The sequence below is a fragment of the Gigantopelta aegis genome, chromosome 14, assembly GCF_016097555.1.
Source record: "Gigantopelta aegis isolate Gae_Host chromosome 14, Gae_host_genome, whole genome shotgun sequence".
Taxonomy (NCBI): Eukaryota; Metazoa; Mollusca; class Gastropoda; order Neomphalida; family Peltospiridae; genus Gigantopelta; species Gigantopelta aegis.
In genome coordinates this window covers 35329019-35473197 of record NC_054712.1, presented here as the reverse complement: position 1 = coordinate 35473197, position 144179 = coordinate 35329019, and the positions used below count along the sequence as shown (strand labels likewise).

At 39.3% G+C, this 144179-nt stretch overlaps 3 protein-coding genes across 7 annotated transcripts in view; 1 reads left to right on the top strand and 2 right to left on the bottom strand.

The window, feature by feature from the left end:
- Nucleotides 1-6921, top strand: part of LOC121389214 (suppressor of tumorigenicity 14 protein homolog) — an 8309-nt gene extending 1388 nt beyond the window's left edge. The window contains exons 2-5 of the mRNA XM_041520817.1: nucleotides 3-119; nucleotides 1244-1399; nucleotides 3410-3583; nucleotides 6767-6921. Coding sequence (XP_041376751.1) covers nucleotides 3-119; nucleotides 1244-1399; nucleotides 3410-3583; nucleotides 6767-6921 — 602 coding nt within the window. The remainder of the gene's footprint in view (nucleotides 1-2; nucleotides 120-1243; nucleotides 1400-3409; nucleotides 3584-6766) is intronic.
- Nucleotides 6922-56373: 49452 nt separating this feature from the next.
- On the bottom strand, nucleotides 56374-122796 carry LOC121388808 (GTP-binding protein GEM-like). Its single transcript, XM_041520313.1, has 4 exons — nucleotides 121226-122796; nucleotides 80897-80976; nucleotides 68859-69042; nucleotides 56374-58732 (listed from the first exon to the last, which is right to left on the bottom strand). Exons 1-4 carry the CDS (start codon nucleotides 121998-122000, stop codon nucleotides 58470-58472), a joined length of 1302 nt encoding a protein of 433 aa, XP_041376247.1. The 5' UTR covers nucleotides 122001-122796; the 3' UTR covers nucleotides 56374-58469.
- Nucleotides 122797-133866: 11070 nt separating this feature from the next.
- Nucleotides 133867-144179, bottom strand: part of LOC121388922 (zinc finger protein 883-like) — a 15297-nt gene continuing 4984 nt past the window's right edge. For 3 of the 5 annotated variants that reach the window (XM_041520466.1, XM_041520463.1, XM_041520464.1), the window contains exons 2-3: nucleotides 144001-144058; nucleotides 133867-136787 (exon numbers count right to left, since the gene is read on the bottom strand). In XM_041520466.1, coding sequence (XP_041376400.1) covers nucleotides 134664-136487 — 1824 coding nt within the window. In that variant the 5' untranslated portion in view covers nucleotides 136488-136787; nucleotides 144001-144058 and the 3' untranslated portion in view covers nucleotides 133867-134663. The remainder of the gene's footprint in view (nucleotides 136788-144000; nucleotides 144059-144179) is intronic. The other 2 variants (XR_005960022.1, XM_041520467.1) reach the window with 2 other exon arrangements.

Below are 144179 nucleotides of genomic sequence, written 5' to 3'. Positions count from 1 at the left end.
AGTTAAATGCAATTCTTCACACTTCCGGTGTTCTCCTGTGCAATGTGTTTCAAGGAGCCGTGTTTGTGACGGTAAAATTGATTGCAGAAATGCGAGAGATGAATATTGTCAAACCAAAGGTATGTTTTGGGTTGTTTTATTTGTTTGTTTTGTGGGGGTTTTCTGTTTTTTTTCGTTTTGTTTGTTTGTTTGGGTTTGTTTTACTGTTTGCTTGTTCGGGTTTTGTGTGTGTGTGTGTGTGTGTGTGTGTGTGTGTGTGTGTGTTTTATTCTGTTTTGTTCTGTTCTGTTCTGGTCTGTTCTTTGCATATGGATCCAATGGATCTAAAGTGATTTTTTAATGTGCAGATATTGTTATCATAATATTAAAAACTTTTGCTAATAGTGGAATATTTGTTTCGAGTTACGATACTTTATTTACAAACTAACAATATTAAACCCCGATTTGCGGTGTTTGGTGTGGTGTTTTCTGTAAAAAGCGACCATGACACACGTGTGTCAAACAACATAGGCGTACAGGCTTCCATTTGTGTGTGTGGGGGAGGGGGGGGGGGGGGGGGGGGGGGGGGGGCAGGCTGCCTTTTGTCTGAATGAAACGAAAAATGTCTGAATCTGGATAACAACATTTATTCATGATCGCATTACTTCCAAACAGCTATATAGGCATGCAAACGAATCGCTCCACATTTTCACATGGATTACAACTAATTCTGAGGGTAGAATGATGGAAATATGTGGTAAAAAAGTATTTGATGTTTTGGTCCAGCATTAGGGGGCAGTTGGCTATTCAGCTTCCAGATATATTACAACACTTTATATTGTACAACGTATATGTAAACAAAACAAAAAACTAACTAGGAAAACACGTATTATTTCATTTCAACGTATTTTCGTGCTTATATCCAATTAAGGTTCAAGCACGCTGTCGTGGGCACATACCTCAGCTATCTGGGCTGTCTGTTCAGGCCTGATGGTTAGTAGTTAGTGGTTTGTGAGAGAGAAGAGGGTGTAGTGGTCTTACACCTACCCATTGAGTCGTTACAACTCGCTCTGGGTGGGAGCCAGTACCGGGCTGCGAACCCTGTACCTTCCAGCCTTATGCTCGATGGCTTAACCACGACACCAGCGACGAGGCCGGTTTTTGGCTTTATTACACTATTTGTGGTACAGCTGCTTATATTTACAAGGTTTTAAAAAGAGGTGTAAACAAAAAACAAACAAACATTAACTCTTGTTTTTTTCAGCGTCTAGTCTTGAAGACACAACACCGTGTTTCAGATGCAAAGACGGGACGTGTATCAACCCACAGCTACAGAGGTACCACGCGAACTGGGGCGTCAAGTTGTGGTACCTTTGTGATGGGTACAGTCACTGTCCAGATGGAACGGACGAACGCAAAGGTTATACACTATTAACTGTTAGTCGACTCCTTATTACTATTGGTGGAAATGGGTTTTAGGTTTGAAAACGCCACTGAGAGCGGTAAACTCTCATAGATTTAGTGAGGAGAGTGGTCTGGGTAGGGCCTCCAAGAGTCCAAAATATTGGACTCGAGTACTCGAGGGTCAAACCCGACCCGGACCCTAGTACCCGATACTCACACTAGATGATAATGAGACTGAGGAATAAAGTAACATAGTATTATACATCTTAATTCCAGCGCTGAACATGGATGCCAAATCATGCCATTGTATTGCATTGCAGACGTTCTCATAGCCCTCTGACCGTCTGCAAGCATATGGCAAAATTACGTATGAATTATGATTAAACGAGAATGCTCTTACTTGCACGGTGCTTGAACCTTAATTGGATATAGGTACGTTAAAATGTTATCTTATCCTATTCCTTGCACGAGTGTTCGAGTCCTGTGAACGGATTCGAGTCTTGCTGGACTCGACCCGTGCCCGAGTATTCAAGTACTCCCTAGGTCTGGGAGTGGGTTTCTATGTTGTTAACAGTGATGCTGTGAGTTTCAGATTTTGCATTATTCAGATCCTCCTGAGCCGTCATCACATTGCTGTAGACTTATTATAGTCTTTTGAGAAAATCTTGTGTTATTTTAAGGGGACAGACCCTAGTTTCAACCCATGAAAATTAACACCAAATTTTGTTAATCTACAAACCTGTAACACATTTGTATATAGTTACAACTGAGTGAAACATGAGTCTGTGACTTTGAAGTGGTAAAATATCCTCTAAAAATAAACTAAAACTCGACTCCATAACTGTTACTTCTCAGATTCACGTGCTGTCTAATTAAAATTAGCTCCACTGGTTAATTACTCGTTGGAGCTCATGTTCAGTTGACCTTTCATTCAACCAATCAAAACCTTACTTGCAAAATCATGCCAGTGATTTGAAAAGAATTTGAAAACATTCGGGATTATGCCGAGGGTATACGAAATGATTCAGGCGAATTACGAAGTATGCCGGAAACTAATTTCAATATAAAATTGTACATACAATTCGTTTCAAGACGAAAAAAGAAAAAACCCACCGTGATGGTATAGCCATAAAATCTGTTTATACTAGTATACAATTCAGAGTTTATTACTGCACTTTTCCCCCTGTTTTGTAATGTTGAAATAGACCAACAAGTTCGCCTATTGCATAAATAGTCTCGCCCGATATTTTTAGAATTTGTATGCTCCCGAATAACGCTATAAAAGTCGAAGTATAATTGGTCGATATTTAAATTGTTATTTATAGATGAAATGTCACCTGAACATGGGAGTCCACGCAATGCTGTTAGATCTTATAGTATACCGGTAGAGCTAATTTAAATCAGATTGACACACGTGCGTTTTTAAAAAATATGAGAAATGCATTTTGTGACATTAAAAACGCCAGGATGACCAAAAACACTTCGAATGTACGGAAATGGATAATCTAAACAATAAAATCTAAATAATGTCTGATTTCAGTTATCAAAAATGGCTCTAATAGTAAAAAAATAATATGCCTCAGTGTTTAAAAACTATGGTATGTCCCTTTAAGAGATACTTGCTATATACTTTGTTCCTCTGCTCTCAAAACAAAACAAAAATTGTTAGTTAGTGCCGTGGGACAAGCAAGTGCACATAGACATCGTCGGCAGAAGTATTCGTGACAGTTATGTAATAGTATAAACAGATCTGATACAACACTTGAAACATAATTTCTGGAGAATTTTTAAATACATGTACAGGCTGATCGCATGGGGCTATCATTTATGGGAGAGATCACTACTTCTACCATTACACATACAACTTTAACTTTGTGGAGGGAGAGGGGGAGACTCACTCATCTGATTTATGTCAAATTCACATGAACAGAATCATTATTCGCTATATTTACAGCTTGAGATCAGTACTCTGATTTGAAAAACCAAATGTAGTATGGTTTCAGCAAGAACATATTTGTAATTTCAGATATATGCTTTCGACTGAAGGGAAGACTGAATTCCGTTTTCCGATGTGTGCCGAAAGACCTGAAGTTCGGGCCAAAGACAAGTGTACTTATGTGGAACACCATTTTGTGTAATAATAGAAAGGAATGTTTCCAAGGCGAAGATGAACGTGTAAAAAAATGTTTTAAAAAACGCGGTAAGCACGATCGTTACTAGCCCATATTTAACATATTTTACTAACACAAAAAAACCCTCGCCGACAGTATTCCAGCTTTAGCAAACCCGTGTGGCTTCACTATCAACATACAACATCGGCAGCCTTGGTGCAGTTTACAAGTCCTAGTCCTGTGGCTATGTTTACTGCAAGGTTCTGCATGCAATGGTGGCGTAGTGGTTCGGCCATTAGTCTACAGGCTGGTAGGTACTGGGTTCGGATCCCAGTCGAGGCATGGGGTTTTTAATCCAGATACTGACTCCAAACCCTGAGTGAGTGCCCCGCAAGGCTCAATGGGTAGGTGTAAAACCACTTGCACCGACCAGTGATCCATAACTGGTTCAACAAAGGCCATGGTTTGTGCTATCCTGCCTGTGGAAAACTCAAATAAAAGATCCCTTGCTGCTAATCGGAAAGAGTAGCCCATGAAGTGGCGACAGCGGGTTTCCTCTCAAAATCTGTGTGGTCCTTAACCATATGTCTGACACCATATAACCGTAAATAAAATGTGTTGAGTGCGTCGTTAAATAAAACATTTCTTTCTTTCTTTCTTTGCAATGAATAGGTCAGTCACGACGCGCCATCATAGAGTCCATATCATATGGCATATGGCAAAAACTGTATTTGCTGATAACTGGGGCGGGATTTAGCTCAGTCGGTTGAGACCTCGACTGCGGTGGATCCATTCAACTGATTGGTTTCTTTCTCGTTCCAACAACGGTACCACAACTGGTCAAAGGCCATGGTATGTGCTCTTCTCTCTGTGGAAAAGTGCATATAAAAGATCTCTTGCTATTAATGGAAAAAATGTACGGATTTCCTCTGATGACTACGTGTCAGAATTACCAAATGTTTGGCATCACATATCCGATGATTAATTAATAAATGTGCTCCAGTGGTCTTGTTAAACAAACAAACTTTTGTTTGTTCATAACTATAAGAACGAATAAGTATTTAAGAATGATGCATCATTGAAAAAAAAACGTAAACTAGGTACTCTAATCAAAATGTTTCAATAATATTAAACAATTATTACCAGAGCATTACCCGGTGTAAACGGAATGCAGGTCCACCAGATTGCAAGTCCTAGGTCTAGCATGTCTAGGTATGGCAGTCCTAAGACTTATATTCCTTGGGAATGCACGTCTGACTGCTAGATTTTCAAGACCTTGCCGGTAGGAATACAAGTTCTAGGTATACTATATAGAAACTAAAATAGCAACATTAAATCCGAAATGCAAGTCCGGGTAGGACTAATGATCCTTAGGTATGGAGGTCCGATGGGACCACTGTTCCTAGAACTTGCATTCTTCTTACACCGGGTCATTTCCTCCCCAATAGATTCCACTTCCTGTACAATTATTTCAAATTTTGTTGCCAAAAAAACACACCCACAAGAGTGTTGTGTACGAAATTACTGAAAGCAAAAAAACCCCACATCTTACAGTGACTACAAACTCAGGGTAGTCTTTTGAAATAATGTCCTGGAGTTTCGTCGGACACATTCCTTTTATTGCTTTTATTCATTCATTTGAACTTATTTTCGTGCTTATATCCAATGAAGGTTCAAGCACGTTGTCCTGGGCACACACCCCAGCTATCTAAGTTGTCTGCCCAGGACAGTGAGTTAGTTGTTAGTTGTTAGTGAGAGAGAAGAGGGTATAGTGGTCTTACATCTACCCACTGAGTTGTTAAAATTCGCTCTGGATGGAAGCCGGTACCGGGCTGCGAACCCTGTACCTCCCAGCCTTATGTCCGATGGCTTAACCACAACACCACCGAGGCCGGTCATTGCTTTTATTTGCATGCCCGTTTATATATGGAGTTTATATATGGGACACCAAAAGAAATGCGAACATAATTTTCAGCTGTAACATTAAATTGTGTTTTTTAAAGGGATAGTAAACTCAAACTCATATTAAAGAAAGAAATGTTTTATTTAACGACGCACTCAACACATTTTATTTACGGTTATATGGCGTCAGACATATGGTTAAGGACCACACAGATTTTGAGAGGAAACCCGCTGTCGCCATTAGCAGCAAGGGATCTTTTATTTGCGCTTCCCACAGGCAGGATAGCACAAACCATGGCCTTTGTTGAACCAGTTATGGATCACTGGTCGGTGCAAGTGGTTTACACCTACCCAAGTGAGCCTTGCGGAGCACTCACTCGGGGTTTGGAGTCGGTATCTGGATTACAAATCCCATGCCTTGACTGGGATCCTAACCCAGTACCTACCAGCCTGTAGACCGATGGCCTACCACGACGCCACCGAGGCCGGTCAAACTCATATTAATTACATGTTAATATACCGTTTACTGTTTCACAGAATTAATTTAATGTTTTATTTAACGACGCACTCAACACATTTTATTTACGGTTATATGGCGTCAGACATATGGTTAAGGACCACACAGATATTGAAGGAGGAAACCCGCTGTCGCCACTTCATGGGCTACTCTTTTCGATTGACGGCAAAAGATATTTTATATGCACCATCCCATAGACAGGATAGCATATACCACGGCCTTTGATGTACCAGTCGTGGTGCACTGGCTGGAGCGAGAAATAGCCCAATGGGCCCACTGACGGGGATCGATCCCAAACCGAGCACTGGGCTACGTCTCGCCCTTCACAGAATTAAGTGTTTATAATGAAGTACAGGTAAATATATTCTAATTACAAACTAACAATAGCCCTGATATGCAGGTCGGGTCGTAGCCCAGTGGTAAAGCTTTCGTTTGATGCGCGGTCGGTCTGGGATCGGTCCCCGTCGGTGGACTTATTGGGCTATTTCTCGTTCAAGCCAGTTCTCCCGCTGTTATTTGTGCTACAGGCCCCGCGGATCCACCGACTCTGTATAACTGACGAACAATTTTTTTTTTCATCCATCCCTGCGTAAAACAGACATGTATTGCATTAAAACAATTGTAGCACAGATGAAAGTATGAAATTCTATGAAGTTTTGGTTTAAAGTGCCATATTTATTTTAGTTAAATTTGAAAGACGTGTTTCTGTGTTTGTTGTTGTTTTGTTGTTGTTGTTGCTGTTTGTTTTGGGGGTTTTGTTTGTTTGTTTGTTTGTTTTTGTGTGTGCGTTTTTGAGGGAGTGTTTGTTTGTTTAGTGTTTTTTCCTGTTTAATGGCTGATGTTCCTGTTTCAGAAAAACGTCGACGATTAAAAGAAATGAGACCAGAAATCCGAAACGTGCCATCAGTCCGGACTGAACTGAGGAATGCCGAACCACATGAGTTGATCGGTCTAAACAACGGTGAAAATGACTTTGACGCCTTTGGGATCAGACAAACCACAGTATGACTACAAACGCCAGAACCATCACAAACATGCTGCATTGCTACTCATTTTAAAATTGTGAATAGTGTGTAATGTAAAAAAGAAAAAATGCTACATAATAGCCGAAAATATTCTACACTGCTTTGTAACCGTAAATAAAATGTGCTGAGTGCGACGTTAATAAAACGTTTCCTTTATTCCTTTCTTTGTAACAAGTACCTTTAACGAGTGCCTTTAAAGTAAAACCAACCCAGCTAAGGCTTTCAATGGTGGATATATGATTTTGTGGAGAAGACGGGAACTGGCGTGGGGCTCAAGACATGCTGATAAAACGTGTACTACATATGAGCGATGGACACTTTTAAATGTGTGGTTCAAGGTTCACAACCACACGTAGGGGTGGGACAAAGTGCATGTACTAGTATTCGACTTTGAGTTTCAATAAAAAAACTTTTTTACAGTTTAGTTGTATCTTGTCTTTTTAATGATATACGTAGTCTTAGCTCAGTGCATTCCTGTGACTTGTTCAGTTATGTTGGAAGTAATTGCCCGATGTTTTTGTTCGATGACAGAGGTCAGTAGACATTAAAGCCTGGTTACCATGAAATCTGTAACGGCCGAAAGTCGACGCAGAAGAGCTGCGACAGATCAGGAAAGTTGGACAGGTTTCACCTTCACCGATCCGTCTGCGTCGATCTGCATTAGTCTGCGTCAATATGTACATTTCTGTCTGTGCGTCGATCTGCGTCAATCTGTACATTGGTCTGTGCGTCGATCTGCGTCAGTCTGCGTCAATCCGTACATTGGTCTGTGCGTCAGTCTGCGTCAGACTGCGACAGTCTCTGTATTGGTCTGTGCGTCGATCTGCGTCGATCTGCGTCAGTCTGCGTCAATATGTACATTGGTGTCTGTGCGTTGATCTGCGTCAGTCTGCGTCAGTCTACATTGGTGTCTGTGCGTCGATCTGTGCCAGTCTGCGTCAATCTACATTGGTCTGTGCGTCGATCTGCGTCAGACTGCGTCAATCTGTATATTGGTCTGTGCGTCGATCTGCGTCGGACTGCGTCAATCTGTACATTAGTCTGTGCGTCGATCTGCGTCAGTCTGCGTCAATCTGTATATTGGTCTGTGCGTCGATCTGCGTCGGACTGCGTCAATCTGTACATTGGTGTCTGTGCGTCGATCTGCATCAGTCTGCGTCAATCTGTACATTGATCTGTGCGTCGATCAGCGTCAGTCTCCATCTATTTGCGTCAATCTCTGCCCCAGTCGGCGATCTGTTACACATTTTATGGAAACCAGACTTTAGACAATTGACATGGTAAAAGAAAGCTCAAGCACGCTGTCCGAGCTGTTGTTCCAGATAAATATTAAAGTAGCAATCTCGACTGAATATATTTTATAATGGATCATCCACACTATTTTTATTCTTCTAACCCGCCATTCTTAAACATATTTCAAATGAAGTCGCTAATGAAGATCACATAGAAACATATTAACTTTCTGATAATGTTCAAAACAGGAGACGCCTGTTGCATTGATTAGCGTCTAAAAATACCATGACATTTAATATATCGGTCGTGGAGCACCAGTCGGCATCTGCTACTTCTGTATACTATTTTAAGCCTAGAGTAAAACATTAGGAAGGATTCTTGTGGGATATAATTTTCGTTAGAATTTTTCTTAAACATATTTCAAATGAAGTCGCTAATCAAGATCACATAAAAATATATTAACTTTGTCGGTGAATTTCGTTAGAATTTTTCTCCCAGTCTTTCTGTCTTCCTCATTCTGTCTCTCGCTGTCTCTGTCCCCCTCTCAGTCTCTGTCTGTCTGTCTGTCTCTCTCTCTCTCTCTCTCTCTCTCTCTCTCTCTCTCTCTCTCTCTCTCTCTCTCTCTCTCTCTCTCTCTCTCTCTCTCTCTCTCTCTCTCTCTCTCTCTCTCTCTCTCTCTCGCTCTCTCTCTCCACAAATGTCATAAGTATTATACTAGACACGCAGTCGTATTAGTTTTGTCTATGCAAAGGTTGTCGTTATCGCTTAAAGGAATCAAATTCACTACACTGGCTGAGTGAACATGTTTCGTTTTCTCTCACGCCAAGGATATTAAGATTCCAAATCAAGTCGTCTTGTCGACACTTTTAACATTTTAAATTAACTAATATAATCAGTGTATCAAACCAACCAATCTAATTAAAATTAGCTCCACTATTACATGTGGATCTAACACCAGCCAGTGGGAGCTCATATCCACCAATCAAAACCTTACTTGCAGAATCCTGCCAATGATTAAAAATAATTTGAAAACATTCCGAATTGTCCTGAGGGTATACGATATGTTTCATGTGAATTACGAATGCCTTAAAACATGTTTTATTTTATAAAATAAATAATTTGTAATGTAAAACTGAAGACTGATTTAGTTTGGGTTTTTTTTTTATAAATAAATAAATAATTTTTAATGTAAAATTGAAGACTGATAACCCATCCCGTACGTATTGGTATGGTTCGCTGTACTGCGGCCACTAAAATAGACTCGCCCGATATTTTTAGAATTTGTATGCTCCCAAATAACGTTATAAAAGGCGAAGTGTGATTGGTCAATATTTAAATTATTATTTACAGACGAAATGTTACCTGGACATTGGGGACTACGCAGTGTTGTTAGCAATCCGATTAAAATTAGTTCTACTGGTCTAAATAAGGCATTCGTAATTCACATGAAACATATCGTATACCCTCAGGATAATTCGGAATGTTTTCAAATTATTTTTAAATCACTGGCAGGATTCTGCAAGTAAGGTTTTGATTGGTGGACATGAGCTCCAACTGGCTGGTGTTAGATCCACATGTAATAGTGGAGCTAATTTTAATTAGATTGCAAACCAACCAACCAGACAAGCGGTACACATATAAACAGTTAGATGCACCTTATATTTAATCTACCTGTAAGAAAACAGGATATAAAAAAAAACATTTAAGAGAATCATGAAAACATTTTTATCGACAACCATCTCTGTTTGATAAAATCGCATTTGTAGTTTTTCTCTACTGGTTGAACCTCTAGGGTACGTGACAGAACGGCTAAATACATACATGTGATTAATTTATCCGCAATAGACATAGCGTAGAAAAGTAAGAAAAAAAGTGTGCTATTTTATATTAAAATTGTTCTGTTTAACTGGCTAGAGAAAACTCTATGGTATCGTATGTACACTTTTTTCTTATACTCGCCCCCCCCCCCCCCCCCCCCCCCAGTTATTATAAACTAGTACGACCTTATAATTTTTTAAAATATGCACAAATAAACATATTAAGTATGAATGAATGAATGAATGAATGAATGAATGAATAATGAATATAATGAATGAATGAATGAATGAATGAATGAATGAATGAATGAATGAATGAATGAATGAATGAAAGAACGAACGAACGAACGAACGAACGAACGAACGAATGAATGAATAAAAGAATGAACGAACGAACGAACGAATGAATGAATGAATGAATGAATGAATGAATAAAAGTGAGTGAAGGAAATGAAGGAAGGAAATGTTTTATTTAACGAAGCACTCAACACATTTTATTTACAGTTATATGGCATCAGACATATGGTTAAGGACCACACAGATATTGAGGGAGAAAACCCGCTGTCGCCACTTCATGGACTACTCTTTTCGATTAGCAGCACGGGATCTTTTATATGCACCATCCCATAGACAGGATAGCACATACCACGTCCTTTGATGTACCAGTCTTGGTACACTGGCTGGAGCGAGAAATAGCCCAATGGGCCCACTGACGGGGATCGATCCCAAACCGACCGCGCATCAAGCAAGCGCTTTACCACTGGGCTACGTCTCGCCCACAAAAGTGAATGGATGTTTATCGACACCCCTGGGTAGGTACTGGGTTCGGATCCCAGTCGAGGCATGGGTTTTTAATCCAAATACCGACTCCAAACCCTGAGTGAGTGCTCCGCAAGGCTCAATGGGTAGGTGTAAACCACTTGCACCGACCAGTGATCCATAACTGGTTCAACAAAGGCCATGGTTTGTGCTATCCTGCCTGTGGGAAGCGCAAATAAAAGATCCCTTGCTGCCTGTCGTAAAAGAGTAGCCTTTGTGGCGACAGCGGGTTTCCTCTCAAAATCTGTGTGGTCCTTAACCATATGTCTGACGCCATATAACCGTAAATAAAATGTGTTGAGTGCGTCGTTAAATAAAACATTTCTTTCGTTCGACACCTCTGCACAAAGGAAAAACGGCTATTGATATGTTAGGTAGAAGACAACGGTGTATGGATCAACAAACATCGATACAAACATTTTATCAAAACAGTGTATGTGGGGCTGTGCTGAACAATGAAAATGTTTAAATATATTTTACGTTTTTATTTTTAAAATAGCTTGTTTATTTTAATTACACAAATGGACGTTTAACGACAACTCAACACAAAGATAACATCGATATTAGCAAACGAACTAACAATACACAACATGATATAAACACATTTTGAACACAAATATTTATGGTCAAATGTTTTGGAACAACACCTATATCAATCTAATTAAAATTACCTCCACTGGTTAATTACTAGTAGACCAGTAGAGCCATTTTTAATCAGATTGCACCTATATATACACCTGGAAATTAATTGAGACCACCTAGGTGTGACCATATGACATATCTTATAAGTAATTGTGACCATTTCGTGTATACAAAATACTGAAATTAATATTTTATAGGCCCTATATAAACTGGATATTGAAAAAGACTGATAGCAACTGTCGCTACATCAATATATTATGTAGCATAGGGGAAAATACAAAAACCGTAAATATGCATGAATATTTATGATAATTAACTACGGAGCTGAAAATCACATTGATGTGCTTCTCCATAGTAATATATTCCAACCATCTCGGTAAAAGCCTCTCAGTTTCTGGTTTAAATTTCGTCGGCACGGACAACTACTTCTAGGTGCCAACCGGCCTTGGTGGCGTCGTGGTTAGGCCATCGGTCAACAGGCTGGTAGGTACTGGGTTCGGATCCCAGTCGAGGCATGGGATTTTTAATTCAGATACCGACTCCAAACCCTGAGTGAGTGCTCCGCAAGGCTCAATGGGTAGGTGTAAACCACTTGCACCGACCAGTGATCCATAAGGCCATGGTTTGTGCTCTACTGCCTGTGGGAAGCGCAAATAAAAATCCCTTGCTGCTAATAGGAAAGAGTAGCCCATGAAGTGGCAACAGCGGGTTTCCTCTCAAAATCTGTGTGGTCCTTAACCATATGTCTGACGCCATATAACCGTAAATAAAATGTGTTGAGTGCGTCGTTAAGAAACCCATTTCTTTCTTTCTTTCTAAGTGCCTGTTTGGCTGCAACACAATTCAGGTGGAGCTTAATTAATTACCAAGTGTATAGCATAGAAAACCCCCCCCCAACTACATAATACTATGAGTATAAATATCACAGATTAAGGTTTTAAATGAACTCATGTTTAAAGAGGGCGGACGTAGCTCAGTGGTACAGCGCTCGCCTAATGCGCAATCGATCTAGGATCGATTCCCGTCAGTGGGCCCATTGGGATATTTCTCATTCCCACCAGTGCTACACAACTGTTGTAACAAAGGCCGTCGTATGTGCTATCCTGTCTGTGGGATGGTGCATATAAAAGACCCCTTGCTGCTAATCGAAAAGAGTAGCCCATGAAGTGACGATAGCAGGTTTCCCGTCTCTCTATATATGTGTGGTCCTAAACCATATTTAATTTAATTTATATTTTGGTAACACGCCTATTGATTTAACGCAAACACACAAATATCTACGTTTAACGTTTACAAACAATGGGAAATGGAAAAATTATATTCAAAACATACGTAAATCGGCTTCATCTATGGTTTCTGTGTTGAAGAAATACAAGTATTCTCTAGATCGACAAATATTGATGCAAATATATACAACGTTTATACGTCCAGTACTTGAATACGCATCTGAAGTGTGGGACTGATGCTCTATTTTAGACGAGGAACATCTAGAAAAAGTTCAACTTGAAACTGCAAGATTAATAACAGGTCTACCTTTGTTTGCATCACGAAATGCTCTATACTTAGAAACTGGTTTAGTTACCCTTTCTGAACGTCGAAAGGCAAAAAAATTATGTAGCCTACTATGTTTAAAATACTTAATGGTATGTCTCCTGACTTTTTAGTAAACTGCATTCCGCCTAGGGTAGAACAACGTGTTCAATATAGACTAAGAAACCAACACGATATATCTATTCCGTTTGCCAGAACTAATATATTAAAATTATCCTTTTTTCATTCGTCTATTGATCAGTGGAACACCTTGCCATGAGAAATTAGAAACTGTGAGCAAATTTCAACCTTTAAAAAAGCAGTTGCACCTGAAGGTTACACGGTGCCTTCGTTCCACTTATGTGGAAATCGAATGGAAATATTATCTTACATACAAGATTAAGACACGTTTGTAGTATCTTAAATGCTGATTTATATCGCTGTGGACTAGTTACAGATCCATCCTGCAAATGTGGGTATGATTATGAGAGCAGCTTCCATTACTTCTTTCAGTGTAACTTTATACCCAGCAAAGACAACATCGATTAGACTCCTTAAGTACATTTGTACCAATAAACCTCCAGTTAGTACTAAACGGTGGAACCACATTAAGTGACGACACAAACAAGCAAATATTTCATTATGTTCAAAAATACATTAAACAAACTAAAGATTCAATAAATAAAATATGGTTTAATAAATGATTAGATAAATAAAATATGACTCGATAAAAATATATCAAAATGTGCGGAATTTATCGACTATCCTACGTAAAAGCCGCGCCGTCTGATTAGAAAGATAAACTACTTTCGTTTCCCCATTTTTTTTTTTTTTTTTTTTTTTTTTTTTTTTTTAGCACTTTATTCACACTACAAATCTATTTTGCTTGATATTCTATGTATTAAAGGGACACGCCCTAGTTGTTAACCATTACGCCGTTGTTTTTCGCTATTAAACCCATTTTTTTCACAAATAAAATTGCACTTTACTTACCGTTTATTATTTAGAATATACATTTCCATTCACCTGAAGTGTTTTTTTGGTAATCCTGGTGTTTGTAATACCACAAAATGCATTTTTCGTATTTCATAAAATGCCACGGGCCTCTGAGAAAAAACCGTTGAGCAGACAAGGTCTAATTTATTTTTAGAGGGGATATTCCCATTTCAATGTCACAGACGTTGGTATACCACGTGACCGTTATCATTTTGGTTCGGTTTGTTTTCTCGTGCACGGTTCGCGCAGTCAACATCCGATTTGTTGTCGTTTGCTTGTTGTTCATTTGTGAGATTTTTCTTTACAGTTCGTGAACATTTTCAGTAACAATAAAGTTCAGACAAGTAAGTATCTCAATACAAAACGTTACAAACCCTTAAAACCAATAATTTTGCCAAGTCTTGCGATATCTGGAGAGGGGATACAACCAGGACAGAACAGTTGGAACATGTCCAGGAGAGGTGAGAGGAACGCACCCCAAGTCTGTGCGCACTTTGTGAAATTTGTCGTGAAGTAGGCATTGTTGTGCTTCGAGCGACATCTACCGGTGACATCAGAATACTAACTTTCAAAATTATTTCAAGCAATTGGGACATGGGGATTCCCATGGTATTTATCGATATAAAACCTGTTTTTTTTTTTCTCCATTTGATAAAAACGTAATCTAAGTGTGTTACAAATTTGTAGATTAACCAAATTATAATTTATTTTCGCTGGATGGAACTAGGGCGCGCGGCTTTAATTTGTCTTGCTTGATGTTTTGTGCATTTACTTTGTTTCAAATATTTGTAGTAATAGTAGTCGCCTATAATGTTATAATATTTGTAATTAGGAGAGGGCCGTGTAAGTTGAATAACTTGTCCCCAATCCTTTTGTATATTAATATACGCAATAAAATATGTTTCAAACAAACAAACAAAACCAGATGTCCGACGCCATATAACCGTAAATAAAATGTGTTGAGTACGTCGTTAAATAAAACATTTCCTTCCTTCATTTTTAAATGTTTAAGAGACACTGATCATGGTGTGCTGTTCTGGCAAGTATGATGGGAGAATTCAGAGGCGGATCAATATTTAAATGCCCCCTTTTTCTTCTCTTTTAATTTCGTCCATTGGGGTGCCCTTTTCACGAGTTGGTTCATGTGCCTGATAGGGACGAAGCCGAATAATGGTGACACAGTCTCCTGACGTATTCCTTTATTTCGATTCATGTTTTGTTTTCTTTGTTGTTTATTATGACGATTGCTTTGTTAGGTAAGTCTCACAGCAGTATTATTAAATAATTATTAATTTAACTGTCATTAAATAAAGGCTAATAATATTTATTGAAATTCCTTTTAAAATGTCCATGGTCAAGTACATTAATTGTGCGCAAGAATTCCCGTTGATTCACCGGAACTTTGCTTAAATATAGTATGGCTTACGTGTTTTCGATCAGATAAGCGAAAGATATTAATAAAATGTAAATAATGCAAAAATGGCTATAAATATGATAAAGTATTAATCTTCAGATGACAAAAATGTTATTTCCATCAAAATCTATACCAAAATACATCTGATAAATCAACTGAAGCCATGCCATTGCCGTCTGGCTCAGAACACGAATCGAAGTTTAATAAATAGGCCTAGTGTCTTACAATATTAACAAAGAGTAGGTTGTTGTTGTGTTGTTGTTGTTTTACCAGAATGTTAAGTTGGTGATGTCAAAAGAAAAGAGAAAAAAAAAGTTGGTGATGTAGTTTCTATTTTCTTTTCCAACATGAAACATGATTAACAAGTTAACTTGGTGATACAGATAATATATAATAAGTCTCAGCTCTCGGGTGAATGACACACAGGTCTCACGACAGAGTTGATATTGCGACTGAGATCTCCAAGTGTCTTCACTTCAGTCTATCTGGGTCTATTTTATTGCATAATTGGCAGATGACACAATAACTATTAATTGAATCATACATGCACGCTATATATATATATATATATATATATATATATATATATATATATATATATATATATATATATAAATTATATTTGAATATAGTTGTAAATGTTTCACTATGACAATAAATACATTTTGTTCCAATGTTTTTCAGTTATTATATCTTTATCTTGTTATCCCATGATTCTTTTGGACCTTCCTTCGTTTTGATATATTTAAAAAGGGACAATTTAAATTCCTATCAGGGAAAAAATGCTAAATGTATTTTAACACAAAATGTATAATACTCTCATAATTATTTTGAAAGACCCATATTTGCATACAATTTCAACTATTTTCAATACATTTTGTCAAAGTGAAAAACAAAGAGAAAAGAAAACACAATTTGTTTTCTTGTGCACTCTTTATTTTTGGCGTGAGAAAGAGTAGTGCTTTGGCTCTTGTCAATCTTCACGGGGTTTTGTCTGTTTATTTTATTGTTTTATTTTCATTATTTTATTTTTTGGTAAAACATTACAAAAGCTGTATATACTAAATAAACCATTTAATGGTGCTTGTTTAACAATTCGTGAAGAATTGGTTTTTAGACATCACTCACATCACCTATCATATTTAAAAAAAAAACCCCACCATGAAATAGCCTCTATTTATTAAGTATATACAGTCTACACACGCAATTGGTATTCCAGGTAATGATATATTCACATCTATTTTCGGTATTACTGTAATTACAGATCACATTGTAGAGATAGGTATTAACATTAATGATTACCCATATGGTTAAAAATATATTGGTACATATCAAAATGATACGTCCCACTAGAATACCAAGTGGGACGTAACACTTTTGACGTCACACGATGATGTCATCGATTGACGTACTACAACCTTACGGGAACGTCAACGAAACCACAGGTATCCCCAAACAACAACGTCAGATATATCATAGTAACGTTATGTAATAAAGAGTACTCTTTATATATGTAACTATAGCATTTGTATTACGGGTTTATGTTTGGGGGTACCTGTGAACGAAACGAGATAAGTGATATAAATTAAGATCGATTGTGGGTAATAAACAGGATATTAAACTCACTATCATTTCGTATCATGTTTATGTCCCTCGTGAAATAATTTTCTTTGTCACTCGCTAAAGCTCGTGACAACTGAAATTTATTTCACTCGGGACATAAACATGATACGAAATGAAAGCTCGTTTAATATCCTATAAATATGTCACATTTAGAAGCGTAGTAAGCTTGTTCAGCTCTAGGGGAGAAGTGTAGTTTACCCCCTGCCCCGAAAACAATATTATAACACTATACACGCCCTTTACCATAGTTTGACACCCAATAGCCAATGTATTTTTCGTGCTGGGATGTAGTTAAACATTCATTCATTCATTCTGTCATTATAATAATTATTTAATTTTATATAGCAGCCTTTTATTCAATCATGGTTGTTTTGGTATCTGTAAGAAATGTCCTATCATAAATAAAAGCACGTTCTTAATGTGCCCTCTTCTATCCCACTACCGCCACCACCACGGAACTCGGCTCTCAAACTACGTCATTTGATAATTTGTGGAACAGCACTAATTATCTTTAGTAAACATCACGATTCCATTTACCATATAATAAACAAAAACCCAGCTTCCACTTGACGTTTTATAAAGAACATTTGTTTTTTCTTCCATGGCAAACAACCAAAAACTGTTGGGCAAACGGCTTCCAGCAGATTGCAATCGGCAACTCCCGTCGTTATTCGTAGAAACGAAAAATGTTGAACTCAGGCAGACGGCGGTTGTCCGATTCATCTTATCGTTAGAACCGTGCGACCAATTCTTCGGTAAGACGGAGATAAAATGTTTGCGTTCTTAAGTCACGTTTCCGTTCAGTTAACTCTAGAAATCGACAGCGCAATGAAACATTTCTGTCCCTGGTTAGATCCAAAGGTAATTCTTCACACGACAAATATGACAGACGTTGGAGTAACAGTAACTGTTTACTCATTTGAAATCCAATGTTACTGTTCGCCCCATAATGGGATGTGAACGATAAGAGATCTGATATAAGCCAACGTTGTTTTTTAATACTAATTAATAGTTAAAGGGACTGTCTTGAATTTGCTTCCATTGTAAAATGTTTCCGACAAACAGAGCCGTTTTGGTGACTAAAAAATGCAGAAATGTTTTTTTTATTTAACGATGCACTCAACACATTTTATTTACGGTTATATGGCGTCAGACATATGGTTAAGGACCACACAGATTTTGAGAGGAAACCCGCTGTCGCCACTATATGGGTTACTCTTTCCGATTAGCAGCAAGGGATCTTTTATTTGCGCTTCCAACAGGCAGGATAGCACAAACCATGGCCTTTGTTGAACCAGTTATGGATCACTGGTCAGTGCAAGTGGTTTACACCTACCCATTAAGCCTTGCGGAGCACTCACTCAGGGTTTGGAGTCGGTATCTGGATTAAAAATGCCATGCCTCGACTGGGATCCGAACCCAGTATCTACCAGCCTGTAGACCGATGGCCTAACCACGACGCCACCGAGGCCGGTGGTGACTAAAATTACATAGTAAATATCTTTTCTTATTTAGAATGTCAGTATAAATAATGTGTTTGTTGTTGTCCTAGTGTTTGTAGTAGTCCAAATCGAATTTTACCTCCCATTAATTTCGTAAAATGTATATTATGCTAACGTCCGACTACCAACTATCACGACGGAGTTGGTCAACTTGCCCATGTCTCGACTTCTACGACTATCGAGTTGCTAGTCTGAGCGTTCTTACAACTCGATTTTCCCCGTACACAACGGATTAGCTGTTAATCTGAGCGCATCCATTGTAAGTCGGGGGGTTGAGAAAATTACAACGCAACCATCGAGTTTGCCAATTTCGTCATGACAGTTGATAGTTTGATCCTAGCATCAGGAAGAAGAATGAAAACGTATTTCTGCAAGCATTCGTAGACGACTACAAACACACTGGATATAGAGACACTGATATTTTTTACCAAGATAATTTAATATACATTTTTAGTCTTTAAACATATTCTGTAAGTTGAACACATTTAATAATGGCTGCAAACTCAGGACAGTCCGTAAGTTTGTTTTGTTTAATGATACCACTAGAGCAAATTGATTCATTAATCATCGGCCAATGGATGTCAAACATTTGACAAATTGACTCGTAGTCATCAGAGGAAACCCTCTGGTTCGATCCTGCGACGCAAGCACATCAAGCGAGCACTTAGCTCCCGACAGTCTGTAAGATGTTTCCGACTTCTAGAACCTGTTAACGACTACACACATACTAAATATCGGGGTCTGTATATGTAATGTGTTTCTAGTCATCCTAATGTTAGTAAGTAGCCCAAACTGGATTTGGTATCCCAGTAGTTTCGTACGTACGAAACAAAAATACATAACATGAAATAAAATGGAGTTCGATCTAATATAGACAGTAGGACTATGATATGAGAAAAAACATTTAATATACAGCAAAAGGAAGGAAGGAAATATTTTATTTAACGACTCACTCAGCACATCTTATTTACGGTTATATGGCGTCAGACATATGGTTACGGTCCACGCAGCAAAAGGAAGGAAGCAAGGAAATGGTTTATTTAATGACACACTCAACACATTTTATTTACGGTTATATGGCGTCGGACATATTGTTAAGGACCACATATATACTGAGGGAGGAAACCCGCCGTCGCTACTTCATGGACTACTCTTTTCGATTTGCAGCAAGGGATTTTTTATATGCACCATCCCATAGACAGGATAGCACATACCACAGCCGTTGATATACCAGTCGTGGTGCACTGGCTGGAGCGATACAGCAAAAGATGGAGAATTTTTAATTTAAGGCGTTATTTTATTCATTAAAACATCTCTGTTTGTCAGTATTATATTAACAATGACAACTTAAACTAAGGGACAGTCCTTTTAATATTAATGACAAAAATAAATACGCATAATAATATTTAATAATACTGTATTAGTAATAACATAAACTATGACAAAAACTAGGAAAGATGTATATAATAAATAGACCATTTCATGGGTGTGTTTTTTTCGAATACAATTTTTATGTCAACTCGTGATGTGTGTAAACCATATTGCTTCGTAATTCGTGAAAATATGGTTTTCACAAATCACTCGTATTCGAAAAAAACACGCATGAAATAGCCTCTATTTATAAAAAAAAGTTTGGTGTGTTTAACGACACCACTAGAGCACATTGGTTCATTAATCATCGGCTACTGGATGTCAGACATTTGGTAATTTTGACATATAGTCATCAGAAGAAACCCGCTAAAAACAAATTCTAATGCAGCAAGGGATCTTTTACATGTACTTTCCCACAGACAGGATAGCACACACCACCGACTTTGATATACCGGTCGTGGTGCATTTGCTGGAACGAGAAATAGCCCAATGGGCCCACCGACGTCTTCTATTTAAATGTCTGTTGACATGATTCGGTATGGCATGGCATTTGACTGTTCGCGACCTTTTTAAAAAAACATTTGTTTTTATTCAGAACATCAAGACAAAAGGTGGACGCTCAATTGACCATGTGTTATGTGGCACAGGCGATGGTGCTGGACATTTAGCAGAGGGGTTCCAGACTGTGGAGGCCGAAGTTATAGGGCGGGGGGAGGGGGTTGAATCATGCTCTCTCAGATCAGATATTGAAAAACAAGTTTGCTTGAGCAATGAAGAGTTTCAGCTCCTGAAACCCTACCCCTGGACACCCGCAAGACTGTCAAATTCTTGAAGTCAAAAACAGTGTAACAGTTTTGTATTAAATTTTAGTATTGAGCAAATTTTTTTTAATTGCATCGTGCTATCGGTGCATCAGCAATACTGAACGCAGCCCTGACTGGCGTTTATCTGTCTCATTTGCAGCGTTTTAACGTTCCAGAAATAGACGTTTTGCTGATCTTGTTTAAAGACAACGCTGTCTTGTTTGTACAGTTCATTCATGACACGTTCCGCGCGTGCAAACGAAGAACATAAGGAAACCTTATTATTTCCCAATTAGTTTGTCTTTTTTAAATACAGAAATGCGCAGAAACAAAACCAAACGGTGAATAACAGTTTTCAGGATATTTCTTAACCGGCCTCGGTGGTGTCGTGGCTGAACCTTTTTTGGACATAGGCACGTTAATAAAGTAACCGTAAAGTAGCCGTAAGGTAACTGTAACCATCGAACGTAAGGCTGGAAGGTACTGAGTTCGCATCCCGGTACCGGCTCCCACCCAGAGCGAGTTTTAACTACCCAGTTGGTAGGTGTAAGACCAATGCAGCATCTTATCTCTCAATACCGGCCTCTGTGGTGTCGTGGTTAATCCATCGGATATAAGGCTGGTAGGTACGGAGTTCGCAGCCCGGTACCGGCTCCCACTCAGAGCGAGTTTTAACGACTTAGTGGGTAGGTGTAAGACCACTACACCCTCTTCTCTCCCACTAACCACTAACAATTAACAACTAACCCACTGTCCTGGACATACAGCCCAGATAGCTGAGGTGTGCGTGTGCCCATGACAGCGTGCTTGAACCTTAATTGGATTATAAGCATGAAAATAAGTTAAAATGAAATTTATGAAATCTCTCACCAACCACTACTAACCCACTGTCCTGAGCAATTAGCCTAGATTACTGCGGTGTGCGTGTGCCCATGACAGCGTGCTTGAACCTTAATTGGATTATAAGCATGAAAATAAGTTAAAATGAAATTTATGAAATCTCTCACCAACCACTACTAACCCACTGTCCTGGGCAATTAGCCCAGATTACCGAAGACAGCGTGGATAATTGGAAAGCGGAAGGTAGCTCAGTGAGATGCCTCTCGCCAGAGAAATGATGGGTCCTATTATCGACAGTCTTTGTTGGAGCCGCCAGATTTCACCCTGTTCGCACCGGAACAGACGTACGAGCTCCCATTTATGTAGAGAAGAAGGGGGAGGATGGGGGGGGGGGGGGGGGGGGGGGGGGATGGGGGGGGGGGAGGATGGGGGGGGGGGGTAAATTTTGCCCGAATTAACCGAAATTGCTAAAATCTGCATAAACGTACGAGGCAAGGGGCGGGGGCGAGGGGTGGGGTGGGTTTGCATGCGTAGTGATTCGTTTCCAACCTTATATAGCTGTGCGGTAGTAATGCTAATATGAATAAATGTTGCTGTCCATATTCGGGCATTTTCGTTTAATTCGGGCAAAAGTCAGCTTACCCCCCTCCTTCCCCTCCCATACAAAAATGGGAGCCCGTACGTATATGCAAATCTACATAAAAACGTTTATTCACATTAGCATTGCTACCAAACAGCTGTGTTTGGTTCCAAACGAATGACTACGTATTTCTACATGGAAGGGCGCGTGTGCAGGGTGTGGGGTTTGGGGGTTCAAAACCCCTCCCTGCTCAAACGAATTTTCGTCTTTATCAATACACTGACTTCACTATTCAATTCGCTCGCCATGGTCTAGACCCCTTCCTGCTACAAATCCTGCAGTCGCGCCTCATGGATTACACGTAATATAGTGAGTAGAAAGATGGAAATGTATGGTGAAAACTCCACGACTGGTATATCAAAGGCCGTGGTATGTGCTATCATGTCCGTGGGATGGTGCCACTAATAGGAAAATGTAGCGGGTTTCCTTTCTAAAACTATATGTTACCAAATATTTGACATTCAATAGCCGATGATCAATAAATTAACGTGTTCTTGCGGTGTCGTTAAATAAAACAAACTTTCTTTTTCATGGTGAAAAGGTTTCAGGCTAGCTTATTTTTTTCATGAATTTGTCCATCGTTTTTGCACGAATGCGAAGGAAATCTTCAACATTCGGGGATGGGGGCAATTGACCCTCCGACCCCTGTCTGTTACGCTTATTGCGAACCAGTGCCCCGTCACTGATACCCATCACAGAAAACTACGGTACACATCGCTAAACAAACATTGCTATTCACTGAACACAATACCGGATTCATCAATTCGATAGCATATATTCTTCAACATTAAAAGTTGATATCCAGTCCAATATCTCAGTAACTCGATTAATTTAGAAAAATCGACGAAATTACTAAATCACTCCATGCATCTGCGAGAGAGAGAGAGAGAGAGAGAGAGAGAGAGAGAGAGAGAGAGAGAGAGAGAGAGAGAGAGAGAGAGAGAGAGAGAGAGAAAACACGTATGAAGAAGTTCCGTTTTGCAGCTTTTTATTGATTGCAAATCCTCATGTTTTTTTATAGCCACGACAAGAAGCATCTTTTTACGTCTATTTATGGCCACTGCACGGAAATATTCGTGGATCTGTCGTAAATTGTGGTAATAAAGATGCACGTAATGTCCATATTTCAGTTTCTATATGTCGACCGAAAGCTGCTATCAGTTTCTGCAATAAATCTTATTTTTCCACTATAGTGGTTTCAGAACTGTTCCAAAGAGAGAACTGGTAGTTAGGAGTCGATCCATGACGTATTTGGGGTGGGGGATTGCAACTGGTAGGGACGTTTGTTCCTGGAATTGCTAGAACACTGGAAACAGGACGGATACCATTATAAACATGGGCCGAATTTACGAAGCTTGTTTTTCTCAAACGCGTGTGTTTAAGAAATGTAAATGCTAGTTACGCAGTTACACGCGTCTAAGACATAAACAGGTTTTACAAATTCGGACCGGCCTCGGTGGAGCAGTGGTTAAGCCATCGCACTACAGGCTAGTAGGTACAGGGTTCGCAGCCCGGTACCGGCTCCAACCCAGAGCGAGTTCTTAAGGGCTCAATGGGTAGGTGTAAGACCACTACACCTTCTTCTCTCTCACTAACCACTAACCAACTAACAACTAACCCACTGTCTTGGACAGACAGCCCAGATAGCTGAGGTGTGTGCCCAGGACAGCGTGCTTGAACCTTAATTGGATATAACCACGAAAATAAGTTCAAATGAACGAAAATGTAAATTCGGCCGTATATTTCAAATGATTAAGTCCCATTAAGTTGAAACATCAAGTCCAAAATTTAATTAAACAAGTCCAGCAATGGATAAAAGAAGCTGCAGACATTATAGTTATCTTCTCTCGTACCAGTTTTCTTCTTGGCTTCTCAAAGAACAATATCATAATTGACATTATTGCTCTTTTGACAAAGCAATTTATATATAGTTCAAAATTTCTGAAGAAATCACTAGATATTAAAATATTAAAAATTCATATACATTCTTATTATATATTAGAAAAAAAATGTATTCTAATAAAATCAAATATAATGAATTTATTAAAAGATGGAGTGTATACCATAAGTTGTTTGAATAATATTTCTGACGTCATCCACCACTGACAGTATCTAAGTATTTATTATCATATATACATGTATAAGACATTTTGAGTGTTTATTACCGAGTGAGGTTCAATGACGTGTTGGCAAGAGGTTTGCTGTTTTATTTTATATTAACTAATTTTGATCTGTGTATGTATATATAAAAAATAGATATACTGTGTGAAAATGTGACCAAAAATGAAAAAAAAAAAACTTCAAATAAAAAAGAAAAAAAGAAAAAAAAAAAAGGTTGAAACCTCAATGTTTTGTCTTGAATACTATCGCTTGTAGGTCAGCGAAGTACATGACACTAATTTCATAGTTGACCTGTGAACAACTATTTTAGTGTCAATAATCATGATAAAATAATGAGGGAGGTACATATGGGGTTACAAAGTGATGCTAGAAGTTATGAAGTTAGACGTTAGAAAACTATGGGCTGAATAATTTACGAACCTTGACTGTCTTAAACGCAGGTGTTTAAGCATTATAAATATAAGTATTTACCCGCGTGTAAGACATAAACAGGATGTTTTGTTGTTGTTGTTTTGGAAGATAATTTACAGGATGACAACGTCGTTTTATCAATTTATCTAGAGAAATGGAGAAGACTCTATGTTGTTGCATGAGTGATTGACCATCGCAACAAAACTGTGTCTTTTAGGTGCACCTTTCCACAGACAGGAACCGACACTTACCACGACTTTTGATATGCCAGTCGTGGGACACTGGTTTGGAATTACCAACGAGTCGAATTAAAAAAAAAGAAAAAAAACCCCACCACCCTGTGACCCATTACACTTTAAGCAGAAGTTCTACATTTTGTTCCTCACTGTTGAAGATTCAACCGGAAATGTCGTCTGACTGGCTTAATGAAGAAACAGAACGGCCGACAACAAGACAGAGACGTCTGACTGGCTTAATGGAAAAACAGTTAGAACAGACGCCAACAACGTCCAGCCACTAATAGTCATGTCACTTCGAGTCCTGTTTTATTATTAAAGGGATAATCCTCAGTCTGCTGCTATTGTTACATATTTACGACTAACAGATCCTTTATGATGACTAAAATTACATCTTAGATACTTTTTCCTACTTAGAATATCAGTATCTGTAAAAACAAAATGTGTATTGTTGCCCTAATGTTTGTAGTAGGCAAAACCGAATTATACCTTCCAACAATTCCGTATGTACGAAGGGGGAAAATAAATAAATATATATATATATATATATATATATATATATATATATATATATATATATATATATATTAATTACAATGAAAATGAACAAAGACTGCTACAAATATTAGCACACAACCGTTGGATATTTTATTATTTTGTTTATCCTACTGCCCCCTTTCCTTTTACTTCTTTGAATTCCATCTCAATTCTTCCAGATCTGTCAACTCCTCCTATATTTCAACTTCTCTCTAATCGCAACAGATGCTGGTCTCTTGTGGCTATATGTGCCACACACCTGTCATTCCCTATCAGCTTTTAGCTGTGGGCTTAGTCTGATCATTTCGGAGAGTTGTTCAATAGTTACTTCTGGCATTATTAAGAGGCACTTGTAACCACCTACTATGCTCCCCTACTACTGGCGGTCGTTTCGTTAGTGCCGTGGGTCAGACCAGCTTTATTAGCGGCAGAGGACGAGGATGCCAGGTGGGTGCAGAGAAGTACACATAGACATTGTCAGTCCAAGCGACTTAATCAAAAGATACACTCATATGTCACGTCCATCTTTTCCTTCCTAGAAGTAGTAGATTTATACTCCCTTACGAGCTCTTGGTGATACATTCATTCATATTCATTTGTTTTCGTGCTGATACCTAATTTATGGTCTTAAGCGCAGATATATCTAAATGGTTAATGGTGTGGTTGCCTTACATCTGCCGAGTTCAGTGGTAGATTTCTTTTATGCTTAGACCTTCAGTACAGGCTGCCAGACTAACCAGACAATAGTGATCTTGTTGTACATATTGATTTAATTATTATATTTATATATTTATATTTTTTTTTGCTTTCCTGTTTTTCTTTACTTGCTTTGCTCTACTGCTTTACTTTGCTCTACTGAGCTGTGCTTTGTTCTACTGCTTTACTTTGCTCTACTGAGCTGTGCTTTGCTCTACTGCTTTACTTTGCTCTACTGCTTTGCTTTGCTCTACTGAGCTGTGCTTTGTTCTACTGCTTTACTTTGCTCTACTGAGCTGTGCTTTGCTCTACTGCTTTACTTTGCTCTACTGCTTTGCTTTGCTCTACTGAGCTGTGCTTTGTTCTACTGCTTTACTTTGCTCTACTGAGCTGTGCTTTGCTCTACTGATTTGCTTTGCTCTACTGAGCTGTGCTTTGCTCTACTGCTTTACTTTGCTCTACTGCTTTGCTTTGCTCTACTGAGCTGTGCTTTGTTCTACTGCTTTACTTTGCTCTACTGAGCTGTGCTTTGCTCTACTGCTTTGCTTTGCTCTACTGAGCTGTGCTTTGCTCTACTGCTTTGCTTTGCTCTACTGAGCTGTGCTTTGCTCTACTGCTTTACTTTGCTCTACTGAGCTGTGCTTTGTTCTACTGCTTTACTTTGCTCTACTGAGCTGTGCTTTGCTCTACTGCTTTGCTTTGCTCTACTGAGCTGTGCTTTGCTCTACTGCTTTACTTTGCTCTACTGCTTTGCTTTGCTCTACTGAGCTGTGCTTTGTTCTACTGCTTTACTTTGCTCTACTGAGCTGTGCTTTGCTCTACTGCTTTGCTTTGCTCTACTGAGCTGTGCTTTGCTCTACTGCTTTACTTTGCTCTACTGCTTTGCTTTACTCTACTGAGCTGTGCTTTGCTCTACTGCTTTACTTTGCTCTACTGCTTTGCTTTGCTCTACTGAGCTGTGCTTTGCTCTACTGCTTTATTTTGATCTACTGCTTTGCTTTGCTCTACTGCTTTGCTTTGCTCTACTGCTTTGCTTTGCTCTACTGAGCTGTGCTTTGCTCTACTGCTTTATTTTGATCTACTGCTTTGCTTTGCTCTACTGCTTTGCTTTGCTCTACTGCTTTGCTTTGCTCTACTGCTTTACTTTGCTCTACTGCTTTACTTTGCTATACTGCTTTACTTTGCTCTTCTGTTTTGCTTTGCTTTGCTTTGCTTTGTTGTCTTGTTCTGTCCTTCGCTTTATTTCGCTTTGGTGTTTTGCTTTGCGTTGTTTTGTTCTGCTTTGCTCTGCTGCCTTTGCTCTGCTCTGCTCTTTTGTTTTGCTTTGTTTTGTTCTCATGTCCTATCCTGCGCTTTGCTTTAGTTTGGTTTGGATTAGTTTTTGTTTTGTTTTGTTTTTATTGTGAGTTTTTTGTTGTTGTTGGTGGTGGGGCTTGTTTTGGGGGGGGGGGGGGGGGGATGGGGTAGAAATTCCATTTAGAAGTATCCACGGTCGAATATGAATCGAACGAACCATTTTGACTACATTTCTTTTGGACATTTGCTTTAACCTCCGCGAAGTGTTCGTCCGAGCCTGCCAAACACCCCCTCCCCCACCCCTACCCTGCATACGCCCCTGGGAGGATGCACTGTATTATATACTACATAAAGACAAAGGACTAAGACACCTTTAATTAAACTGTAGTGACCTACTGTTATTATGGGTATTACGGTAAGTATTATTTCCACATACACGCACCACATCTACTGTACATATTCAATGCCCTTCAGTCAGTACGTTAATAGAAAAATCTCCTGTTACCACTACTTATTAATTTGATCTATTGGCCAGAGGGTACGTGTTACACTCGTCCTACGCCGTCATTATTTTATTATCGATAGTTGGAGTAGTAAGGCAGTATTACACTTAATGATACACTGAAGAAAGTGTAGGCCTAGGGATTATATTAATGGTCAAGGCTTGTAGTTCTGCTTTATCGATGCACAGTGAAACCTGTTTATTAAGGACACCAGACAGGAACCACTATATACAGGTCTCAGTGACGTGGTGGTTACAAACTATCGGATATAAAGTTCACCCAGCCATTTTTCGCAACAGGTTTCAAACTATTTTGACAGGTTCTCGTAGTAGTAATTAATTTATATTTTTTTTATTCTTTTTTTTTTTTGTCTTGGAATTCCGAATTTTAGCACAATCCAAAAATATCTGTTTCTGTCCTTTTCCTTTGACGAAAAGTCTGGAAGTAATTTCTACCGAGGACCGTTGATGTGTGTGCCAAGAACCTTAAGTGGATATAAACAAACAAACAAATAAAATCAATCAATGAATATTTCTAGAAAAATTACCTTTTACAATACCGTTTTCCTTTTTTTTTTTTTTTTTTTTTTTTGTATATTCATTTAGTGTACAAGCACGCTTTTCTGTAAGCATACTATTACTATCTAGGCTGTTTATCCATGCTACAGATTTAGGATTAGTGGTCATTACTCATTAAAGGAACAGGCCCTAGTTATTGTTTTTAACACAACGGCATATTTTTCACTATTAGAGCCGTTTATGATCACTGAAATCAAACATTACTTATATTTTATTTTTTAAATTATGTATGTCCGTAGAACCGATGTGTTTCTGGTCAACCTGATCTTTCTAATACCAAAAACACCCGTTTTAACGTCACTCTATTGTAACTTTATCCAAATGAGCTACAGGTTTGTAAATTAACTAAACTTAGTGTCCATTTTTTTACGGGTTAAAACTAGGGTCTCCGCCTTTAATTTGTGCACTCACGCGATGACCTAACCATTAGCCCATCAAATCTGCTGCGGTCTTTATTTGCAGGTGGGTTTAAAATCCAGACACAAAATACTTCTTAGGCAACGATCCACAGGTAGTTGTTGAGCGAGGTGTCCGTTATAACCAGTTGGACTCTATATGCCTTGGAAATTCTGCCCATCACTGCCCACGCTAAAAATAAAATAATTGTATTTCACAGTCTAATCTCTCTACAAGCAATAATAGAATTGTAAAAAAAAACAAAAACAAAAACAAAAACATCTTTACCCCTTCTAGCTTTTGTCGATCACTTTGACAAAAATATGTTTTAATTCTTTTTAAGACGCTAATCACTTCTGGTAAGCCGTAACCCCTAGGCATCAACCTGACGCAAGCACTGTCACGAAACCCGCTAGCAGCAAGGCATCATTATGTGCACTTTCCTACATAAAAGACCGCACATACCATAACCTTTGATATATCGGTCGTGATGCACTGGCTGGGACGTAAAATTAGCCCAATGGATCCACCGACGGGGATCGATCCTAGACCGACCGTCATCAAGCGAGCGATTTACCATTGGGCCATGTCCCACCCTCTTCCAAAAGGATGCCGAAGACGAATATGCTCATCTCTGAAGACATTTTATAAGTTTGTAACTGTTAGGGTAACACAACTGGTGTAACAAAGGCCGTGGTATGTACTATCTTGTCTGTGGGATGATGCATATAAAAGTTCCCTTGCTGCTAATCGAAAAGAGTAGCCCATGTCTCAATATCTGTGTGGACCGTAACCATATGTCTGACGCCATATAACCGTAAATAAAATGTGTTGAGTGCGTCGTTAAATAAAACATTTCCTTCCTTCCTGTTAGGGTAACTAAACTCTTACTGAAAGATATATCTAAACCATCACCATATCAGTCGCGGTGCACAGGTTGGGGCAGGGGAAAAAACACAGAGTGTGTGGTGATTCGATGCTAAGAATTAAGATCCGTACGCGAGCGCTCTCTACCGACTGAGCTAGATCCCGCTACTCCCTTTATAGGTTAGACTAGCCCGAGTACCCTTACTGTACGACAGCTAGACGGACACTAGGAGGGTTAATGAGAGCGTCGTAACCGTCCATATGTCTAACTAGCTCTCTTACAGTCAGGGGGTGGGACGTAGCCCTGTGATAAAGCGTTCGCTTGATGCGCGGTCGGTCTGGGATCGATCCCCGTCGGTGAGCCCATTGGGCTATTTCTCGCTCCAGCCAGTGCACCACGACTGGTATATCAAATGCCGTGGTATGTGTTATCCTGTCTGTGGGATGGTGCATATAAAAGATCCCTTGCTGCTAATGGAAAAGAGTAGCCCATGAAGTGGCGACACCGGGTTTCCTCTCTCAATATAAGTGTATTCTCAACCATACGTCTGACGCCATACAACCGTAAATAAAATGTGTTGAGTGCGTCGTTAGATAAAACATTTCCTTCCTTCCTTCCTTCCTTCTTTCCTCTTACAATCAGAGTACTCGGGCTAGGGTTAGATTGCTCTGAGACGGACATTTGCTTGGGCTGGTGTGGATTAATCGTTTGCGGATCTGACGTCCACACCATTGAAAGAGTTCATGTTGTATCCTGACACCATCGACATTTCTTTGCGATATTCCTGAAAGCATTTGCTATATTTGTTGTATTTCACTTTATCAAATGGACTGTATGGATGCGCTTGCACACCTCATTTCCCTTCAGTGTTCCAGCTCAGGTTTCCAGTGACAATAAAGTAACACAGTTAGCTATGTTTGGACAGACGGAAACTGTCTACAGCCTCAGCACTCTATCGGAAAAGGATGCTGTTTAAACTTGTCAGGGCCGTACCAAGCCTAAAATAACTGTGTGTGTATGTGTGTGTTTATTGGGAGGTGGGGGCATTATAAAATTAGTGAACAGAAATATGGTGTCTTCTCCAAAAGTAACATTCCTCTTTTTTGTTGCCAGAACACCTCTTTCTGCATTATATATTATATACACACACACACACACACACACACACCAAGGTAACCGCCCCCCCCCCCCCCCCCCCCGTCGAATGCGTCAATGATACGTTATCAGTTTATTACTTGTTCAGTTACAGACGCCGTGGGAGAAATGCACTCAAGCAATTTAGAGATCAGTTTGTAATGTAATAATTATTTTCGTCCGACGCCCGATAGTACGATACGTAGTGGGTAATGTTTGTTTAACGCTATGTCAGCACATTTTAAAACCAACCCCGCTGCTAGGAACTGGGGTGGACCCACAAGATAACTGAAAAGTAAAATCTTTCTAAAATCTGGGCTGAGTGCAGACAAACACGTCTGCTAGACTAGTTTATGCGGTTCACGGTAAATCAATAAAATCTTTCTAAAATCTGGGCTGAGTGCAGACAAACACGTCTGCTAGACTAGTTTATGCGGTTCACGGTAAATCAATAAAATCTTTCTAAAATCTGGGCTGAGTGCAGACAAACACGTCTGCTAGACTAGTTTATGCGGTTCACGGTAAATCAATAAAATCTTTCTAAAATCTGGGCTGAGTGCAGACAAACACGTCTGCTAGACTAGTTTATGCGGTTCACGGTAAATCAATAAAATATTTCTAAAATCTGGGCTGAGTGCAGACAAACACGTCTGCTAGACTAGTTTATGCGGTTCACGGTAAATCAATAAAATATTTCTAAAATCTGGGCTGAGTGCAGACAAACACGTCTGCTAGACTAGTTTATGCGGTTCACGGTAAATCAATAAAATATTTGGCAAACTTTAAAGGGACATACCCTAGTTTTTAAACACTAAGGAATATATTTTACTATTAGAGCCGTTTTTGATAACTGAAAAATCATATTTTATTTAGATTTTATGGTTTAGATTATCAGTTTCCGTACATTCGAAGTGTTTTTGGTCATCCTGGTGTTTTAATATCACAAAATGCATTTCTCATATTTTTAAAAACGCACGTGCGTCTGAGAAGTAACGGTTATGGAGTCGAGTTTTAGTCTATTTTTAGAGGGTATTTCACCATTTCAAAGTTACACACTCGTGGTTTATTCAATTTTACCTTTATGCAAATGTGTTACAGGTTTGTAGATTAACTAAACTTGGTGTTAATTTTCACATGTTGAAATTAGGATCTGTCCCTTTTGATGAAATACCGGCCTCGGTGGCGTCGTGGTAGGCCATCGGTCTACAGGCTGGTAGGTACTGGGTTCGGATCCCAGTCGAGGCATGGGATTTTTAATCCAGATACCGACTCCAAACCCTGAGTGAGTGCTCCGCAAGGCTCAATGGGTAGGTGTAAACCACTTGCACCGACCAGTGATCCATAACTAGTTCAACAAAGGCCATGGTTTGTGCTATCCTGCCTGTGGGAAGCGCAAATAAAAGATCCCTTGCTGCTAATCGGAAAGAGTAGCCCATGTAGTGGCGACAGCGGGTTTCCTCTCAAAATCTGTGTGGTCCTTAATCATATGTCTGACGCCATATAACCGTAAATAAAATGTGTTGAGTGCGTCGTTAAATAAAACATTTCTTTCTTTCTTTCTGTTGATGAAACGCTAGCTGGCTGAACAGTTACTTGGGGCAGTATAGCTTGTTCAGAAGAGGGATCATTCTCGAACGCCCGTCACTGATCCATTGCGTGTTCAGAAGTAAGAACTCTCACGAACAATTTGACTGGTTTCCATTGTTTCCTACCCCTATCACATTCATTTAAAGTTAGGCGTAAAAGCCAGTCTAGCGTACGGCCTCCTGAGCATGCCTCGGTGTGATGTATACTAAATGTATCTCAAGCGCTCGCATGGTTTCGTTCTCCTGAACAGTTTTTTTTTTCTTTTCAGTGTGTGTAAGATCTGATAATTAACTAACGTGATTCTCGCTTTGCTGTGTTCGATCCATGGATCGAAATACATCAGATCCAACCACAAATAGTTAATTTGGTTTCAGATTGATTTCAGTGGGAGGGGTATTTTAGTAGCAAAATTGTTAAAGGGACATACCCTAGTTTTTAAACACTAAGACATAGTTTTGACTATTAGAGCCGTTTTTGATAACTGAAATCATACGATTTTATTGTTTAGAGTATTCATTTCCGCACATTTGGAGTGTTTTTGGTCATGCTGGTGATTTCAATATCACAAAAAGCATTTCTCATATTTTTAAAAACGCACGTGCGTCTGAAAAGTAACAGTTATGGAGTCGAGTTTTAGTCTATTTTTAGAGGGTATTTCACTATTTCAAAGTCACAGACTCATGTTTCACTCAATTATAATTGTTACAGGTTTGTAGATTAACTAAACTTAGTGTGCATTTTCACGGGCTGAAACTAGGGTATTTCCTTTTAACGAATGCTCTGGACCATGTGTCACAAATGTTAGTCCTATCTTTTTACCCCATAATATCCGATATGTAAATAAAGTGCTAAGAAAGAGAAACGACTTCTCAGCATATTTTAAACTACGGCTATTTTAGTGTCTAACATATGGGCATTTTGACACTTGGTAGAAAGAGAGACAGAACGAGGAAAAGAGAGAAAGAGAAAGAGAGACAGAACGAGGAAAAGAGAGAAAGAGAAAGAGAGACAGAACGAGAAAAAGAGAGAAAGAGAAAGAGAGAGATACAAAGACAGAGACAGACAGACCCGTGGTCAGACATATAGAGAGAACGACAAAGAGAGGGGCAAGCAAACTGAGACAGAGAAAGGAAGAAAGCGAGAGGCAGAGACAGATAAACAAAAATAGTAACAGCGAAAGTGGTAGAGAGAGATAGTTTGTGTGTTTTATTTAACGACACCACTAGAGCACATTGATTTATTAATCATCGGCCATTGGATGCTTTAGAGGGGTTGTTTAAACAAAACAAACTTTTAACTTTAAACAAACATTCCTTTCTTTTGCTAATTAATGACGCCTATGTATAACAATTGATGATGTCCTTTTTTTGCACTGTGTTATTCATTAAAGAGATACTGTCATCGCTGGGACCGAAATAGTAGGCGGTCTTGATTAAGAGACTAATCATACGGCGATATTTATCTCAGGGTATTGAATATCATCGATTTACTCCACTCCTCTTGTAGGCAGTGATTTAGTTACGTGACAGCGTGTCCGCCCCAGGTGTCAGAGGTCGCGGGATCGATTAGACCCAAGTCGGTTCCGTACATTCCGATAAGAGATAACCGGTCGGTATAGATCAGCGTTTCAAAACCTTTTTTTGACACTAGACAGCCATTGCTTAACTTTGTAAATTGGTCCAGATAGATTTTTAGATTGCGGCCATTTTGTTTTTATATACTTAACTCCAAAAGAAACGCGAATACGTAGATTGGAGGTTTTGAGTGCACTCATTGAAATACGTCCCAAAGTTCTTAAAATAATCGTTTCTATGAAAAACTTAAACAATTCGTAAAGATGAGATTTCATGTTATTGACATGTTAAAAATCGAGGTCGCATTGTCATTTGAAATGTCAAGGCCATGGCGCTTCTTCAATGGCGTCACATGCCACTCAAACATGTCCACTAATAGCGGGTGTGTCCGCCATTGCTGGCCATGACCGCCGCACACCTCCTACCCATGGAGAGGAAGAGGTTCCTGATGAAGGCCCTGGGCACGTTGTTGTAGGTGTCCACGACGGCCTGGCGGAGCTGCTGCTGTGTCACCACGGGAGCAGGGCGTTGGTTCATCATGCGCTGAACCTCGTCCCACAAGTGCTCGATGGGGTTCAGATCCGGGCTTAAAGCTGGCCAGTCCATTGTGATGATGTTGTGCTGTGCCAGGAATGCCTGGGTGGCCCGTGCCGTGTGTGGCCTGGCGTTGTCGTGCTGGTAAACCATCTGACGGTGACCCGCGAAAAAAGGCACCACCACAGGCGTGAGCACTTCGTCGATGTAGCGCTGTGCTGTGACGCCCCTGCCGCGTCCTCGGCCGTTGTTGTCGAAGATGACAGGTTGTACACGACGTCCCCCAGGATATGGCACCCCACAGCATGACGGAAGGCCCTCCCCAACGGTCCCTCTCCATAACACACGCATCTGTGAAGCGCTCACCTCGACGCCTCCACACCCTCATACGACCGTCGGCCCTATCTAAGCAGTAGCGGCTTTCGTCGGAGAAGACGATGTTCTGCCACTGTCGGTTCCGCCACTGTCGATGCAGAACAGCCCAGTTGTGTCGTGCAAGGCGGTGTCGCTGTGTGAGACGTTGTCCAATGTACGGTCGACGACAGTTCAGATGGATGGCGATCAGACGACGTCGTACCGTGGTGTAGGAAACGGGGCGGTTGTGGGTTCCCACTGTCTGCCGGGCTGTTGTGGTGGCTGGTACGAACCGATCACGCATGTGAGTTCGGACGATGTAACGGTCCTGGCGCTGTGACGTCACTCTGGGACGGCCGCTACGTGGACGGTCGACGACGTTGTTGTTCTGTAGAAATCGGTCTATGAGACGGTAGATTGTCGAGACATGGACACCGAAAGCACGTGCAACCTGCCTGGCATCCATTCCGGCCTCCAAATTCCCCAAAGCTCTATGTCTGGAATCAGCGTTAAGTCGTGGCATCGTTGTATCGCTACTCGTAAAATGAGTTGAACATTGCTGTCTGGCGTTTCTTTTATACCCAGGCCTGGTAGTGTTTCACGTGCAATTCGCATCTTTCATGATCCACCCGTTTTGCATTCCAGATCGATTTTGGTCGTCAATTTCAGCACGTGCGTGACGTCACACTGTACTCGTTTTTTTCATGCGTTATGTGGAATTGGATACGCTGACAAGATGGCTATTGGTCAACTTAATCGATTTGTACATAGTTTATTCAAATGTGGGTTTTTTAATATTTTAAAATTTTCGCGTTTCTTTTGGAGTTAAGTATATTATAATTTGTCAGATTCGTTATATTTTAACAGTACGACGTTTTGACGGATTGGTGTTATAATGCTATATATTATCTATCTATCTATCTATCTATCTATCTATCTATCTATCTATATATATATATATATATATATTAAACAAACAAAAAAACCCAAAGAAAAACAACAACCCCTAACCCTCTCCCCCCCCCCAATACAAGAAACAACCCATAGACACACACACACACACACACACACACACACACACACACGCACGCACGACATAAGCCTACGAGACAGGAGTGGAGGAGACTACCGCTAGTGCTGGAGCAAAATCTCAAATTTAGGCTAAAATGATAGAGATATTCAGGAAAAATGTGCTAACCTGAGGCCTTTTTGCTATGTATTTCCATCACTTTATCCTCTAAATTAGTTGTAATCAGTGTTTGGTTGTAATGCTAATCTGAATAAATGTTGTTATCCTCATTCGGGCATTTTCGTTTAATTCGGACAAAATACAGAATCCCCCCCCCCCCCCCCCCCCCCCCCCCCCCCCCCCCCCCCCCCCCCCCCCCCCCTCAAAAAAAAGAAAGAAAGACGAAATAAAGCCCATACGCCTATGACCCACTTCCAATCATTATGACCTGTTTGCGCTGGCCTAACGAGTACAGTGAACTGAAGAACGAGGAAGTGATGTCAGCTTGTTTTTACGTCAGTTTAATAAAAAATCATTAAACAAAAGTGAATGTTTTAAAACCGACCTCTCCAGGCTTACTCAGCCGTCAGTGCTTGCTCGTTCTTTTTTAATTTAATGGCTCGAAAGCCTAAACCTCTGAAGGGCTTTACTCAATTCGATTTGAACCAAACGAAGGATTAGAATTGCTACAGAAACTGTGGCGCGAACAGACGGAAGAGCAGGCTTGATCTCGCTCCATCCTTTTTTTTTTCCTTCCTCAAAACGTTATGTTCTGTACTCTTTCTAAAGGTTTCACACCATCATTAATTTTGTTTAGCTTTTTTTTTTTTTTTTTCTCTCTTTTTTTTTTGTTGCTTCTTTTTTCCGTGAGTGCATATGAAAATATTGTGTTAATAATTTAACATTGCAAGATACAATGAATATACAAAAACAGTGTGATTTATAAAGTATATGACAGTGTGTTAAATGTACAGGAAAACAGTGTTGGGTGATGTTGTTGCTGTTGTTAATGCTTTTGTTGTTTTGTTTGTTTGTTGTTGTTTTACAATAGTTTAGTGTGACTGTTTAGTTCACAGATAAAATAAAAACTGTATGACAAAACAGATGCGTATGAGAGTGCATTAAAATAATACTGAAACTGTTCGTGGGCAGCGTAAATGGCAGCAGATATGTTTATTTATGTTATTGAACGACATCACTAGAGCACATCGGCTATTGGATGTCAAACATTTGGTAATTTTGACATATAGTAGCAAGAGATCTTTTATATGCATCGCCCCACAGACAATATAACACGTACCACGGCCATTGATATACCAGTCGTGGTGCACTGGCTGGAACGAGAAATAGCCCAATGGGCCCACCAATGGGGATCGATCCCAAATCGACCGCGCATCAGGCGGACGCTTTACCACTGGACTACGTCCCGCTCATGTTGATGATCAGTATATTACTTCATCATATATTGTGAACAACAAAGAATGCATTTTATATGTCTTGTTATGTTTGTAATTTTCATAAAATAATAACATTATCAGCACATTCATAAAACATTAAATTTTATATAGCATATGGTTAACTTAAATGGTAACATTAATCAGTAAACTGAAACAGTGATAAACAAAAGTAAAACAGCGTGGCAAATCCTAGTCGAACAATATGAAAACTCTATATATAATAAAACACTGTAGAAAGATACTAAAAGACTGTACTAAAAGTATTTAAAGGTACTAACTCACTAATAAACTGTGCTACAGACTGTACTTATAGTGTAAAAAACTCTACTTATGATGGAATAAAAACAGAAGATTGCAACCCAAAAATAGACGGTCGATCTGGAAATGTTAATATTATAGCAGTTATTTAGTGGGTCATGCACCTTTAAGTAAAGCCTCTAGAATCCACAGGAAATAACGTTAGCTGATAGGTTATGTACTTCCATTAATGGTTTTCAGATCAATAGATTGTTTTAGTTATTTAGTACATTTATATATAGAAAAGATGTCAATAAAAAACAGTTCTCATATAGGAAGCAGGATATTCGAGAAAATAAAATGATCTATAAAAAAAATGTAGCATTATAAAATATTGAAATCTGAAGAAAATATTCGAGTATAATTCTGGTGGTATTAGTTAAACCTGTGATGTCGTTGTCGCATCCTATAAATCTCAACTACAAAACCCTTTATCCGCGATCAAGACCATATCTCTGCACAATGTAGAGTCGAATGGACATTTGGCAAAATAGTGATTGATTCCACGAATCTCTATCTAGTGCCTCTCCCAAGGAGACCATTTACAGAACAATACATCATTCCTGCACCGCCACAAAGAGGACTGCCACTCCAAGACTGGTTTACTAAATCGAAACTATCACAGAACATAGCTCATTGGACTAAGTACAGCTGTGATGACATGCACTTATGAATCACTGTTAAAACAGTGATGATATCAGGTGTTGGCGAAAGATGAGCATATCCTGTCCCACCGGTGTCACCTATCATGAGTACTGCCGTCACAGCTATATCATTTTGTAGTCATCAGAGGAAACCCTCTACACAACTGCATAATTAGTAGCATGGGATCTTTTATATGCACTTTCCCACAGGCAGGAAACCACATACCACGGCCTTTGACCAGTTGCGGTGCACTGATTGGAGCGAGGAAAATCCAAATCAGTTGAATGGATCCACCAAGGTGGTTCGATCCTGCGACGCTACGACCCCAGGTGAGCACTCAACCGACTGAGTTAACTCCCGCCCTATTTTTTTGACAGTGCAAAATACAAGCACAGCTAGAGTTGTAATAACCTTGGGTGTTACCGCTATAAACTAATACCGTCAACTGGCTTTGATGAAGGAAGGAAGGAAATGTTTTATTTAACGACGCACTCAACACATTTTATTTACGGTTATATGGCGTCGGACATATGATTAAGGACCCATATATATATATTGAGAGAGGAAACCCGCTATCGCCACTTCATAGACTACTCTTTTCGATTAGCAGCAAGGAATCTTTCATATGCACCATTCCACAGACCAGATAACACATACCACGGCCTTTGATATACCAGTCGTGGTTCGCTGGCTGTAGCTAGAAATATCCCGATGGGCCCACCGACGGGGATCGATTCTAAACCGACCGCGCATCAAGCGAACGCTTTACCACTGGCCTGCGTCCTGCCCCTGGCTTTAATGATACAACCCAACAGCGGAAAGTCACGATAGGTGAATTTCACAAACATGTTCATTGAAGGTGACCTAGATTGCAGATAATATATAACGGAAATCGAAGAATGGCAAGTTTATCTTGTTCCGAAAAGAATTGCATATGGTGTATTGAATATGCATGTTATAGTATTAAAGATGTTTTATATTATTTCTAAGCCCATCAATTATCATCGACGGATGACTTTGCCTTCTCGAAATTTGGTTTTATTCAACACGGAACACACTTTGTGGGTTATTACCGTTAAGGTAAATAAAATAGCGGCACGGTAATCAGGTAGTTTATTCCAGTTAAAACAAGAGTATAAATTTACTTTTTGCGTAATAAAACAGTTAAAATGTATAAATATTCTAGCGCCTTTAGAACCAATTCATAGCGCCCCTTAAAGATCACCGTACCCTACTTCATTATTAACTTACAAAGCGGAAGCATCACCTTCTCTCCCCCCCCAAAAAAAAAAAAAGAATTAAAAAAAAAAAAAAAAAAAAAAGAAAAAAAAAAAAAGAAAAAAAGAAAGAATACCAAAACAATAAACCAACTGGAAAAAACAACATCCCCCCTCGTACTACAACAAACAAGCAAAACAAAAAACCACCAAAAAACAACGAAAACACCAAGACGAAGAAAAAGAAAGGTTTAAAATTTAGTTTTTGTTTAACGACACCACTAGAGCAAACTGTTTTATTAATCATCGGCTACTGTATGTTAAACATATGGTAATTTTTGACACGTAGTCATCAAAAGAAACCCGCTACATTTTTTTCCACCAGCAGCAAGGGATCTTTTATATGCACCATCCCACAGACAGAACAAAACAAAAACAGTTTTTTTAAAAATGTTATGAAGAAACCGCTGAGCTATCCATTCGTCTTGGATATGAATAGAATAGAATATATTGACACAGATGTTTTAAGGGACATTCCTGAATTTGCTGCAATTTTTAAGATGTTATCGACCAACAGAGACTTTTTAACGATTGTAATTACATATCAAATATATTTTCATGCATAACATATTAGTGGCTGTATATTAAACGTATTTCTGATCGTTCTAATATTTGTACTAGGTTAAATTTCATTTTATTTCCTAAAATAATTTTTTTCGTACGTACGAAATTAAGTTTGGGATTCTTACAAATATTAAGACGACCAGAAACACATTGAATATCCCTTTAACGACACCCCAGTACGAAACATACATCGGCTATTGGGTGTCAGACTATGGTATCTTGGATATGAGTAATATTGAATCTGGCATTTCAATTTCATCTCTATCCAAATCCGTCAGCCTGTCACGTATCAATAGTCTAAACATTAATGCGGTTACTTTACGCCGATCTCAAAATCCTCATGTATCCCTGAATATTCTGTTAATATCACATCAAGGAAGTTGTAGCTAATTATGTTAAATAGGAATCATACTGGTCTTCTTTCGTGAACACCAGCCTCCAGTATGAATTTTGCAGTTGTAAATAGTTATGTTCATATCTGGTTTTGCAAATACCGTAAATGTTGTACTTACGGCCAGACTGTGTTGGACCTCATTTGTTACAAAACCCGATTCTTCGCAACACGGCCGTACTTTTCACGTGTGAAGAATACGTTTTGTAAAAAAACATGAGATGCAAGAAGGCTGTATATTATGTTTAACTAACCAGGTGATTCATATCTGATGTACTTAGATATAATGTCAGTAAAGATAATGTATTTTAAGAATCGTCTTTTAACATTAGTATAGGTGGTAGGATGTGCTCAGCCATCAGAGAAGTTTAACGACTCTCTCTCTCTCTCTCTCTCTCTCTCTCTCTCTCTCTCTCTCTCTCTCTCTCTGTCTGTCTCTGTCTCTCTCTATATGTGTCTCTCTCTCTCTCTCTGTCTGTCTCTCTCTATATGTCTCTCTCTCTCTCTCTCTCTCTCTCTCTATTTGTCTGTCTCTATGTCTGCCTCTCTCTCTGTCTCTGTCTCTCTCTCTCTCTCTCTCTCTCTCTCTCTCTCTCTCTCTCTCCTCTCTCTCTCTCTCTCTCTCTCTCTCTTTCTCTCTCTTTGTATGTATTGTCGATATCATACATTAGGAATAAACAGGATAGCGCATAAAAAGGCCTTTGATATACCAGTTGTGGTGCACTGGCTGGAGCGAGAAATAACCCAATGGGCTACGACGGAGATCGATCTTAAACCGACCGCGCATCAAGCGAGCGCTTTACAACTGGGCTACGTCCCGCCCCCAGTAATTCATGAATGCATTCAATCATGACTTTGTCCAAATATCTCTTCGATATTGTGTTGTGAATCTTCAGATAGGGTTGTATCTCCAATATGTGGTTTGTCATTGAGGGCGGGGTTTTCGAAACGATCTAAGAGTTAAGATCATCTTAAAGGGACATTCCGGAGTGTGCTGCAATTCTTAAGATGTTATCGACTAACAGAGACTTTTTAACGATTGTAATTACATATCAAATATATTTTTTTTGCATAAGATATTAGTGGCTGTATATTAAACGTGTTTCTGATCGTTCTAATATTTGTACTAGGTTAAATTTCATTTTATTTCCTAAAATATTGTTTGAAGACAAAATCCATTTTGAGCTTGTTACAAATATTAAGACGATCAGAAACACATTGAATATACAGACACTGATATTCTAAACAAGAAAATATATTTAATATGTATGTGTAATCGTAGAAATATGTTATTTGTCGGAAACATCTTACAATGCAGCAAACTCAGGAATGTCCATTTAAGTGCATAAGGTAGCGCTAAGATCACCTTAAGTGCTTAAGGTAGTCGTGTACTTAAAGTGATCTTAGCGCTAAGCTAGTTTCGTTTAACTGTAGAGGGACATAATTTCTCTAGCCCGAGTACTTTAACTGTAAGAGAGGGAAGCGCAAATAAAAGATCCCTTGCTGCTAATCGGAAAGAGTAGCCCATGTAGTAGCGACAGCGGGTTTCCTCTCAAAATCTGTGTAGTTCTTAACCATATGTCTGACGCCATATAACCGTAAATAAAATGTGTTGAGTGCGTCGTTAAATAAAACATTTCTTTCTTTAACTGTAAGAGAGCTAGACGAACATTTGGACGGTTATGGCGCTCTCATTATAGCGTCATGACCGTAAAAATGTCCATCTAGCTCTCTTACAGTCAGAGTACTAGGGCAATGATTTCTCTAGATCTATTTATGAATTTGTTTGGGGTTTTATAGGGATTTTTGTTGTTTTTTCTTTTCTTTTCTTAACGTATGCAATCACGGCGAAAGGTCCCTTCCATTCTGCTTTGTGAAGAGATAGGCTTTACCTGCGATATATGATTTGTCGTTAAGTCATATCCAGTTCTATTTATGATTTTTCTCATAATTAAGTCTTTGTGTCCATTGTATTATCACTATATTTAGTGACCATTAATCCATGCAATCATGACTTTGTCGACATTTCCCTCCGATTCAGCATTGTAAAAAGATACGGTCTTAACTACGATAATTGTTTTGTTGTCCAGATTTACCCAGCACTATTTATGGTTTTTCTCAACGTATTTGTTTAATGCATGACACACACCTACCGGTTAATAACACGACAGCCGTATTGCGTCGGCGTTCATCGATATGTGTGTGTAGAACAAAGATGCGACATTCGCGTGTATTTTCCAGTTTTGCTCCGATTAGACAGAGTGTGTGCGGGTGCACATTTTCAGACTACTGCCGACTCGACAGTCGATTCGGCGTTAATCGATTGGACCGGCCTCGATGGCGTCGTGGTTAAGCCACCAGACATAAGGCTGGTAGGTACAGGGTTCGCAGCTCGGTACCAGCAGCCACCCAGAGCGAGTTTTAACGACTCAGTGGGTAGGTGTAAGGCCACTACACCCTCTTCTCTCTCACTAACCACTAACAATTAACAACTAACCCACTGTCCTGGACAGACAGCTCCAGATAGCCGAGGTGTGTGCCCAGGGCAGCGTGTTTGCACCTTAATTGAATATAAGCACGGAAATAAGTTGAACTGAATTAAATGAAATCGGTAGGTGTGTGCAAAACATAAGGGTATCATCACTAATACATACATAAATACATACAGTCATAACTTTGTCAAAATGTCACTTCGATTCTGTGTTATGACAAGATACAGGACCGGGTTTATGGGCTGCAGGGGCGACTTGGTTCTGTCAGTGAGTTGCTGCTTGAGGCGACGGACTCTGTTGTTGAGATCCCGGTAGACTCTCTTCCTCTTGGAATGGTAAATGTGATATTTTTTTTTCAAAAACATCTTCTTATATACTCAAGAGGCCATGGAGAACGTATATCGGTAAATAAGCCATTGTCCGTCTCTAATGAAATTTTTTATTAACAGAGTTTTATTCACAAGAGGCCATGGAGAAACTATGAAAAACTGGAGAAAATATGTTTATGTACAGCAGCCCGTTTATGTACATTGGTTAACAGACCATTGTCCGTCTATAATCAAAACCTGCATAAACATGAAGAGGCCATGTTCATTACATACACAGGTAATCAGGTAGTGGTTATATAACAGACGAGTACTTATTTTTCGACCAATTGGCATTTCAACCAATTCGACCAAATGGGGGCGGGACGTAGCCCAGTGGTACAGCGTTCGCTCGATGCGCGGTCGGTGTGGGATCGATCCCCGTCGGTGGGCCCATTGGGCTATTTCTCGTTACAGCCAGTGCATTACGACTGGTATATCAAAGGCCGCGGTATGTACTACCCTGTCTGTGAGATGGTGCATATAACCCCCAATTTCTTTTTTTCTGATTCACTTTAAGGGTAAGGGGTGGTAGTATTTATATCCGTGGTGTTTATGTCGATTGATACGCTGCAGGTAGGAGTTTTAGCCACATATACTACTTTTGTCTATGGGATTTGATTTGGTAGTATACACCCTATAACAAGTAACGACACGACATATGGTGGTGTGTTGCCTTTAGTCTATTTGTCCATGGCGTTATCACTATTTTTAATTATTCATAAAAGCATGCAGTCACCACCTTGTCTCTGTATTATGAAGATATACCGTCTTAACTACGATATTTATTTTATTAGGTTTTTTTTATATTTTTGTTTTTCTGACAAATTAAAACTATATCTGTTCGTCACGATGGAATCACCCTGAAAAGACAGCTAAGTAATAACGGCATCTCGTGTGCTGAAATAGAACAGGCCATTGACTAGAAAGAACAGTTATAGAAACATATCGATCTATTTCTGTCAAATAGCGACTATATCAATTTAGCTGGAAATAAATACGGATTCAGGAAGTCGTGTAAATCTACAGTGTCTGTTTCTAATAGCTACCGTGAATGCAATTATTAATAACCTCGTAGCTTTTAGGTTAGTTTCAGAAGAAAATTAATTGAATTTCGTTTATCAATCGATACGGCACGTGGGGTTCTAATAATTCACAAAAGACTGCTCGTGCATTTAATTTAGCGTCCACTTGACCGAGTAATAACGTTTCTAGGTGTGATGTAATAATTTGTATTATCCATATGGTTCAACATAACCGAGTTAATAATAATCATAAAAAGCACACGTGTAATAACAAGTGCAATGACGTAATTTTGGGAAGCGACGTCATATCATGACGTTCCTTATCCAGTACTAGCTTAGACGGTGCATTTGAAATATGACGTCATTTCGCCGTCTCCTTCTAGTTGTGGCTGAAACATTTTGAGTTGGGTCTTGTTATTCATAAAAAAACCCACAATAATAATAATATGGATAATAAAGAAATTATTACACTCGCATGTGAGTCGTACTGATTTTACTAAACTCGTATCAGGATTCATGTATTGCCCGAGCGAGAAATCCTGACACTCGTTTCGTAAAACCAGTACGACACACAAGCTCGTATAATAATCTCTATAAACTACAACCAGGAAGTTAAAGTTTAACCGCAAAGGCCAGTGACCCAACAGTGCTTAAAACTGTAGAACTGGTTTCGGATCAGTTTGATTATAGTCAGATCTACTGGTTACAGGTTTTGGGTTTTGGGTTTGACCAAACGGCAGTGGGTAGGTGGGGTACCTGGAATGGAGTATATTTCCTGTGTGTTATAGAGAAAAACGCTTTCCAAAAACGAACTTGGAGAGACTTGAGCTCCAACGATCCACTCAACAAATTTGTGCCTAATGCTGTGAGGACACTTAAAAAAATGACTATCCCCCTCCCACCCCCAAAAATAAAGGGGAAAAAACACACAAAAAACCTATAAATAAAATAAATGACTATATAGTTTTTATAAAGGGTAAAAAACATCGATCAAGTGGTGTTTCGCAGTCGCAAACTGAATAAATTCGAAAAAACACGTTCATTAAAGTGCCACCACAATATGCCTACAAATATAACGTTTTGAATATGCAGATATCACTGTTTTCTTTCTTAAAACAGCAATTGCTACATATTCAAAATGGTTTTGATCCTAATGCTATTGTAGTAGATTGCACCTCCTATTGTATACTTTCAGATGCATTAATATAAAGAATAAGCAGATTAGAAGCATTTTTCTCTCATTATTGCATTATTTTGTTTGTTGGTTGGTTTCGTTACTATTGTTTAAAGAATATTAGTTGAATCTATGCAACAGAAAGAATAGTACAGTACGCTTACACGAACTAAAGTTATTCACGAAAATACGTTATCGAAACACACAAACGGTACACAGACAAATAGTCTCGAAGAAAAATAACGCGAATGCTTGTTCACGTCACAGTCGAATGCGATTATGACTAACAACCATTCTGCTCCAAGATAACATTCGACGTCAGATAAGCACAAAACATTCTAAATACATCTTTTTTTTTTGGAAGAATAATATGTTTGTAGGTTTTCCTAGGTCAATGCCCAAGAGGACTTGGAGTCTTGTGATGAAAGATACGGACATGAGGATGCCGGGATAACTGCTCCCCGGAGAATCTGTTTTGACATGCGAACCAGTCAGTTGCAGCGTAACCTTTCAAAACATCTGGGTTTTTTAACCTGTAGTGAGAACTTCCTTCTGTCAGTAAGTAAGGGGCCGCTCATAATAGAAGAGGGTTTTTGTTGCTGTTTTAGTCGTGTTTTGCTTCTTTGTTTGCTTTTTTCTGTTGTTGGTGTTGTTGTTTTTGTTGTTTTTATGGAGGGTTTTGTTTTTTGGGGGTAGCTGAGGTATTTTATTTTATTTACGTTTTTAAAATAACATTTTCTAAATCCAAAATTGGAAAAAATTTAAATACAATTCAAGCATTCTCAGTTATATTTTAATTATAATATATCATCAACATTAATTTTCTTACCGAACAATTTAATGACTGCTGGGACAAGTGGCTTGATTTTTTTTTTTTTTAAAAAAAAGAAAGAAAGAAAACAACAAATTACACTCAATCATTTATTAATTCATGTATTCTTTATTCTTTCTGCATTTTCCTCTTTCTTCCTCGTCTTCGGTTTTTTTTTTCTTTCCTTTCTCCACAGATCAAAACTTACTCAGACACGAATAACAAAATAATTTGGTGCATTTAAATCACTATATATATAAAAATACATACATACATACATACATACATACATATACATATACACACACACACACACACACACATATATATATATATATATATATATATACATACATACATACATACATACATACATACATGTATATATATGTATATCTGTGAAAGTATGTTTAAGTATGTATGTGTATCGGTGTATGTATATGGATATGTATGTACATGTGTATCTTACAAATCCAAATACCGACTCCAAACCCTGAGTGAGTGCTCCGCAAGGCTCAATGAGTAGGTGTAAACCACTTGCACCGACCAGTGATCCATAACTGGTTCAACAAAGGCCATGGTTTGTGCTATCCTGCCTGTGGGAAGTGCAAATAAAAGATCCCTTTAATAGGAAGAAGATTGCATACAAAAGCCCACGCCCTGTATGCTGGTGTAAACGTTGATATTTATGACCGGCCCTTAACGGTGAGTCAGATATAGTGGAAAGTCGAACAGCAATTCCGACCCACAATGTAAATACTCACAAACATGTACAGTTTTAGTATCTAAGTAATCGGCGTTGAAAGGCAGACGAACAGAGGAGTGTGTAAATAGGTAGGTACACACAGAGGTAGGCGGACAACAGAGGAGTGTGTAAATAGGTAGGTAAACACAGGTAGGCAGACGAACAGAGGAGTATGTAACTAGGTAGGTACACACAGAGGTAGGCGGACAACAGAGGAGTGTGTAAATAGGTAGGTAAACACAGAGGTAGGCAGACGAACAGAGGAGTATGTAACTAGGTAGGTACACACAGGTAGGCGGACAATAGAGGAGTGTGTAAATAGGTAGGTAAACATAGAGGTAGGCAGACGAACAGAGGAGTATGTAACTAGGTAGATACACATAGAGGTAGGCGGACAACAGAGGAGTGTGTAAATATGTAAGTAAACACAGAGGTAGGCAGACGAACAAGGAGTATGTAACTAGGTAGGTACACACAGAGGTAGGCGGACAACAGAGGAGTGTGTAAATAGGTAGGTAAACACATGTAGGCAGACGAACAGAGGAGTATGTAACTAGGTAGGTACACACAGAGATAGGCGGACAACAGAGGAGTGTGTAAATAGGTAGGTAAACACAGAGGTGGGCAGACGAACAGAGGAGTATGTAACTAGGTAGGTACACACAGAGGTAGGCGGACAACAGAGGAGTGTGTAAATAGGTAGGTAAACACAGAGGTAGGCAGACGAACAGAGGAGTATGTAACTAGGTAGGTACACACAGAGGTAGGCGGGCAACAGAGGAGTATGTAAATAGGTAGGTACACAGAGGTAGGCGGACAACGGAGGAGTATGTAAATAGGTAGGTACACACAGAGGTAGGCGGACAACAGAGGAGTATGTAAATAGGTAGGTACACACAGAGGTAGGCGGACAACAGATGAGTATGTAAATAGGTAGATAAACACAGAGATAGGCTGACTAAATAGGTAGGTACACACAGAGGTAGGCGGACAACAGAGGAGTATGTAAATAGGTAGGTACACACAGAGGTAGGCGGACAACAGAGGAGTATGTAAATAGGTATGTAAACACAGAGATAGGCTGACTAAATAGGTAGGTACACACAGAGGTAGGCGGACAACAGAGGAGTATGTAAATAGGTAGGTACACACACAGGTAGGCGGACAACAGAGGAGTATGTAAATAGGTAGGTACACACACAGGTAGGCGGACAACAGAGGAGTATGCAAATAGGTAGGTATTCACAGAGGTAGGCGGGCAACAGAGGAGTATGTAAATAGGTAGGTACACACAGAGGTAGGCGGACAACAGAGGAGTATGCAAATAGGTAGGTACATACAGAGGTAGGCGGGCAACAGAGGAGTATGCAAATAGGTAGGTACATACAGAGGTAGGCTGGCAACAGAGGAGTATGTAAACAGGTAGGTACACACAGAGGTAGGCGGACAACAGAGGAGTATGTAAATAGGTAGGTACACACAGAGGTAGGCGAACTACAGAGGAGTATGCAAATAGGTAGGTACATACAGAGGTAGGAGGACAACAGAGGAGTATGTAAATAGGTAGGTACACACAGAGGTAGGCGGACAACAGAGGAGTATGTAAATAAGTAGGTACACACAGAAGTAGGCGGATAACAGAGGAGTATGTAATTAGGTAGGTAAACAGGTAGGCAAACGTGGACGTGCACATAACCACCACATCACATCCGTGTACTACCACCATCATCATCACCACCACCACCACTAACATCATCACCACTATCACCACCACTACCATCATCACCGCTATCACCACTATCACCAACACCACTATAAACACTACTACTACTACAACTACTACTACTACTAGCAATAACCTCACAACCACTACAACTCCTAGTATTATTTTCACTAAAGAAACACATTTAACCAGGGGGGCGGGTAGAGCAAATACAAGCCAAGACTTAAAGTAAAGTAACCAACAGAAGAAAGAAAAAAGAAAAAAATCTTGAACATCTCAACAGTTTATAACTATGGCTATTTGGTGTTTAACATAACACATTTTATTACACACCAGTGTAAGATATTGCTCATGTCATAACAATCACTCAATATCTAGCTAGTGTAATATTGGCCAGCGTGACGTGAGCATGACGTAGATCACTTGCTGACCCAGTTCGTAAACAATAACGTGTAGTAGGTCTCGACATCTGTTTACTTCTGCGTTGCGACTGGTTTGCACTTGGTTTGTAATAAATAAAATACCAAACGAGCTTGCCTGTCATACCATTTTTATGAAACTCGTGTGAACAGTGTTGGTATCTGACTCGCTTTCGCTCGTCAGATTCCAAAACTGTTCACTCGTTTCATAAAAATGGTATGACAGGCAAGCTCGTTTAATATTCTATATTTAAGACATTGTCGACAGGCCGACAGAAAGAGAGGGTGGAGGGACAGAGAAACAAAATGCCATGAGACACAGATACGGAGACAGAGACCCGTTGCCGCCACATATGTTATTCTAAACATTATGCAGCGAGGGATCTTTTATATACAATCTCCCATAGACAGGTATGTACGATACATACCACGGCTTTTGAAGAATACCAGTCGTGGACCATTATATGGGGAGGGGGAACCAGAGTCCATAAAAGGTTTTCAATCCGCCTACCTAGTGCACGTTATTTGTACGTTGTTGTTGTTGTGGTGGTGGTGGTGGTGGTGATGGTGGTGGTGGTGGTGGTGGTGATATTGGTAATGCTAGTAGTAGAAAGTAATGGTAGTAGTAGTAGTAGTGGTGGTAGTTGTAGTAGTAGTAGTAAAAGTAGTAGTAGTAGAAGTAGTAGTAGTATCTAGTAGTAGTATCTAGTAGTAGTAGTAGTAGTAGTAGCAGCAGTAGCAGTAGCAGCAGCAGCAGCAGCAATAGTAGTAGTAGTGGTGGTGGTTTGGGTTTGGGTACTGGTAGTGAGTATATATGTACCACACTATTATACTATTGTTATTAACTCTATTGACATACGAGACTTCACATTCTAATGGAAGGAAGGAAATGTTTTATTTAACGACGCACCCAGCACAATTTATTTACGGTTATATGGCGTCGGACATATGGTTAAGGACCACACAGATATTGAGGGAGTAAACCCGCTGTCGCCACTTCATGGTCTACTCTTTTCGAGTAGCAGCAAGGGATCTTTTATATGCACCATCCCATAGACAGGATAACACATACCACGGCCTTTGATGTACCAGTCGTGGTGCACTGGCTGGATCGAGAAATAGCCCAGTGGGCCCACCTACGGGGATCGATCCCAAACCGACCGCGCATCAAGCGAGCGCTTTACCATTTGGGCTACGTCTCGCCCCTCACACTGTAATATACTACTCAAAAGAATTTAAGGGTCAGACGATATTTTCAACATTATTTTGTGAATGTCAATTATATTAGCTAAACCATAATGTCACGCATGGTATTGTTCCATTTTGACGAAAGTGGGTCTAAGCAACCCATAAATGAATTAAAATCCACTGTCATTGACACTGTCAACTAGTTCTAATGGCGAAAACATGCTTACATTTGCACGTAAATTAGGGCGAAAGCGAAAGGTCTGCTAAGTGCCCATAACTTGCTTTTTCACAAAGCGCTTCATTTGCACGCTTTGCATGTGTATTCCATGTTCCCAATGCTTGCGTTCGTGTACGGTGCACACTCCAAATTCGACAATGGTACGACTTCAACTGACTATCGAAGATCGAGGAAGGGCTATTGCTTGGCTGCAGGATGACAATACGCAAAGAAATGTTGCTCTGAGACTTGGTGTCAGTTAGTGTCGTTGGCCGACTGTGGCAACGGTACCAAGCAACGAATTCAGTTCGAAATCGTCCACGTTCGGGAAGACCCCGAAGCACTACAAATAGAGAGGACCGCTACATCACCAATATGGCTCTACGTCAACGCACAACCACTGCACGCCGATTACGTGACAATCTGCGGACTGCGACTGGAACTCGAGTGTCTGATCAAACCATACGCAATCGTCTGAGAGCCAATAATCTACGCTGCCGTCGCCAGGCTGTTCGACCACCACTCCTACCACGTCACAGAACGGCCAGACGTCACTGGTGCACACTTCATCTGCGGTGGCAACGTGTTCAGTGGGGTCGAGTGATGTTCACTGATGAGTCCAGGTTTAGTCTCCAGTTCAACGACGGTCGGGTTCGTGTCTACAGACGTCCTGGGGAGGCTTCGCTTCGTTAACGTTAGACAACGTCACCGGTTCGGTGGTGGCAGCGTCATGGTGTGGGGCGGCATCTCTATCCACCACAGGACCCCCCTCTATGTGGTGGATGGCAATCTGAATGGAATCCGCTATCTGAATGAGATTATCCGGCCGTTGGTTCTCCCAGGCCTTCAGCAGATTGGCGGCGGGGCAGTTCTGCAGGATGACAATGTCAGACCCCACCACGCCAGGATGGTAACGGACTTTCTCAGACAACAAGGTATCGCCACGATGGATTGGCCAGCATATTTGCCTGACTTGGCCCCAATAGAGCACGCCTGGGACGAATTAGGCAGGAGAGTTCGGGATAACCATGCCCCTCCGGCCAACCTTCATGATCTGGGTCAACTTCTTATGGCAGAATGACAGGCCATTCCCCAAGAGTTCTTCAGACGTCTGATCAACAGCATGAGGCAACGATGTGTCGAGTGTATTCGCGCCAGGGGTGGATTCACACACTATTAAACGAATGTTCTTATGTGTAAAATCCATGTTTGACAACCTTCAACTTTGACAGCATGTCATGTGATTTTCTTGTATACAGTGACGTTTATTTGTGGGTTTTTGTAAATATGGAACAATAAATTAAATTTTTGGTGTAGTTTACATCATCAATCTAATACACTCTGAAACTTATTTGGTTATAAATTTTTGACCCTTAAATTCTTTTGAGTAGTATATTTTTCACACTGTAATGTTTTTCACCGTTAAGATGGACTAACGTTATTTAATAGCAGCGATTCCCCAATAACGAAGGGGTCGGTCTATTTGGGACACATTTATACGCATACTTGGTTCAATGTCTGACTTTTGTTAGACTTCATTACTGGTTGATTGAAAACGTAAGTATCAAAATGACAAGACCGTTGGCCCCAGTCTTCTAGACGACTGTACCGACCTCGGTGGCGTCGTGGTTAAGCCAACGGACACATGGCTGTACCCTCCGGGGGGGGGGGGGGGGGGGGAGCAGGGGACAGTTGCCTCCCCCGAGAATCTCACTTTTTTCTTCTTTTTTTTTTACTCCAGAAAATGGCATACACATCATTTTTTTTTAAAGTAGTGTCCCCCCCCACCCCCCCATGGATTTTGATCAGGGTACGGCCCTGGGCCCCGTTCCACGAAGCGATCTCAGCCCTAAGATCAACTTAATTGCATAGGGTAGCTATGCGCTTACGGTAATCTTAGGGCTAAGATCGCTTCGTGGAACGGAGCCCTGGGACATAATGCTGGTAGGTACAGGGTTCGTAGCCCGGTACCGGCTCCCACCAGAGCGAGTTTTAACGACTCGTATCAGTGGGTAGGTGTAAGACCACTACACCATCTTTTCTCTCATTAACTACTAACGGCTAATAACTAACTCACTGTCCTGGACAGACTGCCCAGATAGCTGAGGTGTGTGCCCAGGACAGCGTACTTGAACCTTAATTGGATATAAGCACAAAAATTCATTATTATCCATTTGCACTGTTATCCATTCAGAGCTAGTGTCATAGACCTCGCCGTTTTAAAGTCGCAGACCCTAGTTTTAACACGTGAAAATGGACCATAGGTTTGGTTAATCTACAAACTGGGTGAAACGAAGTAATACACTTAAAAAATAGACGAGAGCTCGTCTCCATAGCCATTATTTCTCAGAGGTACGTGCGTTTAAAAAAACAAAAAAACAAAAAACCCATTTTTTAAAAACCAACATTTAGTTGTATTAGAAAGACCAGAATGACCTGAAAAATTGAAGTACAGAAATGGATAATGTAAACAATAAAAGTAATTTCTGATTTCGATTATCAAAACCAGCTCTAATCGTTAAAAAAAAAAAAAATACGCTGCCGTGTTTAAAAACTAGGGTCTGTCTCTTTAAGACGAATTATCACTCTCGCTTTCTATCATTCTCCTGAGACTAGTTCAAGGAGGGTTATTTTTAGCTCCCCTTAGCATGTGAATTTATATGATATCAGTATAGAAATATCTGGAATGGCTTCCCATTATCTAAGTTAGATGTGAGATTAATCACTCTCCTTAATTGTTTTCACGGCTTTTAAGCACTTGCTTAAAAAAGAATACAAAATGGCGATGGAAGTTGTATTTTGTATCAAGGCAGCCAACAGCGTTTCGTTGGTAGGAAAAACACATGCGTATATTATAAATATCAGGGTTTGTGTTTCGAATTAGTTTAACGATGATAAATAATACAGGATCTCGAGTTTAAATGATTATAATGGAAGTGAAATACACCAGACTCTTCTGGCTTTTGTTTTCGTTATTTAAAATATGTAAATTCCACACACAGTCAGTATTTTCTTTAATGATATGTTTTTATGTGAAACACATTTGGCCTTATTATTTTTCACTATACGATAATGAGGTATCTGTGTGGTCCAAATCATGTTAAAATAACTGATTATATGTTGCAAAAAAAACGTTGAAACTAATTATATGTATTATAAATACTTTTATTTATCAAAAATATGTACAAATTATGACCAGTGTATCTATGCATTCAAAAGTACACCAAGATCGCTATATACATGTACATCAAGATAATGGACGAAAACTATAACAAAATATTTATAATTCCGATTATATATATATATATATATATATATATATATATATATATATATATATATATATATATATATATATATATATATATATATATATATACGCATATAATTATAGTCATTAGTAACAATAACATGGAATATACATGTGTATATTGATATTTAATTTCACATAACAAATGATATAATTATTTATGTCTTATCTGAAACTGAATTCGACCTGGGCTAAAGGCAATGGGTCTGAAAATAATAAAAATGTTGAATATAGGAAGTCTAATGCACGCAGGAATTAAAGAACTGTTGACAATATAGTACAATACAATATCTGAAGTAATTTTAATATTACAGCAGCGAGTTTCTTTGGGGTTTTTTTTTTGTTGTTGTTATTAATTGTCAATAAATATATTATGATAACTATAATAACCTTCGTATAATTACTAATATATCAATATATCAGCTTTGAAAATTATGAAAGAAATTTGATACGTTGTCCAACATGTGAGATGTAACTGTAAATTACCAATTTGTTTAGCTTTTTGAGCAAAATATTACCTTAATAATTTATACAAAATTCCATACGCATTGTAAAAATCACCATTAAATATAAAACAAATTCATATATACTTTGAGTCGATTATTTACTTATTGAAGCAGTTCATTATTTGCAAGAATATATATAACAAAATACCGCATAAGAAATCGTAAAAAAAAAGAAGAAGATTACCAGTAAAATTTGAGTTGTCCAAAATATAACGTCTTTACAACTTTCGTCTCTTACTGTCAATCACAGTAACGATTTAGTTGGATTTTGTGTACTCATTCTGTCTAGAGTATTGACTTGACGGATTGCAAAACTTGTTAACGAGTTCTACAGAGCTTCTCGATGTCATCTTGGACAGAACGAGAGTTTGGCGATGACGTCAAACCCACGCCGGAGATCGAATCGAGTATGATCTTGTTGGGAACTACAGCTTTGGTTCTGACAGGAACAATCGCGATGACGTCACTGTGAACGTTATCGCTGTAACCCAAACGTACATAACCTTGTGTTTAATGTATTCTTCCGCTTACTCGGGGTATTATATTGTTCTATAAATGCATGAGATACGTTAGTGTTTGGTACTGATTGGGAACTGACTGGGTAAATATTAGCATTTTAAAGGCGGATTCAAAGAATGATTAATGGCAGGGCTAGTCGCAGGAGGTGTGTGTGTGTGGGGGGGGGGGGGGGGGACGTTTTGGCTTAGACCTTAAGCTCAAAGTATGCCACTATTTTTATTTATTTAGAAAGGTTTTTGGGGGGTTGGGGGTGGGGGGTGGTTGGCGGTGGGGGTAGCTATATGGTAGTTTTATGTTCGAATTTTTCGTACGCAGGATGATAGTAATAATTTTCCTAGATCGACGTTTGAATTCCATTTAATAAAAATTTCAGTGAGGATACATTATATCAAATAGACATAAAAAAAAGTATAAATATGATTGAATTTGTTTAACTCAGAGTTAGTGCCGATATTCAATTTGGCCTTCACAGAAACTTGGATTTGTCTCTCATTTTGCAAAGTGAGAACCAATTTTATTGTGGTCAAGTTGCTTAATGGTACGCAACATCCATGCTTGCCGAGGAGAATTCTAGTTCGACAGTTTCCGTAAAACGACGAGACGGGAATAATTGCATGCCTATCAAGGGAAATAATATCGCGGATTGATACGACATCTGTGAGATCACAATCCATTTTATTTATTGGTGTTGTGACCACTTCACCGTCGGTAGGATTAAGAAGTAAAATAAATATATTTTCAATAGTAATCAATGAACTGTCTATAGAAATATTTATCGCGTTCGAAACAACCAATCAACCATTTGACATACGCGTGCGTACATGGGTGTGTGTGTGTGTGTGTGTGTGTGTGTGTGTGTGTGTGTGTGTGTTTGTGTGTGTGAGAGAGAGAGAGAGAGAGAGAGAGAGAGAGAGAGTGTGTGTGTATGTGTGTGTGTGTGTGTGTGTGTGTGTGTGTGTTTATTGATTTATTTGTTTATAAGTAATTATATTATTTATTGGTATTTTTGTTTATTTGTTTTGTTTTTCTTTCTTCCTTTCTTTATTCATTCATTCATTCATTTGCTTATTACTTAATTGCTTACTTGCTTACTTACTTACTTACTCTTACTTACTTACTTACTTACTTAATTACAAATGGATGGTGAGCATTCTGGGATTTGGATGCCATATTGGATTGTTTCTTTATGTTTTCATTTATAATATAACACAAGAAAGTAAAAAAAAAAAAAAAGCAACAACTTAAAAGTAATATTATGGGCATTTTTAGGTTTTTAAAATTATTGTTGTGTGTCATTTGTGTACACAGACTGTAGCCACGCCCAATCACATGTTGATATATTATAGTTATGTACAACACTATACGTATAACAACACAATACGGGTATATTACATAGGTATCTTGAATAATCAGCAACAACAAGAACAACAACAACAAAAAAAATAATAATAATAATAATAATAATAATAATAATAAAACGTCTCATTTTCTTCTTTTACTATTGATTATATCCACCGATGTTGGTGGATCCAGTAGGGCCTCCACGAGTACTTAAGTACTCGAGCACGGGCCGAGTCGGGAAAGACTTGTGTCCGTTCACAGGACTAGAGTACCCGTGCAAGGAAGAGCACTCTCATTTTATTTTTTATTTTATTTTTTACGTCATTTTGCCCTGTGCTTGCCGCCGGTTACATTATAGGTCTATGAGACATGGATGGAAAAGAAAAGTCGAATGTGTGGAATGCAATACAATGGGCATCATTTGGCATCCATTTTCAACGCTGGTATTAATATGTATAATGCTATTTTACTTTATTCCTTAGTCTCATTATCATCCAGTGTAAGTGTCGGGTACTCGGGTCCGGGTCGAGTTTGACCCTCGAGTACTCGAGTCCAAAGTGTTGGACTCGTGGAGTACCTAGGATCCAGGGATCTGGTTAGGGATTGGGTCGAAATAAATGTTAAGATTTAAGATTAATGGGCATCAAGAACTGTGGTTTAAGTAATGTACATAGGATTTGGTAAATCAGTATTCCTTTCTTTTTTGTTTCTTTTTTTTTGGTATAATGTATAAAGTATAATGGTGCCGAAAAAAACTGCTTTCTTGTTCGGCAGTGGCAGGTCCGGAGGGGAGCTCTAGGACTGGAAGTATGCACCCCTCCCAAGCCACTGTACTTGCCCTAGCGCACGCTGAATTTACCTCACGAAAAAGACCTTTTAACGCTTCCTTGTGAAGATATCCGATTGCTAATGGTATTTATTTATATTTTTTGTTGTTGTTAATAATAAAAATCATTTACCGAGAACTGACAGCCCAGCAAATGTCCCTTTTTTGTTCCACCCTATCTCTCCTTCAAAACGTCCTGGATCAAGAAAATGAAGGTAAAATGTACATTGTTCAGAAATATATATATATATATATATTCCATAATAGCTACAAATATCTAAATTTCTAGGAAAATATTGCCTTATCTTTGGTAAACACCCATCATCTCAGCATGTCACTTCAAAATACAATCTGCAAAGCATATAAAGATTGTATCGCAGTACATCCTTCTTGCTGGATTTACTGAAGAATATGTTGACATAATGTAGTTTCATTTCTTTTTTTCCCCTCGTCTGCTTCACTTTAGTGATTATTTTGAGATACGCACACTGTTCCTTTCGGACACGCTCCACGTTGTTCACTATACGAATTACTGTGAGGCGACACAGACCTACTTTTCTCGTAATGAGCATATGTTATTATCCCGTGACAGCTAGTGAGGTCATTGTTTTAATACAATATATATTGTCACGTGATAGAAACTTATCCTCACGTTGACGTCGGTATTCGTATCGCTTGCAGATATGATCACGTGGCATACTTCTTCCGACTTGACTTTTTAAGCTGTTTAGAAATTGTCACGTGACACAGACCAATACTCGCAATGACGTAAGATAGTCTGACCGTTAGGCAGACGTCACTGTCACTAAGAGTTCACTATTATTATAACGTATATAGAAAGCCAGTGTCGTATTCAGAAATGTGAGCGCTCGCAAACAATTTAACTGGTTTCCACGTCATCATATCCTATTACATGCATTTAATGTCAGACACAGAAACCAGTCTAGTGACTGTCCACGAGCAATGGGTCTCCTGAAGATGCCTAAGATGACGCAAGCTCACAATGACGTCACTAAATAGTCTCCCCCATAAAGTAAATACACTATCACGTGGCGCACTCCACTCACAAAATGACATCATTAGTGTCATAACGTCACACAATGACGTCATTAGTCTCAAAACGTCACGCAATGACGTCATTACTCTCACAATGTTACACAATGACGTCATTATTCTCACAACGTGTATAGGTTGTCACAGGATATGGACTTCCTGCTGGATTTGCGGAAGAATATGCTGAAGAGTCCTCTCACTCCTTTCCTCCGCTTGTTCTTTTCCGCCTTTTTAATGTCTTTCGGGGACTGTGGAATAAAGTTGACGTTCAGTTTGAGTCTGATCTGGCTGAGGCAGCCGACGAGCAGTTCGTCCACGTGGTGGTTAAGCGCCGCCGACGTCTCGATGTACTTGCAGTCGAACGTCGTGGCGCACGTCCGCGCGTCTGAAACAAATACACATAGAAACGTATTATACTTTTTGTTGTGTGTTTTTGTTTTTGTGTGTGTGTGATGTCTTGTTGGTTTTGGTTGCTGCTTGTTCGTTTTGTTTTGTTTGGATTTTTTGTTGTTGTTGTTTGTTTGTTGTTTTTTGTTTTGTTTTGTTTTGTTTTGTTTTGTTTTGTTTTATTTATTTTTTTTATTTTTTATTTTTTATTATTATTAAAAAAAATTTAATTATTATTATTACCACTAGAGCACATTGATTTATTAATCATCGGTTACTGGATGTCAAACATTTGTTAATTCTGACATACATAGTCTTAGAGAGGATCACCGCTACATTTTTTTCCAAGGGATCGTTTATTTGCACCACCCCACAGACAGGATAACACACACACCACGGTGTTTGATATATCAGGCGTGGTGCACTGGCTAGAACGAGAAATAGCCCAATGGGCCTACAGACGTAGATCCATCCCAGACCGACTTTATCACTTTACCACTGGGCTACATCCCGCCCCAAATCACTAATAGAATCAAGGAAAGGAAATCGGGGCGGACAGGCGCGTTGGAACGATATATGGATTGAGAGCGGGAAAAATCGAGTGGAGGGGACACAGTTTCTAGTGGGGGAAACAAGCTACCGTTGAGTCTCTATATAGAGTAGGACAAAAAATAGATTTTTTCGTGCTGGAGTGGAGCGGGGCGCAGATCCTCCAGGACCCCCGGTTCCTCGGTTCCTACAGTCCTGGGCCCCGTTCCACAAAGCGATCTTAGCCGTAAGATCACTTTAAGTGCATAACTACAGAATGCACGTAAGATTATCTTAGCGCTAAAATCGCTTCGTTTGAAAATGGGCCACATGGCCCCGTTCCACGAAGCGATCTTAGCCCTAAGTGCATAGCTACCTTATGCGCTTACGGTGATCTTGGGTGGGCTCTATCCTACCACATATTCTGGAGAGGTTAATTGAGTGTCCACAATATTAACGTATTCGGGACAATTCCAGACACGCATCCCATACTTATACTATAAGGGATATAATGAAACGAGTATTCACATATTGGCATATTGCTACTTCAATCTGATTAAAATTAGCTCTACTGGATCTACCAGTAGATCTAACAGCATTGCGTGGACTCCCATGTCCAGGTGACATTACATCTATAAATAACAATTTAAATATCGACCAATTACACTTCGCCTTTTATAGCGTTATTCGGGAGCATGCAAATTCTAAAAATATTGGACGAGCTTCTTTATGCAATAAGCGAACTTGTTGGTCTGTTTCAACATTGAAAAAACAGGGGGAAAAGTGCAGTAATAAACTCTGGATTGTATTCTAGTATAAACAGATTTTGTGGCTATACCATCACGTTTTTTGTGTGGGTTTTTTCGTCTTGAAACTAATTTTCTATAACATTTTATATTGCAATTAGTTTCCGGCATACTTCGTAATTCACCCGAATCATTTCGTATACCCTTGGCATAATCCCGAATGTTTTCAAATTCTTTTCAAATCACTGTCATGATATTGCAAGTAAGGTTTTGATTGGTCGAATGAAAGGTCAACTGGACATGAGCTCCAACGGGTTGCTGTTAGATCCACATGTAATAGTGGATCTAATTGTAATCAGATTAATTGCTACTTTCTCCTTTTTTTTCTTACATGTTCTTTGTATTAGCAGATACAGCAGCAGCAACAGCAATAGTAGTAGTAGTAGCAGTAACAGTGGTAGTGGTGGCTATGGTGGCTATGATGGCTATGGTAGTAGGAATAGTAACTGTTCTTGTCTTATTTTTATTTATATGCTTTTTGTTTCCTGCTTTGGCATTATGCAAAGCTTATCGTACATATATTTCCGTAACATTAAAGGCATATTGTCACTGACCTATTTAATGGTATAACAAAGTATTAGTCTACCTGAGCAAAAATAATTTGATTTGTTCCTAAATGTACTTTATTCAACCATCTTTATAACCACCATACATTTATTAATGATATTTTGTAAAAATAATTGAATTATGGCAATGGTCCATAATTCAAAAACTAAAATTGCCGAGAGGGTTGACATGGATTTTTCTCCATCATGGTTCAGTTAAGGTGATGCAATAGCTAGATTTGGTTTCCAACAATTAATGTAATTTCTATTTATTATCCATTTTTAGAGAAATAAGGTCCTTAAATCTGTGACAGTATGCCTTTAATAACATGATATACCTTTTTGCAGAAATTTCATTAATAGGTCTTTTAATGGAAATAAAACTATCGACACACCGAAACTACATACTTTGATATTATGTATTAATTAGTCTTTTACAACGTAATATCCTACTCATCAAAATAAAGGCCGGAACTTAGGCTTTTAGCTAGAGATTTGCACAACTAGATAGGGAAGTCGTAAAAGCCATTTCGATTTCTGAAAACTTCATTTCCGATAATCAGTGCTTTGATGTTTTTTAAGTAGGTGGTAATTAGGCCGTATTGTAAATCAGTGGAGTTAGGCCTAGGTCTATAGATGTCTGTTTTGTGTTCTTTCTTAAATTGTTAGTAGTATGTTGTTGTTGTCAAAGGTGTAGTTAAGAAGTGGGCTATGGGAGCCATGTCATCAAATCGCACTTCTTCTTTTTCATCACATTTGTTATTTGCACCATAACACGACTCGTAGATAGTATTGATGCCACTCCACCCCTTCCCCAATCTGGAAGCCACTCCACCCCTTCCCCAATCTGGAAGCCACTCCACCCCTTCCCCAATCTGGAAGCCACTCCACCCCTTCCCCAATCTGGAAGCCACTCCACCCCTTCCCCAATCTGGATGCCACTCCACCCCTTCCCCAATCTGGATGCCACTCCACCCCTTCCCCAATCTGGAAGCCACTCCACCCCTTCCCCAATCTGGAAGCCACTCCACCCCTTCCCCAATCTGGATGCCACTCCACCCCTTCCCCAATCTGGAAGCCACTCCACCCCTTCCCCAATCTGGAAGCCACTCCACCCCTTCCCCAATCTGGAAGCCACTCCACCCCTTCCCCAATCTGGAAGCCACTCCACCCCTTCCCCAATCTGGATGCCACCCATATAAATTTTAACGCAACGCCAATGGTTATTATGGTTGTTTTTGTTCTATAGAATATGTGCACGCGTGTGTGTGTGTGTGTGTGTGTGTGTTTGCGTGTGTGTTCGCGCACTTGCTTGCGGATGTGCACGTGCGATTGAGTGTGTATTTGATATGAACGTAGTATACGTTAATTAACCGTCTTCTGTTTAAACTAATTGTTTTAAAGTTGATAGGAACTCTAACCCGGAGATAGTTCTCTACATCAAGTTTTCTTTTACTATCCATTAACCATTAATATCTATCTCTATATTTATTACAAAAATTGCAATTATGAAGCATTTCATAAGCAATGGACACCTTTGAAAGAATGTTTTAATTAAAAATAATGCTTTGGGAGTTCACTTGGCAATAGAGTACTAATTAAAATGTCATTCTCTAATACTCTCTCAATATCCTCACAACTTCTTTACACTTATCTACTGCTGTTGCACCCTCTCTCTCTCTCTCTCTCTCTCTCTCTCTCTCTCTCTCTCTCTCTCTCTCTCTCTCCCTTTCCGCTTATAAATATCATAGAAAGCATTAACATATTTAAGTAGCATATTTTGTTTAGATACTATTGTTTAAATATGTACTTTGTAAGGCAGTGACCACGGCTCCCCAACCTATTCACTGCCTATCTTCTAGGTGCAATAAATCTGTTTTTTTCTTTTTTTTTAAATTAAATTTAAAAATTTTAAAAAATAACCTCTATCTCGGACAGACAATCCAGAAAACTGAAGTTTGTTCTTGTGAAAACGTGTTTTAATCTTAAATGAAAATGAGATTCAAAAAAAAAAAAAAAAAAAAAATTCACAGCTCTTTGGCAAACAAACTCTGTATGTTTGGGGAGGAGCAGATAGTTTCATAATTACCGGTAAGTAGTTCTGAAATAAATCAGAAGGAATTACAAATGACGTCATTAACTGTCGTGACGGAAGCGGAATTGCATTAGTCTCGATCAGCAGCATGTAAATTTCTCATTAACCTAAGATAACGAAAGGCGCGGGTTACGTCTATTTCGGACACTTTTAACGATAAGTGTATTTCTCAGTCAAAAAAAATATCTTATTGGTTTTCTTACTCAACGTATGTTTTCACTACTGACTCTAATTTACTTTCGTTGTGAGTTAACTTGTTGCAAATGATATCTCTCAATCTTGCATATTTTAGTTAAATGAAAAATAGTTTTTTCATCTACATTTTCTTAACGAGTCTGGCTTCATGCCACGTTTGCATCAGACTTCATCGTGCGATACAAAGCAAGAAATGCCAGCAGTGCTATTATCCAACTGGCTAAAATTGCCGATAATTTATATATTAATTATGTCTACCTACTGCATACTAGAGTTTAGTAGGAGTTTTGTCACAACTTGTGTGTATAACATGAGAATCAAATTCATATTCTTATCTTTGTAATCCAAATTACTGACGGTTTTGTTGTTGTTTGCTTAGTCCTGACGTTGTCTGTCTGTCTGTCTGTCTGTCTGTCTGTCTGTCTCTCTCTCTCTCTCTCTCTCTCTCTCTCTCTCTCTCTCTCTCTCTCTCTCTCTCTCTCTCTCTCTCTCTCTCTGTTTGTCTGTCTCTCTCTCTCTCTCTCTCTCTCTCTCTCTCTCTCTCTCTCTCTCTCTCTCTCTCTCTCTCTCTCTCTCTCTCTCTCTCTACTTTAAATAGATATATAAGCATGAGAATAGATTCAGACAAAATTATATGAAAGCATAAAACGAGAATTTTCCCAGGACTGAGAACGTATCCGACACAAATAGACGCTAACTGTACAAACACTGGCCTAGGTTACACGGACTGGATAGAAAATCGCTTTGAAGATGATATCGTAGCTTTCATAATAAGCCTGCCATTAAGTGCAGATCTTCTTAATCTCAAAAAAATTCAGAATACATTCCACGAAACGTTATATGCGAAAAAATAGTCATGAGGATATACAACAAAATGCCAAGGGTAATTAATTATTTTAATGTACCACGTGCAGAGGAAGTGCTTACGTTTACGTTGACCTGTAGGTTACATGAGATCGTGCATATTAACTAGTCCCGTTGGGGCGGAACGTAGCCCAGTGGTAAAGCGCTTGCTTGATGCGCGGTAAAGTAAAGTAAAGTTTGTTTTATTTAACGACGCCACTAGAGCACATTGATTTTTTTATCTTATCATCGGCTGTTGGACGTCAAACCTATGGTCATTCTGACACTGTTTTTTTGTTTAGAGGAAACCCGCTGTCGCCACATAGGCTACTCCTTTACGACAGGCAGCAAGGGATCATTTATTTGCGTATCCCACAGGCAGGATAGCACAAACCATGGCCTTTGTTGAACCAGTTATGGATCACTGGTCGGTGCAAGTGGTTTACACCTACCCATTGAGCCTTGCGGAGCACTCACACAGGGTTTGGAGTCGGTATCTGGATTAAAAATCCCATGCCTCGACTGGGATCCGAACCCAGTACCTACCAGCCTGTAGACCGATGACCTAACCACGACGCCACCGAGGCCGATCGCTTTGGGATCGCGATCCCCGTCAGTGGGCCCATTGGGCTATTTCTCGCTCCATCCATTGTACAACGATCGGTACATCAAAGGCCGTGGTATGTGCTATCCTGTCTATGGGATGATGCATATAAAAGATTCCTTGCTGCTAATCGAAAAGAGTAACCCATGAAGTGGCGACAGCGGGTTTCCTCCCTCAATATCTGTGTGGTCCTTAACCATATGTCCGACGCCATATAACCGTAAATAGAATGTTTTGAGTACATCGTTAAATAAAACATTTCCTTCCTTCCTTTAACCATACGTCTGACGCCATATAACCGTAAATAGAATGTTTTGAGTACATCGTTAAATAAAACATTTCCTTCCTTCCTTTAACCATACGTCTGACGCCATATAACAGTAAACAGAATGTGTTGAGTACATCGTTAAATAAAACATTTCCTTCCTTCCTTTAACCATACGTCTGACGCCATATAACAGTAAACAGAATGTGTTGAGTACATCGTTAAATAAAACATTTCCTTCCTTCCTTTAACCATACGTCTGACGCCATATAACAGTAAACAGAATGTGTTGAGTACATCGTTAAATAAAACATTTCCTTCCTTCCTTTAACCATACGTCTGACGCCATATAACAGTAAACAGAATGTGTTGAGTACATCGTTAAATAAAACATTTCCTCCCTTCCTTAACTAGCCTCATAATTCTCGGTTTAGAGTGCTTCAAATTAACGGAGTAGCATGTGCACGTTGGTAGTTATGCGGCTAATTCGCGTGTGCATATGTCTTACTGTTTTACAATAACTAAAAATAACTCATATCAGTGGTGGAGCATGTGTAGGAAATCCGATAGGTGTATGGATCGACAATCCGTTGTAGTCCTGTTGATGTGACACTTCTAGGGCGTGATGTAGTCAAGTCGTAAAGTGCTCGCCTGATGCGCGATCGGTCTAGGTTCGTCCCCCCGATGGTAGGCCCATTTGGCTATTCCTCGTTCTAGCCAGTACACAACGACTGGTATGTTAAAGGGATACACTCTAGTTTCAAACCGTGAAAATTAACACCAAATTTAGTTAATCTACAAACCTGTAAAACAACTGGATAAAGTTACAATAGAGTGAAACATGAGTCTGTGACTTTGAAATGGTGAACCTCTGCGCGTGCTGTAACCTCACCGTGGTACAGGGGTGTAACATTCTCTTTGAGAATGGTCAATACAGCACAAATTGAAATTTTTAGTAAAAGTCAGTATTTATCTGTGATATTTGTATTTTTGCACAGTTCTTTACACTGTTTTTATTTAAGTCTTGAATTTTTATATTGATGTTGATCATCACCTTATTTGTTTGCATTACCATAGTTTGACACCCAATAGCCGATGTATTTTTCGTGCTGGGGTGTCGTTAAACATTCATTCATTCATTCATTCATTCATTGAAATGGTGAAATACCCTCTAACACTAGACTAAAACTCGATTCCATAACTGTTACTTCTCAGACGCACGTGCGTTTTAAAAAAATATGAGAAATATATCTTGCGATATTAAAAACACCAGAATGACCAAAAACACTTCGAATGAACGGAAATGGATAATCTAAACGATACAGTCTAAGTAAAGTATGATTCCTGTTATCCAAAATGGCTCCAACAGTGAAAAATATGTCTTATTGTTTAAAAACTAGGGTATGTCGCTTTAAAGGCCGTGGTCTGTCCTGTCCTTGGGGTGGTGCATATATATATATATATAAATCTCTTGCTACTAATGGAAAAATGTACCGGTTTTTCTTATGTATTGGAAATCTGTAGCGTTTTTTAATTTATTAAAGACTATTTGTCAAAATTACCAAATGTTTGAACATTCAGTAGCCGATTATTAATAAATCAATGTGCTCTAGTGGTGTCGGTAAAGAAAACAAACGTTAACTTTGACACTTCCAACGAATGATACACGACTGACAGCATCTCATACAAAACGGTTATAGTAAAAGAATGTGAGAAGAAACTCGCTATTGACAAGCACAAATGTGTGTGTGATTTGATTGTTGTCTTAATATATTCTCTTCAAAAAAAGTAGGGAAATCTGAAATATTAATGTTAATATCAACCATTAGACCGAACATACGTTTTGACCACAGATATCCTAGTAAAGAACGTTCAGGTCTGTTTATCAACACACCGAAACACATTCCATAGTTTGCACATGCACGTGCGTGTGGTGTCATTCTTGATTTGACAATTTCCAGGAAGGTCCATTAATCACTGTGGAACTTTATTTCTGTCAAACTTTTTCATTCTGTTGATCATACAGTTGTTATTGTTTTGTTTTTAGTCATTTTTATTGTTTTAATTTGCGATTTACTGATTAAAAAAACGTCAGCTTTCAAATTTCACTTCTGACCCCAATCGTCCTTCAAGATCTTTGGTGGTCATAACACCTATTGCAATACTGAACTACCGGTTGTAATGTTTGCCCAATTAATTAATTATTATCATATAACCCTTCCCCACAGCTAATATACCTTACAATTTTGGCAATTGTAAATTCTTATTAGAGTTCCCCTACTTTTTTGAAGAGTATATATACACGCACGCACGCACGCACACACACACACGCACGCACACGCACACACACACACACACACACACACACACACACATATATATATATATATATATATATATATATATATATATATATATATATATATTAAAGGGTAGCTGTTACCAAATACTGTCACAATTCTATACCATATATTATGCTAATGAAGTTCCACAGATGTTTATCCAATATATATCTATATTTATATATTTATATATTAAAGTAAAGAAAAGTCGCTGGATACGAAAATATCGACATCTAATATTTGATGTAAGGGATTTGATTAATGTTCGCCATGGCCATATGTTTCGAGAACAAATAAACATTGCGAGCAGATTTGCACGTTCTCAGAAAACTCGCGCAGGCTTCTGCGACGCGCTTATGAACTATTTATAGAAATCTATAACATTATATTCATCAACATTTCTTCTTGATTGGCAGTTGCCATGTGTTACCATGACGGATAAGCTCTCCTTTTCAAAATATAAAAATCGCCTGCTATGTATAAATAATATGTGTATGTGCACGTGCGTATGCGTGTGCGTTGCGTGTATATGCAGATATATATGCGAGCACCTCTGTTATCTGAGTGCGGGACGTATTCCAGTGGCAAAGCACTCGGTGGCCCTTTGGGATATCTATCGTTCCAGTTAGTGTATCAAGACTGATATATTAACGGATGTTGTATGTGCTATCTTGTCTGTGGGATGATGCATATAAAAGATTCCTTGCTACTAATGAAAAAATGTAGCTGGTTTCCTCTCTAAGACTATATGTCGAAATTACCAAATGTTTGACATCCAATAGCTAGTGGTGTCGTCCTGTCATCGACAGACCTCTCTGGCTAAGTCAGAGGTTGTGCCCACGACAAGCGTGCTTGGACAGTTCTCTGATGGATGCATGCCAAAAATTACCCACACCCACACAGTAGCGTCGTTGAACAAAAACAGACTTTAAAAGCCATTTTTTTTTAATTGCATCCTAAAAACAATTTCACCCGCTCCTGCTAGGGTCGTAAATGTAAGCACGCTAAAACTTATTAACGTTCCACCTTTCTGGATACAGAACGCCAATATTATTTATAGTACGGTCAACTACCGGTGTTCGACAACAAAATGACATGCTTCATTCACCCTGACACCGTTAAAACTGATCAGATGCCCCTTATATTCGTAGCTCTGACGTTCCAGGGACGTCAAGTAAACCCAGATGAATTAATAAAATAAGTAAGTTAATGAGCAATGTGGATGGACGTCAGTAATACCTACGCCAGAAGTTTGCAGAGAAATAAACATTTACGTGCTGGTTTCTCTGTGTGTGTCCATTCAATTTATATACTGGTCTTCTTGATATGTCTGCTCCGTCACACTGACACGATCAACTAATTGGTCTGGATCACGCAGCAGTTTCATTATTTTAGTTATTATGTGCTCATAGTCACTTAAGGATCAAGTACATGATCCCGAGCGTACATATTATATACAGTTCAGCTCTGGTAAAGGGAGAGAGAGAGAGAGAGAGAGAGAGAGAGAGAGAGAGAGAGAGAGAGAGAGAGAGAGAGAGAGAGAGAGAGAGAGCGAGAGAGAGATAGATTTCACAACACTCAAGACATTTTTTATTTATGGTTATATGACGTCAGACATCTCTCATCTGTTTGGTTGTTTTGGGGTTTTCCGCTTTTTTGTTTCTCTCTCTCTCTCTCTCTCTCTCTCTCTCTCTCTCTCTCTCTCTCTCTCTCTCTCTCTCGATCCCTTTATCAGTCTCTCTCGACTAAGTCTAATAGCCATAATTATGTTAGACACCAAATACTCATAGTTTAAAATGTCCTGATCGAGTTATCGTTAAACAAACAATTCATCCTTTCTGTTTATTGATGTGTGTGTGTGGGGTGGGTGGGGATTAAAATCTAAATATAGTATATCTTACCGTCCGCTTCAACTTTTCTCTTCCGTACGAGGTCGGTTTTGTTGCCGACGATGATGATGGCGCGATCGGTGCCGTAATCGACACGAAGGTAACGCACGATCCCTCGCGCAGCCTCGAACGACTGGTGATCGGTTAGCGAGAACACCACGACGAATGCGTCCACCTGCAGCATTTCTACTGGAACCTGAAAAACAGAGATGGGTTTTACTGAATATTTTTTTTTTTATCGTAATAGAAGTAAATCTAAGAGTTAGAAGATGTCAACGACTGGACGGGACTTTTTTTTTTTCAATTCCGGAATTCGCCGTTACAGGTTCCCGCATCCCATTACTTCCTTGAGACTAGTTCACTGAGAGTGGTGTTTAGTCCCCATAAGCGTATGAGACGGGGGGGGGGGGGGGGGGGGGGGGGGGAGTCATGGAAAATCATCAAATTCGGGAAGAAATCATAGAGAAATTAGAGGAAAATGAGCTAGCCAACAAACTTTTCAACATGTATTTCCATCATTCTATCCCAAAACCGCGCTAATGTAAACGGCCTTCTATTTTATTTATTTTATTTCAAATTATTTTCGTACTTTTATCCAATTAAGATTCAATCACCGGCCTTCTATAATGATGATTCAAAGATCCATTATAATCGAAAATTTATCGCTTTGGCTCTACCGATGTTATGATTGTGTGGTGAAAATGTTAACTGTATTAATTGTTCCTCATGTTTACATGATGGAATTGATCTAAGTATGTTGGCATTGGGATTTATTTTCATGTGTACATAAAGAAAAAAGTTAGTAAATAGTTATTGAGTTATTGAAGGTGAAAACAAATAGCGATTTGTAGGGTCTAAATCCTGGTGAACACAACAATTGGTGCTGGGACCTTATAATTAACATCCTTGTGAATTTGTTCATATAATTCTAACCGCCGATCGTGTAATCGAAAGTTGATCAGTTAGTGCCAACCGATTAGAACCAATGATCGATGATGAAATAATTTCAACTGATTCCCAACACTAGCCTTGCATAATTTAACAGGACAGCTTCGAATAACAGATGCGTGAAATCCACGTGATGTGCTTATCCGTAATGGCGAGCTACGGATTGTCGTTGATATTGTTAAAAAAAAAGTGGAGTTTATATACTATTAATATAATGTTTTGCGATAAATCTCGTTAATTACGATCCGTTTTCGAGGAAATTCCAGAGATTCGATAAACCCGCCGCCGGAAATGAGCCTCGATTAGTGGAAATCGATGAATCGCTGTAGACACGTGCAAGACTAATAACGTACGTTTCCAATTGTTAGCCCTCTCACGGTCTCAAGCCGAGCAGAGGTTATTTAAAGTTGAGATCGGTATTGTGAAATCAATCTTGTTTGGAAGGGGCTGGGATTTCTTCCTGTCAAATCAAAAGATATAAAAGTATGATAAATGACGATGACGATGAAAAGCGTAACTTTAAGCCATTGATGAGGCGTTTGCTTCAGAGAAAGAAGCCGGTATCGAGATGCGAACCCAGTACCTACCAGTAGTAAAGCTGATGACACAGCCATTACGTCATCAAGGCCGGTTATATTTCTTTAATTACCGCATTGAATACCTTTTAACCGGCCTCGGTGGCGTCGTGGTTAGGCCATCGGTCTACAGGCGGGTAGGTACTGGGTTCGGATCCCAGTCGAGACATGGGATTTTTCATCCAGATACCGACTCCAAACCCTGAGTGAGTGCTCCGCAAGGTTCATTGGGTAGGTATAAACCACTTGCACCGACCAGTGATCTATAACTGGTTCAACAAAGGCCATGGTTTGTGCTATCCTGCCTGTGGGAAGCGCAAATAAAAGATCCCTTGCTGCTAATCGGAAAGAGTAGCCCATGTAGTGGCGACAGCGGGTTTTCTCTCCAAATATGTGTGGTCCTTAACCATATGTCTGACGCCATATAACCGTAAATAAAATGTGTTGAGTGCGTCGTTAAATAAAACATTTCTTTCTTTTTTTTGAATACCTGATACTATGACTTTTTTATTTGTATTTTTCTTGTACGGAATTCTTTATTAAAGTTGGTTTGTTTTACAACACCACTAGAGCATATTTATTAATCATTGGATAATTTGAACATTTATTCAGAGAGGAAACCCGCTACATTTTTTTTTTTCATTAGTAGCAAGGTTTATTTTACGTGCACAATCCCACAGATAGTACATCACATACCACGGTATTTGATATATCAATCGTGGTGCAATGGCTCGAACGAAATATAACCCAATGGGTCCATCGACGGGGATCGATCCCAGATCGACTGCGCACCAAGAGAGCACTTTACCACTGGGATACGTCCCACCTCTTGTACGAAATGAAGAAGAAAAGTTTTAACACATTTTATTTACGGTTATAACTTATATTGCGTCAGGCTTATTATGGTTAAGGACCAAAGAGATAATTAGAAAGGAAACCCGCTGCCGCCACGCCATGGGCTATTATTTTCGATTTTATTTTTATACGAATCATCCAACAGACAGGATAGTATATACCACCAGTTGTGGAGCACTGGCTGTTTTACTATACGGAATTACAGTATCGTATTCAGCGTCCACATTCGCAAAGGTATTCTAAATATGATTCAATGACGTAACAAGAATCGCGGGAACCTAACATTTACAAAGCTTTCCCTCGTCTTTGTAGTAAAATAATACCAATTCCACGTGCACCAATCGTATCACAATATATCTAGACCATACGGCAATCCTGAAATCGTTTATTAGATTCATACCGGGTCTAACAACAAGGCAGACGTTTGCATCTGGTTAGGACGTTCAACACATTACAGGCCGCCATGTTTTTACAAGTGTCTTCAGTTATTGGGCAGAAGACAAACAATGGCTGCCAGAGACAGACGACGTAATACAAACGTATTGTATTTATCGTGTTGTAGTACACGGCTACAGCTTGTAACGGCAATTTACGTCTGCTTCCAGATGGGTACGTCTGCCGAAGATCAAAGCGAAATAAACTGGTTCCTTTATTGATGTTACGTCGAAAAGTAATCCTGGTATACAGTATCGAAAAAGCCTAGATCAAGTAACTCGTCGTTTGCCGTTTGTAGTGTGTTGAAACGAGAATAGTTTACACATGCTATTGTGGGAATGTCTTTTGATGGGGAAAAATAGTAAAAATAATTATGGCATCAAGTGAAATAACACAAACGTCCACGTGTCTTTTCTTTACGGGCCGTACCTAATAAAGATAAAGAGTACAAAAGAAAAATCGGAATAAAGTAATACAGGATCATCTACGTTGCGTGGAAACAAAGTAAAGGGAAAACAAGTCAAAAGAAAGAAAGAAAGAATTGTTTTATTTAACGACGCACTCAACACATTTTATTTACGGTTATATGGCGTCAGACATATGGTTAAGGACCACACAGAATTTGAGAGGAAACCCGCTGTCGCCACTACATGGGCTACTCTTTCCGATTAGCAGCAAGGGATCTTTTATTTGCGCTTCCCACAGGCAGGATAGCACAAACCATGGCCTTTGTTGAACCAGTTATGGATCACTGGTCGGTGCAAGTGGTTTACACCTACTCATTGAGCCTTGCGGAGCACTCACTCAGGGTTTGGAGTCGGTATCTGGATTAAAAATCCCATGCCTCGACTGGGATCCGAACCCAGTACCTACCAGCCTGTAGACCGATGGCCTAACCACGACGCCACCGAGGCCGGTCAAAGGAAAGAGTCAACTTATTGTACTTTTCATTCACATTCATTTTATTGAAGTAATATATAAGTACATGTAACCAATATCCGGCCTGTGCTGGCGTGGTATGCAAGTGTGTTCATGATGATACACGTATTGCCAATAATTAGTCCTCGTTAAGTCGTTAGAATAGAATGTTGTCTGGATGTGTCTTGTTTGTCCAAATATGTAACATATGTTTTGCAGCCAGTTCCGTATATGGAATGTTTATATGCTATAAGTTGTTTTTTACCTGTATGACAATAAATAAAAATCAAATTATTATTATTGTCTTTTGTTTCAATAAATGTCAACTTGGTGCGGTTTAGACGAATGTTTTATGTAACTGTAGAACTCTGTAAATTACCGGATGCGGTTTAGAAATGAGACGAATGTTCTTTGTAACTGTAGAACTCTGTAAATTACCGGATGCGGTTTAGAAATGAGACGAATGTTCTTTGTAACTGTAGAACTCTGTAAATTACCTGTTGCGGTTTAGAAATTAGACGAATGTTCTTTGTAACTGTAGAACTCTGTAAATTACCTGTTGCAGTTTAGAAATGAGACGAATGTTCTTTGTAACTGTAGAACTCTGTAAATTACCGGATGCGGTTTAGAAATTAGACGGATGTTTTATGTAACTGTAGAACTCTGTAAATTACCTGTTGCGGTTTAGAAATTAGACGAATGTTCTTTGTAACTGTAGAACTCTGTAAATTACCTGTTGCGGTTTAGAAATGAGACGAATGTTCTTTGTAACTGTAGAACTATGTAAATTACCGGATGCGGTTTAGAAATTAGACGAATGTTCTATGTAACTGTAGAACTCTGTAAATTACCGGACGTGGTTTAGAAATTAGACGAATGTTCTTTGTAACTGTAGAACTCTGTAAATTACCTGTTGCGGTTTAGAAATGAGACGAATGTTCTTTGTAACTGTAGAACTCTGTAAATTACCGGATGCGGTTTAGAAATTAGACGGATGTTTTATGTAACTGTAGAACTCTGTAAATTACCGGATGTGGTTTCGACGAATGTTTTATGTAACTGTAGAACTCTGTAAATTACCGGATGTGGTTTCGACGAATGTTTTATGTAACTGCAGGCAGACATTTTTCGTATGAATCCGCCCAGCTTGCTTCTCCAGACAAATGTTGCTCAGACGTTGTTGCATTGCAATATATGTGTTTTTCTGGCGCTTCCTTAAGCTTAGTAAGCACAGTAGATATTGGTTTATCATTTTACTTTCTTTTTAACTTTAACGTTTACATTATGCGCCGTTTTAAAAGTAAGCTATGTATTAAACTGAAAATTAAATCATGAATAAACAACATAACACATTTAATTTAAACTTCCAACGCGGACATGATGTAAATACTTCTCGCTATCCAACTTTAATACATAGAACAGTTTTGTTGTTTCTGTTTTGTTTGTTGTTGGGGGATGGGGGGTGGGGGAAGGGGTTGTTGTTGTTTTTGCCGTTTAGGGGTTTTTGTCCACCCCCCCCCTCCCCCCCCCAAAAAAAAACCAACCCCAAAAACCCAACGTTTTGTTTCGTGTCAGGTTTTGTTGTAAAGATTTATTTTATTTCAATAATGGGTAACAAATGGAATATTGCATTCGCTGCCATTTCATATCAAGAATATGTCCCTCGTGATACGTTATCGAAGCTCGTTTAATATCGTATATCACATGCATTAAAGTGAAAACAATCGCTACGTCAATCAAGAAATCGTGTTTCAGACAGAAATACCATGTAATACTGGGAAAAAGACCATGTGCATCTTTAACGAGCATTCCTTACATCTTAAAATATCTCCATGTAAACACTGGCGAGATATTATACTTAAGACAGTGGACTGTTGCTTTCTTCTCTCTAACATCTGACGGCACATGGTCTCCTGCCAAGGTAGTAAATTAAACATGATGTTTCTTTGTTTAGTCGGCATGTAGGTAAACGTGTATGTTTTGGGTTATGTAGAATAAATAATGGAGGTACATCTGGTCTTCAGAGAACATGAAAGACAGGTCGACAATTATTGTGTGGAAAGAACATCACCAACTGCTACGGAACGTGCAAGCTGGAACAATAATTATTAAAGGGAGTGAAAATATACGTTGAGACACAGAAATAGATACGAGATCGGTGGTGTCGTGGTTAAGTCATCGGACTACAGGCTGGTAGGTAAAGGGTTCGCAGTCCTGTACCGGCTCCCACCCAGAGCGAGTTTTAACGACTCAAAGGGTAGGTGTAAGATCACTACACCCTCTTCTCTCTCTCACTTACCACTAACAACTAACCCACTGTCCTGGACATACCAATCTAATTAAAATTAGCTCCTCTATTACATGTGGATCTAACAGCAGCCCGTTGGAACTCATGTCCAGTTGACCTTTCATTCGACCAATCAAAATCTTACTTGCAGAATCATGCCAGTGATTTGAAAAGAATTTGAAAAACATTCGGGATTATGCCGAGGGTATACGAAATGATTCGGGTGAATTACGAAGTATGCCGGAAACTAATTTCAATATAAAATTTTATATAAAATTCGTTTAAAGACGATAAAAACCGTGATGGTATAGCCATAAAATCTGTTATACTAGTATACAATCTAGAGTTTATTACTGCATTTCCCCACCCTGTTTTTTAATGTTAAAATAAACCAACAAGTTCGCCTATTGCATAAATTTCGGAAGCATACAAATTCTAAAAATACCGGTCAAGACTATTTATAGTCGCGACCAGTATTTTTAGAATTTGTAGGTTCCCGAATAATGTTATAAAAGGCGAAGTGTAATTGGTCGATATTTAAATTGTTATTTATAGATGAAATGTCACTTGGACATGGGAGTCCATGCAATGCTGTTAGATTATTGGTGAGACCAGTAGAGCTAATTTTAATCAGATTGTGGACAGACACCCCAGATAGCTGAGGTGTGTGTGCCCAGAACAGCGTGTTTGAGCCTTAATTGAATATAAGCACGAAAATAAGTTCAAATGAAAATGAAATGATAAGAGAGTTTTTCTCAGGTAAACATAAACGAAATTGTTAAGTTAAAAAGGGCACCTTTTCGAATTTGCCGCGTGTGTGTGTGTGTAGGGGGGGGGGGGGGGTACAACTGTCCCTTATTGTCCCCTTCTCTTTTCTTACTTCGCCTTCTTCGTTGTTTTGTTTTGTTTTGTTGGGGGTATTTGGGGTTTTTTCTTCTTCCCCTACTTCTTTATTGAAGATATATTATTTCTCTAATATAGCTAAAATTTTCTGATCGCATGTTTGAATCTCATAGGTGTTAAGCTAACGTGTTCCTGATGTCATAGCAGTTTATTCGTAGGCTTAGCAATTGGTCTAGTGCGTTCTGACGTCACACGAGGTGTACCGGATGTTGTGCGGTCAGGTGATGCGAATGCAAGTGTCAGAATCGCTAAAGAGTGCTTTTGGGCAATATTCATACGCCGAATTAAGGCTGATTTGCATTCGACTGATTTGAAACGTCCAAAGCTGCTGATATCGGTGGCATTTCAGTTAAGCCATCGGTCTTAAGGCTGGTAGGTACTGGCTTCGCATCTCAGTAGTGTATAGGTTTTTGGTAGCAGCAGAGTGACTTCTTCTGTTTTTCTCCCTAGATCAACTGGCAAAATAACTAGATATTACACGCCAAACAGCGGTTAAGTTTAAGATACGCTGAAGTGTCGTTAAACAAATAGTGCATATTGCATTTCGGAAAGGAGTCTCTCTCTCTCTCTCTCTCTCTCTCTCTCTCTCTCTCTCTCTCTCTCTCTCTCTCTCGCTATGTCTGTCTCTCTGTCTGTCTGTCTGTCTCTCTCTCATTTCGGAAAGGACTCTCTCTCTCTCTCTCTCTCTCTCTCTCTCTCTCTCTCTCTCTCTCTCTCTCTCTCTCTCTCTCTCGCCACCTTCTAGTAATCCCTATTATCATTTTCAACAAGCCCCGTGAGTGTTGGTACAGGATAGCATGCTTGAACCTTAACTGGATATAAGCACGAACAGCAAGTTAAAATGAAATCAAACTAACACGACTTCAAATGTCCATGAATGTGTAGGAAATAGCTCAGTGATAAATCGTTGGCCATAAAGAGTTACGGGTCGAAGGATCGATCTCTCGGTGGATCAGTTTCACGACTGGGATGTCCAAAGTCATGACATGTGCTATTTTGTCTGGCAAAACAAAATGCATATAACATAGAAAATGTTAATAAGAATACACTGACAGAGACTGAACTTGCTGAAACGATTCGCATAGCACTGTGAAGTCTGTAGGGGAGAGGATTGTAGCACAGTGGTAGGCTGCTCATGTGAAGCGCGATGGGTCGCACGATCGATCGCCCTCAGTGGACTCTGAGGTTTTTCTCCTATCTCAGCCAATACCTGACGACTGGTTTGTCTAAAGCTGTTGTATATACTGTCCTGACTAAGTGAAAGTGCATACAGAAGATGTCCTGCTACTTTGTCGTTAGGACCGGTATATGTGGCCGCAGCAACCATATGTCAGACCCCAAACAGTCATCGTTTCAAATGTGCCGAGGTGTCATTAAAACAAATATCCCCCTCCCCTTGAGTCTGCTACTCCAGTAACAACAAACCAATTATGCTCAGTTACTCATAATCACCTGAACAGCCGAATTGCGATTCCAGGCAGTATGTTTGCGTGCCCATAATACCATGCAAGAATCTTAATTGAATATAAGCGCAAAAATAAGTGAAATCATCATCATTACGGTGATTACAATAAAACGCGCAAGCTGAGAAGATCCTGCTGTTTATGGCCAGGTTCTAACATGAATAATGCAAATGTTATGCAAATGGTGTGAAATAGTAATAATGTGGTGTGATACGAAAACCAGGCGCGTATATGTGTTTATGTGAAAGTATAGTTATTTTGGTCAAGTTGTTATGTTTGGTTTTTTTTTTTTTTTTCCTTTTTTGTGTTTCTCTCTCTCTCTCTCTCTCTCTCTCTCTCTCTCTCTCTCTCTCTCTCTCTCTCTCTCCCCCTCTCCCCCCCCCCTCTCTCTCTCTCTCTCTCTCTCTCTCTCTCTCTCTCTCTCTCTCTCTTTCTCTCTCTCTTCCTTTCCTTTCTTTTATTGTTGCCTTACCTTTTTTCCTTACTTTCATATGTTATTTTTTTTATACTTTTTATTTTATTTAACGACATTACTAGAACACACTGATTTATTAATCATCCCTATTGGATGTCAAACATATGGTAATGCTGACAAATAATGTTTATATGCACATACCACGGCCTTGGATATATATAAGTCGTGGTGCACTGACTGCAAAGAGAAATAGCCCAATGGCCCATCTGGGGGGTGGGGGTGGGGGGTGGGGGTGGGGGGTCGATCAAGTACCATTGGGCTACGCCCCGGGCCCCATTAATTACATTTAGTGAAACTTTCATCATTCAATCATTCGTCCGTACGTCCGTACGTCCGTTCGTCAAAGCATTTGGCCATCCGTCCATTCATCAAATTGTCCATCCATCCATACATCCTTCCTTCTATCCATCCATCCATCCATCCATCCATCCATCCATCCATTCATGAACAAACCTGCCTTCCTGCCATCTCCTACCTCAATACTCGTTCTTTCGTTCGTACATTTCTTTCTTAATTTCTTTTCTTTTTTTATTGTACCGACTGTTCCAAACATCTCTGAGGTTATTTTGTTGCACGCTGTTCTAATTGCAGCCCTCGACATTTGCAATGGCAATCAGCACTGTCGCAACAACAAAAAAACCCAGCTGTTGCAAAATGTATCTGCGACGACGACTCTGTAAATAGCTCTTGCGAACTCTATCTGTAACGGCAACATGATGTGAATTCCTAAGGCTGCAAATGTTAAATGTCTGCATGCAATAAAATGTATCTTATTTTGTCGTGTTTTCATTTTCCCCTCGAACCTTTCGATTTACTTTTGAATTAAACCTCAGAATAATTTCACAGTTTATTTTTAATTTTCCTAACTACTAGAATCGCAACTTCTGCATCGCCTGTTCCACATTCAGTTATTTTATTGCATTAAATTTCGTATTATACTATTACCTCAATTATGTTATTGCATTTGTATTTATACTGTTATACTATCGTCTCCTGTAAACCCTATCTTGTCACTACAGCGTATGTATCATATTCGGGGCGGCATGTAGCCCAGCGGTAAAGCGTACGCCTGATGCGCGGTCGGTCTAGGATCGATCCCCGTCGGTGGGTCTATTGGACTATTTTTTCTCGTTCCAGCCAGTGCACCACGACTAGTATATTAAAGGCCGTGGTATGTGCTATCCTGTCTGTAAGAGGGTGCAAATAACAGATCCCTTGCTACTAATGAAAGAAACAATGTAGCGGGTTTCCTCTCTAAGACTGTGTCAGAAATACAATACGTTTGACATCCAATAGCCGATGGTAAACAATTCAATGTGTCAATGTGCCGTTAAATAAAAACAAACATTAAAGGGACATTCCCGAGTTTGCTGCATTGTAAGATGTTTCCGACTAATACAATATTTCTACGATTAAACTTACATATTAAATATATTTTCTTGTTTAGTATATCAGTGTCTATATAGTCAATGTGTTTCTGGTCGTCTTAATATTTGTAAGAAGCCCAAACTGGATTTGATCTTCAAATAATTTCGTACGTACGAAAAAACCCCACCATTTTAGGGAATAAAATGAAATTTAACCTAGTACTAATATTAGAACGATCAGAAACACGTTTAATATACAGCCACTAATATTTTATGCCGAAAAATATATTTCATATGTAATTACAATCGTTAAAAAGTTTCTGTTAGTCTATAACATCTTTAAAATTGCAGCAAACTCAGGAATGCCCCTTTAAAGGTATAATATTCCTCATGTGCCATTTTGTAACGGCTTAAGTGTAATAAAGTTCTGTTCTGTTCTGGTATTTAATCGCTATGGTGAATCTGTGAGTTTTCACGCGCTAGAGTTTATAACCAGTTCCAGCTATCTGCATGCCATGCTTGTCAATCAGTAGGATTTTGACCAACAGCCGTTTGTTTATGCTTCTTGTGCAGATCTTCTGATTAAAACGTGTTTACACGTGATTAGGCGTACGCTTTCGTTTCAAACTAATTACTTGCCCCACGCTTATCTCTCGTTTACACTCTATCTACGAGGCCATAATCGTAGGGGTTTTGCCAGAAGGTACCGGTGGTAAAATTTCGTACCCTAAAACTTTTGGAAATATATACTAGATTGTGTGAAAAAAAGTAGCGGGCTTCCTCTAAGACTGTCAAAAATTGCCAACTGTTTGACATACAATAGGTGATGATTAATGAAAATCAATATGTTCTTGTGGTGTCGTTAAACAAAACAAAATTTAACTTGTTGTAATTTTTAGATAGACCATTGTAAGGGAATGGTCTGTTTTATATTTATTGCGAGCCATGAAATTATTTGCTAGCAGGAAGCCTGCATATTTCAGAACAATGATATTTTGATGTTGGATATTGAAAGCCGTGATTATCTGACATTTTGAGCAAGAATTCAATCACATGTATTACGGTGCATTTCTGATGTCGCCGCCATGGTGTTTTGGATCATGATGATGCACACAGTAACTCAATCTAACCTCATGGACTATGATTGAAAACCTTAATAATCGACAGAATCTTGTTTTACAAAATGTGATTTAGCGTTCTTGTTTGATATTGTACATTATAACAGAAAAATTAAATTAAAAAAAAACATGGTTAGCTGACGTTATGGGCTAATGATTCAGTAAAATAACATTTCGATTTTAAAGTCGTAGACTACAACTCAAACGTTTAGGGCTTTGAATGTCATGGATTATACATATATTTACGAGGCTATCACAAAACCGTGGTCACCTAACGTCTTGAGGTGGGACTAAAACCCATGTCTCAGTATGAATTTAGGGGGCGGGACGTAGCCCAGTGGTAAAGCGTTCGCTTGATGCGCGGTCGGTCTAGGATCGATCCCCGTCGGTGGACACAGTGAGCTATTTCTCGCTCCAGCCAGTGCACAACGACTGGTATATCAAAGGCCGTGGTATGTGCTATCCTGTCTGTGGGATGGTGCATATAAAAGATCCCTTGCTGCTAATCGAAAAGAGTAGCCCATGAAGTGGCGACAGCGGGTTTCCTCTCTCAATATTTGTGTGGTCCTTAACCATATGTCCGACGCCATATAACCGTAAATAAAATGTGTTGAGTGCGTCGTTAAATAAAACATTTCCTTCCTTCAGTATGAATTTCTGATGTCGTTCAGTACGTATACTATCGCTTAAAGCCAAATGTACTCACCATTCTGCCCGGTGGGTCGAGGAACTCAATGGTGGATTGTTCCCCGTTTAGCTGGACTTCTACAGTAATTTCTCCGGCGTCTATAAATACAAAGATAAAAAACAAACATGTAGTTGTTCGTATTCTCGTGAATCATACTCCAAAAATTAGAATGATCATATTCAGATATTAAACACACAACATTTGATATATTTTTTACAGTATTCTGATATTAAACACGCAACATTTGATTTTTTTTTTTTACAGTATTCTGATATTAAACACGCAACATTTGATTTTTTTTTTACAGTATTCTGATATTAAACACACAACATTTGATATTTTTTTTTACAGTATTCTGATATTAAACACACAACATTTGATATTTTTTTACAGTATTCTGATCTTAAACACAACATTTAATATTTTTTTACACCCAATACATTTTTCCATTAGCAGCAAGGGATATTTTATAAGCACTTTCCCACAGACAGGATAGCACACCACACACACACACACACACACACACACACACACACATATATATACACACACACACACACACACATAACTAACACTCCTAGATTCGCCATAGAACTAGATACTGGAACAAATAACAAAAATAAAACAAAAACAACATGACTATGACGTTCTTGTCAAGTGTTATCAATGTTTTACTCTTCATAAAAGTCGATATTGTTAAGACATTCTGTACAATGTTGAGTGGGGAATGATAACTTCTTTAAGAGAACCAGGCGTAACGTTTTGGCGCCAAGCTGTAACGCTGTATTAAACCACTAATCGTGAACGAGACACAGCGTGTTCGCGGTGTAGACCGAACTCACGCGGACTTTGAAGAATAGTTACATTTCCCATTCAGGTGTAAGAGGACGAGACATACCACCTGGTTTTTATTGTTTTGGTTTTGTTTTATTGGGGGAGGGGTGTGCTGTTGTTTTTGTGGGAGTAGATTTGTGGGGCTTGGGTTGTTTTGGGTTTTTTTTGAGTGTGTGTTAATTATTATATTTTTTTTATTTATATATTTTTTGTGGTGTTGTTTTGTTTTTGTTTGTTTGGAGTTTCTTTTGTGTGTTTGTTTATTTTGTTTTGTTTGCTTGTTTTTGTTTGGTTTTTTTTTGTTGTTGAGTTGGAGGTTGTTGTTTTTTTGGAAGGGGGGGGGTGTTGGGGGGGTTGTTGTTGTTTTTGTGGGGGTTTTCTTTGGTGGGCAGTATTGTGTTATGTTATGGGGTTTTTATTATGATTTTTTTTTTTTTTTTTTTTTTTTTTTGAACGCGAAACAAACCCTACACAGTTGTTGCCAAAAATAGTTACCGATTCTCTTTATCTAACAACTGAGTAGCAATGATTTGGAACAAAACATTGAGCAGAAACCAAATGTCGCATGTGCACACCTTCAATAAAATCAGCTTCTAAAATACCAAACTAATTTGGGCCGATTCCAAAAGGTGTACCTGCTCTTGCGTACATACTCCCAATGCCATAAATTATCTTCATTATAAGTGAAGTGCAGACAGTATATCGCGTATTGTATTGCAGCAAAAAAAGCTCCTATGGCCTTTTGCCTTCCTCTCAAGTACAGTAAATTCAGTTATTATGAGTTTACCGGGGCATGCTGTGAGTGGGTTTGGATTTCAAAGCAGGAATCAGTCAGCATTTTACGACCTTCTGCGCCGCCCAGAAATAGCGCCAGAATGTGCCGCTATCACGTTCGGCGCATGTCCGTATAGGTCAGAAGGTAAACATGCTGGTGGTTGTTGACTGGTAGATAGTATACCAGGCCCAGTGGTGAATATGGTGGGGAGAAGGAGGAGAAAGGGGGGTGGAGGGGGGGGGGGAAATGCCATAAAATGTTTTGTCTGTTGTGATGGATATTTGGGTTGTCATGTCCTTGTAGGTCACATGGTAAAGATTCTGGTTGTTGTTGAGAGATAGTTCGTAAACCAGGAACAGTGGTGACTATGGGGGAGGAGGGGGGATACACGCCATAAAATGGTTTGTCTGTTGTTAACAGTGATGGGTATTTAAGTTGTCATGTCCGTGTAGGTCAGAAGGTAAAGATTATGTTGGTTGTTGACTGGTAGTTTGTATTCCATACCTACCGTCTAATATGAGGGGTGGGGTGGGGTAGGGTGGGGTGGAGTGAGGTATTACAAACTGTTGTTAACAGTAATGGGTATAGGGAGGTGTTATGGTCGGTATAGATCAGAATGTAAAGGTCCTGGTGACTGTTGGATAGGACTTTCTTTTCCAGTCCCAGTGGTGAACATGGGGGGCAGGAGGGAGGGAGGCACGCCATAAAATGTTTTGTCTGTTTTTAACAGTGATGGATGTTTAGGTTGTCATGTCCTTGTAGGTCAGAAGGTAACGTTTCTGTTAATTGTTGACTGGTACTTTGTATTGCAGTCTCAGTGGAAAGTTAGTGGTGGTTTATGGGTATGTCATGAACTGTTTTGTCTAGAGAACAGTGGTGGATATTTGGGTTGTCATGTTCTTCTAGGCCGGAATGTAAAATTTCTGTTGGTTATTTTGACTGTTTGTCGTTATTTTGTCTTCAAGTCCCAGTGGCGAATATGGAGGAGGGGTGTTACGAATTGTTCTCTCTTTTGTTAACAGTAATGGTTATAGAGGGTGTTATGGGCAACATATGTCATACGGTAAATTGTGTGGTGGTTGTTGAATTCCAACCCAGTGGCGAATCTGGGTGGGTGGGTAGGTGGGGTGGATTGATGTCATCGAATTTTCTGTGAGTTAACAGTAACTGACGTTTCAGTACAGGTGAGAAGATAAACGTTCTGGTTACTGGCTAGTAGTTTGTATTCCAGTTTCTTACACACCAAGCGTTACACGTGGTTGTTAACACATGTACGTGTCTTAATAATTTCAAGACATACGACTGGCTGCTCCTAGGTGATGACCAGGTCACCAATGCCATACAACCAATGAAAAACTACACGATGGAAATCGATTAGACTGTGACGTATAGTTAACCTGACATTCATGTGTCTGTGACGCGTAATTCAGCTACAAGTGCAACGGCTGTATATAATTTTTAGTCGAAAAAGATGTTAAAATTTGCTTAATACCTGGAGCCAATTTCACAAAACATTGTAAATTTACGTCTGCAACTAGCAGTTAAACCGGCCATACGTTTCTCCGCCTATGCCTGCCTTATTGCTGTTGGATAAACAATCGTTACAATCAACATTCACATCAGTATCGATGTAGAATATCACTGTGTGGTCTAGTCTATGATTAAGTATAACAAAATATATACGATCTTTAAATAATTATTCAACATTTTACTATCTATCATTCAACTAAGCTGCACAATAAATGATTGAGGTACGAAATGACCAAGGTACGAAAGAACCAAACAGACATGGTATGAAATAACCATAGTACGAAATGACTTGGGTATGAAATGACCAAATAACTATGGTACGAAATGAACAGGGTAAGAAATGACTTGGGTACGAAATGGTAAAATTGGGTACAAAATGACTATGATTCAAAATGACTATGGTACGAAATGACTGGTTACCTAAGAGGTACAATAAACTCGTTGCTTAAAAACGTATCAAAATCACTTTTGCTCGTTAGATACGTTTTAAAACAACTCGTTGTGAGATAAATAGTATTTAACGGCTACTCATGTATTATTCTCTATAACCATAGCGAATACGGGAGTGGAGGTGGTGCCATGTTATAAACTGTTCTGTTTGTTGCTACCAGTAATGGTTATAGAGAGGAGTACCATTGCGGTACAGGTGTGAATCTATAGATTATGCTGGTTGTTAAAGGGACAGACCCTAGTTTTTAAACACTAAGGCATATTTTTCATTATTACAGTCGTTTATGATCACTGAAATCAAACATTACTTATATTTTATTGTTTAGATTATCCATTTCCGTACAACCGAAGTGTTTCTGGTCATCCTGGTGTTTCTAATACCACAAAATGCATTTTTTATATTTTTAAAAATGCACGTGCGTCTGAGAAGTAATGGTTATGGAGTCGCGTTTTAGTCTATTTTTAAGGGTATTTCAAAATCACAGAATCTTGTTTCACTCTGTTGTATCCAAATTTGTTGCAGGTTTGTAAATTAACCAAACTTAGTGTCTATTTTTACGGACTGAAACTAGGGTCTAGGTGAAAAATATGCCTTAGTGTTTAAAAACTAGGGTATGTCCCTTTAACTGGAACTTTGTTGTCTAGTCCTAGTGGGAGATATCATACATATGGCTGGATGTGGTGACCATATCATTATAAACACTATTCTGCGTGATGTTGACAGTGATGCCTTTTATATATTGGTATCGCTACGAAGAGACCGGCCTCGGTGGCGTCGTGGTTAGGCCATCGGTCTACAGTCTGGTAGGTACTGGGTTCGGATCCCAGTCGAGGCATGGAATTTTTAATCCAGATACCGACTCCAAACCCTTTGTGAGTGCTCCGCAAGGCTCAATGGGTAGGTGTAAACCACTTGCACCGACCAGTGATCCATAACTGGTTCAACAAAGGCCATGGTTTGTGCTATCCTGCCTGTGGGGAGCGCAAATAAAAGATCCCTTGCTGCTAATCGGAAAGAGTAGCCCATGTAGTGGCGACAGCGGGTTTCCTCTCAAAATCTGTGTGGTCCTTAACCATATATCTGACGCCATATAACCGTAAATAAAATGTGTTGAGTGCGTCGTTAAATAAAGCATTTCTATCTTTCTTTCTTTCGCTACGAAGATAAACTTGCGCTAGTTGCATAAAGGGCAGCCTGTTTTTTCATTCCAAGTGGGGGCGGGATTTAGCTCAGTCATAAGAGCGAACATTGTCGTAAGATCGAATCCCCGTGGTGGAACGATTCTCTGAATGTCTTTTTCCAATTCCAGAAAGTACCCAACGACTGGTAAATCAAAGGCTATGGTATGTGGGAAAGTAAATATTAAAGATCCCTTTCTGCTAATGAATAAAATTTAATGTAGCAGGTTTCCTTTGATGACTACGAGTCCTAATTACCAAACCACTGACGTCCATTAACTGATGATTAATTGATCAATGTGCTCCAGTGAAAACAAAACAAGACTTTTTTCATGTCGAATATCGGGGTGAGGAGGAAAAGCTAGAGTTTATTCTGTCATCCAACAGCCGATGATTAATTGATCAATGTGCTCCAGTGAAAACAAAACAGACTTTTTTCATGTCGAATATCGGGGTGAGGAGGAAAAGCTAGAGTTTATTCTGTTTAACAATAGCCGATGATTAATTGATCAATGTGCTCCAGTGAAAACAAAACAGACTTTTTTCATGTCGAATATCGGGGTGAGGAGGAAAAGCTAGAGTTTATTCTGTTTAACGACACCACTAGAGCACATTGATTTATTAATCATCGACTATTGGATGTCAAACATTTGGTAATTTAGACATAGTCTTAGAGAGGAAACCCGCTACATTTTGTTTCCATCTTTTATAGGCACCACCCCACAGACAGGATAGTACATATCACGGCCTTTGATATACCAATCGTTTTGCTCTGGCTGGAACGAGAAATAGTCCTATGGGTCAACCGACGTGGATGGATCTGGGCTACACCCCCCACCCACCCCCTCCTCGAGTGATGAGGAATCCTCTTCATATATATGAAAAGGTGAACGTTCTGCCTGAATAATATGAGGGAAAAGATCATGTCTTACAATATTAAATGTTAATAAATGGCGCTCCCCCCTCCCATTCCAGTAGCAGGGGCAGCTATGTCCCATACGTTTCTGTGTTCTGTTGGTTAGCAGTCTGATATATTAAGAGATGTAAATTAGTATATACGTGACGTTGTCAGAGATGTAAATTAGTATATACGTGACGTTGTCAGAGATGTAAATTAGTATATACGTGACGTTGTCAGACGGTTGGGCGGAATTTAGGTCAGTCGGTTGAGCGCTCGCCTGAGGAGATTGCGTCGCAGGATCGAACCACCTCAGTGGATCCGTTCAACTGATTGGGTTTTTCTCGTTCCAACCAGGGCACTACAACTGGTCAAAGGCCGTGGTATGTGCTATCCTGTCTGTGAGAAAGTACATATAAAAGATCCCTTGCTGCATTGGGAAAAATGCAGAGGGTTTCGTCTGATGTCTACGAGTCAGAATTACCAAATGTTTGACATCCAATAGCCGATGATTAATTAATCAATGTGCTCAAGTGGTGTCGTTAAACAAAACAAACATCCAACAGCCGATGATTAATTAATCAATGTGCTCCAGTGGTGTCGTTAAACAAACAAACTTTACTTTTGTTGATTAACTCTAGTGGTGTTGTGAAAAAAAAAAACTACTTTTTTTAAACAGTAAACAATCTGCTTGACGTTAATTAGCCTCCAGTGGGAGATACCAACGATGTATCGTGTACGGTACTGACTGTTTTAATGTTTATTCATGTGTTGTTCGATTCTTAGCTTTTGTAGGATTGGCACCTTTTGGGAGGGGTGGTGGTGTCTTTTTTATACTTAACCCCCCAAAAAAAACAACAACAAAAAAACAAACAACAACAACAACAACAAACAAACAAAAAAACCCCACAAAACTTATGAATCTTTCCAGTTCGATGGAAAATAATCTTGAAAGTGACGAGAATCACACCCAACCAAAACAAACATATTCTGGTTCTGCCCCTGTACTCTGGCTCTTAATAGAATTCTGACAGATATCTGTGCTAACTTGCAGTAATTGGGTGGTATTCAGCCCGCACTGCGGTCTAAATGAGCATCATTAGAGCTCATACGCAAATGATGACGGCCGCGGCTTTGGAACCAAATTGACAAATTATTATAATTACCTTTAATTAGAGTTCCGCTTCATAAAGTAACTGGTTCTGCTAGCGAGTTTTCGTTATCAGAAGAGGCGGGTCAACGTTTGGCTTTGAACTACCAGCCCGTAGGGTCAAGTATCAGATAATATTATAATGTTGTAATGTAAAAAAACAAAAACTGAACAAGACTAAGGAACTATCACAAGTGGGTAATTTCGGCTAAAAGTTGTATAAGTAAATTAAATTATTTCAGAACTCTTCCAGAATTGATCACATAAGAAGTCGGGTGCAGGGGGAGGGGGGGGGGGGGGGGGGGTGGATCTAAATAAAGTTTAAATGTTATACCCTATGGTTTGTGGATATCACGGCTCTCCCAGAATTTATCATATAAAACGTCGGGTGCAAGGGGGAGGTTTGCGGACCTAAATACAATTTAAATGTTATACCCTATGGTCTGTGGTTTTGGGAATTTTTTTTTAAGTAAGTGATGGGTATTGAAACACTTCGCCTCCTACCTCACCGAGGGGCGAGATGTAGCCCAGTGGTAAAGTGCTCGCCTGATGTACGGTCAGTCTAGGATCGATCCCCTTCTGCGGGTCCAGTGGGCTATCTAACAAGGACCGTGGTATGTACTATCCTGTTTGTTGAATGCTGCATATAAAAGATCCCTTGCTGCTAATCGGAAAAAGTAGCCCATTGCGTGGCGACAGAGGATTACCTCTCTCAATATTTGTGTGGTCCTGAACAATATATTCGACGCCACATAACCGTAATTAAAATGTGTTGAGTGTAAATTTTAATAAAACATTCCTTCCTTCCTAATAATAAAAACAAAGAATCAGAATAAGTTCTTGGGAAAATAATTTTCCAACTTGATTGATGCATCCAGTTTCGCGCCAAGGAGGCAATATTTCCATGTATGTTTTCGAAGCAGACTAGCGCCAAGTTCTTTCCAAACAATAACGTGTTTTTGTTTATGTTCGAAAACGTCAGTATGTAATGGCTGATGGGATACGAATGGTTACTAGTATTTCTACGATACATTACATCGATGAGATATAGAAGGAAGGAAATGCTTTATTTAACGACGCACTCAACGCATTTTATTTACGGTTATATGGCGTTGGACATATGATTAAGGACCACACAGATATTGAGAGAGGAAACCCGTTGTCGCCACTTCATAGGCTACTCTTTTCGATTAGCAGCAAGGGATTTTTTTATATGCACCTTCCCATAGACAGGATAGCATATACCACGGCCTTTGATATACCAGTCGTGGTGCACTGGCTTGAGCGAGAAATATGATATATAGAGGCTATTACCAGAGTGTGTTTGCGTATCGTCAATATAATATATTAGGAATATAAATTGTATTATGTGAGCCTCTGGCGAGCATAATGCATTAGTTTTATTCCTAATACGCGACAGTGCAGATACTGAAACACACGAGGGTAGTAATATCTATATCATATAATTTCTAATTTAATTTGTAAACTGACTGTACATGCAACTTTAATTCCAGTTAGCCATTACTTGATATTCAAATTGCGTATGCATATGTGACTTTCGGGCACAGTTGAAGGCGCAAAGCAAAGTTTGCAGGGGGTCTGGAGGTATTCTCACCCGTAAAATTATGAAAACTACTTGTCTTGATTTGTAATTTCCTGCATTCTACAAGTAAAAGTCAACTCTGCCTTAAGATTTACTGCCAATATTTTTTATTCATAATTATTGGGGGGCTAGAGTGGTTTTCTCGTTTCGGTTACCATATTCAAACTGGACGAGATGTAGCTCAGTGGTAGAGCGCTTGCCTGAGGAGCGATGGACCGTAGGATCGATCGTCTTCAGTGGAGTCGGATTTCTTTTCGTTCTAACATGTGTTCCAAGTCTGGTATATCAAAGACCGTGGTATGTACTATCCTATCTATGGGAAAAGACAAATCAATTGTCTCTTTTCGGTATAATTAGCCTATGTGACGGCACCAGATTCCCCTCCCCCTCTCTCTTTCTCTCTCTCTCTCTCTCTCTCTCTCTCTCTCTCTCTCTCTCTCTCTCTCTCTCTCTCTCTCTCTTCTCTCTGTGTGTCTGTCTCTCTCACACACACGCACTCACTCACTCTCTCCGTCTCTGCCTCTGTCGTCTGTCTGTCTGTCTGTCTGTCTCTCTCTCTCTATCTCTCTCTCTCTCTCTCTCTCTCTCTCTCTCTCTCTCTCTCTCTCTCTCTCTCTCTCTCTCTCTCTCCTAATGTGTTAAAATAGCCACGAAGCTGGGTTTCGTAGATTTAAAATGTTCTCCCCTTTTCAAACTGGGAATCACGAAATGCTTTGATTGACTGATCACCGGTATTGGTGGTGGAAAACACGAAAAAAGAAGATTACTGTATGCCGTTAACACGGGAGTTTGCAATGCATTTTCGTTAAATATGATGCCAATCTGACGTCCCGCTTCATCACGACAGCGCATACTAAGCGGTTTCTACGTGTTATCGCTTCACCCTATTTCCGGAGAGAGGAACAGAGGATTATTATTTGGAGTAAAGACTGGTAGAAATGGACGACCATCGACGCAAAGTCTCCGCTCCTGTTTAAGCGGACAGCACACACGAGAAATGATGATCGCACTTGTCACAGATAACGTTATCTCTTTTTTTCACCATGCACCAGAGAACACTAATCTGTCATTCTAGGTTCTGTGTTCCCTGAGGTGGTGGCGAGTACATCTAAAACAAGGAATCTTTATAGACAGACACACAGACGGACAGATGGCATGACGAGGACTATCAGTGTCTATCAGTGCGTCACACTGACAAATCCCCGGATGGTTGTTTATGTATTTTAATGTGTTAGTCTCTATTTAGTAGTGGGAGATCTATTTTGTGTGTATTTAGCATACAAGTTAAAATTTCGTAAGCAGATAACATGCTTCACTGTAAGTGAGTATTGTTGCTTTATTCATATAATAATCAAAGTTTTTTTTACAAATTGTACATAAAGATAACATTTTTTATATTTAAAAAATAGCTCCTTTTTTTTTGCAACCCCCCCCCCCCCCCCCTACAGCTGGAAACATCGTACAATGTCAGCAAATTCGCAACAGTAGCTTTAAAGTTAAAGTTAAAGTTTATTTTGTTTAACTACACAACTAGAGCATATTGATTTATTAATCATCGGCTATTGCATGTCAAACATTTAGTCATTTTATTATATATATATATATATATATATATATATATATATATATATATATATATATATATATATATATATATATATATTCTTCAAAAAAAGAAACGCATAGAGCATATTTTTCATAACATTAATTTTGAAATAACACAATAGTGAATGTTTTAGTATTATCTTATTCTATAGCTAGTGGATATGATATCATGCAATTCTGAAGCTGACAAAACGCATGATTTGACGTCATCACGTACAAATCATGCACGTACAGCACGTGCACTAACCCCTTGACAGAAAATTGAGTTACATGCACACACGCATTATCGATAGTGTCGCTACGTAACGTTGAAATTATGCCCAGGCTGACAGAACCACAACGTAACAACGCAATTGGCCGGATGGAAGCCGGGGAATCGCAATCAACTGTTGAAAAGACGTGCACGTCTTTTCAACACATCTCAGAGTACAATATCTAGGCTTTTGCACCGTTATCAGCAAACTGGAGTGTCACGTGACCGCCCCAGATCCGGTAGTCCCAGAGTTACCACACCGGCGCAAGACAGATACATACGTCTACGACATTTACGTGACATATTCCTAACTGCTTCATCATCAACTTCTGCCATACCTGGGATGCGAGGATTTCGGACCAGAACGTGAGAAACCGTTTACGTGAAGCCAATATCCGAGCTAGAAGACCAGCTAGATGGATAATTTTAACCGCGCAACATAGGCGTCTACGGCTTACATGGTGCAGACGTTGTCTGATATGGCGTCGACAGCAGTGGCAAAGAGTGGCTTTCAGCGACGAGTCGCGTTTTTTGCTTCAATGCGCCGACGGCAGAGCTAGAGTTTACCGACGACGTAACGAGCGTTATGCCAATAATTGTGTGCGGCAGGTGGACAGATATGGAGGGGGGAGTGTTATTGTATGGGCGGCCATCTCTTACACTGGCAGAACAGACCTTGTACATGTCCCAGGTCATCTAACAGCCCAACGTTACTGCAACGAAATTCTCCAGCGTCACGCCATACCTTTCATCAACGCAGAAAATGTCATCTTCCAGCACGACCACATAGCGCACGTATAACAACAGACTTCCTGAATCAACACAATGTCGGAGTGATGCCATGGCCTTCAAGATCACCTGATCTTAACCCCATCGAGCACCTGTGGGATGAACTAGATCGACGTTTACGGCAACGTAACCCTGCGCCACAAACGCTATCCCAGCTGCTCCAGGCTTTGCAACAAGCATAGGCTACAATTCCCCAGCCTGTGATTCAATCATTATTTGATTCCATGCGTAGGAGGTGCCAAGCCGTCATTGCGGCTCATACTCGATATTAGTGTCCATGACCGTGACCTTGATACGGTGGCCTAATCCTGTTGATTTGATAGACGATTTCATTCCAAGTGATGATCTGATCATGTTTAACAAGTTCCAATTTTACTGCTCTGGTATTGAGCAAAGATATGATGCTATAAATTTGCAATCCAATCCTAACATATACCAGTTATGCGTTTCTTTTTTTGAAGAGTATATATATATATATATAGTCGTAGAGAGGAAAGCCACTACATTTTTTCCATTAATAATAAGGAATCTTTTATATGCACCATTGCACAGAAAGGATAACATATACCACGTCCTTTGATATACCAGTCGTGGTGCACTGGCTGGAACGAAAAATAGCCCAGTGGGCCCACCGACAAGGATCGATCCTAGACCGACCGCGCACCAAGCGAGCGCTTTACTACTGGATGATGCAATATGGTAAGACGAGGTTGCAGCTTTAACGAAATGACTAGTTGAACTGTGGATTTTTATGACGACTCTGCATGTCCTTCATGCAAAGTAAGCATACTAAAAACTATAAATAACCTACTCTCTGAAGCACCTTGACTCACAAAGTAATATACTTGGTCTGGTGTATGTTTCTTGTTGTGTTTTACTCAGTACAGGCGTCATACAAATCACGAACAGGTATCTAAAATATCCTCGCGACTGACTAATTGATATTGCAGAGGTGCAAACCACACCTGTAATACCCATAAACATCCGCGATAGAATGTAGCTCACTCATACTGGATTCCCAGTGTTTCACGGCTAGCACGTGTACAGATGAGTGAGGCTTAGCTCAGATCGTTGGATCAAACTAAGGAATAGAATATTTAGTTTATTTAGTTTAGTTTAATATTGGACATAATATGTGTGTGTGTGTGTGTGTGTATGTGTGTGTATATATATATATATATATATATGGTTATTTCGATATTTGGGGAGGCGAGGGGTGGATTAAATGGAGGGAGGGAGAGGGAGAGAGACAGAGAGAGAGACAAACACAGAGGGAGCAACACACAGAGAGAGAGAGAGAGACAGAGACAGAGACAGAGAGACAGACATAGAGACAGACATACAGAGAGAGACAGAGAGACAGACAGAGAGACAGACATACACAGAGAGAGAGAGAGAGAGAGAGAGAGAGAGAGAGAGAGAGAGAGAGAGACAGACAGACAGACAGACAGACAGAGAGAGAGAGAGTCCTTTCCGAAATGCAATATGCACTATTTGTTTAACGACACTTCAGCGTATCTTAAACTAAACCGCTGTTTGGCGTGTAATATCTAGTTATTTTGCCAGTTGATCTAGGGAGAAAAACAGAAGAAGTCACTCTACTGCTACCAAAAAACTATACACTTCCCCACAGGTATAACAGTACAAACATCAATCATCGACGTACCAGTTGAGACTTACTGGTTGGCAGCTGGGGCAAAAAACACTGGAGTCCATCGATGCTTAGCACAGATGAGTGAGATTTACCACAGATCACTGGATCAGTGCTATCAGTGCGTCACACTGCCAAATCTCCGGCTGGTTGTTTATATATGATGCGCCATACATATGGAAGAAGGAAGTAAATGGTTTATTTAACGACGCACTCAACGCATTTTACTTACGGTTATATGGCGTCGGACATATGGTTAAGGACCACACAGATACTGAGGGAGGAAACCCGCTGTCGGCACTGTCGGGCTACTCTTTTCGATTAGCAGCAAGGGATCTTTCATGTGCACCATCACCATAGACAGGATATCACATACCACGGCCTTTGATGTACCAGTCGTGGTGTACTGGCTGAAGCGAGAAATAGCCCAATGGCCCCACCGACGGGGATCGATCCCAAACCGACAGCGTATCAAGCGAGCGCTTTACCATTGGGCAACGTCTCGCCCCGCTACATATGGAAAGTCTTACATGTTAACACCCGTGCAAAACATACAAACAGAAAAATTCAACTCAAACATCTATATATATAATATATATATATATATATATACTCTTCAAAAAAAGAAACGCAAAAGGGTACAAATGGGTTATAACTCCCATTTTATGTTTCCTACCGGTTCATGCTTTGTGAATATAAGGACATTGCATGTCCCAAACACATTCCCACGGTTACATTCGATAAAACGCAGCTACTGTACAATAAAGTTCCAAAATGTGAATATTCGCAAAAACGCAGCCACGTGCAAACCATGTCACCACTGCACGTGCGTTGTCTGCACGTGCAACATGAACACCGACAGTATAAAAGTGCAGGGTGTTCGCTTGCCTGGCCTCTGTATCTGGCCGACAGTTGACAATCCAGGACATGCCACGTCTCAGTGAACCGCAGAGAAACAATGCCATCGGCCGACTAGACGCAGGCGAATCCAGAACGGCCGTTGCCAGGGCATTCCATGTGTCCCCAAGCACCATCTCCAGACTGTGGGACCGTTACCAGCAACATGGATCAACACGTGACCTCCCTAGATCCGGTCGACCACGGGTCACTACCCCCGGGCAGGACCGCTACATCCGGGTACGCCACCTTCGGGAACGATTGACTACTGCCACCTCCACAGCCGCAGCAATACCAGGTTTTGCTCAGGATATCCGACCAGACCGTACGGAACCGCCTACGTGAGGTAGGAATTCGTGCCAGACGTCCAGTTCGAGGTGTCATCTTAACACCACAACACCGTCGACTCCGACTGCAGTGGTGCCAGATTCATCGACAATGGCCTCAACTGCGATGGAGACAGGTGTGGTTCAGTGACGAGTCCCGATTTCTGCTCCGACGTCATGATGGAAGATGTCGCGTGTATAGGCGTCGTGGTGAACGTTATGCGGCAAACTGCGTGCAGGAAGTGGACAGATTCGGCGGGGGTAGTGTCATGGTGTGGGCAGCCATCTCACACACTGGCAGAACTGACCTGGTCCACGTGCAGGGCAACCTGAATGCACAGGGCTACATTGACCAGATCCTCCGGCCAAAAGAAGAAACGCAAAACCACATTGTCGTAACATTTGGAGAATTGATTTAATTATTGAATGGTGAGTCCGATAATTACCAAATGTTGCAGGATTGTTCACAATTCACTCTAGTCCATTGTGAGTAAGTGATAGGACACACCACCAAGGTCAAGGTCATCTGGAGTCAATACCGGGTGTGGCCTCCGCGTGTGTTGACAACTGCCTGGCACCGCCTGCCCATTGAAGCAACCAGAGTACGGATGACGTCCCGGGGGATGGTGGCCCACTCGGCCTGCAAGGCTGCTGCCAGCTCGGGCAGGGTCTGGGGCTGTGGTTGTCGCTGTCGGAGGCGTCGGTCCAACTCGTCCCATATATGCTCAATTGGGTTCAAATCCGGTGATATCGATGGCCAAGGAAGGACATTAATGTTGTTGTTCTGTAGGAAAGCCGTTGTGAGACGTGCTGTGTGGCCTGGCGTTGTCATGTTGGAACACTGCGTTGGCGTTGGCCATAACTGGAACGATGTGTGGCCGGAGGATCTGGTCAATGTAGCCCTGTGCATTCAGGTTGCCCTGCACGTGGACCAGGTCAGTTCTGCCAGTGTGTGAGATGGCTGCCCACACCATGACACTACCCCCGCCGAATCGGTCCACTTCCTGCACGCAGTTTGCCGCATAACGTTCACCACGACGCCTATACACGCGACATCTTCCATCATGACGTCGGAGCAGAAATCGGGACTCGTCACTGAACCACACCTGTCTCCATCGCAGTTGAGGCCATTGTCGATGAATCTGGCACCACTGCAGTCGGAGTCGACGGTGTTGTGGTGTTAAGATGACACCTCGAACTGGACGTCTGGCACGAATTCCTACCTCACGTAGGCGGTTCCGTACGGTCTGGTCGGATATCCTGAGCAAACCTGGTATTGCTGCGGCTGTGGAGGTGGCAGTAGTCAATCGTTCCCGAAAGTGGCGTACCCGGATGTAGCGGTCCTGCCCGGGGGTAGTGACCCGTGGTCGACCGGATCTAGGGAGGTCACGTGTTGATCCATGTTGCTGGTAACGGTCCCACAGTCTGGAGATGGTGCTTGGGGACACATGGAATGCCCTGACAACGGCCGTTCTGGATTCGCCTGCGTCTAGTCGGCCGATGGCATTGTTTCTCTGCGGTTCACTGAGACGTGGCATGTCCTGGATTGTCAACTGTCGGCCAGATACAGAGGCCAGGCAAGCGAACACCCTGCACTTTTATACTGTCGGTGTTCATGTTGCACGTGCAGACAACGCACGTGCAGTGGTGACATGGTTTGCACGTGGCTGCGTTTTTGCGAATATTCACATTTTGGAACTTTATTGTACAGTAGCTGCGTTTTATCGAATGTAACCGTGGGAATGTGTTTGGGACATGCAATGACCTTATATTCACAAAGCATGAACCGGTAGGAAACATAAAATCGGAGTTATAACCCATTTGTACCCTTTTGCGTTTCTTTTTTTGAAGAGTATATATATATAATCCTGTTCATTTAAGGTGAAGGCTACAAGGTGAAACCAAAGGCTGTACCCAGGGTAACATGCTTGAATTGTCATTATGAGCATGGTTTGGTTTGGTTGAAGACCATTTCTAAAAGGATACGTTTCATTCATCCTACAATCATAGTGGCAGCATCATTATGAGCATGGTTTGGTTTGGATGAAGACCATTTCTAAAAGGATACGTTTCATTCATCCTACAATCATAGTGGCAGCATCGTTATGATGACTAGATAAATGTCTATATTTTCGGTTACTAACCAAAACATTTAGGTTTTTGGAAAAGAACTAATTTCACTTCGGTTATGATTAGCAACTATTACTTATTATTTTATTTCCAGTTGAGGGTTTCATTTTTTTTTTTTTTTTTTTAAAACAATTTTTGTTTATTGTTTTTATTTAAGAACTATTTTCTATTCGTGTGTATATATTGTAGGCGAAAGGGCATTCCAATACGTTTGAGCCTGGTTAATTTAATTAATTTCTCGAATTATACAGGATTGCAGGATAAATATAGTAACCTGTTAGTGTCTTAAAATATCGGCTTTATCCTGCTCGGGTCGAATAGCGAATGCCACTCGGTAGAGCCTCGCGATATTCGCCATCCTAACCTTCGCAGGATAAACTCGATATCATAAGACAGTAACCATTTATTCGCTCTCGTTAGGGGACGTAACTCTGCCTAATTTTGCTCGCTAATTAAAAAAAAGAAAAAAGTTTGTTTTATTTAACGACGCCACTAGAGGACATTGATTTTTAATCTTATCATCGGCTATTGGACGTCAAACATATGGTCATTCTGACACTGTTTTTTTTTATAGAGGAAACCCGCTGTCGCCACATAGGCTACTCTTTTTACGACAGGCAGCAAGGGATCTTTTATTTGCGCTTCCCACAGGCAGGATAGCACAAACCATGGCCTTTGTTGAACCAGTTATGGATCACTGGTCGGTGCAAGTGGTTTACACCTACCCATTGAGCCTTGCGGAGCACTCACTCAGGGTTTGGAGTCGGTATCTGATTTAAAACTCCCATGCCTCGACTGGGATCCGAACCCAGTACCTACCAGCCTGTAGATCGATGGCCTAACCACGACGCCACCGAGGCCGGTGCTCGCTAATTATTAATAGATGCTATATATACAGTTAAAATGAAGGGTGGAGAAGCACATTCTGTTGTAACGAGGTGAGACTTTAATAAACTGTCTGTCTGTCTGTCTGCTTACGTGTACATCAACTAGAAGTTCAAGCACGTCTTCTCTCTTGGGCATATCCTCAAAGATTCCTCGGAAATGTGTCCCACAACAGGTGGGTTGGTGGAAAAGTAAGGCAATGGAACTTGCAAATTTTATTTATCAAAATAGAGTAACATTCAAATGGGTGGTTGTTGGAAAAGAAAAATAGCGGGACATTCATTTCATGTTTTATTAACACAAGGAATGTGTATTCATTTCTTTTCTCGAATTTTGCAGTGTCAGGAACCCCACAATTGTTTACTTGTTTACGTGAAGGAAACAACATTGATTACGCAGCCATCTGTCTTACCGAACAATACTCATTAACATAATTATTGGAGCTTCACAAATCCTCCAGACTACCGCATTCCTACGTCATCACACCTGACAAGTTCAACCAGCTAGTAAGCAATAAAGTAATTCCTTACCATGATAGCGTAACAAATAGAATTACTAACATCTTTAAGCTCTACAAACGCCTTGGTGATTTTTTGTTGTTTATTTGTTTGTTTGTTGTTGTTGTTGTTGTTGATGACGTTTGTTTTAGTTTTGTTGTATTTTACTAGCATATATATAACAAATGTGTTTGCTCTATTTGGTCACGGTTGCACATCAGTGGCAGTGAGCTCGCTTCGGGTGGAACCGTCGTTTTTATTTCTTTTCAACCCATCCAGTGTCCCACGATATTTATACTACTATCAAAAGCCGTGGCATTTGCTATCATTTCTGTGGGAAAATAGCGGTGGGATGGGGGGGGGGGGGGGGAGAGGCGAGTCTATCGAGGAAAATCGATCGATCGTGCAACCCATTGCACACCAGGCGAGCTCGCCTTATTTAGTAGGAGTAACCGCTGTGGGGGCAGCGGGATTTCTCTCTCTCTCTCTCTCGATGTTTAGACCCAGTGTCGAAATAACTATATGTTACGCGAGCAATTACAGAACGCCAAACATAGGGCGCAATCTGTATGTGTATTTATTTCTGTAAGTCAGACAGACATACAAACAGATAGACAGTTTGACAGATAGATAGACAGTTTGACAGATAGATAGACAATTTAAACACTAGTTGCAATATCTGCAGCCATGATCTTTCCTAGTATACATCATATATATATATACACGCTTTAGAAATTTTCCTGATATTCTGAAATCCTGATATAATTATCAGCAATTATTCTACGTTGGATGCTGTGATTTGGCGAAATTGGAGAATTTGTTGGAAACATATGGTCAAAATCATAACAACCAGATAGACAAACGGGTTCCTTATCGAGGTAGTAATTACGTTTTACGAGGCTCCAGCGAGGAGTCGCTAGGGGTAGCACTATATCAAAATAACATCCGGCCGGGTCATTTTCGAAGTGTACTGAAAGCGCCGTTGTTTTTTGTTGTTTTTTTTGTTTTTTTTGTTTTTGTTTTTTTTCAGGGTTCCACGCCCTCGCACGCGCTGCATCAAAATTCCAGCATTGATGACGATAATAATGGTCTATTCTTGGAACACGCGGTTTTAGCAACATGTACGGAAAGTGCTGTTTTCCGTGTGTCGGGCCCGCGCCTGCGTCATGCCAAAATCCGCGAACGGTTAAAGTTAAAAGTTTTTGTTTAACAACAGCACTAGAGAACTTTGATTTATTAAACATCGGTTTTTGACCTTAGTCTTAGATAGGAAACCTGCTACATTTTTTTTATTCGATTTAAAGTTTGTTTTGTTTAACGACACTACTAGAGCACATTGATTTATTAATAATCGGTTGTTGCAAAGTCAAACATTTGGTCATTTTGACCTACAGTCTAAGACAGGAAACCCGCTAGACTTTTCCATTAGTAGCAAGGAGTCGTTTATATGCAACATCCCACAGACACGATAGCACATACCGCGGCCTTTGACATGCCAGTCGTGGTGCACTGGCTGCAACGAGAAATAGCACGATGATCCCACCGACGGGGATCGATCCTAGACCGACCGCGCATCAGGCGAACGCTGATTATAATGGTCTATTCGTAGAAAGTTCATTAAAACACACATAGACAGCTGGAATTGGGTGGTTTTATCTATTATCTTTAACCACTGTCTGCCTGCCAATGACAGGTTGTTTAATTTACTTCACGCTAAGTCCACGGCCATCACACTGGGCGCTAGTATTAAACGTCATTAAAAATTAACTGTTTCATTCAGCACAAAGCAAGGAATTAGTCTCAGTTCATATAGTGTATAGTACACGACTTCCAGTTACCAGAAAGGTAGGGTCGTGCGTAATCGGGGGTGGACGTGGAGGGTGCGAGGGGTTGGGGGCAGTTGATCCATGGTATAAAACGAAATTAAAATTGCCTTTTTTGTGTATTTTTTAAATTCTTCTCCTTTTTTTTTTTTTTTTTTTTTTTTGGGGGGGGGGGGGGGGTTATTTTGTTTTGTTTTGTTTTCTGTTTTAATCTAACTGTATAGGACAATATAACACAATAAGTAGTGTCATGTCTAGCCGAAAATGACAGGAGTGTTTGGTGTTGGTGGGAAGTAACCACGGAAGCCGGAAAGCAGTTATAAAATAAAAAGTCAATTTTTGTAATATTTCAAGAGGCAACTGTGCCTTACCCTCGGCCCCCCCCCCCCCCCCCCCCCCCCCCCCCAAGGGCATGGCAGTTCTAGACTGTAGCGACCAAAGTTTATACGGGTTCGGGTCATCCGCCCCCGGAAAATACTAGTAAATTGAAAAAACAACAAAGAACATTTGCTTGAGCAAGGCGGTGCTTCGAAATCCAAAACCCTCCCTTGCACGCGCGCCTGATTTTAGTTGTCTAATTGAAAGACGCCCATGTAGTGTTAAGTGTTTCAAAAATGTTCAAGCAGGAAACGCTCCAATAATAGAACTTCAAGCGTTAATAATGAGCTCAGTCCTCTAACAGACAAATCTAAAGGCAATGTTACCGAAATCGTGTAAAATATGTTTTAAAAGGCAATTTTAAAACCTGACAATGCAACATTAAGTTTGTAATTCATACTCGAACGAATACAAATAAATCAGTTATCACTGTAAATTTCTCAAATATTCTCTAAAAAAATATAAATAAATAAAAAGCCAAACAGTAAAACTGATCATGCGCCTTTAAAAAAAAAATTAACGGTTGTTTGGTATTTTTCTAAATTAAGATGTTTAAGGCGTAGTTATTCAGGAATAACGGTTGTATTTATAGACCTAATCTGCAAACCGTAAAACCTAGCAGTCTGACTGACATTTGAAGTGAATTGCTTTATTGAATCATAGATCGAAAGCAATTTCCATCAAGTCCTAAGATCAAACACACGAATGATACTATTAAAGAAATTGACGGGGACACACTGCGGGGATGCCAAAGTGCGTGTAATGAACGAACCCGTACCAACAAACTTTAAACCATTATTATTCGACACGGTTCCCTCGGCTACAGACAAGGGTATCTTTAGAATGCCGATAGGCTCCTGGACGTGCTCCAGGGTATAAACCAAATTAAGGGGATGTTTGATAATGGCTGACAGGAATTGGGATCAATGAACAATAAACGACGTCTTCAAAACAATCTTGAAGTAAATGAAATGGTTCGGTCGTTAAAGACGCGATGCTAAACTGGATACTGGTTTAACGCTACGCTTATCTGTCCATTTAGATGTACAAATATGTTCTGCGTAGTAACCAGTCGTGATTCCATGAACGAAATTAAATATTATTTTAAAAGCCATTTATAGCAAGCATTCTGAGAGTACTGCTAATATAAAACAATTCATGTCCCCAACTGGGCCCAACAAATGGTCGTATGTCATAAATTCAAGGGCTATAACTCAGTGAAAAAAAATGGTAAATTGCTATGAAAGTCAAACGTGATCTGTAACAGAACATGATAAAGCTAAAAAAAAAAAAAAAAAAATGGTTGTATCTCAATATCTTCAGATATTGCAAAAATAAAGTCCGAAAAACTAATTTTTCATATCTCCTAAATTCAAGGGCCATAACTCTGTAATTTTTTTTAAATTGCCATGAAAGTCAAACGTGATCTGTAACAGAACATGATAAAGCTATAAACAAGAGTCCTGAAAACCACATTTTCGTATATTCTAAGTTCAAGGACCATAACTATGTCAAAACTGGGTATATCGCTATGAAAGTTAAAAGTGATATGTACGATAAAGCAAAATTTCAGCTCAGTATCTAAAGGAAAAACATTAAAATATATATATATATGTGGAACAGACGGACGGACGGTTAGACGGGTCATTCGAAAACTTAATTATTGCCAGTGTTGTTGATTAAACTTATTTCTGAATTTATATATATTCACAAATACACATACAAGCTCTCTCTCTCTCTCTCTCTCTCTCTCTCTCTCTCTCTCTCTCTCTCTCTCTCTCTCTCTCTCTCTCTCTCTCTCTCTCTTTCTCTGAAATATTAGGCAGTTTTTAAATTCAGTACATTTTAAAATACAGCGGACAGTAATTTCTGGTTTTTATAGAACTGTATAACGGCGTTCATTTGCCATTAAGAGTAAACGCTTTAATATAGTTTGTGGTTGTCTATAGAAAAAAAACATCGGTGCCAAGAATGTATACTTCATCATAAAAACAACAAATGTTATATAAAGAAAGATGATATCATTGCGACCTTGACCTTAACTTGTTTCTCTACTTGGAGCCACACCAGTTCACAATAAGGAGAGGTATTTTCGATTCTGCTAACATTTGCAATGTATCATTTTCGCTATCTTTCGAAAGAACGCAAGGTACACCTATCGCTATGTAGTCACCTTGGGTTTAGTTAAAAGGTTACACCGTGCGCTGTGCTTTGCCAAGCAGTACGCACACAACACACACACACACATACAGAGAGAAAGAGAGAGAGAGAGAGAGAGTGTAAACGTATTTATGGTTATTAACATCTTGGTAATGTAGTTCTGACAATGATTTGATCGTGTGTATATTTTATATTATGATTAACCAATATAACACATTTGTTCTAATTCATATTTAATAACAAAAAATATATTTTATTCAACACCTGTTTGGAGGTTGAAAGTGTTAGGTATGTTAATATGCATGTTACAAAATAAAATAAATAGGTTACTGGGTTTGGTTGTTATTGTGTTTTCTGGCTGATTGTGGTGTGTGCGCGTGCGTGCGTGCGTGCGTGCGTGCGTGTGTGTGTGTGTGTTTGTTTTGTTGTGTTTTTTAGAGTCGTTACTTGGTTGGTATTTTTTTGTGCTGTATTGTCAGTTTTTATTTTTATATATTAACTTTTATATTTATATTGTCCCGTTAGTTAGTTCTTTGTTACTTTGTTGTCACTGTGTTCATGTTTGTAAACAATGCATAATTCAAAAAGAGATAACAATCTTTACATTAAATTTTATTTTCTACATAATCAATATGTACATTTAAAAAACTGTATTACATCTATAAATCACACATCGCATATTTCGTTTCGTTTCTACATATTGGCTCCCTTTTGAATTCATGAGCCATTTCGTACGCGTTTCATACGCACGTTCAAGGTTGAAGCAAGTGTGTTCTGAGCACATCCATCCCAGAATCTGTTTAAGATAGGGAGCTTTCTTTCGTGGGAAGGTGTGTATAATCTATCAACACTTATGTAGCTCGGGGTTTTGGGGACTTTTTTTTTTTTTTTTTTTTTTGCAACCTCTACATAATTCTGTTTAAAACAAGCGAACGACTTCAGCTGCTGTTAACCTTTGTTAGAAACTATTTCTGTATTTTTATCAGGTTTGGAGGAACAAGAGACGCACGGGAGGAGGGGGGGGGGGGGGGGGCTGTTTATTTAACTCATTAGCTATTAGTTGTCTAACGTGGTAATTAGGGTATATACTAAGAACAGAGACCTGTTGCAGCCACATAGAAAAATACTTGGTTCTTATTAATTATTATTGTGTTAGTATAAAAGGCATGAGGGAAGTGTTTGATTTATTTGATCTAAGATAGCTGTGTTTTTAGGACAGACGTTAATATGTGGGAGACCAAACGACGGATAGATAGAGACAGACAGGAAGAGACAGAGACGAAGATGCAGAATGGGGGGGGGGGGGGGGGGGGGGGAACAGACAGAACAGACAGACAGACAGACAGACAGACAAACAGAGACAGAGAGAGGGAGGGAGACAGAGAGAGAGACACACAGAGAGACACACAGAGAGATGGAGGGTAAGAGAGACAGAGAGACACAGAGGGAGACAGATAGAGACACACAGATAGAGACACACATAGAGAGAGACACACACAGAGAGAGAGAGAGAGAGAGAGAGGGGGGGGGGCGGATAAATAGTTTAAAGAGAGCGCGACTGTTAAAGTGTGTGGCTATTTCTCGTACTAGCCAGTGCTCCACAACTGGTGTAACAAAAGCCGTGGTATGTACTATATTTTTTGTGGGATGATGCATATAAAAGATCCCTGGCTGCTAATCGAAAACGAGTAGCCCATGAAGTGACGACAGCGGGTTTTCTCTCTCAATATCTGTGTGGTCCTTAACCATATGTCTCACACCATATAACTGTAAATAAAATGTGTTGAGTGCGTCGTTAAATAAAACATGTCCTTCCTTCCTTCTCTCTTTAAAGCTATAGCTACTACCGAAACACGAACCCAGCACCTACCAGACTTCTACCCGGTGGTTTAACCCCTGCATGCTGTCGGGATCGGTTTATCGGTGTTACTTTACGGTACTTGTGTATTGTAACAAATACGGTATGTTATATTCAAACCCATGGTCTCAAGTGTATTAGCGGTAGTAAACAAGCAATTATTCACTTCAGTTCTTCTCCCCGTGGAACCATAATTGGTGACAAATGTGCATGAGGGTGCCATGAAGACAAAACGAAAATAAATCCATACTATCTGATTTTAGGAAGGAAGGAAGGAAATGGTTTATTTAACGACGCGCTCAACACATTTCATTTACGGTTATATAGCGTCGGACATATGGTTACGGACCACACAGATATTGAGAGAAAGAAAGAAAGAAATGTTTTATTTAACGACGCACTCATCACATTTTATTTACGGTTATATGGCGTCAGACATATGGTTAAGGACCAAACAGATTTTGAGAGGAAACCCGCTGTCGCCACTACATGGGTTACTCTTTCCGATTAGCAGCAAGGGATCTTTTATATGCACCATCTCACAGACAGGATAGCACATACCACAGCCTTTGATGTACCAGTCATGGTGCACTGGTTGTAGCGAAAAATAGCCCAATGGACCCACTGACGAGGATTGATCCCAAACCAACCGCGCATCAAGCGAGCGCTTTACCACTGAACTACTTCCCGCCCCCGGTAGCATTGGAAACCCAGTATATGCATATCAATAACACCGTTCTATTTTTTAAAAATTTTTTGTTTATTATTATTATTATTATTATTATTTTTTTTTTTTTAGCAATAACCCCTTTCTGTTCATTTTTCTATCAAACTGCTATAATCAAATACTGGTAAATCTAAATTGTTATTCACATTACGTATCCAGCTAAATCTAAATTGTTATTCACATTACGTATCCAGCTAAATCTAAATTGTTATTCACATTACGTATCCAGCTAAATCTAAATTGTTATTCACATTACGTATCCAGCTAAATCAAAAAGTAATTGATGACATTTGTTCTTTGTGGTGGATTTCAAATGAATCAAATGGATCGAACATTCCAACATAACTGTATCAATCATCTTCTTTTTTTTCTATAACATTTGGTCGATTTTTATTCCACCCACATGACAGGTTAACATTATGTATATTTATCATTGCCAGACCTTCGACATTTACATTGATCTAATATTTAGTTTTCCCAATATGCATAATTTTGTAAATGCAACGCTTTTGTCGAAATACGAGATAACGAGTTAGAATGTAGTAATGCCTTTTCATGGTAAATTTGATTATACATGTATATTATATGTATATTATGTTATTTATATATTATATTATATTATATTTGAGTATATATTTTACATTTCTAAAATTCTTAACTTTAGGTTTAACCAAAGAAAACTAATTACAAAATCCAACCTACATTTATTTTCTGACGTCGACCGTGAAAACGTGAATTCCAGAGTTAATTTTCTAGTTTACCTTTTGACCGTTCCAATCGCTCATCTGCATGTTCTTCGTTCTGTGGTCGGTGTTAAAAACTGGGTCAGTACAAAAATAAACTCTTCCACTTATCAGTTATATTACTAAAGACACATGCTCCCATTCTTATCACATAGGGCTTAAAGTACATTTGGCTTAAAGGGACATACCCTAGTTTTTAAACACTAAGGCATATTAAAAACAATTACTATTAGAACTGAAATTATACTATACTATAAGTTATGGAGTCGAAATTTAGTTTATTTTTAGAGGGTATTTCACCATCTTAAAGTCACAAACTCATGTTTCACTCAATTGTAACTTTATCCAAATGTGTTACAGGTTTGTAGATTAATTAAACTTAGTGTGCATTTTCATGGGCTGAAACGAGGGTATATCCCTTTAACAGTTGACGTTTGTTTTGTTTAACAACACCACTAGAGCACATCGATTAACTAATCATCGGCTATTGGATGTCAAACATTTTGGGAATTCCGACTCGTAGTCATCAGAGGAAACGCGCTACATTTTTTTCTAAGGCAGCAATGGGTCTTTTATATGCACTTTCTAACAGACAGAAAAACACATACCACGGCCTTTGTCCAGTTGTGGTGCACTGGTTGGAACGAGAAAAAAACAATCAGCTGAATGGATCCACCAAGGTGGTTCGATCCTTCGACACAAGTACCTCAAGCGAGCACTCAACCGACTGAGTTAAATTCCGCTCGTTGGCTTATCATAGAACTTTAGAAATATTGTACAACTAACAAATTCTTATTTACTCGAGTTTCAATAAATAAAAAGATTTTACATCCCTAAAAACAACGGTCTAGGATTGATCCCTGTCGGTGAGCCCAATGGCTATTACTCGCTCCAACCAGTGCACCACAATTGGTATATCAAAAGCCGTGATATGTGTTATCCTGTCTCTGTGATGGTGTATATAAAAGATCCCTTGCTACTAATGGGGAAAAAAAGTAGCGGGTTTCGTCTCTAAGACTATATGTCAAAATTAAATGGTTGGCATTGAACAGCCGAAGACTAAAAAAATCAATGTGCTCTAATGGTGTCGTTAAACAAAACAAACTCTTTTTTTCAAAAACAGTTTTTAAAAATAAAAACAATAAAATGCAAAAAAATAAATAATTAAATAAATAATAAGTAACTTTGAAGAATATACCGAACAAAAAAAGAAACTTCCCATTTGTACATATAGTATTTGTTGTGTTAAAGAATTCATTGTGTAATGAAATTATATAGGTAGTATTAGCCTTGAGCTGTATTATCAGGATTCATGAATTTTATCGATTATTTTTGCACTGTTAATCGTCGACAACGTGAAATTCAATTTGCACGTGCATGCATGGTTCGACATGTCCCGTGTAGTATTCGGTCAATTTGTTTTACTTGTCTTACTGACAATGTTGTCAATTGAACGAAAACGCTTCAAAATTTGTAAAACAAAATAACGTTTTTTACATTGTAGCATTTTTAGTATGCCAAGAATACCCAATAATTTACGCGAACGGGCGATTGGCATGCTTGATGCTGGCATGTCGACAGAAGACGTTGCAAGCCATGTTGGGAGTTCTAGTCGAGCGATACGAAATCTTCGTAAGTCCATAACAACGCCAACATCTCGATTTTTCAGCATGATAATGTCACCTCTCATACAGCTAGAGACACTGTAAATTTTCTTAGGACAAATAACATTGATTTCATTGATGACTGGCCCGCTAAAAGTCCTGATCTCAACCCCATTGAGCATGTCTGGGATAGTCTGGACAGACGATTGAGGCGTCGTCCCAACCCACCCGCTAACGTTAACGAACTTCGTCAAGCGCTCATTCAGGAATGGAACAATATTCCACAGGTAGAAATCAACACTTTAGTCAATTCTATGCGCCTGCAATGCACTGCAGTGGTCAATTCAAGAGGTGGTCATACCCGTTATTACGTGGGTTTTTTTAACCCCTGCCACTCTTAGTCAAAATTTTCCCCAGTTTCTGTTAACCTATGGCCATGATTTTTGCACCAAACGATGCACCATGGAACACTCTTTAAACGCATATATAACAATTATTCCCCCGGTTTGTTTTCATCAAGTTATGTTCAAGCAAAGTTAGCGGAAGTTTCTTATTTTGTTCAGTATATAACATTATTTAACTGATATTAACTAGCGTAAAAGTAGTCCCGTCTCAAAAAACTATCATTTTGGTCAGTGACCGAAAATATAGAAATTTATCTAGTCATCATGTTTGGACAATACATATAGTGATTGCAGGATAAAATATATTATTAATATCCTCTCCTATCCCTTGTGAAAACAAACACGTTAAAAACGTTAACCATAACTCGAAAACACCAGGTCGGTGATCAATGTGATCAATAGAGGGTCGAAAATATAACTGAATTAGTAACAGATGGTCGAGGTCACGTGAGAGGGTCTAAGGTTAACGAAGTGCGCTGAAAACAGTTTCTAAATCCTCCCGTATCAATCGAAATGAGTCAATAAATATTATCTCGAACTGCAATCTCGGTAATGACAAGCTCACGTGACCGTTCTCGGTCATCGTCGGAATTACTTCCGTCGTTTGGCGTATCCCGCGGAAAATACTTCCGGTGATGTAGAGATAATCACATAACGTATTTTTTAATTTATTTTAATCTGTCTATCTATCTAGTAGTAGTAGTAGTAGTAGTAGTAGTAGTAGTAGTAGGAGTATCTAGTAGTAGAAGTAGTGGTAATATCTAGTAGTAGTATCTAGTAGTAGTAGTAGTAGTATCTAGTAGTAGTAGTAGCATCTAGTAGTAGTAGTGGTATCTAGTAGTAGTAGTATCTAGTAGGAGTAGTATATAGTAGTAGTAGTAGATGTATCTAGTAGTAGTATCTAGTAGTAGTAGTAGTAGTAGTAGTAGAAGTAGTAGTAGAAGTAGTAGTATCTAGTAGTAGAAGTAGTGGTAGTATCTAGTAGTAGTATCTAGTAGTAGTAGTAGTAGTATCTAGTAGTAGTAGTAGCATCTAGTAGTAGTAGTGGTATCTAGTAGTAGTAGTAGTAGTATCTAGTAGGAGTAGTATATAGTAGTAGTAGTATCTTGTAGTATCTAGTAGTAGTAGTAGTACCTTGTAGTATCTAGTAGTAGTAGTAGTATATTGTAGTAGTAGTAGTAGTATCTAGTAGTAGTATCTAGTAGTAGTAGTAGTATCTTGTAGTAGTAGTAGTATCTAGTAGTAGTAGTAGTAGTATCTAGTAGGAGTAGTATATAGTAGTAGTAGTATCTTGTAGTATCTAGTAGTAGTAGTATCTTGTAGTATCTAGTAGTAGTAGTAGTAGTATATTGTAGTAGTAGTAGTATATTGTAGTAGTAGTAGTAGTAGTAGTATCTAGTAGTAGTATCTAGTAGTAGTAGTAGTATCTTGTAGTAGTAGTAGTATCTAGTAGTAGTAGTAGTAGTATCTAGTAGTAGTAGTAGTAGTATCTAGTAGTAGTAATAGTATATAGTAGTACTAGTATCTACTAGTAGTATTATCTAATAGTAGTATCTTGTAGTAATAGTAGTAACTAGTTAGTAGTAGTAGTATCTAGTAGTAGTACTAGTAGTAGTATCTAGTAGGGTACGGCTATTTTTATTAGTGTGTGTATGTGTGTGTTGTGTGTGTATGTGTGTGTGTGGTGTGTGTGTGGTGTGTGTATGTGTGTGTATATATGTGTGTATGTGTGTGTGGTGTGTGTGTATGTGTGTGTATATGTGTGCGTGTGTCTGTGTGTGTGTCTGTGTGTGTGTGTGTGTGTGTGTTTATGTGTGTGTGTGTATGTGTGTGTGTTGGGTGTGTGTGTCTTTCTGTGTGTGTGTGTCTATGTGTGTATGTGTATGTGTAGGGTGTGTGTGTCTGTGTATATGTGTGTGTATGTGTGTGTCTGTGTGTGTGTGTGTGTGTGTGTATGTGTGTATGTATGTGTGTGTGTGTGTGTGTCTGTGTGTGTGTTGTTGTTGTTGTTGTTGGTGGTGGTGGTGGTGGTAGTGTTTGTCTTGTCTTGTTTTGTTTTGTTTTGTTTTGTTTTTGGGTTGTTGATTTTTGTAAAAAAAAAAAAAAAAAAAAAATCCCCATTGTAATCGTTCGTTGTTTGACATGAAGAGACGTAAATGAGATTCCGAGCGATGTGATTTACCACACACGGCGGCGGCTGTTACCACTGACTCAGGTGTGGTTTATTAAAAAAAAAAAGTAGAAATCGATAGCATTTGTTTAGATTGTTCGTATAGTATTGGACGCTAATTGCACGGTTTGATGCGTTTTTTTCTCTAAACAGCAGATACCACAATAGTCTCGTTATTGTCAAACGTTTAGGGACACCCCAGGGCATGTTTCGCGTTCGCATATATTTCTTTTATGTACTCGTCTAAACGACGGGCGGGACGTAGCCCAGTGATAAAGCGTTGGCTTGATGCGCGGTCGGCCTGAGATCGATCCCCGTCGGTGGGCCCATTGAGCTATTTCTCGCTCCAGCCAGTGCACCACGACTGGTATATCAAAGGCCGTGGTATGTGTTATCCTGTCTGTGGGATGGTGCCTATAAAATATCACTTGCTGCTTATCGAAAAGAGTAGCCCATGAAGTGGCGACAGCGGGTTTCCTCACTCAATATCTGCGTGGTCCTTAACCATGTCTGAATCCATATAACCGTAAATAAAATGTGTTGAGTGCGTCGTTAAATACAACATGACCTTCGTCTAAACGAAAGTACTATAAATAATTTTAAAATAAAACATCAATTTTTTTCACATGCGTGTTTACATATCAGCTGCGATTTATTTTAAGGCAACACCCAACTTGCTATAGCAGCTTAATATAGTCCGGTTTAGGAAATAGTTCCTCATTTAAAAAAATACTACAAAATTCTGATATGCTTTTTGAACTCTTTCTTTGACGATTACACGTAGGCTGACCTCTGTAGTATTTAAATAACCCATTGGTTTGAAGTAACTTGTTATATGTAGTACTAACTGATAACAACCGTGCAAGTAAGTGGTGTGGTGCTACTTGTATAACAGCAACACGAGGCGGAGGTCAGGCATAGGGGTCATTAATTGAAAAATGTCGTGGTCGACCTATGTTGATGTTTTACACGGTACTTGTCAGTTGAGAGCACTCCCTAAAATTAGTAGTCGCATGACCCTCTCGACAGTGTTGTATTTGTCACAGAATATATTCTGACGTAGAAATCGTATTGATCTGCATGGAGTAATTAATGGTGGTATGTAACCTTAAGGCGCATTCTATTTGTGGACTGCTATTCTTTTTTCTTTAGCTCACGCTACCTGGGCCCTGTTCTACGAATATACTATAGTCGTAAATTGTTCCCTTCGACCGGAAGGCTACTTCATAGGCTAGCCGTACATTACTCTTGTCTTAAAGTCTGTCCTATACAGACCCGTAGGAACGATGTTTTGAGTGGGGGGCGGGCACAGTTTCTAGTGGGGGAGGCATAGGCTATATTTTGATGTTAATTTTAATTATAGAGTAGGACCCAAAAACTTACAGTTTTGTCGTCGAGTGGAGGGGCCTGTGCCCTCCCCCCACCCCCCCCCCAAAAAAAACCCCAACCAAACAAACAAAAAAACAACAACAAAAAAACAAGCAAAAAACAAGCACATAAAGACACTGTGTTGAAATTCTGTAGACACAGGGGTAACCACGAAAACCACCGATATACCAGGGGTGAAACGTGGTCTGAACCTGGGAGGGGGGGGGGGGGGGGGGGGGTGTTGAACGATTCGATAATGAATTGGTCAACATTTTCCCTGGACGCCTAAATAAATAGCCTAATAATGCACCGTAAAAAAAACCCTGTAGTAACCAATTTTTCTCTTTCTTCCATTTTAATTATTATAAGTTGCATAGTAATTCCGTAAGTTTACTTACAAAACAAATTGAAATCAATACATTATAACAGTACTCTTTAAATAGCAACAACCTGTCAATTGATGGTATAAACTTATATACGAAGGTCATCTGTGAATGAAAGTATTTCCCTTTTTTCCTACCTTGTTGCTTTGAGCAGTCTTTGTGGAAAGACTTAACTCTATTAAAAATTCCGTCTTCTGCCAAGTTAAAGGGATATTCCTGAGTTTGCTGCAATCGACTAACAGACTTTTTAGCGATTGTAATTACATACCATATATATATATATATATATATATATATATATATATATATATATATATATATATTTCTGCATAAAATATTAGTGGCTGTATATTAAATGTGTTTCTGATCGATCTAATATTTGTACTAGGTTAAATTTAATTTTATTTCCTAAAAAAAACCAAAAACATTCGTACGTACGAAATTATTTGAAGACAAAACCCAATTTCGGCTTCTTACAAATATTAAGACGATCAGAAACACGTTCAATATACAGACACTGATATTCTAAACAAGAAAATATATTTAATATGTAAGTTTAATCGTACAAATATTTTATTAGTCGGAAACATCTTACAATGCAGCAAACTCAGGAATGTCCCTTTAATTTTCTGCGAGATTATTTTGTACTTTTTTTTTTTTCTTGTTTTTTTTTGTTGTTTTTTCAAATTATAACGGCTACACCGTTCAAATAATTACAGTCATGGAAAAAAAAATCCCTAGAGGAATGTGCAATTTGTTCCATATTTTTCTCATTTTGGTAATATAAATGTCTTTATTTTTAATAGTGCATATTGGCTTCTTCCGGCTGTCTCGTTAGATAAATATCGGCCATATCGTTTGCCGAGTCTGGGTTACGAGCAGCCCACTTAGTATGACTGATAACATTCAGAGATAACACCTTGAAACCATACAACACTTTAATTTACTCAGGGCACAGATACATGCGACCTCTGATGGTGATTTGTTCTACTTTTACTGGTTAACAAAATTTGATAAAGATTATCACGGATAGTACCGAGTCTCGTCGAATTCAAAATGAAGTAAAACGTTTCAACGAGACATGTATAGTAAGCTTGGGGGGCTTGATTGCAAGCTTTGGATCGCTGCTGGAGTTTCGCGTCGCGTACACCGGGTCACGGGCAACCGTGACTTTGGTGCACGGCGACTCGGACTCGGAAGGGAAGAGGAAGGGAAGAGGACGGAGGAAGAAGAAACGTGCGCCAGGGGCGGCTCAGGGGGGGGGGGGGAGTAGAGACACGACAAAACTGGCGGCCCAACCGCCAGCGGCGGTTCCTACTGCGTCGCCGCCCCCGGCTCGGCCCAAGACGAATGGACCAGCTCATCCGGACCCGCCGTCAACACTGAGGGATGATCTCAACGCTCCGATATGCGAGACGCCCGCAGACGGACCTCCATCTCCCTCTACGCCACCGCCTACACGTAACTGGCCACTGTCACCAGTCTTGCCAGTTCGGAAGACGGCGGTCCGGGCAGGAGGCGTTGCGAAGAGGAAGGCCGTCGCTCAGCCGAGCGACCAGCCTGACAAGGCAAGGTCTCCACCTTCACAAGCACCGTCCCCCTCCGACTCGGAAGCCGTCTGGAAAGTTCAGATCGGGAAAATCAGGTCCGGCTTCCTGAAGTTCGTGCAGGGGGACACCTCGGATCCGGCATCACTGATGGGCGGACTAGTGGAACCAGAGTTAAAACAACTGCCTGATGGAAGCGCTTACGAGCTACACACCATCAAGTCTACAGCCGGCAAGACGGGGTTGGTACTAACTCGGTGCCGAGAAGGAGTCTACCGACAAGCGGTCCTGCTTAGAGAGATGGATAGCCACACCATCCACAGGATCGTCAAGGCCCTTTTCGGCAACGACTACCGGAGTGTCATAACCATCCTCGCCGACCAGAGATGGAAGCACTTCATCCCCGCCTTTGCCGGTTCTCCGCTCATCAGTTCGCCGTAGGTCAATCTCCACACCCCAACGGCCTTAACGAGGCCACTCACGTGGACATATAGATCGGACTTTAAACATTTAGACCTTCGTTCAAAATGTTATGTCGAAATTACTTCTTTTTAAAAAAAATATTATTAAATAGTCCTCTCTTCTTTCTCTTATTTATTTTTGGACTGTCCTTCTAAAATGCTCAAAATTATATAAATATTCGGCCGAGCAGTCAATTCTTTTTATTCCTCCCCCCCCCCCCCCCACACACACACACATCCCGAGTCAGGCCACCGATCTTATCGGAGGTCGGACATGGGATGGGCGTGTTCGAAACCCTAGTGGTATATTGGCACGTTAAACTAGTTATCATCATCATCAACGAGGAATGTTCACGGAAAGTACCAAGTCTGTTCAAATTCAAACTAAGTGGAAACTTTCAACAGGGATGTGTGTATGTTTGTTCTGATATGCTAAACAGGAAATATATTTAGTATGTCATTTAGATCATAAAGAAGGATTTGTTCGGTAGGCTCAACCTACCAACTGCCAGCAGAAAGTTGGCCAACTTTCTGCTGTTACCACTTCTACGACTGTCCAGTTGCTAATCTGGCGCTCTTACAACTCGATTCTCGTCGTATAACCCACTAGTTGTTAATCTGAGCGCACCCGTCGTAAGTCGGAAGTTGGGGGAAATTACAACGCAACTGTCGATTTGGCTAACTTTCTGCTGGCAGTTGGTAGTCTGAACCTAGAATTAATCGTAAAACATATTACAGTGACAGCAAATTCGGGACAGTCTCTTTAACATATGAAAATAATTTGTGACCTTTCGGCATCGTGCTACTAGTGCCATGTAATCTCAATTTTGATTGGTTGTTTTTTTTCCATCCACTCTAAGACGAGATATTTATTGGACGATTAATTGATTCAACCTTGACATGTTTTAACCTTTGATAAGTTTACCTCATGCTCACTGAAGATTTATTATCGAACGTAACGCACAATTTACTTTAGGAGTGCAGTTTACTATTATAGGAACAAGTATACTTCAGTTGTGTTTGTTTGTTATGATAATTTAGAATATCGAACGAATGGCTTAGACAAAAGAGAAACCCCCAAAAGAGCCAATATACAAGAACAATAGTTATCTTTCGTTGTTGGTTTTTTGGGGAGGGTTGAGTTGTTGGGGTGTTTTTGTTGTTGTTTTTGCAGGGTGTGTGTTGCTAGTGATATTTTTCTTTACTTTTCTTTCATTTCCTCTATCGCTCTCTGTCTGTCTCTCTCTCTCTCTCTCTCTCTCTCTCTCTCTCTCTCTCTCTCTCTCTCTCTCTCTCTCTCTCTCTCTCTCTCTCTCTCTCTCGCTCGCTCACTCTAACTCTCTCGCTTGCTCACTCTAACTTTCTCTCTCTCTCTCTCTCTCTCTCTCTCTCTCTCGCTTGCTCACTCTAACTTACTCTCTCTCTCTCTCTCTCTCTCTCTCTCTCTCTCTCTCTCTCTCTCTCTCTCTCTCTCACTCTAACTTACTCTCTCTCTCTCTCTCTCTCTCTCTCTCACTCACTCTCTTACTCTCTTACTCTCTTACTCTCTCTCTCTCTCTCTCTCTCTCTCTCTCTCTCTCTCTCTCTCTCTCTCTCTCTCTCTCTCTCTCTCTCTCTCTCGGTCGTTTTTAAATTTGTTTTTCTTCTCAAGAGTTTTTTACATCTTATAAACAAATCTGTATTAAATGTCCAAGAAAAAAAATCAATGGAACATGTTTAACTTGTCACTTAAACTGTACACAACTGATTGATAGCATTTGTCTAATGGGTTCCTGGGCTTATTGGACTTAAGTAAGTCCCATGGACAGTTTACGGTGTTAAGTTGTTTACTGTCAAGAACTCTTGGATTCATGGCTTTCTTAACGAATTAGATGCCTATGTTATAGGCTCTGGCTATAGAAAGTACTGCAGATCCTAACAATATTATCTGGTAATAAATGTCTACAAAGGGTGCTTTTCAACCAGCGTATGAAGGACACTTATAAACATAGATACAGATTTAGATAGACAGATAGATAGCACATAGATTTGTTAATCATCAATGTTTTATTTAATGACGCACTCAACACATTTTATTTACGGTTATATGGCGTAAGACATAATATGGTTAAGGACCACATAGATATAGAGAGAGGAAACCCGCTGTGGCCACTTCATGGGATAGTCTTATTCGATTAGCAGCAAGGGATTTTTATATGCACCATCCCATAGACAGGATAGCACATACCACGGCCTTTGTTACACCAGTTGTGGAGGACTGGTTGGAACGAAAAATAGCCCAATAGGGCCACCGATACATTAATTAAACGTATGTAGACCGCATATAGATTATTATATTATTATTGTTCAACTGGTTTTAACCTACACACTTGGTGAGACGTAAGCAAAGAATTTGTGTGTCTGTCTATATTATGTTAACAAGTTTTGATCCCACATGGTTTCTAACCTCTGTTTGAATAAATTCTGACCAAAAAAAGTAAAGTTTGTTTTATTTAACGACGCCACTAGAGCACATTGATTTTTTTATCTTATCATCGGCTATTGGACGTCAAACATATGGTCATTCTGGCATTGTTTTTAGAGGAAACCCGCTGTCGCCACATAGGCTAGTCTTTTACGACAGGCAGCAAGAACTCTTTTATTTGCGCTTCCCACAGGCAGGATAGCACAAATCATGGCCTTTGTTGAACCAGTTATGGATCACTGGTCGGTGCAAGTGGTTTACACCTACCCATTGAGCCTTGCGGAGTACTCACTCAGGGTTTGGAGTCGGTATCTGGATTAAAAATTCCATGTCTCGACTGGGATCCGAACCCAGTACCTACCAGCCTGTATACCGATGACCTAACCACGACGCCACCGAGGCCGGTAAATTCTGACCGGTGAAGCACGGACATTTGTTTTCGTATTTTGTACCACATTTATCGGCCATTAATTAATATTGTTCAGTTTATGTCTTAATATATACTGAAGTAAATATATAAAGATAAAGCAATATTCACCCTCTGTGTGATCTTGCATCACGACTGGTACATCAAAGGCCATGGTATGTGCTATCCTGTCTATGGGATGGTGCATATAAAAGATCCCTTGCGACTACTAAAAAAAATAATGTAGCGGGTTTCCTTTCTAAGACTATATGTCAAATTACGAAATGTTTAATATCCAATAGCCGATGATTAATAAATCAATGTGCTCTACTGGTGTCGTTAAACAAAACAAACTTTAACTGTATGGTCGTGTACAAATATTCGACATCTTTGTTGTGATCTTTCAATAACTAATACCCGGTATCAGCTTTGTGTAAAAAGCAGTTGTGAGACGAAACAATAAATAAAGAGTTTTTAGTACTATTACGCTAGGGTTCAGACTCTCAACTGTCACGACGAAGTTGGCCAACTCGATGGTTGCGTTGTAATTTCCCCAACTACCGACTTACGACGGGTGGCAGCGTTCAGATTAACAACTAATCGATCGTATACAGAATACAGACACCGATATTCTAAACCAAATATTAAATATGTAAATTTAGTTTTAGCTGAAAACACCATCAGAATGGCCGCTAACTTTTAACAGTCTATTTAATAATAAAAAATTAAACTCGTGCAATGCCGATAAGAAAACTGTGAATTTAAGGACAATACGTGTATATATACAAAACAAAACTCTGTTTATTTTAATATCAACAGCACACTATATGGCGCCGAGCTACTAATACAAAGGAATCTCGATTTCCATTGGTTGTTTCTTCGGCTGACTCAAAGACGTGATATTTATTGGAAGATTAATTGATTCAGCCTTGACATGTGCTGACCTGTGATTACTTTACCTCGTGCTCAGTTAAGATACATTGCCGATCGTTTCGCACAATTTATTTTAGAAGAGCAGTTTACTATTGTACGAAAAAAATACCCTAATTGTTTACTTCTGTTATGATCATTGAGCAAATCGTGCATTCGTGTAAGATAAATAAAAATAAAAAAGATGAAAAAAAAACAAGAAGAAAAGTTTTTTGTTGTTGTTATTGTTGCAGATGCTGTGTTGCTTTCTTATTGGGTTTTTCTGTTCGTTCTTCTCTCTCTCTCTCAATCTCTCTCTCTCTCTCTCTCTCTCTCTCTCTCTCTCTCTCTCTCTCTCTCTCTCTCTCTCTCTCTCTCTCTCTCTCTCTCTCTCTCTCTCTCTCTCTCCCTCTCTCTCTCTTTAAAATGGCGGGGCGGGACGTAGCGCAGTGGTAAAGCGTTCGCTTGATGTGCGGTCGATCCCCGTCGGTGGACCCACTGGGCTATTTCTCGTTCCAGCCAGTGCTCCACAACTGGTGTAGCAAAGGTCGTGGTATGTACTATCCTGTCTGTGGGATAGTGCATATAAAAGATCCCTTGCTGCTAACCGAAAAGAGTAGTCCATGAAGTGGCGACAGCGGGTTTCCTCTCCCAATACCTGTGTGATCCTTAACCATATGTCCGTAAATAAATGTGTTGAGTGCGTCGTTAAATAAAACATTTCCTTCCTTCCGTCTCTTTAAAATGTAGTGATCAAGAATTTATTGTTTAGCAAAGAGTGCAGAAAGTTTTTAAAATGTCCACCCCAATCGTAATAAAGTTTGTTTTGTTTATATTAACAACACCACATTGATTTAGTATTCATCCGCTACTGATTTTTAATTCAGATACCGACTCCAAACCCTAAGTGAGTGCTCCGCAAGGCTCAATGGGTAGGTGTAAACCACTTGCACCGACCAGTGGTCCATAACTGGTTCAACAAAGGCCATGGTTTGTGCTATCCTGCCTGTGGGAAGCGCAAATAAAAGATCCCTTGCTGCCTGTCGTAAAAAGAGTAGCCTATGTGGCGACAGCGGGTTTCCTCTCAAAATCTGTGTGGTCCTTAACCATATGTCTGACGCCATATAACCGTAAATAAAATGTGTTGAGTGCGTCGTTAAATAAAACATTTCTTTCTTTCATCCGCTACTGGATGTAAAAAAGGTCGTCATTTTGACCTGTAGGTTTAGAGTGGAAATCCGCTCTAATTTTTCGGTAGCAGCAAGGGGTGTTTTATGTGCAATTTCCCACAGACTTAGGCAGCACATACCACACCCTTTAATACACCAGTCGTGGAGCACTAGTTGAGACGGAGAAAATCCCAATCAGTGTATTGAGTCCACCGAGGTCGATCGATCCTACGACGCAAGCACTTCAGGCGAGCGCTCTATCCACTGAGCCACATCCCGCCGTCAGTCATAATAATACTTTAACCAATAAGACATCTGATTTAACGTGACCAGGGACTCCTAACATCGCTGTAAAAGTATGATTCAAATATCCCCGCAAATCGATACGAGAGATTTAGTTTGTCACTTATATAGTTGACAAATGATTGATTGTATTAGCCTAATGGGTTCGCGAGTTTTTTGGACTTGAGCAAGTCCAGTGGACAGTGTAATAGTGTTAAGATGTTTACAATGAAGAACTCTTGGAATATAGCTTAGTGGGTTTTTTGTTTGTTTTGCTTGTTTTGTTTTTGTTGGAGGTTGTTGGGGTGTTTTTGTTGTTGTTGTTTTGTTGTTGGAGTTTGTGTTTGTTTTGTTTTTGTTTTTTTGTTTTTTTGTGGGGGTTTTTTTTGGGGGGGGGGTTTGGGGGGGTTAAGGAATTATATATATATATATATCTTACAAATTTTAGATATTGAAAATACTTTTTTTCAATCGTAGATACAAGTCTCGGAGGAATAATAGTTAAACTATCGGTCTTACAACTTTTAGGCACTGTGTTCCTATCTCGGTATTAATTACGATCTACAGCGAGATATAACGGCTCAGTGAAGTCAATACACTGACTTCGATCTCACTAGCAACTAAGCATTAATCTCTTTATTAGACAAATATCCCAGATAGCTGAGATGTGTTCCCAGGACAGCGTGCTTGAAACTTAACTGAGTATAAGTATGGACATCGAGTCAAAACAAAACATTCTGAGAGCACTGCTAAAGCAATACTTGTTCACTACCGGGTCCAACACATTTTCGTATCTCCAAAGGTCAAGGGCCATAACTCTGTGGTAAATGGGTAAATCGCCGTGAAAGTCAAGCTTTATCTGTAACAGTACATGATAACGTTATATACAAAATGTCAGCTCAATATCTTGAGGCAGTTTGGAGAAAAACGTCCAGAAAACTATATATGAGACAGACGGAGGGACAGACAGACAGAAGGAAAAAGCCGAAAAGTATTGTTCCCCGCCGGCTGGACAGGTAGGAGATTAATAAATAAATACTAAATAGAAGGAAATGTTTTATTTTACGACGCACTCAACGCATTTTACTTACGGTTATATTGCGTCGGACATATGGTTAAGGACCACAGAGATATTAAGGGAGGAAACCCGCTGTCGCCACTTTATAGGCTACTCTTTTCGATTAGCAGCAAGGGATCTTTTATATGCACCATCCCACAGACACGACAACACATACATATCACGGCCTTTGATATACCATGGCTGGAGCGAGAAATAGCCCAATGGGCTCACCGACGGGGATCGATTCTAGACCGACTGCGCATCAAGCGAACGCTTTACGACTGGACCACGTCCCGCACTTTTTCACTACCATGACAAGGAATGGGTTGTGAAAGACTTCAGCGCTGCTACGCCACGTTCGTCATCATTATCGGTAGTTTTAATAAAATAATTTTAAAAATCAGGCGTTATTCTCAAATTCCGCAGCCTGTAAAGAAATTGCAGTTGGTGAACGTAAAGACAGTATTTGTAAGGGTGTATAAAGGAAATGAATGGGGTTTTTTTTTAAACATCCCAGCACCTTGTTTAATTCGCGGCTATTGGGTGTACACTTGACGTCTGATAAAATGGCAAAGATCAGGAGTACAGAAATCATTCCCGCCACTTTATTAACTGTTCAACATAGATAGCATATACTATATATTCTGTGGTGGTCAATAATTATTGTAGTAGCTATGGATTCCCCAGTTTTGTCTTACTGTCCTAGTATTACAAGAAGCAGATATATAGTGTTATGGTGTGTGTGTGTGTGTGTGTGTGTGTGAGAGAGAGAGAGAGAGAGAGAGAGAGAGAGAGAGAGAGAGAGAGAGAGAGAGAGAGAGAGAGAGAGAGAGAGAGAGAGAGAGAGAGGGGGGGGGGGGGGATTATGATAGCAGATCTGTGCCAATCCTTTTGTTGTTTATGCAATACAATATGTTTTCAATAAAACATTACAAGAAGCAAAAATACTATAATTACAATATCAATAACCTTTACTCACCAGCTCCTTCAAAAGCCGTATAGTCTGACGTCAGAAACTGGCGCGTCAAGGTAGACTTTCCGACCCCTTTTTCTCCGAGGATAATGACCTTGAAATACTGAGGTGCGTTTGAATTGGAATTGTTGCTGTACTTAGACCCTCTGGCCGCTCCGCCTTGCCTCCGCCGCGATTTCTCGGTGTCGCTGACGGCACCAGTCGACATGAGACTATGTGTGCTCTTCTTTTTAAAAGAGTCCCCACGGTTGACAACTCCCTTGGAGGTCGTCTTGAAGGATCGCACGCGCTGCATGCGGGACCCTTTGCTCTCGGCCGGGGGTCCGTTCTCCCCGTCGGGCACGGCGAGGAGGTGGTGGGCCACAGAGGGCATGCTGTTTCTCCTGGGGAGGTTGCTCTTAACCTCCAGGTCCTTCTGGGTCTCCACTTTGGAGCGGAACGATCCGGTTCTCGCGTGGGAGGAAACCGCCGGGGCTAAGAGATTGGCGTGGGTCTGGCTCAGAACAGGGGCGGGGGTGGAGTCGCGCGAAGGGACGCTCCCGGAGCTGTTCTGGGACGCCAGGCTCGTCCTCCGCGCCCTGGAAGCCTTCTCCCGCCTGTGTCCTTCCCGGTCGGTAGCGCCTTGAGTCATTTTCGACCTCGGGGTCTGTTTTTCGCCGACAACGCTAATGGTTGGAATGGCAGTATCCAGCTTTACACACACACGGGGGAACTTCAGTTTTAAAATCCCGTAACAGTGAATCGAAGAATTGTTGTGGGTGTTGTTGGTTTTCGTTTGCATAAGGCGATCGTTTTTATTTACTATGTCATGATTTTAAAAACTACCAATCTGGTGATACACAAACAATCGGGTAACGTAGCTTAAAATTCAATAACAGAAAATCGAAGAATTGGTCTTGTTCAGCTTTTTGCTTTATATACTATATCATGGTTTCAGACACTTCTTTTTGTTCCTAAATCTGGTATTAGCACATTGGAACTTCAGTTATAAATCCAATAATAGTAGATCGAAGAAATGCTGTCACTTTTGTTGCTTTTGTGAAGTCTGCATTTAACTATGTTATGATTTCGAAACAGTTTGCTTCAATGTTTTATATTTGGAGTTAGTAATCTGGTTTTACCTTAGAAAAACGTCAATTTAAAATCCAGTGATAGTAGATCTGTGAATTGCTATTGCTGGTTCTTATGCAGAAAGTTTCGGCTTTTATTTTCACTATGTCATGATTTTAAAACCGTTTCCTCCAATTCCTCAGATTAGTAATGAACAATCTGGATTTACGTGTTGTACGGATCCATGCAAGATCAATCAACGAAGAAAAGAACTTTTAAAAGTCTCTAGTTTCCCACACTTTGAAAACAGTAACACGAAGACAGCATCTCCATAAGAAAGAAGACTTTAAAAATGTCACAAACTGACTGTATCCTTCTATCCCAAGACCAAACTGCTAAAACTTATCGGGAAGGCGAGAGAGAGCCGTTCGGAACGTAACACTTGCAATTCCGACTGCGGTTCTGCGATCGATCGGAGGTTTTTCCCGCGAAACGGCTCCGTGTTGTTAACTAAACGCCTTCGCCACGTCTGCTCGTTGGCGGAGTATGTATACACTGCTCCTATTCGAGAGTGTTTCCACGACGCGAATGAAAACCACATAAACCAATTGGTTCGCCGTTTTTCGTGGCTGGCAAGAGAATTAAGTTAAGGCAGCCAGTAGCAAAGAGTGAAATCAAATATTACGTTAATCAGACAGCCGTAAGGAAAAGAAAGGAAAGTTAATGTTGTTTTTGTTTAATGACACCACCAGAGCACATTGATTAATTAATCATCGGCTATTGGATGCCAAACATTTGGTAATTCTGACACGTAGTCATCAGAGGAAACCCGCAACGTTGTTTTTTTCCCCCAATGCAGCATGGGATCTTTTATATGCACTTTCACACAGACAGAAAAGCAAATACCACGACCGTTGACCAGTTGGAACGACAAAAAACTAATCAGCCGAATGGAAGTGAGGAAGGAAAACAATTATTTGTTTTACATCTCATATTTTAAACTACTGTATAGCTAGTTGGTGTCTAATATATAATTTTGACATTTTGTTGAACATGAGGAACCAATTGCAAACGGTCGACAAAATGTGGAAATTATTTGTTTGTCTAACACGAGAAACGCTGGTAAGTACTGGGTTCGCCTCTCCGTACCGGCTCCTACCAAGAACACGTCTGACGACTCAGTGGGTATTGTCACTGCATCATCTTGTCTCTCCCTAACCCCTAACAACTAACTCTCTGTCCTGGACAGGCAGCCCAGATAATTGAGATGAGTGTCCAGAACAGCGTAAAAGATCCCTTGCTACTAATGGAAAAATGTAGCGGGTTTTCACTCTCTAAGACTATATGTCGAAATTACCGAATGTTTGAAATCCAATAGCCGAAAGGATTAATGTGCTCTAGTGGTGTCGTTAAATAAAACAAACTTTTAACTTTCAATTGGACGGCGAACCCTATAGAGTTATTAGTTAGAGAGTTGTCAATGCATTTGGTCTTACACACGCGCGCACACAGAAACACACATTCGCGCGCGCGCGCGTAAATACCGTGAGCTGCTAATATCACCCTGGCTGTCAGCCGGTAACGGATGCATATGTTCCAACCTCAAGTCCAATGGCTTAACCACCACACCACGTGTTCACAACAAAGAATTAATTAATTTTTTACATGAAGCTGCGTGTGTTCAATATATTACCAGGTTACTAAGTAGCGCTAATGTACTTTGTAAGACGTACCTACCATTGATAAGTTCGTGCATCGGGTTACGATTTCATTCAGTTATTCATTGATGTTTTGCCTCTGGATGAAACCCAATAGCCGATGATTTTCTATATCTCTTTTGTCCGTGCATCTATTCATTCGCTATTAATTTCGATTTCAGAAAAAAAAAACACCTTAGTATTCCAAATATAGACTTTCAGAAAAAACCCATCTCTAGTATTCCTCTCTATCTCTCTCTCTCTCTCTCTCTCTCTATCTCTCTCCACCGCCCTCCACTCTCCGTTTGTGTTCTCTCACTCTTTCTCCCTCTGTCGGCCTCTCTCTTGTCTGTCTCTCTTACTCGCTTTGCCTCTCTCTCTCTCTCTCTCTCTCTCTCTCTCTCTCTCTCTCTCTCTCTCTCTCTCTCGTTTGTTTTAAAGGAGTTTTGCTGCCGTTTAACAGATAGTACTACTTAGAATGTTAAATACTTCTTGGAAAAAGTTCACAATATTAAATGTTGCGTTTTCGTAGTATCATTCAAAAGAATGTAGAGTACAAATGCCACGACTTCTCATAACCTTATTGCTTGGAGTTCTTGCTGAAGGGGAGAGTTGAGGGTTTGGTGAACGACCTGGTTAGCATGCTATAGGATTTCTAGAGGCTTTAGTCAGGTGAAGACAGACAAACCTCTGGCTTCCCGGTCCCGTCTTAAAATACCTTTATCTCGGTGGCACGTGCAGAATGTGTGTTCTACACGCACATTATAAGACTCGAGGAGTAGTTACCATTTAGTTTCAAGATAAGATCGTGGTGAAAACACCGAATCCAGATACATGTCTCTACCACTGTTAGTAGATGGTGAGATCTATCCCAGGAACGGACAGTGGTTGAGTTTATTTCCTATTAATGTATTTTATTATTTTGTTTTTGACTTTTTGTTTTACAGTTGGAAATGAGGGTGGAGGGTGCTTTTTGTTGATTTTGTTTCTTTTTTTCTTATTTTTTTTTAAATTTTATTTTCCCAGATCATTTTGGCAAAGTCAAGGTTGGGGTGCCTTGCCTCAATGCCTTACAGAATTTATATGCATAGAAAATATTCAAATATATTCAACATACGCACACATTTAAATAGATATATAAAAGGTACACAGTTTGTTTAATTGTACAGTACATTCATTTTTTTATAAACTAAATCATGGATATTGAAATGGACTCAATATACACCCGTAAGCTATTTGTTATGTTTATTTGTTCTGAGGACGGGCTAGTACAGAGAAAACAAGGTTGAAAAAACAAAGTGGTTGTAGTATTATAAAGGTGGACAACGATAAGAAAAACAAAGGGAAAAAAAGAAAAGAAAAAAGAGAAAAAAAAGAGAGAAGATATTGGTTAGTTTGAAATATCGTGATTGTAACACTATCATAATAGAGATGGAGTAATGAGATTTAATAATAGAGATAAAAAAAACAAGAATATTTTTGGTAAAGTTGAAACTGTGTAGACATGTATATACTGTAGATAAAATCAAAGTTGTTTCTAGTATTTTTTAATCGAAAAGATTAAGCCACTTGGACCATTCGATGTTAAATTTATCATATTCACAGTTTTTATAATAGATATATTTCTCGATATGAAATTTCTTTTCTAGAATCACTTTTATAGTATCAATACATAGATTTCTTTTAACCATCTTCATTGAATAAATATAATATTTAACATTAATTATTAACCAGTTTATATTTTTTGCCTTTTTATCATCTATCATACCAAAAATAACTATATTTTTAGTGAATGAAATGCGAATTCCAGTTTTTATAAATATCTATTTTTCAACATTTTCTCAAAGTTCTCGGACTTTGTCACAATCGTAAAACAGGTGTTGTAGCGTTTCTGGGAGATTATTACAGAAAACGCATTTATTTGAATCAATATAATTTATCATATGTAGAAATGTATTGGTACCAAGAATTCTGTGTAGCAATCTGTATTGAAACCATATTAATGAAGTGTCTTTCACGCATTTAAATGGTATAAGATAATACTTTGTCCATGTATGATGATCAAATATTAGACCTTTATCTGCGTATTTTGTTTGTGCTTTAGTTTTTATTTTATTATTCAAAGTGCTGTATAGAGCCTTACCATGCATTCTTATTTAACAACATTTTTAATTCAAAAGGCAGAATTGGTATTTTGATTGCAATATATTCTGTTATATTGAGACTGTTTTGTATTTGTAAAAAAAAGCTTTTACAGCATTTGCCAACGATGCATAACTTAAAAAATTTGTGTTTATGTTATATTTTTGTGTGAAACATTCGAAATTTAAAACTTTTCCTTGCTCATCAAGCAGATCACTAATAAAAATAATACCTTTCTTAATAAAGTTCTTGTATAAAAATGGTTTATTATTTAACAGTATTTTACTATTAAACCAAATATTTTGTCCCTGTATATCTTCAGTAATTTGGAACTTTTGATGTTTTTGAACTAGTGCCCAGCTGCATAAAACATCTCGTCAAAACATATTTTTTATGCTTTTCTTTTTAATTTCAATAAAGTAATCACCATATATAATAAAATCTTTTGTTGTTAAACTTGTAGTGGACGCAAAAAGTTTAGTCCATGCTGCGTTTTGCTGATAAGTCTTTGTAACCACGTCGTTTTTAAAGATGTAATAAGGTTTAAAATATCAGGAACCTTTAAACCACCATATCGATAATCTTGTGTTAATATATTTCTCTTGATTTTTTCTGGTTTATTTTGCCAAATAAATTTTAAAAAACATGTGTTTAAAAGTTTGAATCATGTGTTTTGGTGGATTTGGAAGAGTTAGGAAAAGATTGATGATTTTAGGTATGATTAAAGATTTTCCAAGAACAGACAGTTTTCTAATTGACCAAAGCTTCATTAGAATCTGCATTTCTATAATTTTTGAGTTATAATTATATTCTATAATGTCATCTAAGTTAAGTGTAAAATTAATACCAAGTACACTGAATGTATCTTTACCCCATTCTAACTTCCATCGCACATGATGATATACATCTTTTGAATATTTTTTTTACTGCCTATCCAAATGGCCTTAGACTTGGTGTAATTGATTTTTAAGCCAGAAATATCTGAATAGTAATCAAGTAAAAACATTGTATTTTTCAGAGACAAAAGTAGTATCATCTGCGTATTGTGTTAGTCTGTATTCCTCCCCATCAATAGAAATACCTTTATATTATTGTCATTTCTAACTAAAATTGAAAGAATTTCAGCACAAATTAAACAAATATATGGAGAGGATCTCCTTGTCTGCATCCCCTTTCAAGTTTAAATGTTTCTGATATGTGACCATTTTGTATTACGCAGGACATAGAATTTTTATATAAAGTTTTTATCCATTTTTTTTATTGAGGAGACAAAGTTAAATATATGTAATGCTTTTTCAAAGTCTATTAATACTAAAAGACCAGGTATAGAATGTGTTTCTGTATACTGCATGATGTCATACACTAAACGAATGTTTTCTCCAATGTATCTACCTTTTATAAGACCTGTTTGATCATTATTTATAATTTTATACAAGACTGTTTTAATTCTGTTAGCTATACAACCAGCGGCTAGTTTGTAAATACAATTTAAAAGTGTTATAGGTCTCCAAGGTTTTAGAAACTGCTTAAGCTTATTTGGTTTTGGAATACACGTTATACTTCCTAATTTTTGAACAAAGACATTTCGCCTACACTGTAGCTGTAATTAATTGCTCTAACTATAAAATGTCCGAGATCCACCCAGAAAAATTCGAAGAACTCTACTGTAAACCCATCTAGGCCAGGACATTTTTCGTTTTTCATATTTTTAAGAAAGTTAAAAGCTTCCGAATAAGTAATTTGTCCTGCTAGTTCCTGTGCTTCTTTGTCTGATATATTTTTTAAAATTATAACCAGATATTTTCTCACCTATATCATTATCAGATTTGTTAAATGGCGCCGAATATAGTTTTTGGTAAAAAAATCTTTTCTTTCTATTACAATTTGTTTTTGGTCAGTTACAATTTTCCCATCATTGAGTTCTATTCTTGATATAAGTTTGCTATAGTAATTTCGGGATTCCATATTACAGAAGTATTTTGTTGGTTTTTCACCTTCATCTATCCATTTTGCTCTTGCTCTTATATAATGACCTTTCATCTTTTCTCTTCGCAATTCCAATAACTCTTGCTTACTTTCTTGTAATAGTTCAGTATTAGCCTCATTTTCAGATTCTTCCAGTTCCTTGATTTTCTCACATAGTGTATTTTCTTTTTCATTGGTCTTTTTCATTTTGAATGCCGAATATGATATTGTTTTATCTCTTATTGATATGTATGTATGTATGTATATATATATATATATATATATATATATATATATATATATATATATATATATATGTATATACTTTCTTTTCTTTTTTTTATTTTCTTTTTTTAAGAAATAAATAAGAACATTCCTTAAATCTCTTAAATGCCATGTAATTACCCATTTTTCTTACAGGTAAACTAAAGGTAAGGTGGGGAGGGACGTAGCCCAGTGGTAAAGCGCTCAGCTTATGTGCGGTCTGTTTGGGCTCGATCGGCCCATTGGGCTACTTCTCGTTTTAGCCAGTGCACCACGACTGGTATATCAAAGGTCGTGGTATGTGCTATCCTGACTGTGGGATGGTGCATATAACACATGCCTTGCTATTAATGGGAAAATGTAGCGGGTCTCCTCTCTAAGACTATAAGTCAAAATTACCAAAGTTTGACATCCAGTAGCCTATGATTAATAAATCAATGTTCTAGTGATGTCGTTAAACAACACAAACTAAAGGTAAGGTATGACATTCATTATGTGTAGTCTGGGTGAGTGCAATTCTTACTGATAATGTTAACATTTTCAAACACTCAAAAATCCACTCCAAATAACCCTCAATTTCTTTTAAACCACAACAATAACCCAGCAACCTATTATCTACTAATAACTAGGCGTAGGATAGTAACAAAATTCAATGCAAAGCAGTGTAAGATGTTCTTCTAGCAAATAAAAAGGGAACTTTTAAACTGAAAGGTGTACCCATTAAAGCTGTATTATTGGCCCTTGTCCCCCTCCCCATTCACTCCACCAGGTACGACCTGCTCCTGTTCACTTGGAAAGAATATTCATACGGATAACCTGTTCCGCTAAAGGGCATCTAAAAAGTCATGCTATAAAGTAATGGGTCAGTATAAAAATACGTAACAGGCCACAGATTACAGTTATCATCCAATTTGATTGTTCAAATTCCGGACATTTGTCCGCGCATGTAGTCTGCTGTTCGACTGTGATTATTGCATGGCAGACAGCTTTGAAGTGGCAACTAGTTGACTGAAGTTGACAGCGGAGAGCATGTAGTTTGTAAACATGTGTAACTTGTTGACATTGAAGACTTGTTTGTGGTAATTCCGGCCCATGCAAAAGTAGTGTTTTTTGGGTAAAATGGGTGTACTCCGGCCAGGTTTAGTGGGCGTGTTTGTTTAAACCAATATCCTGGGAGAAAGAGCTGATATTAATAAAAATGTTATAGCCACTAAGGCTATATAGAAACATATAGCGTAATTAATTGTGGTCTGTGGCCAACAGAAAAAATGTGTTCGTTTTATATAGAGACACATAGATTATTAATCATCGGCTATTGCATATCAAACATTTGGCAATTTTTGACACGTAGTCTAACAAGCAAGGAATCTTTTATATGCATTTTCCCTCAGGCATGACAACCCATACCACGGCCAGTCGAGGGGCAGCCAAACAAAAACTTAGTTTTGTTTAACGACACCACTAGAGCACATTGATCAATTAATCATCGGCTATTGGATGACAGAATAAACTCTAGCTTTTCCTCCTCACCCCGATATTCGACATGAAAAAAGTCTTGTTTTGTTTTCACTGGAGCACATTGATCCATTAATCATCGGCTATTGTTAAACAGAATAAACTCTAGCTTTTCCTCCTCACCCCGATATTCGACATGAAAAAAGCCTGTTTTGTTTTCACTGGAGCACATTGATCCATTAATCATCGGCTATTGTTAAACAGAATAAACTCTAGCTTTTCCTCCTCACCCCGATATTCGACATGAAAAAAGCCTGTTTTGTTTTCACTGGAGCACATTGATCCATTAATCATCGGCTATTGTTAAACAGAATGAACTCTAGCTTTTCCTCCTCACCCCGATATTCGACATGAAAAAAGTCTGTTTTGTTTTCACTGGAGCACATTGATCCATTAATCATCAGTTAATGGACGTCAGTGGTTTGGTAATTAGGACTCGTAGTCATCAGAGGTAAACCACTACATTTTTTTCTATTAGCAGCAAGGGATCTTTTATCTGCACTTTTCCACAGACAGGAACGCACATACCACGGCCTTTGACCAGTTGTGGTGCAGCAGTGGTTGGAACGAGAGAAAAAAAAACCCAATCAATTGAACGGATCAACTGAGGTGGTTCGATCCTGCGACGCGAGAACCTGAGGCGAGCGTTCAACCGATTAAGCTAAATCGGGGGGGGGGGGGGGGGGGGGGGGGGGGGGGGGAGCAATGAACAACGGAACATCGTGTGAAGTAATTATTATTTATTATATTAGTTTTCTCTTGGTCCACAAAGTCCGTGTTTCACATCAACACTAATTTCTTTTATCACATCTTATACAAACAAAATTTAATGTGTAAATATTTCGTCAAAATATAGAAAAAATTTCAGTAATTGTAATCAACACAAACAACACATAATAAATACGCTCAGCAAAATTAATTAAAGATCAGAAGGTATTTTTCTCTATTAGTTTGTGCTGTTTAACAACACTACTGGAGCACATTGATTTATTAGTCATCGGCTGTTGGTAATTTTGACATAATAAAATGATATAGTCTTAGAGAGGAAACCCGCTACATTTTGTCATTAGTAGCAAGGGATTTTTATATGCACCACACAACAGGATATCACATACCACGGCATTTGATATACCAGTCGTGGTGCACTGGCTGGAACAAGAAATAGCCAAATAGGCCCACCGACGGGGATCGATCCTAAACTGACCGCGCATCGAGCGAGCGCTTTATAACTGCGTTACGGTTTTCTTTATTGTACCAGCTACATTTGTGTTTTGTTTTACAATGCATACAAGGCGTGCACTTTTGTTTATTGTTAACAATGATCAAAATGTACTCAAAAAGCAATTAGAAACCATCTGTGTTCAAATCCTGATATAATACTAGCAAAATAAAATTACTAAAATGTCTAGTGGTCCTTAATTAATTTTGTTGAGTATAGCAGGCTCACCGACATATAGGTTTTTTTCTTCTTCAAAAACCTAACAAAAATTCTATCCATTCATATTCGCCTCAATTTGCGTGTGACCATCTGTAACATACATATATATAATTACAAACTTTCCGAATTTATACGATTTACTGTATTCTGATTGGCTGAAGTCACTAAAAAACCAAGCGTTATCCTTCCATAAACCTCATAAAAATACGTCATCACGGAAGACCAAGATCGAAATAACCGCACAACACCAACAGTCACTACACGTAAACAAAAGTTAATATCAAGGTCACTTTGCGATAGAAAACACAAGACAAATCTGTACATGAAATTGTTTCATTTTTTAAAAAGAAGTTATAATAAAGATATATATACTGTTTTTGTTGATTCAATACTTATTTTTATTTTTAGCGGACAATTTCCAATAGTATGTATACATGTATTCTTACGCTTATTTACAGAACATGGTTGACGGTAAGAACGAAATAAATTATTTTTGAGTGTTTTTATGCCATTTGTGACTTTTATAAATCGATAAATTCCTAAAAAATGAGAAACAATTCTTATATACATAAACACACACCATGTATTTTTCAACTTTAAAAAAACAACAACATCTAATCAAATGAACTTTTTAGATGCTTAGTCATTAAAAGTATCGATTCTGTTAAAGGGACAGACCCTAGTTTCAACCCGTGAAAATGAACACTAAGTTGAGTTAATCTACAAAACGTAACACATTTGGATACAGTTACAACTGAGTGAAACATGAGTCTGTGACTTTGAAATGGTGAAATACCCTCTAAAAATAAACTAAAACTCGATTCCATAACTGTTACTTGTCAGATGCACGTACGTTTTTAAAAATACGAGAAATGTATTTTGTGATATGTAAAACACCAGGATGACCAAAAATACTTCGAATGTACGGAAACTATCATCTAAACCATAAAATCTAAGTAAAGTACAATTTCTGTTATCAAAAGCGGCTCTAATAGTCAAAAGTATGCCTTCGTGTTTAAAACTGGTATGTCCCTTTAACAGTCTATAAATATAAAAATTAAGTTTGGTTCTTTTAACTCGCGGCAAATATTGGTGCCACCATAATGGAAATCACCCGGTACGCATAATACTGAGGTAACATGAAACAACACGGTTGGCTTATAGAAAACCAAATTAATTATTCACAAAAGAATTATGCAAAACCCGCGACTTGACTATGCATAATCATGCTGGAGTTAACATCAGTTCATGGAAACCTACCGTAAATGGACCACCCCCATCCCCACCCTATTTAAAGATAACAGTGGCGGATCCAGAAAATCCATTTGGGGGGTGGGGTGGGGGCAATGGTATACGGTGGAATGCCCCCCCCCCCCCCCAGATCTGCAGTTACCAAAGCGTCAACCTCATGCACCCCCATCCCCATCATGAACCGACCTCCATCCATATCCCATCCTCAACATATCGTGCGTGTGTCCCACCTTCTTCCCATATATAATAATCACATCAAATTTCCATACCGCTATAAATTTTCTGGTTTGTTCGAACATATTATTCATTGATTAAATCTGTCACACACCGTATACGTTTGGCGCCAAAAACCGATTACCGTTTCTCTCAAAGACGTTTGGTAACCGGTTTTGGCGTCAAAATCACAGGCTCCAGCAAGCATGTAAACCAATCAAGTGTCCACATGGAAACTTTGGTTTTCAGTTAAATAATCGTATCAGTACTGTCTAACATCTTTATGTATATCATATTAATTATACGTTGCTAATTTGATTTACTATTATAGCAAAAATGTGCTAACAATAGACAACCTTTTTTTTCATATTATTTTTAGTATTCACAGTTTTTACTACTGGAAACCAATATTTGGAGATTTTGTCACCAACTTTAATGGAAGGAAATGTATTATTTAACGACGCACTCAACACATTTTATTTACTGTTATATGGCGTCAGACATATGGTTAAGAACTACACAGATATTGAAGGAGGAAACCCACTGTCGCCACTTCATGGGCTACTCTTTTCGATTGGCAGCAAGGGATCTTTTATATGCACCATCCCACAAACAGGATCACATACCACGGCCTTTGATGTACCAGTCGTGGTGCACTGGCTGGAGCAAGAAATAGCCCGTCCCGCCCCTGTGTGCGTGTGTGTGTGTGTGTGTGGGGGGGGGGGGTCTAGACTGGCAAGCGATGATCTTTTTAGGCGGTGTTCGGGACATGCTCTCCCGAAAAATACATTTTAAAAAAGATTGCTTGAAGGTGTGTGTGTGGGGGGGGGGGGGGGGGGGTATCCGACGTCCCAAACCCTGCATCATTATACATCATTCCGGCACTAATAAACGAGAAATGATTTTGTCAAGTTATTAAAGGTACATGTTTCTCTAATAATGTGCGCTACTTCTGGCTGAAACAATGTATTGTTTAGAATAAATAAAGGTAATAATGGTAGTAACTATTACGTCATCGATTGGCACACTACAACAGGAACATCAACCAAACGAGTTTAGTGATATAAATTACGATCGATTGTGGGTAATAAATAGGATATTAAACTCACTACCAATTCGTATCATGTTTATTTCCCTCGTAAAATAATGTTCATTGTCATTCGCTAAAGCTCGTAACAATTCAAAATAATTTCACTCGGGACATAAACACGATACGAAATGGAACTGTTTCCATATTTTTCTGCATCAGTATAATTATAATAAATTCACCAAAAAGCTAATTCTAGAATAATATGAGATTGACCGCCAGTGACACGTTGATTTCATCACACAATGGATGAGAACTTTGGTTGGAGTCACCCTTTCCCTTAGTGTGCTGGGGCGTAGCCAGAGAGGAAAAAACGCCGAGGCAAACCTAGACCTGTAAAATAAATATCAGTGTCATGGGAAAAATAAAATAAATCTGGGGAAATCCCAGACGAGGCAAGCGCCCCGACTGCCTCATGCTGCCTACGCCATTGGCGTGGGTGTGCTACCATATTTATTTCCATCCACATACATTCAGAAACAAATTTCACACTGTTAAAAACTATAATTTCTGTATATATTGTAAACAAATATATGCATACATTAGTGGTTGTATATTAAATGCGTTTCTGGTCGTCCTAGTGTTTGAACTAGGGTCAAACTTAAGTTTTGTTTTCCAATATATTTTCCTTTTCGTAGATATGAAAGTAGGGTTAGGGTCCAAATCCAGTATGGGCTACATAGTAACAGTAGGACCATCAGAAATAAATTGAATAAATTTTTTATAGACATTTATAGTCTAAACAAGAATCTGTATTTGATATATGCAATTTTTGTAGTTAATTTTGTTGTAATTTTCTGCAAAACACCCAGGACAGTCTCTTCAATGATAGGTGATTTTGTGTCTTCGAAGACTGCGCTGCTGGGTGAACGACTTTCCACAGAGTGTGCAGACGAACGGCTTGCCTCCTAAATGACTGTTGACATGTCGCTGCAGAATCTGTTTGGTCGCGAAGGAACCGTTGCATACTACACACATGTACGAACGTTCCTCCAGTTTATCGCCGTCTCTCGATTCTGCTGCGTTGTCTACGAGCTCGTGGACTTTCTGGTGGTTCAGGAGAAAGCCTCGAAGCATGTATTTCTTGCCACAAGTCTCACAGGTGTAAGGTGGCCCGTGGCCTTTACCCTCTGCTTCGCCAGATGCTGTGGGTACTTCATCCGGGTTGTCCACGTATTCGTGAATCCTCCTGTGTTTGCGGAGATAATCGTAGCAAGCGAAGTTGTTTCCACACGTGTCGCACGTGTATGGGGTGCCCTCTTGTGCGATGTCTGTGGTTTCGTGGAGTTTCCTGTGGGAGAGCAGAGAGTCATACACGGCGAACGAATCTCCGCACGTGTCGCAGACGTACGGTAAGACGTCTTCGGGTTCGTTTTCCTCTTCATGTATCTTCGCGTGTCTCCGTAAGTGGTCGTAACACGAAAACGGCTTATAGCAGACGTCGCAGGTGTAATGCGAACCGCCTTTGGAATTGTCCACATTTTCGTGAATCTTCATGTGCCTGATGAAATACGCGTAGATCGTGAAGTTCTTTCCGCAAGTGTCGCAGACGAAAGTGGCGGAAGTTGAAGACGACGACGACGGGTCTTGCAACTTTTCAGCACACTTGCTGTTTTTTCTGTGTCTGCGCATGTAATCGAAGCAGGCGAAACCCTTCCCGCAACAAGGACAGGTGAAGGGGGATTCGGCCGAGGCCTGTACATCGTGCAGCTTGCGGTGTCTGTGTAAATAGGAGTAAACGGCAAAGCGTTTGGGACAGAGGTCGCACGGGTACGCCTTGATGTTGGCGTGGATCTTCTCGTGTCCCCGCAGACCAGCCAGCTGAAGGAATCCCTCGCCGCATTCTGCACACTTGTACCGCTGGTCGTGCTCCGCGTCCACGTGGGCGGCCCTGTGCACGCGCATGTTCGACTGGCGACTGAACGTCTTCCCGCAGACGTCGCACGCGTACGGCTTGACTCCCGAATGAAGCTTTCGGTGCTGCATCATGCTCCAGTTCTGTGTGAATCCCTTCCCGCATACGTCGCACTCGTAGTCGCGGACCCCGAGGTGGATCTTCTTGTGGACCCGTAGACTCGCCGGACGGGTAAAACTCTTGTTGCATATGTCGCACTGGTGGGGTTTCCTCCCGTTGTGGACTTCCATGTGCGTCTGCTTCTGTTCCAGATCGGTGAACATCTTGCCACAGGTGTCACACGCCAGTGACTCCGTCTCCGTCTCCGTCTCCTGCTGATGCGTCTGCGTGTGCTTCGTGAGTCGAGGTAGATCTGTAAAACGTCGGTTACATATTCCACAAGCATATTCGCCATCTACAATATCGGAGTATTTGGCTGCAGAACCATACGAGTTTGGATCATCCTTCATGAAATGTTCACGACTAGAGTCTATATCTAAGCATGGCATAACTCTCGAGTCGTGCACCTGGCGATTTGAGGTACCTCCTGCCATGAACTGATTATTAAAGCATCCAACTTTATTTGGCGGAATGTACAAATCATGTTGCTCCATCGAATTCGAGTCATCGGAAAAATCGGGTTCTATACGAAACCTGTTACTCAAATCTTCCATTTCATAAGCCTTTGAGTTTTTACTATTTCCTTGAGTATTAAAATCAACACCTTTAAGCAGATGGCTTTCACTATACATGTATATTATATAAGTCCATATGTCCACAATGTCAGGAAATATAAAATTGCTATCACAGATGTATTTCCTCTCATGTATAAAAAAAAAACTAGCAAAAGTAACTGCCCGTAAGCATAAAAATCAGTCTCTCGAACATTTATTTCCCTGAGAATGAAACTGAGTATTTCAAATGAAACTCTTCCGTCTTAACCACGTACTTCTGTGGTATTAAAAACGTCTATATATTTAAGCACTATATGTACTTCATATTTCCTGACAGCCATCTCCACGTGAGCATGATACTCTCGGTGTCCTCTTGAACTGAAAAATATATTTTAAATAAAATCAATTTATTATCACTTTCATTTTTTTTTACATCTGCCTATAGCTACAAGGAAGAGCAGGTTAATAACCCTCGAACTTAAGATAAATCTGGCTTCGGCAATTTAGTATGGATAATAACAAAGTAAATGGCCAATGATGATAAAAATGCTTGCTCAGATCAATTTTGCAAGGTTTTCTTGGGGGAACTCTGCTAAATGTCATCAAGAATTTAGATGGTCAGATTAAGATGGTGTAATACCTTTTTTCTTTTCTTTTCAGTCTCACATTACTGACATTAAATCTGCATTACTGGCAGTCGGTCTCACATTACTGACATTAAATCTGCATTACTGGCAGTCGGTCTCACATTACTGACATTCAATCTGCATTACTGGCAGTCAGACTCACATTACTGACATTCAATCCACATTACTGGCAGTCAGACTCACATTACTGACATTCAATCCACATTGCTGGCAGTCAGGCTCACATTACTGACATTCAATCCACATTGCTGACAGTCAGGCTCACATTACTGACATTCAATCCACATTACTGACATTCAATCCACATTACTGGCAGTCAGGCTCACATTACTGACATTCAATCCACATTGCTGGCAGTCAGGCTCACATTACTGACATTCAATCCACTTTGCTGGCAGTCAGTCTCAAATTATTGACATTCAATCCACATTACTGGCAGTCAGTTTCACATTACTGACATTTAATCCACATTACTGACATTCAATCCACATTACTGGCAGTCAGTCTCCAATTACTGACATTAAATCTGCATTACTGGCAGTCGGTCTCACATTACTGACATTCAATCTGCATTACTGGCAGTCAGTCTCACATTACTGACATTCAATCCACATTACTGGCAGTCAGGCTCACATTACTGACATTCAATCCACATTACTGGCAGTCAGGCTCACATTACTGACATTCAATCCACATTACTGGCAGTCAGGCTCACATTACTGACATTCAATCCACATTGCTGGCAGTCAGGCTCACATTACTGACATTCAATCCACATTACTGACATTCAATCCACATTACTGGCAGTCAGGCTCACATTACCGACATTCAATCCACATTGCTGGCAGTCAGGCTCACATTACTGACATTCAATCCACATTGCTGGCAGTCAGTCTCAAATTATTGACATTCAATCCACATTACTGGCAGTCAGTTTCACATTACTGACATTTAATCCACATTACTGACATTCAATCCACATTACTGGCAGTCAGGCTCACATTACTGACATTCAATCCACATTGCTGGCAGTCAGTCTCCAATTACTGACATTCAATCCACATTACTGGCAGTCAGTCTCCAATTACTGACATTCAATCCACATTACATTTTTGTATTCCGTACAGGCATTATGTACAACACTACTAGTGAATTAAATTCAGTCTCCAAAGTTTGTTTTGTTTAACGACAACACTAGAGCACACTGCTTTATTAATCATCAGTTATTGGATGTCAAACATTTGGTAATTTTGACAATCTTAAGAGAAGAAACCTGCTTCATTTTTCCATTAGTATCAAGGGATCTTTTATATGCACCATCCCACACAGGACAGTACATACCACAGTCTTTGATATACCAGTCGTGGTACACTGGCAGGAACATTCAATCTCCAATGCCAAGTGTTCCTTTATTCCTTTCTCTCATTTTATTTAGGGTTATTTGGTCATTTGAAAGGATTCTCTTTAGTTTTTATATTTGTTGCAAAAGATACTGGTTTAAACTTGGCATTGACAGGTTAAAAATTGCCATAGGTGAGAATGTTGTCTATGGAAAAAACAATACTTAAAGGGACATTCCTAAGTTTGCTGCTCCATTTAAGTGGGGCGGCCCGCCCCACTATTGCATTTTGCCGCCCTACTTTATTTTTCTGCGCCCCTCTTTATTTTCCAGCACCATACTATATTTTTTATGAGCTGGCGATTTTATCACACTGATCAATTCATTCGATGAAGATGGAAATAAAAAAAATGTATCCGACATTAGGGGATCACTTTACAAAAATCTTTATTGTTTTTTGTATATATATTGAAATCTTTATTAAAATAATATTAAAACTTTGATCGGTTTAGCAAAACCGGAACTGCCCGTGAATGTCAGACCGATAACATCCTCGGTTCAATTAAAAGACTGCTTGTATTTCGTATAAACTTTTTTGTAGGCAAAATAAGGAGTATGTCTTTCCACAAAGTCTACCAACACACAACAATATGGTAACCAAGCTCCTCCCCACCCCCACCACTTTTTTTGCTTTTCATTTTTTTTTTTTGGGGGGGGGGGGGGGGGGGTGTTGAAGTGTGTGGTGCTGCTTAGCCTTTAATTTTCACCCAGCAGGAACATTGAAGATGTTCTCGACTAATAAAATATTTCTACAATTAAACTTACATATTAAATATATTTTCTTGTTTAGAATATCAGTGCCTGTATATTCAATGTGTTTCTGGTCATCTTAATATTTGTAAGAAGCCCAAACTGGATTTTTTTCTTTAAAAATGTTGTACGTACGAAAAAGTCTTGTTTTAGGAAATTAAATGAAATTTAACCTAGTACAAATATTAGAACAATCACAAACACGTTTAATATACAGCCACGAATATTTTATGCAGAAAAATATATTTAGTATGTAATTACAATCGTCAAAAAGTCTCTGTTAGTCGATAACATCTGAAAAATTGCAGCTAACTTGGGAATATCCCTTTAATCCATTAGGACAATACTCTGCATGGAGTACTTGATTAAATGAAAAGAGAAGAAAAAATTGTGAGAGAATGAATTCCAAATGGTTAAATTAGTGTTTGTCAGTTACAACTTACATTTCAGTAAATTTCTGAAGAAGGCGACATGTGGAAATGTGATTTTTCGAAAACTCTAGAGCACTACCATCTATTAGCAGTACTGACGGTAAAAAAGAAAAGAAATTTGTTTACAGATTGTAACAGTTGCACCTGTATTCAGCAGCGACTTGTCTTAAGCGGTTGCTTTTGACTACACACGTGTCACCGTTTAATACAGATTTAACCGCATTGGGTTGATATAACTCTTTTTAGATTAAAAAGTCAAGTCGCCCTCCTGTTAAAAACCTCGCCCTCTCAAAACTTAAAGTGTGAGAGAGAAGAGACTTCGCTCTAAGATTCTGACCTCACGCGAGGCCTGTCATACAGTAGACCTTTAGTCTTTCATGGAAATATATACACGTATGTACATGACAGTTAATAAAGCAACCAAATTATGGAACTGGACCGTCAAGTTTAACTGTGGAATGATCCCTGAACATTATACACCACTGAATGTGTTGAAGACTTCAACTCCATAGCCAGGGTTTCTGCCAGAGGGTACAAGAGGTAAAATGTCATCCGCAACAAATATTTTTGGGATAAATCGCCATACCCAAAATTGTTTACTGATTTTACATTTTTTGTTTGTTGACCCTTTGACAAAATTAATGACTCTTTATTATTACTGTATGATTAATGTTGGTTTACATAATTATAAAACTGTTCTTTTCATCATGTACAGCAGGATAACATATCATGGAAGGAATATATAAAGCAGGATGAATAAATAGGAAAATGTGATCCTAAATTCCATTTTCTTTGGCACCCACATATGTCAATTTTAAAAACTCAATTCCATAGCACCAAAAAAAAAGAGAAAGAAATGTTTTATTTAATCACGCACTCAACACATTTTATTTACGGTTATATGGCGTCAGACATATGGTTAAGGACCACACAGATTTTAAGAGGAAACCCGCTGTCGCCACTACATGGACTACTCTTTTCGATTAGCAGCAAGGGATCTTTTATTTGCGCTTCCCACAGGCAAGATAGCACAAACCATGGCCTTTGTTGAACCAGTTATGGATCACTGGTCGGTGCAAGTGGTTTACACCTACCCATTGAGCTTTGTGGAGCACTCTCTCAGGGTTTGGAGTCGGTATCTGGATGAAAAATCCCATGCCTCGACTGGGATCCGAACCCAGTACCCATCAGCCTGTAGACCGATGGCCTAACCACAACGCCACCGAGGCCGGTCCCATAGCACCATACCCAAAAATGGGGCGGGACATAGCTCGGTGGTAAAGCAGTCGCTCGATGCACGGTCAGTCTGGGATCAATCCCCATCAGTGGGCCCATTGGGCTATTTCTCACTCTCCAGCCAGTGCACCACGACTGGTATATCAAAGGCTGTGGTATGTGTTATCCTGTCTGTGGGATGGTGCATATAAAAGATCCCTTGCTGCTAATCGAAAAGTGTAGCCCATGAAGTGGCGACAGCGGGTTTCCTCTCTCAATATCAGTGTGGTCCTTAACCATATGTCCGACGCCATATAACCGTAAATAGTAAATAAAATGTGTTGAGTGCGTCGTTAAATAAAACATTTCCTTCCTTCCTTTTTTATAACCAAACATTTCTGTTTGGAAGAAACCCTGATAGCCTATATAGCATATTTGACAAAAGTTTGTTTTATTTAACAACACCACTAGAATACATTGATTAAATAACCATGGGCTATCTGCAGCCTATTGTCATCCATGTCAAACATTTGGTAATTCTGTGTGGTATTGTAGTCATCAGAGGAATCACGCCCAATTAGGAGCAAGATATCTTTTATTAATTATATACACTTTTCCTCAGACAGGACAGCACATACAATCATTATCAGGTGTGCAGAAAGTACCAAATGAGAGTAAAAATTCTGAAAGAAAAGTTTAAAAATGCAACTACCAGTCTGACGGACGATCTCTGGGTTTTTTGTCTGACTAATAGACGATGGAAATAGTCAGTCAAAGATCAATACATATTAAATGGTGTTGAAAGTATGTTGCCAGTGTCTTTTAAATAGGAAGGAAGGAAATGTTTTATTTAACGATGCACTCAACACATTTTATTTACAGTTATATGGCATCCAGGGTTTCTGTCAGAGGGTAAAACAGGTATGGCGCCATACCCAATTTTTTTTTTTTTTTAAGTTAACATTTTGACAAAATTAATGACTCTTAACCCTAATTCTAAATGTAACCAATTTTCTTGTGGGGGAGGCCCCCCATACCCCCTGTTGACTGTGGTTGCATTCAATTCCATAGCGCCATACCCTAAAATGTCTTTCTGGCAGAAACACTGGGCATCAGACATATGGTTAAGGACCACACAGATATTGAAGGAGGAAACCCACTGTCGCCACTTCATGGGCTACTCTTTTTGATTAGCAGCAAGGGATCTTTTATATGCACCATCCCATACAGGATAGCACATACCACGGCCTTTGATATACCAGTTGTGATGCACTGGCTGGAGCGGGAAATAGCCCAATGGGCCCACTGACAGGGATCGATCCCAAACCGACTGTGCATCAAGCGATCGCTTTACCACTGGGCTACGTCTCGCCCCTTTTTGAATAGATTGTTCTGTTAAATACTTGCGGGATGTCATTTGAATTTTGTAAATCTATATGAAAGAAATGTGAAAAAATTTATATCAGAATATTTCAAACATTTATTGATTTGTCAGTCAAGTTAATGGGGCTTCATTATGTTTGCCATGTGATGCTGATCACTTACCAAGGGTACCGGTACTTAATAATATATCATTAGAAGTGGAGACAGTGTATGGATATATATATATATATATATATTATAATACTGTTAAACAGTAATATATTGTTCTAGATATAGGCTGGAAGATTAGCAGAAATTCTGGCAGACTAATACATTTTAATTGGTTCAGGTCCAGCAGGTCAGAGAAATATTTTCTATTTCTACACCCCCGACAATGGGATTTTTTAAATTCAAGTCTACCAGTTGTGGTAACTAGTTCGGATGGGGTAAAACTCAACAGACCTGCAAAGGACATCGGATCCTATGACCCTAACATCCAAGGCGAGTGTTCTACCAACCGTCTATTACTAATTCATGCAAACAATAATAATATTAATTTTAAAAACAAGAAGTTTAAATACAGACTGCAGCTTTAGAATCTGTCACATTCACTCATTTCTGCAACACATTTTGAGGGATTCATTGCAAAAATTTCACCCAACAGATTTACAACTAGTTTTAAATGGTTAAAGAAGACAATAAAGAAATATTTTTTCATGTACATAAGTATATAAATGACACAAAACGTTTCCCTTAATTAGTAAATAAAGTATGGATCTTTAAAATTATTACTATTTATTTATTTTATTGCTATTATTATTATTTGTGTAGCCATTATGTAATCATTGCGATGCATTGTTTGTGTTTTGTGTTTTCCTTTATCAAATCTGCTGTCTAATTATAGAACACATAGAAAACTTTATTGCGTCTCTTTTTTTCTGTTTCTTTTATTCTTTCTTTTTTTCAATAATATTTATTTCTTTTCATATTTAAATTGCAAAAATATATTACTGTCGTAATATGTATGTACATGTATTTTGGAGAAGGCCTAGTAAGTTGTATAACTTGTGCCTAATCCATTTGTTCTTTAAAAAACAATAAAATATGTTTCAAACAAATACAAACATATATGTACACGCATGCAACTACATACATTTAAAATGCCTAAGCATATGCATTTTAGGAAAAAAAAATTGAACTTGGTAAATTCGATTCACTATGTAACAGTATGTATACATGTATGTTCAAGTGTGCATTTTGAATTTTTAGTGTTTTCCCTAGCTTGTTTTAGCATGGTGCAGCACCATGCCTCAATAGTCTAGCACCATCTTGCCTTAATCAGCACTATGCTGCCCTGAGATTCAACAAGCCTTTTTCAGTAATTAATTCTAAAATTGCCTTTATAAAACACCAGAAAAGGTATTATTAATGAATAAAATATGCTCATTTATTAAAGCAAGCACATAAATTACATTAATGTTTATTTCAATTAATTTTTGTGTATTTTTAATGACGAACAAGTGCCTCGAAAATGGTGAAAATGCCCCAAAAGTGTTTGGTCTACCATGCCGTGTCTAATTTCTAAGGAAATCACTCATTTTGTTTTACTTGCCATTTGGGCGAGTCATGTCAGCACTTTGACTTGCCCATGCAATTTTTTAATGGGCATACGCAACTCAGTTCTAAAAGTATATCAATGTTTATAAAGAGGAAGTTGTTATGCAAAGAGCCAGCTTTTTATTACTATTTTAACCCTTCAAATGAGCACTAAATTGTCTGTTACGTACCAAGGTTTCCCATGTGAGCGTTAAGACCATTACATTTTGGACTTTCTGAAATAATGCGCTGTAACGAAAGAAAGAAAGAAATGTTTTATTTAACGATGCACTCAACACATTTTATTAACAGTTATATGGCGTCAGACATATGGTTAAGGACCACACAGATTTTGAGAGGAAACCTGATA

What these genes read in the sequence shown, in the direction of transcription:
- LOC121388808 (XM_041520313.1), bottom strand. Translation starts at nt 122,000, where the DNA reads ATGCAAACGAAAACCAACAACACCCACAACAATTCTTCGATTCACTGT. An exon ending in TCGACCCACCGGGCAGAATG is followed by an intron (nt 69,043 to 80,896) that starts GTGAGTACATTT and finishes TCTGTTTTTCAG; the next exon opens with GTTCCAGTAGAAATGCTGCA. An exon ending in GAGAAAAGTTGAAGCGGACG is followed by an intron (nt 58,733 to 68,858) that starts GTAAGATATACT and finishes TATTTGTTTCAG; the next exon opens with ACGCGCGGACGTGCGCCACG.